The sequence below is a fragment of the Humulus lupulus genome, chromosome 5, assembly GCF_963169125.1.
Source record: "Humulus lupulus chromosome 5, drHumLupu1.1, whole genome shotgun sequence".
NCBI classification, from domain to species: Eukaryota; Viridiplantae; Streptophyta; class Magnoliopsida; order Rosales; family Cannabaceae; genus Humulus; species Humulus lupulus.
In genome coordinates this window covers 119,239,314-119,383,492 of record NC_084797.1, presented here as the reverse complement: position 1 = coordinate 119,383,492, position 144,179 = coordinate 119,239,314, and the positions used below count along the sequence as shown (strand labels likewise).

General features: G+C 44.5%; 1 long non-coding RNA gene across 1 annotated transcript; it reads right to left on the bottom strand.

Moving 5' to 3' along the window:
- Nucleotides 1–26,052: 26,052 nt before the first annotated feature.
- LOC133780576 (uncharacterized) lies at nt 26,053–76,267 on the bottom strand. The gene is made up of 3 exons (XR_009869420.1): nt 76,178–76,267; nt 75,212–75,356; nt 26,053–26,237 (listed from the first exon to the last, which is right to left on the bottom strand). It is a non-coding gene; the product is annotated as an uncharacterized LOC133780576 (long non-coding RNA).
- Nucleotides 76,268–144,179: the final 67,912 nt, after the last annotated feature.

Here is a 144,179-nt window from a genome sequence, read left to right as displayed (position 1 = left end):
CCGCGTCCTAGAGCCAATGGACGAGATAGAGGAGGTGTGCATCAACGACACTGATCCGACCCAGGTCATCCAAGTCGGGAAAAATTTGCCGGCGGATGTTCGGGCCGCCATCATCATCCAAGTTAAGGAGAACCAAGATATCCTGACCTAGTCTCACTCAGACATGAAGGGGATCGACTGCAACATTATCTGCCACGCATTGAGTATTGACCCAAACGCAACCTCGGTCCGCCAGAAACGCAGGCCTTTGGGGACGGAGAGGGCTGAGGTCCTTAAGCTGGAAGTTGAGAAGTTGTCTTCAATCAACTTCATTCGCGAGGCTGTGTACCCCATGTGGCTGGCCAATCCCGTCTTGGTGCCGAAACCAAACAGGACATGGAGAACGTGTATCGACTTCACGGATCTCAACAAAGCCTGTCCGAAGGATTGTTTCCCGCTGCCCAGAATCGACCAAATGGCGGATGCTACGTCCGGGTACGAGATCTTAAGCTTCATGGATGCTTACTCCGACTACAATCAGATCTCTATGCATGTGGCAGACCAGGAGCACACCAGTTTCCAAACTGACAAGGGAATATACTGCTACGTAGTCATGCCCTTCAGAATGAAGAACACCGGAGCAACCTACCAAAGGCTCGTCAATCGAATGTTCCAGGCCCAGCTAGGGTGAAACATGGAAGTCTACATCGATGACATGCTGGTCAAGTCCAAAACGTCTGGGAAGCATTCGGACGACATGGCTGAAGCTTTCGCAGTCATTCGGAAATACGGGATGAAGCTGAATCCCAAGAAGTGCATCTTTGGTGTTGCCTCCGAGAAGTTCATGGGCTTCATAGTGAGTTTATGGGGAATAGAGGCCTATCCAGATAAGATCAAGGCACTGATTGATATGCCCTCTCCCTGGAAGCATAAGGACGTGCAAAGCCTGACCGGGCGGATAGCCGCCTTAAGCTGTTTCGTTTCCAAAGCCACGGACAAGTGCATCCCGTTCTTTAACATCCTTCGGGGAAGCCAGCGGTTTGAATGGTCAATCGAGTGCGAAGAAGCCTTTCGTAAGCTGAAAGAACACCTAGCCCAAGCTCCAATCCTGGCGAATGGCGAAACCAGTAGACGGGGAACCCCTGTACTTATACCTGGCAGTGACCGAGCACGCGATCAGCGCCGCGCTGGTACGAGAGGAGGAAAGGACGCAACTCCCGGTGTACTATGTGAGTAAGCGATTGCTGGACGCTGAGTCTCGGTATCCATTAATCAAAAAGCTGACCTTTTTCCTGCTGATGGCATCCTAGAAGCTCCGGCCTTACTTCCAGGCCCACGCCATAAAGGTCCTGACCAGTCACCCCCTGCGGCAAGTGTTACAGAAGCCCGAGCCATCGGGAAGGCTCCTAAAGTGGGCCATGGAGCTAAGTCAGTTCGATATATCCTACATCCCTAGAGTGTCCATCAAGGGACAAGCCCTGGCCGATTTCATCATCGAATGTTCCGGGGTATCTCAGGAAGACAGTGATCCCGAGGTCCCCGCGGCGCCCGTCTGGAAGGTCTTCATGGACGGGGCCTCGAATGAGAATGGGGCCAGGGGCGGGATCATCTTGGTGTCACCGCAGGGACACCAGTTACAAAATTCCCTTCGTTTCAAGTTCAAGGCATCGAATAACGAAGCGGAGCGCGAAGCTGTCCTAGCCGGGCTGCGTCTGGCCCGGGAAGTAGGGGCAGAGAACTTGGAAATCTACAGTGATTCCCAGCTGGTCGTCAGGCAAATCTCGGGGGAATATCAAACTAAAGGAGAGAGAATGGCAGCTTACGTGACGCAGACGAGAGAGATGCTACAAGCGTTCACAAAGCACTCCATCCGCTAGAACCCCAGAGAGCAAAATGTCTTCACGGACACGCTAGCAAAGCTGGCCACCGACACCGAGGCGGAACTAGCCGGGCTAGTCCCCGTCAACCATCTCCCCGTCGCAAGCATCAGGGCCCCCGCGGTCCACACCGTCGATCACTCCACGTCTTGGATGGGACCTCTTATCTGCTACCTGACAGCCGGGGAGGTACCAGCCGACAGGACCGCAGCCAGGAAGCTCCAATACCAAGTCCACCGATATGTCATGATAGACGGAAAACTCTATCGTCGGGGGTTGTCCATGCCTTACCTCTGGTGTGTGTCCAGGACTGAGCTAAGCGCCATCATGCATGAACTGCACGAAGGCTTTTGTGGAGATCACACGGTCGGGCCCAGTCTGTCAAAGAAGATCCTGCGCAAAGGATACTTCTGGCCGACCATGAAGAGAGATTGTATCGATTACGTCCGCAAGTGCGAATAGTGCCAGCGGTACGCGAAGGTCCCGCGGGCCCCCCGACAGAAATAACCTTGATGACTAGCCCCTGGCCCTTCGCGGTGTGGGGGATCGATCTGGTAGGATTGCTCCCAACTGGGAAGGGAGGGGTGAATTATACCATCGTGGCCGTGGACTACTACACCAAGTGGGTCGAGGTGGAGCCCATGACCACAATCACTTCAAAAAAGGCATTGGATTTCGTCATCAACAACATAGTGTGTCGGTACGGCCTCCCCTACAAAATTGTATCTGATAACGGGAAGCAGTTCGACAACGCCCACTTCACGGATTTTTGCGAGAGACATGGTATCGTCAAGAGCTTCTCCGCAGTCGCCCAGCCCCAAGCAAATGGGCAGGTGGAAGCCATGACCAAAATCCTGAAAGGGACGCTGAAGAAAAAGCTCCAGGCCTACAAGAGAAAATGGCCCGAGGAGCTGCCCCGAGTGCTGTGGGCTTACCGGACGACGGAGAGGACATCGACCGGCCACACGCCTTACTCCATGCTCTATGGATGCGAATCCGTCATCCCCATAGAAACAACCATCCCGTCTCACCGACGAGACACGTATGACCCCGCCCAGAACCACGCCTTACTCCAAGAATCACTAGATCTCATCGAGGAGATCCGGGAGGAGTCGCAAGTATAGCTGAAGATGTACCAAGGCAAGATTGCGCGGCACTTCAACTCGAAATTCAAGAGCCGAAAGTTCGGAACCGGCGACTTAGTCTTGAAAGAGTCTTCCCTGCTACTCAAGATCCGGGAGTGGGGGTTCTGAGCCTGAATTGGGAGGGGCCGTATGAGATCCAACATGAAGTATGCCCCGGGACATACCGCTTAAGGCGGCTCAATGGCTCGGAAGTCCCGCGAGCCTAGAATGCGGAACATCTCCGTAAATACTATCAGTAGTCAGGAGAGCGTGTTCCAATTTAGTACTTTCATTGTAAACAATGTACGCCTCAGGGCGACCCCTTTCAAATAATAAAAATAGCATGTACAAAACGTCATAGAGAAATACTGTCGAACACTGAGAATCTTTCCCAAGTGACCCCAGACCAGTCTCTGCTCACTTGCGGGGGGTATCCCGGGTATAAGCAAATACCCGGCGGGGTGCAAGCTCAGGCTAGTCCCGGTTCGGACCAACGAGTTCCGAGTGATACAAACCTCGTAGGATCGAGCCTATGGCCGGTCCCACCCCGGACGAGCGATGCCCGGGGGTATAAATTAAAGTGGACCGAGCCTAAGGCCGGTCCCACCCCGGACGAGCGATGTCCGGGGGTATAAATTAAAGAGGACCGAGCCTAAGGCTGATCCGCCCCGGACGAGCGATGTCCGAGGGTATAAATTAAAGTGGACCGAGCCTAAGGCCGGTCCCACCCCGGACGAGCGATGTCCCGGGGTATAAATTAAAGAGGACCAAGCCTAAGGCCGGTCCACCCTGGAAGAGCGATGTCCGGGGGTATAAATTAAAGTGGACCGAGCCAAAGGCTGGTCCCACCCCGGACAAGCGATGTCCGGGGGTATAAATTAAAGAGGACCGAGCCTAAGGCCGCTCCAACCCGGACGAGCGATGTCTGGGGGTATAAATTGAAGAGGACCGAGCCTAAGGTCGGTCCCACCCCGGACGAGCGATTTACGGGGGAATAAATTAAAGTGGACCGAGCCTAAGGCTGGTCCTGCCCCAGACGAGCAATGTTCGGGGGGTATAAATTAGAGGACCGAGCCTAAGGTCGATCCTGCCCCGGACGAGCGATGTCCAGGGGTATAAATTAAAGTGGATCGAGCCTAAGGCCGGTCCCACCCTGGACGAGCGATGCCTAGGGGTATAAATTAAAGAGGATCGAGCCTAAGGCTGGTCCACCCCGGACGAGCGATGTCCGAGGTTATAAATTAAAGTGGACCGAGCCTAAGGCCGGTCCCACCCCGGACGAGCGATGTCCGGGGGTATAAATTAAAGAGGACCAAGCCTAAGGCCGGTCCACCCCGGATGAGCGATGTTTGGGGGTATAAATTGAAGAGGACTGAGCCTAAGGCCAGTCCCACCCCGGACGAGCGATGTCCGGGGGAATAAATTAAAGTGGATCGAGCCTAAGGTCGGTCCCGCCCTGGACGAGCGATGTCCGAGGGGTATAAATCAGAGGACAGAGCCTAAGGTTGGTCCCACCCCGGACGAGCGATGTCCAAGGGTATAAATTAAAGTGGACCAAGCCTAAGGTCGGTCCCACCCCGGACGAGCGATGTCCGGGGGTATAAATTAAATTGGGCCGAGCCTAAGGCCGCTCATGCCCCGGACGAGCGATGTCCGAGAGGTATAAATCAGAGGACCGAGCCTAAGGCTAGTCCCACCCTGGACGAGCGATGTCTGGGGGTGTACATTAAAAGGGACCAAGCCCATGGCTGGTCCCACCCCGGACGAGCGATGTCTGGGGGTATAAGTTAAAAGGACCGAGCCCAAGGCTGGTCCCGCTCCGGATGAGTGATGTTCGGGAGAGAGAAGCATCCGGTATACCCCAGGGCAAAGCCGTGGCCTACAACTGATAAATGGAGAACAAGGCTCCATAAATAAACTCATCCGCGTTGGCCCTGGCTGTTGGAGCTGGGATTAGAAACTTGGCGGTTAGGTCTGAAAACTCGACAAGCTAGGCAGTTGGTCTAGTCCAGGCCGTTGGAACCAGGACCAAACCCTCAGAATCAATCAGGCATGGCATTAAATTGAAATTTCTACTCAGGGAATAACAAAAAAAAAACTGTATATAGAAACCGGAGAAAGTAACATAGTGTTTTGGACGCGAACGCGTCCGAAAAAGTTAACAAAATTACAAAGAGAAAAGAGGTAGAGGAGGCAAAGTGAGGATCCGGGCCTAGGCTTCATCCCCCAGGAGTTCCGTGTCTTCCTTCTCCTTGGCCTCGAATTCGGTCCGCTTCGATTCCGGATCGGGGAAGACCAGGAGATTCATACTCTTGTCCTTGCACCAAGCCATGTAAATGGCCTCCTCGAAGGTGACCTCCAGCAGGCCCTCCGCCTCCTCCTTCTCGCGGCGGGATGCTTCGTGCGCCGCCTTCTCCTCACGAAGTCAATCGTCTAGTTCGCGGACCCGTGCCGTCAAGGCCTGGATCTCCTCCTTTTCCCAAACCGACTGAGCCGCGGCTGCCTCCAGGAGTGTTGCCCTCTCATCGGCCTCATTTCCCTTCCAAGACAAAGCCTCTTCCAGTCCGGCCTTGACGCGGTCGAACTCCTCACGATCCGCCCAGGCCTGGGCCATCTCCCGGCCAAGGGCCCCCTTGGCGGTCTCCCTCTGATTCACGGCCGCCTCCAGCTCCAGCTCCAGCTTGGCCGTCTCCATCTTCATGGCCAGCTCGGCCACTAGATCGGCACTCCGATGGGACAACAGATCAACCTGGAGCAAAGAAAAGTTAGGAGAAATCCTTATTAACAAGTAAGAAGGGGAAAGAAAAAGACGAGTAAAACTTACCATGGTGGCCTAGTGGCGGAGCGCCTGGGAGATGAACAGCACGTCCGAGTTGGTTATCGTGGCATACCGCTTAAGCTGGAGGTTGGACATGGTGTTCCCCACCTGGTCCAACAGGTCCGCCGCCAGGGGGCTGTGTCCTGCCCGAGCTTGGGGCGGAAGCCCGTCTCAGCGGCTGGCTGATCCACAATCGGTTGAGGGGCGTTGAACGCTGCCGGACGCTCCGCAAATTCTACCTGACGACGGATCGTTAGGGCCCTGTAAGTTTCGTCCCTCCAGCCTCGACCATTTTCCCAAGTCCGATTGATTAGCTGGGACTGCTCATCCCGCACAACAGCCTCCCCCTCCTCGAGAAGAGTCGGATGTATGGGGAGATCTGGCGGGGCGAGGATCTCTTTCGCGGCGAGCCGACTCTCGCCATGCGACTCATCGGCCAAGCCAGCCCGCCTCATCCGGGGCCTCTTCCCGGTGTTGGTCTCCTCAGCACCAGTATCCAGGCCCCTTTTCCCGGAGCTTTGGCTGGCCGCTGCACCCGCCTCCAAGTCTATCACCGGGTGTTGGGCGGGGCTGGAAACTGCAGCCGGCTCCACGACATGAATGGGGACAGTAGGGAGGGCACCCCCGCCGGGACGAAGTTCTGTCCCGGACACTTCCTTGTTGAGGCTGGGCTCCGGGCCCGTTACCTCGTTTGCCTTCCTGGCAGCTTTCTTGGCCGCCTTGTCCTTAAGGAGCTGCCTCATTTCGCTGGCGGGAGTAGACATGCCGGAGTCTCCTACAAAAGCACAAAAAAGGGAATTAGTATGGAAAACCAAACAAAAAATAAAAAAGTAAATATCAACATCAGAACTAATAATGACCCAGGATGAACCCTTATCTATGCCCCGAGCGCGACTCAACTCCTCTAAAGCGAAGGAATGGATTCGATCCCCCATATCGTCTGGGTTCAGGAAATTCCCTTATTGAAGGAACCCGGATAAGAACATAAGAACCTCCGAGCCCACGGGGATGAGAGTCGAAGGTCTCGTCTTCCCGTCAGCCCCGAACGCAGGGCCTCGAAGTACTAGCCTATCCCTAGCTAAGTCCCCGACTTGGGGAGCATAAGTCAAGATTAAAGGGGAGTTACCTCGCCTCGATATGCTAGCCCCGGGAGTCCCCGTGTTTGGTATGGCGTCCTTGAAGAGCTCCTCCAACTCCTCCAAAGTGGCCGCCTCCGTCTGGGCCTGGTCCTTCTTTCGCTGGGCCACGTTAGCTCCCGCCGCCTTCTCCACTTCTACAATGTGGTCCAAGGCCAGTTGTTCCCGGATGGCGATATTCTTCTCGCACTAGATGCCCCGAAGGTTCGGGATGACAATGGTTTGAGTGGCTGCAAGCATCCTGACTAGTCGGAGGTTGTCCGTGTTGACGTAGCCTCCCACGTCCAGGTCCTCCGTGCTCAACTCAGAGTAGAACTTCCTCCTTTCCATGATGAACTTGGTGAGGGGAGTTTGAGCGAAAGGCCCTGTTACCCGGTGGGACATGATGAGAAATGAAGAAAAAGAAAGAAAAAATAAAACAAAAAGAGGAGAAGGATCGGGAAAGCACTTACCCACTCGCTGGAAGTCCAGCAGCAGCGTGGGGTTCTTTTCCACGAGGAACCCGGTCGTCATAAACCAATAATGACGGACGTCCGAGGAATGCTTCCAGGAACTGGTGGGAGCGAGGTAGCTACCTCGCAGCTTCAGTCTGTAGAAGTCGTCCAAGGTCTTGTCCTTGACGTTGACCTGCGGCTCCATCTTGTAGAAATACAAGATTTCTGCAGGGGTCAGCTTCGCAATCTCCCTCACAATGCAGAATACTTGCCATCCCACGAGTAGCCGGTACGCTTCTGGCAGGATCTGGAACGGTGCGATCCCCACATACATCAGGAATCGCACAAAATAGTCATGGAGCAGGAGCGTGGCTCCCGCACTGATGTGGCCGGCACTCCAGGCCCCGAACCCCTCTACGGACGTGTGCGCCCGCTCCTCAATCCTAGCCATGCGGTTGTGGAAGAGTTCGGGAGTGGACTCTATGCCCAGGCGCTTCTCTAAGAGGTACATCATCCGGTAATTCCGGAACAGGTTGGGGACCACGTCCATTTCCCACCTATTGCCCTTGGGTGTCCGGGACCTGCAGACGACGACGGGGGCCCTGTTGACTTCTTCTTCGGAGTGGAAAGTGACGCCCGTTGCCATAGTTGATGACCTGGGAACAAAGAAAGAAAGCCAAGCAATCAGTACCTAAACCCAAGAAAGTCGGTTCTGGTATGGGGGGTCTCCTAAGCACTGCTTGGAGCCCCTTCGGATTAGGTCCGGGATCACCAAGGAACCACGAGACCCCGATCGGGAACGGAAAAAGAGCTACGAAGGCTCCGCCATCTGTCCGGGAAACGTCCAGATACAGAGCAGCCCGAACCAGGCGGCCTTCCTAAAAACTCCTAAATGTAATCAGATTCTAGCAGCCTAAACATGCGAATTAGAAGAACAGCCTAAGTACGTATATTCGTTAAGAAGGTCATAAGGACTTACTGTGAATTGTTGGCCGTAGAAGATGGTGGTTGTCTGACGGTAAGAATGGCAGAACTTCATTCTTGAAATGGTGAAGCCGGTCCAGCAATTCATCGATAGGACAGACCCGGGACGTGTTCTCAGGCGGATGAGCAGACGCTGGGGCTATGGGGAATAGGCGGCGACGTAGAGTTAGCAGACGATGGTGGATGTCGCCGGCAATATCGGAGATGCAAAGCTTAGGCAAATCTTATCAGTTCTTGAAATGGCTTGAGTGTAAAAATGTCAAATGAGCATCTGTGGGGTATTTATAAAGGCCCAAGTCCTGGCCTCTGATCCAACGGACAGATATCTCCCCATCGAACGGTCCAGAATCGTGCAGGGGCATTTATGAGCTCTCTCAAACTGGATCCTTGCCATCTCAGATCTAACGGCCCAGGAGGGGCGGAAGCCAAAGGTCGCCCCATCCTACAGTCAACATCAACCCAGAAGTATTAATGATGGACCCCCTTGCAGATGGGACGCTTCAAGATCTGTGCTGACACACTAGCCTAGGCCTAGCGACCCTTGAGGTGGCTAGGTGACCTTTCAAGGTTGAGACCCGTCCATGCAGCAGTCACCTGGTGACACGTGTACCCCTGCCACGAAGCGGGACTTAGGTAAACGTACCCAGACACTGGTAAATGGTCCGGGCCCAGCATACGGCCAACGTCCCGCCCTTTGTCACGGACCCACGATTCCAAGCAGGAACTGGGAAGGCAACCATGGGGCGCCCGGGAGCAAGGCAAGCCTCCACCTGGCGGCCCCAGGTGATGGCTTGGGGGGTAAATGTTATCCCCATTTCCTGATGTGGGCCCGGGACGGTGGTCCAGGCCCATGATCTAGGCTTTCAAATGTGGGCCCGACCCAAGCCTGCTTGGTACAGGAATATCCAAGGGGCACGACCCTAGTGCGATTCTGGGCCCAGACGGTGTCCAGGATGGTGATCCAGGACAGTTGTCCAGGAGACGTACAGACAGCTTGGATCCCCATTGAAGTATACGTAAAATGGTCCCGGAGCCTGGTAAACGGTCCGGGCCTGTGGTAAACGAAGAGGGACAAAGGTAAACGAACCTGGATCAGGTCCTCCCAGTTTGGCAAGGAAAAGAATCCGTGACCCTGAAGCCGCCCCACAACGCGTGGGGGTTGTCCCTACTTTTCACCTACAGAAAAGGCCACCTCGGGATTGCACACCGTTGTTTCAGACCTACACTGGCAAGTACTCTGACATGTTTGGTCCTCTGAATCAGCCTCGTAACTCGAAATGTCCAGACCAAAAGCACCATTTTGTTGGGCGAAGTATAGTTCTTGGGCCGCCTTATTGGGCCTTAATTAGTCTTGAACGTATGTATGTTTTATCTTTTATATTGGGCTTCCACCAGAGAAGCCAAGAGCATTCACACCTTTGATGGGCCCGGGTCATACCCGGCCCAGACCCTGTGTTCCTATGAGCCTATAAATATAGGCGATAGAACACTGGAAAAAGGATCTCTCTTCGACTTGTATATAGTTACTCTGTCAAAAAAAAAATTAGAGAGAAACTCCATTGTAAAAGACTTTCCAAGCTCTAATACAGCTGACTCATGGACTAAGGCTTGTTAACGCCCCAACCACGTAAAAATCTTGTGTTAATCTTCTACATTCCATATCATTATTCTCAGCTAATATTCATTAGTGTGGTTTCTGAAAATCTCAGTAAACAACTACAATCCAATGTTGCAAACCAAGATTTTATTGATAATGACTTACAATCCTTACTACATAGAATATGTCGCGCCTATTGCACAACATAGCATACATTAGACTCCCAACTGCTAAAGCATAGGGATATTTTCTCATGTCATCTTCTTCCTGGGGTGTCTTTGGTCATTGCTCATTGGAAAGAGTAATTCCATGTCCAGTCAGTAACTGACCCTTATTGGAATTTTCCACAGAGAACCTTTCAACCACCTTATCTATATAATTAGCATGAGAAAGTTCCAAGAGACTACTCTTTCTATCCCTTAGGATTTGGATTCCAAGAACATAGCTCGCTTCGCCCAAATCTTTCATTTGGAACATTTCAGTTTGCCACTCTTCACATTTGACAGTGTCTCCACATTGTTACCAATGAGGAGAATGTCCTACAAGTAAAAAACTAAGAAAACCGCCACTTTACCTTTGACATATTTATACACACATGATTCATCGACATGTTTTTGAAGTTGTATGTTTTAATTGTCTCATCAAAGGAGGTATTCCAATATCTAGATGCCTGCTTTAATCCATAAATGGAATTCAACAACTTACACACCTTATGATCTTCCCCGTCCTTAATGAACCCTTCTCGTTGTATCATATAGATACTTTCATCAAGATAGCCATTCAGAAAAGTTGTCTTGACGTTCATTTTCCATATCTCATAGTCATAGGTGGCAGCTATTGATAATAGGATGCGAATGGTTTTAGCATGGCCACAGGAGAAAATGTTTTTTCATAATCAACACCCTCTCTCTGATTGTAACCTTTGGCTACTAGCCTTGCCTTGAAATTCTCTACTTTCCCATCTACACCTCTTTTCTTCTTAAAGATCCATTTGCACCCAATGGGTCAGACAACTTCAGGTGGGTCTACATGTTCCCAGACATAATTGGAATACATTGATTCCATTTCTTGGTTCATGGCTTCTTGCCATTTCTCCTTTTCAAGATCATCCATTTCCTCCTTGAAGGTTAATGGATCTCCCTTGCCTGTATAAAAAACAAGGACATGTGCCTCATGTTCGTAGTGAACTGGTTGTCTCAGAATCCTCCCACTACGATGTGGCACTGGGGTTTCTTTTTCAGGAATAGTGGTTTCCTCAGTTTATCGTTTATCATTTAATGATGGTGAAGAAGGTGATGGAAACTTATTAGCTATGAGTTCCTCCAAAACTACTTTGCTCTGAGGTTTATAGTTATTCATATAGTTGTGTTCAAGGATGGTCGCATTTGTTGAAACAAATACCTTTTGGTGCTTTGGACTATAGAAGTAACTGCTTCTTGTTTATGGAGAATATCCCACAAAAATGCATACTTCTTACCTCAAATCAAGTTTCTCTGATTTAGGTCTAAGAACATGAGTAAGACAACCCCAAATGCAGAAATGGTGCAAACTAGGTTTGTTACCATTCCACAATTTCAATGGTATTTTCTGATGGTCTAAGATGGGACTACAATCGAAATGTAAGTTGTCATTTGAAGTGCATATCCCCAGAATGAGAGAGAAAGTGAAGAGTAGCTTAACATAGACTTGACCATGTCCAACAAGACATGTTTCTTCTTTTGGAAGCACAATTTTGCTAGTGCTGTGAGTTGGGATAAAATACCATGCTCCATCATGAAATCCTTGAATTCTAAATCCAAATATTCACCACTGTGATCTGATTGAAGTGTTTTAAGAGTCTTTCATAATTGCTTCTCAGCCTCAGCTTTGAAGTGTTGAAACTTACAAAAGGTTTCAGACTTCCTAAGCATTAGGTAAGTATGACCATATCTAGAGTAATCATCAATAAAGGTGACTAAGTACTCATATCCACCTCTAGCTTGTACGTTGATCAGACCACATACATCGTTGTGTAAAATTTCTAAAGGATCTTTAGCTCCATTGCATTTTGCTGAGAAAGGACATTTGGTCATTTTGCCTTTTAGACAATACTCACGGACCAAAAGAGTTTCAACTCTTAGTTGTCTCAATGGTCCATCTTTTTTTAACCGGTTTATCTTGTCTAGTCCTATATGACAATATTGAAGATGGAAAATATGTGTGTCATCCTCATTTGAAACCTTTTGTCTTTTGTTTCCTTTCAGTTTAGCTACTTTAAATAATTATGAGTTATTTAGCGATCGTTCATTTGGCTTGAGCATATACAGCCCATTTGTATGTTTTGCTTCACAAATTTTGAAGCCATTCTTTGAAATAACAATCTCATTATTATTAAAAGTGTCAAAAGAATGTCCATGCAACATAGATAAAGAAACTAAGTTTCTACAAAATCCAGGAATAAAATAAACATTATTTAAAATAAGATAATTGTTCCCAAAAAATAAACGGAATGTTCCCTTCACTCTTGCTGAAATGAGCGCTCCACAACCAACTCACATAGTAACCTCCCCATCAGCAAATTCTTTTGATTGCTCAACTATCTGCATATAAGAACAAACATGGTTAGTGGCTCCTAAATCTAAAACCTAGGGTGACATATCGTCTTCCACTATACAAACTTCAAGTAGAAGCAAATCAGATTTACCTTTCTTTTTCAGCTCAGCAAGACACTTTTTACAGTTTCTCTTCCAATGAACTTCAACTCCATAGTGGAAACACTTTCCCTTTGGTTCATTCCTTTTGGAGTTGTTGTCATTCTTATTCTCCTTAGCTTTTGGTGCCTTCTTGCCTTTCGTGGATTTCTTGCCCTTACTTTTGTCCTTGTCATTGTTCGTCTTCCTCTTCTTGGTTTTACCAGAGTTTGGAGGTTTCTCCTCTGTCACATTTGCCTCAGCCTCTTTGGTTATGGTTTTTTCAAGAGACTCAAATGTTTGCAGTTCATTTAACATCTAGGTCATGTTGAATTCCAACTTATTCATAATATAGTTGGTTATGAACGCAGAGAAAGTAGGAGTGAGCAATTCAAGAATGATGCTTACTTGTGTACACTCATCAATGACAGCCCTATGTATTTCTGCTTCATGCATCACATTGATCATGCTCAAGACATGTTCACGCATAAAAACACCCCTCTTCATCTTAGTAGTCATGTAGTTCCAGTAGCCTCATGTCTACTTTGATCAGATTGCTGCCAAAACATGGCTTGTAGAGATTCCATTATCTCAAAATCAGTTTCCATGGGTTCATGATTTGTTCTCAGAACATCATTTATGCTCACAAGCATGTAACACTCAACCTTGTTACTGGATTGAATCAAGGCATCATATTTGTCTCGAATATTCTTCGGGGAATTGGCGGCGGGCTCTTCAAGACATTCCTCAATTAGGAAAAATTTGTGGTTCTCACATATCAACATTAAATTTAGATTCAATTTCGATCTTATAAAGTTATCGCCGTTAAGTTTTTCAAGTGAAAGTAAAATAGAAATCTGATTTCCATCGTTCGACATTACTGAAAGAAATAAAATACAATAATATAACTATTTCAAAAATATGAATAATTTGGAAAGTAAATATGATGCATGAATGCAACAACTAAAACGCATAAACTTAGCATTTACTATTCCACGATACAACTACCCAATATATAAAGTGTAACATTAGGGTCGGTCAAGTTAAATTCAGATAGCTTATAAGACAATCTTATCTTTATTATTTAAAACTTAAAAGAACTCTTTATTTTCTCTTTTTGAAATAAAGTATCGCTAGTTTGGTCAAGATACAATTATCCACCACATCTTTGTAAGTGTAACCCATTATTTCGAAATTCGTGACTTAACTTAGAGAGTGTCGCCTTAGGGTTGGTCAAGCCTAAAATACATTACTCTTTCCTATCTTTGTAAGAAGCCAACCTTGGTATTAATATGTCTAGAAACCTTCCTTAAGGGGAAAAAAACAAAGCTGCCTCGAGTCCCTATTCACATTTCACGGTGTTGTACTAATAAGGGAGATCATATGTGTAATGCCCTGACTAATTCTAGACCTCAGACCATTGAAAAACAATTATACATAACTACTAGTTTGGGATACATACATAAGAAATAACATAACTTTATTTTTGACCCAAAATATTGTTCGAAATACAAAATAAAGTATGGGTACCAATTATTGTATACATAAAACATAAAAGAACATAAACTTTAATGAATTTATTTAAAAACTAAGTGCAGAAATACATAAAAAAAAATCAAAGACTTGAAAGCAACGCCATCCTCGATCTTCCAACAGTCCCTTCAATTCATTTATCCTCAATACACATGTCGAGCTGTCACGAACCCGACCCGCCTTCCAAGTTCATTTTCCTGCACCATCAAAAAAGGAAGGAATGAGCCTAATGCCCAGCAAGGAAAATCTACTAAAAACACATATGTCATAAATCGTAAAAAATAAGACTATATCATAAAGCATATACTATAAAACATATGACGTAAAAACATATATCATATAGGACTACAATATTAATGACCATTAACTCATTAACGTGGTATGTGATAAAACCATTTAGGTCCTCAGTCTAATAATCGAGGTGGGTTAGATCACAACTATAGTATATGATAACCCATCTGGGTCCTCTGTCTACTAATCGAGGTAGGGTACATCATAACTCTCAACCACGAAAATGATAAAAATTCTTGGGGTTTGCTATCTAAGAAAATCATATGCCCAAGCGACTACAAAACATATATCATATCACATCTCATATCATAGCATAAAAATATCACAACATATCATATAAACACATATAATCTAACCTATTTTCCTTACCAAAAAACCAGGATATGGAGACAAAAGCGGGATTGGAACACTCCTAAAACCAACAGTAAAAACCATGAGTTTATAAAGAAAAGGAGATGAAAAAGAGAACTAAACCATCAAAGTAGAAACTTACCGAAAACCTTAAGTTTCAAAGAACTTAAACACCTAACCAAGAATCATAACAAAGAGTTAGGATCTGAAAAGAAAATAAAAGTAAACTAAAGAACTATAAAGAACTGAACTTGAGGATCAGAATACCTTGGATGAACTATGACTTTGATCTACACATCGATACCGAAATAACACTCTATCTTACTTCCCAAGTGTTTAGAAAAGCATAGATTGGAAAAACGTTTTACCCAAAACCCAAGTGTTTTCTCTCTATAGTAAACTTAGAAGCTTGGATGCTCTGATGAATGCTTGAATGATGAGTGAAATGGCTTAGTACTAGGTCCTATTTATAGAGTTCAAGGAGTGAAACTCACCCTTCTTAAAATTGAATAAATAAATGAATATAAATTGAAAAGGTTTGAATTTTCATTTCAACAGATGCCTAGAACTCAGTCAAAAATGTTCAAGAGCAAGTCCAAGTTGTTGAGGGTTGTTTCTAGATCGGATTCCCCAGACTTTAAAAAATATGAGTGTGGAGCTTATATATCACCCCTTGTAGGTGATATATCGCTTCCCCAGTCCCGAGCCTCCGTTGTTTCGTTCATGCAAAGTTGACGTGTTTTTCGTATTTTTTGTAAGTGATATATCGACCCCTATAGCTGTGATATAACGGCATACATTGATATATCAAACACGTTTTTGCACTTTCATCATATTTGAAAATGATTAAACAAGTTTGACTGAGTAAAATGTGATCCTAACAGCTGCTGGAAGGTTCTAGAGCTTCTAGATCTTTCTTTTCTTAAATTATTCATCAAAAATGCATAAATCCTTAATAAACATGCTTGTGACAAGTGTCACTCTCTTAATAATTCTATCTAATCCTTAGGTTATAATAAATAATATTTCTAGGACCAGCTATATTAATTAAACCTTATGCTATAATTAATATTTCTAAACTATAGGTTAAACTTATAAAATCCATAATTGTTGCTATGAGTTTCCAACTAAATCCCGACTTGAACCAATATCCACGAAAACTAACATACTACAACTACTACTACTACTACAGTCTAACTAAGTAAAATTCTGAGATATTACAATAGGTCACATTGAGATGTTCACCTTCTCACACTTAATATTTTAGAAAAAAATGTGTTATATTAAAATAATCAATTAATTCCAAATTAATTACTATTTATCAAAAACCTAATGTTTTACCCCAAATTAGGCATGGGCTTGATCACTCAGCTAGGGGTACAGCTTGCTGATAAACACATGGAAATATCAGGCGAGTAGATTACCTAGCTAGTGTTGATATGATCACTTCAGGTTAGGACTTGATAGCACGACATGCAAGTAATCTCCAGATCATCTTGTAGGAAAATAATCTAGTTCGAGGCAGGTAATCTCCCGATCGCCTTCAGAGGAGTCTGAACTTAACCCAAATCTGAGTTCATACACTTTTAAATCACCAGCTCAAAGAAGATGTTCAGTTCATGGAAACCTAATCATGACACACAGTGAAGGATCCCGAAAGACTTGGAGGTCATTTAGACGCTCATTAATGTCCAGGTTATATTATACATTTATTTCCCGAGATAACGGGAGTAATTTTCATAGGCAATCGTATTCCTATTTAAGTGGCAATTATCTTGATTGAATGTTTACCATATTTGTGCACACGATTACCAAAACCTGTCTAGAAAATTCCACTATAAATATGAAGGATAATGGATTAGAAAGGAGACTACTTTTTGTAATACAGAAGCCTGTTTACTATGTCAGCAAAAGGTTACTGGGGGCAGAATCAAGATACCGCTTAATGGAGAAGCTGGCTCTCAACCTAATTCACTCATCTCGAAAGCTCCGACCCTATTTCCAGGCGCAGCCCATTCATGTGCTGACCAATCAAGCACTAAGACAAGTCTTGTCCAAGCTAGAATCCTCGGGTTAATTACTAAAATGGGTCATTGAACTCAGAAAAGTCAAGATCACCTACCATCCTTGGACAACCATAAGAGGACAGGCCCTGGCAGACTTCGTAGTGGAATACACTGGAGTGACTAACGATGAAGTTATAACCCCAGCCCACGAGCTGTGGAAACTTTATGTTGATGGGTCTTCCAATGAAAATGGGTTGGGGGCAGGAATAATACTGATCACCCCAGCAGGAAGTCAATTTCACTCTGCTTTGAGATTTGACTTCGAAGCATCAAATAACAAGGCTGAGTACGAAGCTCTACTGGTAGGACTTTGAATAGCCAAGGAACTCAAGGCTAAGGCGGTACATTACTACAGTGACTCCTAGTTGGTGGTCAACCAAATCTTATGGGAATAACAGGCTCGTGGGACAAGAATGGATGCATATTTAGAAAAAGCGAAGGCAGCCCTCGAGCAATTTGAATTTTACACTATAGAACAGGTTCCCCGAGAGCGAAATTCGAATGCAGACACCTTAGCCAGGCTCGCCACGTCCACCGAGGTCGATGAACTAAATATCGTACCAATCGGACATCTATCAACACCCAGTATAACCGAGCCTGAACAGGAAGATGTGTGCATGATAAACTCTGAGCTGACCTGGATGACCCTAATAATTAGGTACCTTGAGACCGGCATTCTTCTAGAAGAACGGACCAAGGCTCGAAAATTGATGTATCAGATCCCCAGGTACACCGTTGTGGAGGGAAGGCTATATAGAAGAGGATACTCTATGCCATTACTCCGATGTGTGACTCCATCCGAGGTTAAGAAGATCATGGAAGAAAATTCATGAAGGATTCTGTGGAGACCACACTGGGGGGCATAGCCTATCCAAGAAAATCATACGCTAAGGATACTTCTAGCCTACTATCAAAGCAGATTCGCTTGATTGCGTCAAGAAATGCGAAAAGTGTCAACGATTCGCCACAATTCCTCGAGCTCCTCCTTCTGAGCTAACTATAATGACCTCCCCATGGCCATTTGCAGTCTGGGGAATCGACCTCATAGGCTCGCTGCCAACTGGAAAAGGCAGAGTCAAATACGCAGTAGTCGCAGTAGATTACTTTACGAAGTGGACCGAGGCCGAGCCTCTAGCGACAATTAGCTTGAAAAAAGTATTGGACTTCGTGGTAAAGAACATCATATGTCGATATGGGGTGCCAAGGAAGATTTTGTTCGATAACGGTACTCAATTCGATAGCGATTTTCTTACCAACTTTTGCGAAAAAAATGGGATATTAAAGAGCATCTCCTCTGTGGCCCATCCCCAAGCGAATGGCCAGGTCAAAGCTGTAAACAAAACCCTAAAGAGTTCTTTGAAGAAAAAGTTGGAAGGAGCAAAAGGGAAATGGCCCGAAGAATTGCCCCTAGTTTTGTGGTCATATCGAACCACAACTCGTACTTCAACGGGACATACCCCCTTTTCTCTGGCTTATGGATGCGAGGCTATGTTGCCAATCAAGGTCGAAATACCCACAATTCGTGCCCACGCTTATGACCAAGCCTCGAACCAATCCCAGCTTGAAGTCAGTCCGGACCTGATTGAAGAAAGAAGGGACAAAGCTCAGCTAAAAAATGTTGCATACCAACAGCGAGCTACCCAATATTTCAATAAAAGAGTTCGAGATAGAAAATTCAGTGTGGGAGATTTGGTGTTGAGGCGTGTGTTCTTGGCAACACGGGATCCAGCTGCTGGCGTGCTCGGGCCTAATTGGAAAGGACCTTATCAGATCGAATCAGTCATCTGACCTGGTCTCTACAAGTTGGCTAGATTGAATGGGAGTTTGGAACCACGAGCATGGAATGGCGAACATCTACGACCTTACTATCAATAGTGTAGGAATGATGTCACCTATAACCATACTTGTTTATCTGTACTATGTTCCTATTTAATAATTAAAGTTTGATTTCGTTTCAATATGCTAGATTTTTTTTTTTGCAAACTTTGTTAATTTAATAACCTATTGTCACACTCATAGGATATTAAGGGGGCATTAGTAGTACATATACCATCAACTTGAAAAAATGAAATAGCAAAATATTAAAAATAAAGTATTTGGATATAACCAAATACGCGAGCTAAGATAGTTTAGAGATAACCAAATTATTAAAAATAAAGTTTTTAGATATAACCAAATACGCGAAGCGAAGATAGTTGGGAGATAACCAAATTATTAAAAACAAAGTATTTGTATATAACTAAATACGCGAGATAAGATAGTTTGGAGACAACCAAACTATTTGCTTAGATATAACCAAACTATAAATGCGCGAGATAAGATAGTTTGGAGACAGCCAAACTATTTGCTTGGATATAACCAAACTATTAATGTGCGAGATAAGATAGTTTGGAGACAGCCAAACTATCTGCTTGGATATAACCAAACTATTAAAAATAAAATGTTTGGATGTAACCAAATACGGGAATATAAAATAAAATGTTTGGATGTAACCAAATACAGGAATATAAGTGTATGGATTACAAACCAAACACGACCTGAATAGGTTTGGAATGAACCAGCTAAAACTAATCAACAGTTAGTTGGAACACAACCGACTTCAAGCTAAGTCGAGATCAAGGCTGGAATATCCTGAAAAATGATAATTTCGACCTCATAACCTTGGAAAGCTACCCAAGGACGAGGAAAAGTAACTAAAAAAGCAAGATATAACTAAACCACTTACGTTACACACCATAGAAGTACTTTCGGGTGCGTGGTAAAAGTAACTTTCGACCTTGACAAATAACGAGATCGGATGCGGATATATTGTGCAAACTATGCATGAATGCATTGAAGCTCAAGCCTAAAAATCCACCGCATGTGTGTTTGAATAAACAGACATAAGGACATTTTAATATAAATTGCATGAAATATTTCGACCTAAGAAATGTAAATAAAAAATATTAAAGTAAAGTCAAATATTGTATCATAAATATCATAAAAAAATAGCTCTTTCGGGAGCTATAAATTGTCTTAGCCCCAGGGGCATAAGAAGTGGAAGATAAAAAAGAACTATTACAAAATATTTGAAGGGACGCAGCCCCAGGTAGAGATTTAGGAGGGAGGAGCATCCTCCTTGGCCTTCTTAGCATCCTCCTTAGCTCTCTTTGCCTCCTCCCGAGCAGCCTCTTCCTTATCAAGCCGAGCTTGCCACTTGGCCACTTGGTCTGCCTCCAAAGAGCCTAAGAAGCTGGTATCGAGGTCGGCATTACTGACCCAGATCCTATACATAGCTAGGTAGACCTCCTGATCCTTCTTCTCCTTAAACTCTGCAAGGAGACGAGCCTTTTCTCTCTCCATAATCTCGAAAGTGACAACCTTCTCCTCCTCAAGCTTGGCATTGATCTTCTCAAGCTCCGCGACCTGGGCGTTCACCTTCTCAAGCTCCGCGACCCGGGTATTCAACTTCTCAAGCTCAGCTGTCCTGGCCATTAGTTGTTCAGCTTCTATCTCCATCCTTGCCTTTGTGACCGTGAGCTCATCACTAAGCTTGAGTTGGAGATCCTTCGACTCCTAGGCATAAGACATGCTCGAATGGACCTCATTGTTCAGCTTATAGTTAAGTTGAGCAAAGACAGCAAGAATCTGACACACAAAGAAATCAAATTAGAACATAAACTAAGTATAAATACAACTAGCAACGAGATGAGGAAGGCTACCACAGCAGTGAGCTCGATACTCTTCTCGTAAAGAGTGTTGCAGTCTCGAGCATTGTTCAAGAACTGCCAATGAGGGGCGTCGATGGTACCAAAACTCTGGTCCACTCGAGACAGAATGTCTGAGCCAAGTGTATCCCCATGGGATCCGACTGCATTGTCGATTACATACTCATCGACATGAGTAGAAATCGACAGCAGATGCATTTTGGAGACCGAAGGCTTTTTCGGAAGCGGACCAAGCGCGGAGTGGACCGGGGTTGGAGGAGGCACAGGAGGAACAACCGTAGAGGACGCCTCAACCTGAGGAGTCGGATGCACAGCTGGGCTCAGAACAGCTGGAGCTGGTGGGGGAGGTGTCTTCTCGATCCTCTTAAGGACCTTGGCAGGTCGGTCTGATTTCCGCGACCCCCTCGGACGCTTACTCCTTTAGGCTCCCTCGCCACTAGCGAGCACAAAGTCGAGGTCAGAATCCATATCACCTGCACATTCACATCGCATTAACAGATATTCTGAGACAAAAAAGTTAGCATGATGCAAACAGGAAAAGAATAAAATAACAAGTAGAGAGAAACCTAACTGGAACTCTCCCTAAACTTGTGCTCGGCAACCACGTAATTTTCCCATCTTCAGAGGAGATGGGGGGAGTACCTTCCCTATAAGTGGAATTCAACCTCGAAAGGTCTCTAGATTCATTTGTCCCATATTGAACAGCTATTCCATTCCACACCTCGTTCAGACTATACATGGTGCCATACTTCCCGAGCCAGCTATCAAACCTATGTACTCTCTGATCTCACAGGACCAAACATAAAAATGGTCCCTATCGTCCTTGCACAATACTAATCTATCGGGTTTATGCTTAAGTAGTGAAGGAGACCACAAATCCGAGCTAAGGATGACTGTACCTCTGTCAGTCAAGCTCGAACTCGAGGCTTCATCATTGGCCTTGTTCCCCGATTTTGGGCTCCTACGGCGTTGAACTGGAGAAGGAGGCTTAGCATTTCTCCTCGGAGGGAGATTGCCAGTTGGGAGAGGCACAAGCTACCACTGGGCATATTTTTTGTTGGACCAGTCAAATGTGGACTGATCCTTCTCCAGGAGGCCGCAGGCTCGGAGGTTGTCTTCATACAAAAGATAAGAGAAGGACCTCCTGCCATAGGGGAGTTGGAGCAGAGCCTCCTTGTGCTCTTTCATTTCCTTGGTGGGAGTGGGACAGTAGTAGTTAGCTGAAAAATTGAACATATTGTGACTAAGTGCGGCCTCAAATAAAATTCGAGCGTAAATGGAAGAAATTAGTGTGGGGCTTACGAATTTGTCTGAACGAATAGTATCTTGAGGGAGCTAGGCCATCTGTCCAGAAGAAAGCCTTCTTGAAATCTGGAGGATGGTTAGGAAGATCCTCAAAGATCTTCTTCTCCTTGGGATAGCTCGAGAGGTAATAGAAGTCGTCTCCTCCCCCAGCTATGGAGGGATTGCTTTTTAAGCAAAAGAGATACAAGATCTCCTTTGGAGAAGGTCCTTTCCACCTTAGCTCGTGATATAGCGACCTAAGGGCGGACAAAACCCTATAAGAATTGGTGTTGAGCTGGAAAGGAGCCAGCCCTACAAAAAATCCTTGAAAAAGGACTTCAAGGGCAGTACAGCCCCTGCCTTCATATGTTCCTTGCTCCAAGTTACGTATCTTAGCTTGCTGTCAGGGTTTCCATCTCCCGGCGCATGGCAACTTCGCTCGTGGGAGGCTGGAGCTCGACACCTCAGCGAGCCCGACAATTCGATATTGTGGAGGGCCAGAATGTCATAGATCTACCCTAGTGAAGAGATCGAGCTCCAGTAATGCTCGGCCTCAAAAAATTCCCTCCTCAAGGTGGGAACAAAGGTTGGCTGTGAGGAAGAAGGTTCCCCCATCAGTAAGAATTAGAGATCACTTGGCCTAAAGGAAACTGCCACTTTAAGCGCAGGGTCAAGGGGAATTGGTCTAGGCTCAGAATCCAGATCTGGGTGGATGGCGTCCCTTAGTCTTTTCCTTTTTCCTTCTTCGAACTCGTCTATCTGACGTCGAAAATGATCTCGGATGTCTTCTTGCTCACACCTCAGTTCGTGCTCTCGAATCAAGTGCTGGTTCCAAGTAAAAGGGGATGCTGGTCTCAGAGTTACTAGAGAATAAGGAAACGCGAGCTTTGACCCCCACCACTTTCCCGAGTTCTGCGACATCTAGCAAGAGAGCAAAAGGGTGAGGGCCAAGCGAACAAGAAGTAATGAAAAAATGGGATGACCTAAGCTTGAATGATCGAGGCTACAAGGAAAACTCGATCCAAAGGACGAGGCCAGTCTCTCGGAGCGTGTATTCCACCGAAAGAAAGGAAGGTGGATTTATTTTTGAAGATCCCGATATTTCAGGGAAAAAGTTGGCGGTTACCCAAAGAGTGGAATTTTTGGGAAACGTGCATTTTACAAAACCCTAATTTTGTACCTGATATCTTGGTGTACAAGATATGCCATTCAAAATTCAAAAAATTCAGTAAAAGAACCATATATGGGTCTTCTACGCATGAACTGGGTTTTGAACCCATGATATCAGAACATAAGACTAGTATGTACTGAAACATTCTAATGTGCAAAACTAGTAAGGGAACTAATAGTGCAGCAATATAAACATGCATGAAAAAATATACGGGCATACAAAGTTATGAACAAGAAACTTACACAATGTGATCGGCGGAAACAGAGAGATTGATGATTGAATAAGTGGCTGCAAAAACGATCTCATATAATCGAAGAGGTGAATGTTGCTCTGTTTTTCTGGCTTGGAGATCATGCAAGAACTAGGCAGTATTCTCTGGTTTTTCTCTTCTTTTCTCTCTGCAAAAACTCGAATGAGAAAGTAAAATGGGGACGGCAAATAAAGTCCTATTTATAAACCCATGGGAGTGTAAAAGGCCGGATTAATCGGGGCCATTGGCCAGATTCCGTATTAGATCAAACGGCCAGGGACCCATGAGTTGATAGTACAATAAAGAATGGCAGGCGGATAGATGTGGGCAGGTTTCCAAGGTACTCATGTACTTTGAGTGATCAATACCCGTTTGACGCGTGTCCACACTCAAGTGTATTTGATGGTACAGTTTCCAATAGGAGCAGTTCAAAAGTTTCCTTCTCATAGGATTCGAACTGATACTTTTGAGGGGGCAAACTGTTACACCCAGATTTCGAGAGCAGAGGATATGACCTCAAAAACTGGACTTGTCAGGTGTGAGCTCGAAATGTATGAATGCATTGTATGGTCCAGCTATAAGATCTCCGAAGTAAAATGACGACCTCGAAGATGTGTAACCTCAGGATGCTTTCTGAGTTCGAAGTAACACGACGTTAGGATACATCGGTTATCGATCGTCTTCAGATTAAACAATCCGAGTTTAGGAAGTGCAAACTCGAGTGTGATATTATTTAGTCTGTTATCTGTTCCCGATTCTTATGGGACGTTTCCATATATGAGGAGATATTGCATTTAATGTCATTATTTAAATTGATATATAGAATATCTTCCCGAAAGATGTGGGAATGAACTCTGTAACCTCCCCTATAAATAAAGGAGGAATGACCACTTGTAAAGGATCGATTTCTTTTGGCTGAAGAATAAGCTCTGGGTAATTCAACTCTAAAGAATTTTCAAAAATCTTTAAGCCTTAATAACATAGACTCATGGACTAGGCAGAGTTAACTGCTGAACCACGTAAAAACCCTCTTGTTTTTCTTCATTACTCATTCGCTTCATAGCATACGTTGTTTAATTGCTCTACGATTTAAGTTAACGAAAAACGGCCTCAATACCTCCCCATCTGAAAATTCTTTTGATTGCTCAAGTATCTGCATATAAGAACAAACATGGTCAGTGGCTTCTAAATCTAAAACCCAGGGTGACATATCGTCTTCCACTATAAGAACTTCAAGTACAAGCAAATCAGATTTACCTTTCTTTTTCAGCTCAGCAAGACACTTTTTACAGTTTCTCTTCCAGTGACCTTCAACTCCATAGTGGAAACACTTTCCCTTTGGTTCATTGCTTTTGGAGTTGTTGTCATTCTTATTCTCCTTGGCTTTTGGTGCCTTCTTGCCTTTCGTGGACTTCTTGCCCTTGTCATTGTTCGGCTTCCTCTTCTTGGTTTTATCAGAGGTTGAAGGTTTCTCCTCTGTCACATTTACCTCAGCCTCTTTGGTTATGGTTTTGTCAAGAGACTCAAATGTCTGCAGTACATTTAACAGCTAAGTCATGTTGAATTCCAACTTATTCATAATATAGTTGGTTATGAACGCAGAGAAAGTAGGAGTGAGCGATTCAAGAATGATGCTTACTTGTGTACGCTCATCAATGACAACCCTATGTATTTCTGCTTCATGCATCACATTGATCATGCACAAGAAATGTTCACACATAGAAACACCCCTCTTCATCTTAGTAGTCATGTAGTTCCAGTAGCCTCATGTCTACTTTGATCAGATTGCTGCCAAAGCATGGCCTGCAGAGATTCCATTTTCTCAAAAGCAGTTTCCATGGGTTCATGATTTGTTCTCAGAACATCATTTATTCTCACAAGCATGTAATACTCAACCTTGTTATTTGATTGAATCAAGGCATCATATTTGTCTCGAATATTCTTCGGGGAATTGGCAGCGGGCTCTTCAAAAAATTCCTCAATTAGGAAAAATTTGTGGTTCTCACATATCAACATTAAATTTCGATTCAATTTCGATATTATAAAGTTATCGCCGTTAAGTTTTTCAAGTGAAAGTAAAACAGTAATCTGATTTCCATCCTTCGACATTACTAAAAGAAATAAAATACAATAATATAGCTATTTGAAAAATATCAATAATTTGGAAAGTAAATATGATGCATGAATGCAACAACTAAAACACATAAACATAGCATCTACTATTCCACGATACAACTACCCAACAAATAAAGTGTCACATTACGGTCGGTCAAGTTAAATTCAGAGAGCTTATAAGACAATCTTATCTTTATTATTTAAAACTTAAAAGAACTCCTTATTTTCTCTTTTTGAAATAAAGTACCGCTAGTTTGGTCAAGATACAATTATCCACCACATCTTTGTAAGTGTAACCCATTATTTCGAAATTCGTGACTTAACTTAGAGAGTGTCGCCTTAGGGTTGGTCAAGCCTAAAATACATGACTCTTTCCTATCTTCGTAAGAAGCCAACTTTGGTATTAATATGCCTAGAAACCTTCCTTAAGGGGACAGAAACGAAGCTGCCTCAAGTCCCTATTCACATTTCACGTTGTTGTACTAATAAGGGAGATCATATGTGTAATGCCCTGACTAATTCTAGACCTCAGACCATTGAAAAACAATTATACATAACTACTAGTTTGGGATACATACATAAGAAATAACATAACTTTATTTTTGACCCAAAATATTGTTCGAAATACAAAATAAAGTATGGGTACCCATTATTGTATACATAAAACATAAAAGAACATAAGCTTTAATGAATTTATTTAAAAACTAAGTGCAGAAATACATAAAAAAAAAAAAAATCAAAGACTTGAAAACAACACCATCCTCGATCTTCCAACAGTCCCTTCAATTCATTTATCCTCAATACACATGCCGAGCTGCCACGAATCCGACCCGCCTTCCAAGTTCATTTTCCTGCACCATCTAAAAAGGAAGGAATGAGCCTAATGCCCAGCAAGGAAAATCTACTAAAAACATATATGTCATAAATCGTAAAATATAAGACTATATCATAAAGCATATACTATAAAACATATGACGTAAAAACATATATCATATAGGACTACAATATTAATGACCATTAACTCATTAACGTGGTATGTGATAAAACCATTTAGGTCCTCAGTCTAATAATCGAGGTAGGTTAGATCACAACTATAGTATATGATAACCCATCTGGGTCCTCTGTCTACTAATCGAGGTAGGGTACATCATAACTCTCAACCACGAAAATGATAAAAATTCTTGGTGTTTGCTATCTAAGAAAATCATATGCCCAAGCGACTACAAAACATATATCATATCACATCTCATATCATAGCATAAAAATATCACAACATATCATATAAACACATATAATCTAACCTATTTTCCTTACCAAAAAACCAGGATATGGAGACAAAAGCGGGATTGGAACACTCCTAAAACCAACAGTAAAAACCATGAGTTTATAAAGAAAAGGAGATGAAAAAGAGAACTAAACCATCAAAGTAGAAACTTACCGAAAACCTTAAGTTTCAAAGAACTTAAACACCTAACCAAGAATCATAACAAAGAGTTAGGATCTGAAAGAAAATAAAAGTAAACTAAAGAACTATAAAGAACTGAACTTGAGGATCAGAATACCTTGGATGAACTATGACTTTGATCTACACATCGATACCGAAATAACACTCTATCTTACTTCCCAAGTGTTTAGAAAAGCTTAGATTGGAAAAGCTTTTAACCCAAAACCCAAGTATTTTCTCTCTATAGTAAACTTAGAAGCTTGGATGCTCTGATGAATGCTTGAATGGTGAGTGAAATGGTTGAGTACTAGATCCTATTTATAGAGTTCAAGGAGTGAAACTCACCCCTCTTAAAATTGAACAAATAAATGAATATAAATTGAAAAGATTTGAATTTTCATTTCAACAGATGCCCAGAACTCGGTCAAAATTGTTCAAGAGCGAGTCCAAGTAGTTGAGGGTTATTTCTAGCTCGGAATCCACGGACTTTCAAAATATGATCGTGGAGCTTATATATCGCCCCTGTAAGTGATATATCGCCTCCCCATTCCCAAGCCTCCGTTGTTTCGTTCGTGCGAAGTCGACGTGTTTTTCGTATCTTATGTAGGCGATATATCGACCCCTATAGCTGCGATATATCGGTATACAATCGGTATACATTGATATATCAAACACATTTTTGCACTCTTTCATCATATTTGAAAATGATTAAACAACTTTGACTAAGTAAAATGTGATCCTAACAGCTGCTGGAAGGTTCTAGAGCTTCTAAATCATTCTTTTATTAAATTATTCATCAAAATGCATAAATCCGTAAAAAAACATGACACTACCACTACCACTACTACTACGACCACCACGACCACTACCACTACCACTACCACTACGACCACCACGACCACCACAACCACTACAACTACCACTACTACCACTACCACTACCACCACCACCACCACCACCACCACCACCACCACCACCACCACCACTACTACTACTACTACTACGACCACCACGACCACTACCACTACCACTACTACTACGACCACCACGACCACCACGACCACTACCACTACCACGCCCACTACCACTACCACTACGACCACCACTACTACTACCACTACCACTACCACTACCACTACCACTACAACTACCACTACCACAACTACCACTACCACAACCACTACCACTACCACTACCACTACCGCTACCGCTACCACTGCCACTACCACTACCACTGCCACCACTACAACTACCACTACCACTACCACTACCACTACAACTACCACTACCACTACCACTACCACTAACATTACCCACTATCCACTACCCACTACCCCTACCACTACCACTGCCACTGCCACTGCCACTGCCACTGCCACTGCCACCGCCACCACTACAACTACCACTACCACTACCACTACCTCTACCACTACCACTACCCACTACCACTACCACTACCACTACCCACTACCACTACCACTACCACTACCCACTACCCACTACCCACTACCCACTACCCACTACCACTACCACTACCACTACCACTACCACTACCACTACCCACGACCACCACCACCACCACCACCACCACCACCACCACCACCACCACCACCACTACTACTACTACTACTCCTCCTACTGCCACTACCACCACTACCACTACCACTACCACTAACACTACCACTACCACTACCACTAACACTACCACTACCACTACCACTACCACTACCACTACTACTACTACCATTACCACTACCACTACCACTACCACTACTACAACGACCACCACCACTACACCTACTACTACTACTACTACAACTACTACTACTACTAATACTACTACAACTACTACTACTACCACTACCACTACTAATACGACCACAACCACTACTACTACTACTACTACTACTACGACCACCACGACTACTACTACCACTACCACTATCACTACCACTACCCCTAACCCTACCACTACCACTACCACTACCACTACCACTACCACTACCACTACAACCACTACCACCACCACTACCACTACTACTACTTCCTCCACCAGCACTACGACCACCATTACCACTACCACCACTACCACTACCACCACCACCACCACTACCACTACCACTACCACTACCACTACCACTACCACTACCACTACCACTACCCACTACCCACTACCACTACCCCTACCCCTACCCCTACCCACTACCACTACCACTACCACTACCACAACCACTACCACTACCACTACCACTACCCACTACCCACTACCACTAACCACTACCACTACCCCCGCCACCCCGGCCCCGGCCCCTGCCCCTGCCCCTGCCCCTGCCCCTGCCCCTGCCCCTGCCCCTGCCCCTGCCCCTGCCCCTGCCCCTGCCCCTGCCCCTGCCCCTGCCCCTGCCACTGCCACTGCCACTGCCACTGCCACTGCCACTGCCACTGCCACCACTACCCACTACCACTACCACTACCACTACCACTTCCCACTACCCACTACCCACTACCACTAACCACTACCCCTACCCACTACCACTACCACTACCACTACCACTACCACAACCACCACCACCACCACCACCACCACCACCACCACCACCACCACCACCACCACCACTACTACCACTACTGTCTAGCTAAGTAAAATTCTGAGACATTACAATAGGTCACATTGAGATGTTCACCTTCTCGCATTTAATATTTGAGAAAAAAAATGTGTTTTATTAAACTAATCAATTAATTCCAAATTAATTACTATTTTATCAATAACCCTAATGTTTCACCCCAAATTAGGCATGGGCTTGATCACTCAGCTAGGGGTCCATCTTGCAGATAAACATGTTGAAATATCAAGCGAGTAGAACACCTAGCTAGTGTGGACATGATTACTCTGGGTTAGGACTTGATAGCACGACATGCAAGTAATCTCCAGATGATCTTGTAGGACAATAATCTAGTTCGAGGCAAGTAATCTCCAGACCGCCTTTAGAGGAGTCTGAACTTAACCCAAATCTGAGTTCATACACTTGTAAATCACCAGCTCGATGAAGATGTTCAGCTCGTGGACACCTAATCATGACGCACAGTGAAGGATCCCGAAAGACTTGGAGGTCATTTATACGCTCATTAATGTCCAGGATGTATTTTACATTTATTGCCCGAGATAACGGGAGTAATTTTCATAGGCAATCATATTCCTATGTAAGTGGGAATTATCATGATTGATTGTTTACCATATTTGTGCACATGATTACCCAAACCTGTCTAAAAGATTCCACCTTAAATATGAGGGATAATGGGTAAGAAAGGAGACTACTTTTTGTAATAAAGAAACTCTGCTGAAATTGTGAGAGAGTAATAATATTGTCTCATGGACTAGGTGGATTTTAATTACTGAACCACATAAAATTGTGTGTGAGAGAAATTGTTCATATAGTTCATTACGGTTTACAAATAAGCACTAATATCTATCTTGTTAGATTTCTAAATCGACTATTGGCGAAAAACCTTGTCAACTTCTATGAATGTAATTAATTGTAAAATACATTTAATTATAAAAGAGCTTGCTTGTACAATTAATGTGATCTAGATAATTACCAATTACATTCATCCCACTAAACTAAAACACTTTTTAAATAAAGTTGGTTATCTTAAAGGCCTATAAAAATATTGTCTTTAATTATGGTGTGATTTACAAGGTTTTAACTAATTTAAGACTTGTAGTATACATGCAATTAATTTCTCCAAAATAATTCATATAAGCACTTAGGACAATCCTATATAATTGTGTGTTATAAAAGATGCATGATTAATCAAAACTGCGTAGGGTTTCATGAATGACATGTAATTGACTAATGCATGATCATGTTATCAATCAAATATTAATTAACATTTATTTAAATAAATACAATAAATAAATAATAAATGATGAACCGAGTACCATTGGGTATTTCTAAATTTACAACCCTTTGAAAAAATAGAAATTAAATTATGAAATGGCCTTTAGTTGTTTGTAAGACTCCAAGAATGTTTATCTTCTCATATTGGCCCATCTTTATAATTCTTAGGAATTTATCAGGTGCAAATAATTAATTAGAAACTAATTTTTTTAACTAATTTAATTAATTAAAACTAACTTTTTATTAAATAACCATTTTTGTCTTTGTTGACGCGGTTCTTCACCAACAGGTAATTAAAAGAAGAAGAGAAAGAGATTAGTGCTAATAATGAACCGAAACAGATATATGATCTTAGAGAATGAAAGAGGTGACTCAAGACACATTTTTTAAGTGGTTCAAAGGTTAAAATCCTTCTACTCCACTAGTCAATATTATTGATCTATACTGGGTATTTGATTACAGAGCATTTCTTTACAATAGAGAATCCAACCAACCCCCTAGCAACTCCCAGGGTCTCCATATTTATAGGAGAAGGCACCTCGACGTTGGTAAGAAGGTCATCCCGTTACCTTCTTACCTGTCATACCAATTCTGTGACATTCATGATTAATTCCTAAACCTGACACATAAGTGTGGTCAAATCAATAGGTAAGGAGATAATGGGCCGCACAGCCCAACCCAGTCGTGGGTGTCTGAATATGCACGTTCCTGCTGCGTGTCCGAGAAGTCAGGGGGATATCAGACACGTGATGTCTGATATATGCAGGTTTACCTTGCGTGTGTAGACTTTACAAAGGGTCATAGACTCCATAACTAGCTCGTACCACGAGCTGCATACTTGACTCGACCTTCGGCCTTCAGAGTCCTTCCCCCAACCTTGGGCAATCTTGGCGAGCCCTTGGGGTCTTCCCGAGCTAAGGAGGTACGACCTCGAGACAGAAGCTCCGGTATTGGGGTTGTTCATGAGGTAATCATGGTTAGGCCGCAGCTCGGCTTACTAATTAGCCCGTGGGAAATCCAGGGCGTACATCTGCCCCCCAAGCTCCTACTCGTGGTACGCCACATCGTATTGGACCACAGTAGGGGCTTTTAGGCTTCCCCATGAACTCTTCACATTCCACCTCTTACGCAGGCACCTGATACGTGGAACATCGTGGTTGGTGACGGTACGTCTTACGAGAACCGCATTTAATGGCTTAGCCTGTGCCCAGCCGTCGTTTCGTATTTCGAGTGGAGGGCCTTGGATCCCTCACCAGGGTCATCCAACGGCCATCTACACGTGATCCTTCACGTATATAAAGGGGGTGGCCACCCTACGCATGGGCCACCCTTTCATTTGAAATTTTTCCAAACTTCTCTCCTCCTTCTCTCTTCATTTCAGAAGAACAAACCCTCTTCTCTATGGCTGCTACTTTCAGCGTTCAAGAAGCTCAGACGCACGGATTTCTTCAAAGCTTTGGAAGCCAACACACCGACGCAGCTTTCACCAAGGCGATACCTTCACCCACCTTCCAGCCAAACACTGTAAGTTTCCTGACCATGTGCGTTTTGAAAATATATGTCACTGTAGCATAGGTAAAAAATTTACTGTAGCCGCATGCAAGGGTGAAAGCCCTTTTAGGTTAGGGTATCTTTGCTGTAGGAAATCACTTAAGAGTATGGGTTTCAGGATGCTTTTTCTAGGGAAAATCTCTGGGTAGCAGTTTTGGAACTTTGGCGTACAAAACCGGGTAGCTTAGGGAACACGCCTCACAGGCGGTTTTGCAATTTTTTCCTACTGAAACTTTTCCCCCAAGGAAAATTCTATCCTGACCCTCCTGACACACGAATTCCGAGTAATCGGGGATCTGTTGGGAGCACAGGCGCATGTTCATAGAATCGCGTGGTCTCACTCTCCACGGGCTGGGCTTACCTCAGCTCGTGCAAGTAACTTTTGATTTTTCCCTCATGCTTGGGTCGCCTTTTCTGAAATGTTTTCTTTTGTTCGTTAGGCGACCAGATGGCTCCGAAGAGGAATCTCCCACAGAAGAACGTCGGAAGCTCGGCCTCCCATCAGGACAAAGGAAAGGCGATGATGCCTAACTCCCCAATCCCCCGCTTTGGGCCGGTAGTGGAGAAGGTGGTCAAGGTGGCCCCTGATGCATTCTTTGAGGCGGAGAGGATCGTCACAAAGATCACCAACCAGACAAAGATCAACAAAATCTTTCTCTCCCACAACATCGCCCTGGGGAAAGCATATGTGGTGGCCCGACCGCCGAAGAGGGCGAGCGGAGCTGTGCGCCGCTCGACGAGTCATTCGCAGCATGGAACGGTGAACACTTTAAGGTAGGGGCCTTCCTCCCACTAGATCAGTACTTTGCTGATTTCCTTAACTACGTGGGGCTGGCCCCATTTCAGCTCCCCCCCAACTCCTACCGTTTGCTGGCAAGGTTGATGTATTTGTTCCAGAAGCACGAGTGGGAGGTCCCCACTCCTGCGAACATTTTATATTTTTTCTTCCTCGAAGCCAGCCCGGACCAGCGGGGGCGAGGCGACGGGTTTTACTACTTAATTCGGTTCCCCAACACGGCGGCGGTCATCAAGCTGCCCAGCCACCCTAATGACTTCAAGGACCAATTCTTCATGTCAACGGGGTTCCGGAGTTGCGAGTACCACTACTTCAATCGTCCTCGTAAGTGCTCTCCGACCTTAGCTCGTACGTTAAGTATCATTTTAGCTCCTCCCGTACCCCTTTCTGACTTAGATTAATTCTGCAGCCATCTTCGCGAGGACAGAGAAATCTGTGACCCTCGGGGGTCAATACGAAATGCTGGCGGGCTTGCCACGCAGCGAGAAGGATTATCGCGTGCTCGTGACAGACGAGACGATGGTGGCCTGCAAGCTGATTTTCCCAAATCAGACCTTGAACTTAAAAAGGCCATGGGGCAACTCCCAGCTCGCGACACCAGACCCAACATCGTGGAGGAGGTCGCAGGAGATGAAGATGAGGAGGACGAGGGTGACGAAGTCCCGCTTGTGAGGAACAGGAAGCGGGCCTTGGAGGTCGCCCAGAGGATAGGCGAGGAGAGGATCCAATCCGAAGCAGCCGCGGGTCCTTCTTGCCAAGGTAACCCTTACATGTTTAGGAGTCTAGATAGGGCCACAGCAGACCCCCGGCTAGCTAGGTTCAATCCTAGGCAGCTCGTCCATCGTCACCAAAGTGATCCTAACCTGAACACAACCCTGCTCCATTGTGTTGACCGGCTTGTGCTGGACCACCAAGATAGCCGACCTAGGGGTACCGTAGTAGTAGATAGCACCCTAGCCTTTAGGTCGATCCTATTCGAGGAGTATGGGACAAACCTTCGCACATGGCCATCACTCTGGAGGGGTGACGTAGCTCCGGGGCTTTGGCAGTATGTAGAGGAATCTAGCCCTGAGTCAGACTCGGAACCAGAACTTACACCAGCTCGGGAAGTAAACGACTTAGATTCTTCCTCGAGCTCGGGGGGTAGGATTCCCTTAGTATTCATATACTTTTTATCTTTACCCCTTTGTTTTTTGTTTCGGTATGGTTGCTAACTTGTACTAACCATGTTTTGTTTTGACAGAAGAGATGTCTCAGCCTGAGGAGAGCCTGCGCGGTGCGGTCTTCGGGGGGAACCCCTCAGCTGGGCCAAAAATGAAGAGGCTATGGACGTCCAAGAACGCCGCCGGGACCACCACCAAGTCTCCTGCGAAGGAGAAGGGCTAAGCCCCAACTGCACAGGTCGCAGGAGCAGTCCTTCCTGCGGCAGGGGGAAGTAAGATGCCTCCACCGGCCCCGCGATCTCCGTTCGCTGCCCTGGACGCAAGAACGAAGGTCGGAACTTCGGCCATCGTACCTTCCAATGTGCGCATACCAGTCAATCCCCAGGACCTGGAGAAGATTCCCGAGGCCTTTCGGGGAACGGTGTATGAGTCGGCGAACTATGCCGTCAACCACATATACAAGTTCACCGAGAAGGAGCTCCAGGCCATCGAGACAATGAGCCCGGTGGGCGTACTGGAGTCTTCACTAGGCATGGCCATGACGGTAAGCTATCCTTAACTTTTGTGGTTTTTTACTTTGTTATTCTTTGCCCTGCTTTTTCCTAAGGCAATTGTCCTTCGCCCCTCACAGAGCATTGTCTCCCTTCATCGGAGTATCGTCAGGACCAAAACTCTGCTTAGGGACATGAGGACCGAGCATCAGACCACCCTGCAAGTGGCCAAGGATGCCTTGGCGGCCTCTCAGGTCGAGTTGGAGAAATCCCGCTCGAAGATCCAAGAGCTCGAGTCCTCTCTTGCTACCTCGAAGATGGACCTAGACGCTGCGAAGACTGAGGTCCAGGCTGCACAGGATGCCCTGGAGGCCGAGCGGAAAACTTCGAAAAAGTCCATGGAAGATCTGTTCTACCATTGCTGGGTCTATAATCCAAATGCAGACTTTTCTTTCATGTCGGCGAGTCTCTAGGCGCGCTTGCTGGTGAAGTTCCAAGCTCGCCTTGATAAAGAGGCGCCCTCGGAGACAGGGGATGGTTCTGGTGCAGCTGAGCAAGGCGAGACGGCGACCTCCAAGGGACCACCTGGCGGAGCTTAGGGCATTTCTTTTCTTGTGCCCCCCCAATATAATACTCTTTTTTTTTATGTAACCTTTGCATGAGGTGCTTTCACCTCGAGACAATTTTCTTTAACGCTTCTAATTGATCTTCTCTTTATTGCCTTTACGTATTTCGGTTACAATCTTTTGAAAAACTTAGTTTATGCTGATCTTTATCCATATCTCGACCTCTTTGAGAAGAAGAATGATCAATAGATTTAAATCAACTTCCAAGTTTTATGACCCGGTTAGGACCAGGAACTTAATTTGAAAACTTAGTTCGCGTTAACTTTTATCCATATCTCGAGCTCTTTAAGAAGAACAACGATCAATAGATTTAAATCAACTTCTAAGTTTTATGACCCGGTTAAAACCAAGAACTTAATTTGAAAACTTAGTTCACGTTAACTTTTATCCATATCTCGAGCTCTTTAAGAAGAACAACGATCAATAGATTGAAATCATCTTCTAAGTTTTATGACCCGGTTAAAACCAGGATAGGACTTAGTTATCATTAACCCTTATCAATATCTCGCGTTTTCAAGAAAACAACGGTCAATCGATATGAATCTACTTCTAAGTTGTTAAGGAGACCTGGTTATATCCAGGTACCATATGCCCCCCAAGTAACTGGGAAAGGGTCTTTCATGGTTACTTTATATTACACTTGCAAATATGCATAAAAAGTTGATTTTCATTAATACATAAAAAGTGGCCTTCCAAGCCTTACAAGTGAATCATTGATAATATTTCTTTAAGTGGATGGCGTTCCAAGTTCGCGGGACCGCCCCTCCATCAAATCGAGCTAGCTTATAAGTTCCCTCCTTGATGACTTCGATGACCTGGTATGGTCCTTCCCAGTTTGGTCCCAAAACTCCATCTTTAGGATCTTTACCGGCGAGGAAAACTCTCCTTAGGACCAAGTCGCCCACGCTAAAGGCGCGTTTTTTGACCTTGGTGTTGAAGTAGCGAGTGATTTTCTGCTCATAATGGGCGAGCTGGAGTTGCGAATCCTCTCGCCTTTCATCAACCAGATCGAGGGAATGGCGCAGGAGCTCGTGGTTTCGATCTTGGTCGTAAGACTGGACTCTATGTGAAAGAACCTTAACTTCCACGGGGAGGACTACCTCACTCCCAAAGGTTAGGGAAAAGGGAGTATGACCCGTAGGAGTCCGATGCGAAGTCTGGTAAGCCCATAGGAACTGGGGGAGCTGTTCTGGATAGACCCCCTTCGCTTCATCTAATCTCTTCTTGAGGCTCGCCTTTAGGGTCTTGTTGACAACTTCAATCTGGCCATTAGCCTGAGGATAGGCCACGGAGGAAAAACTTTTTATAATTCCATGCCTTTCGCAAAACTCGGTGAACAGGTCGCTGTCGAACTGAGTGCCGTTATCGGAGACGATTTTCTTGGGCAGGCCAAATCGACAGATGATGCATTTAACCACGAAGTCAAGCACCTTTTTGGACGTTATCGTTGCCAACGGCTCTGCCTCAGCCCACTTAGTAAAGTAGTCGGCGGCTACCACGGCGTAACGGACCCCGCCTTTTCCAGTGGGGAGGGCGCCAACCAAGTCTATCCCTCAAATGACAAACGGCCATGGGGACGAGATCATCTTCAGCTCGACTGGAGGATCTCGGGCAACTGCAGCGAATCACTGGCACTTGTCGCACTTCTTCACGTATGAGATCGAGTCTTTGGACAGAGTTGGCCAGTAATACCCTTGCCTGAGAACCTTTAAGGCCAAGCTCTTCCCCTTAGTGTGGTCTCCGCAAAATCCTTCATGCACTTCCTGCAAGATGGCCTTTGCTTCACTTGGAAGAACGCACCGGAGGAGAGGTAGGGAGTGCCCACGTCGGTACAACACACCATCGACTATCGTATATCTAGGAGCTTGATACAGGACTCGCCGTGCCTCGTTACGTCCTTCAGGTAGCTTGCCCTAGACGAGATATTCAAGGATGGGGGTTATCTAGGTCGGCCTGGCGTCGATCATCTCGACCTCCGCCCTGGCTCCTTCTATACTTGGTTTTTCCAGGAATTCTACTAGTACCAACCCCAAGGTCTCCGTCTCTCCGGAGGTGGCAAGCTTGGAAAAAGCATCTGCATTAGCGTTCTGTTCCCAAGGTATCTGTTCGATCGATCCTCGCTCAAATTCGGACAGCTTAGATTTCACCTTTGCCATATAGGCGGCCATCTTGGGTCCTCGTGCTTGATATTCGCCCAGAACCTGGTTTACCACGAGCTGGGAGTCACTGAAGCACTGGACGAAGCTCGCCTTCAACTCTTGGGCTATCCTAAGTCCTGCCAGCAAAGCTTCATATTCGGCCTCGTTATTGGAGACTTTGAATCCGAATCTCAAAGCCAAGTGGAATCTATGTCCCTCGGGGGATATCTAAATGATTCCAGCCCCGGAGCCGCTTTTGTTGGATGAACCATCCACAAAGATCCTCCACAACGATTGGGGCGAGGTGGTCCGGGGTGAGTCCTCTGCTGGATCCTCCTGGAATCCCGCGCACTCTGCCACAAAATCGGCCAGGGCCTGACTTTTTATTGCAGTTCACGGAGTGTATAAAATCTCGAACTGACTGAGTTCGACTGCCCATTTTAACAAACGTCCCGATGCTTCAGGTTTTTGCAAAACCTGCCTGAGAGGCTGATCGGTCATGACATGTATTGAGTGGGACTGGAAGTACGGCCTGAGCTTTCTCGAGGCCGTGATAAGGTAGAACGCCAATTTTTCCATCAGTGGGTATCGGGATTCCGCCCCGAGAAGTCTCTTACTGATGTAGTAGATTGGCTTCTGAACTTGATCCTCTTCTCGTACCAGCACGACACTAGCTGCATCCTCAGTGACATCCATGTAGAGAAAAAGAGGCTCTCCTGCCTTGGGTTTGGATAGCACGGGCGGCTCAGCCAGATATGCCTTCAAGTCGAGGAATGCACTTTCGCATTCTACTGTCCATTCAAATTTCTTATTTCCTCGGAGCAGGTTGTAGAAGGGCAAACACTTATCGGTGGACTTGGAAATAAACCGGTTGAGGGCTGCCACTCTTCCTGTCAGGCCTTGGACATCTTTCCGCGACCTGGGCGAAGGAAGCTCGAGCAATGATCTGATCTTGTCGGGGTTTGCTTCGATTCCTCGTGTATTGACTATGAACCCCAGGAATTTCCCTGATGCGACTTCAAAAGTGCATTTCTGTGGATTTAGCCTCATGCCATATTCCCGTAGTATCTTAAAACATTCTTCCAGGTCGGAAACATGGTTATCGCAGTCTTTGACTTGACTAGCATGTCATCAACGTACACTTCCATGTTTTTTTCGATCTGGTCCACGAACATTCTATTTACTAGCCTTTGGTAGGTAGCTCCAGCGTTCTTCAGACCGAACGGCATGACCTTGTAGTAGTAGACATTAGTCGGGGACATGAAGCTGGTGTGTTCCTGGTCCGCCGGATTCATCACGATCTGATTGTAGCCTGAGTACGCGTCTATAAAGGACATGAACTCGTGCCCCGCCGTGGCATCCACCAACTGGTCAATCCTTGGCAATGGAAAACAATCCTTGGGGCAGGCTTTATTCAGGTCAGAGAAATCGATGCAGGTCCGCCATTTCCCGTTAGGCTTTGGAACTAGCACGGGGTTTGCGACCCAGGCTAGAAACTTGGCTTCACGGATAAAGCCACATTTTTTGAGCCGGGCTACTTCTTCTTCTAGGGCTTCAGCCCGGGTTGTTCCTAAACGTCTTTGCTTCTGAGACTTGGCAGGAATGCTTTTATCCAGATGAAGTGTGTGCATGATAACACTCGAGCTAATCCTCACCATGTCCTCGTACGACCATGCGAATACGTCTAAGTTATCCCGCAGAAATGTAGTCCGCTCGGCCTTCCTCTTGCCGCAGAGGTTTTTCCCAAGCTTGACCATCCGCGATGGATTCTGCGGATCAATGTTCACCTCCTCGAGCTCCTCAATAGCCTGGAGCTCAGATCTTTCCTCGCCTATTCGGGGGTCAATATCCTCACTAAAGACGACATTTTCTCCCTCGTTGCTTTAAGGTTTTTCAATCGCAGGATCCGCTAAGGGTTCCTGAGATTCCTCTTCTCCTTGAATGGCCATTGCCAGCTGCCCGGGTTTAGATTTTCCCTTCATGGAAATGCTGTAGCATTCCCTGGCAGCGAGCTGATAGCCCTGGATAGTGCAGATTCCTGTTGAAGTAGGGAACTTCATTGCGAGGTGTCGAATGGACGTGACGGCCTCGAAGGCTATGAGCGTAGGTCGGCCCAAAATGGTGTTGTAGGCAGCGGAGCAGTCAATAACCACGAACTCGAGTAATTTGGAGACTGTCCGAGGTCCTTCACCTAGGGTGATCACCATCTCGATCGTCCCTATCGCTGCTGATCCTTCTCCCGAAAAACCATACAACATCATGGAGGTTTCCTTAAGCTCGGCGACAGTCAAGCCCATCTTCTCTAAGGTGGATCGGAATAGCACGTTCACCGAACTTCCGCTGTCTATTAGTACCCTCCTCACTCTCCGGTTGGCGAGATGGACTGCTACAACCAAGGGATCATTGTGAGGGAATTGGACATGGCCTGCATCTTCCTCCGTAAAAATGATTGGTTGCCTCTCCAATCGTTGCTGCTTTGACTGACGCTGTTCCGGGACGAACTCCACTCCGTTATGAGCCTTTAGTTCGTTCACGTATCTCTTTTGGGCGCCTCTGCTCGTGCCAGCCATGTGCGGACCTCCAGAGATGGTGGATATCTCTCCTCCGACCACGGGAGGAGGGACATCCTGATCTACTCGAGACCCGGGCTGACTGGCTGGGGCTTCTGGAGCAGGTCGACTCGCCGTAACCCTGTTTCGTGAGTATTGAGCCAAGGGGTCGGCTCGGATGAGAGTCTCGATCTCATCTTTTAAATACCTACAATCGTCGGTATTGTGGCCCACATCGTTATGAAAACGGAAAAACTTGGAAGTATCTCTCTTTCCCTTGTGGTGCTTCAATGGCTCCGGCCTCTTCCAGGGGACTCGAGTAGGGTTGGCCTGGAAGATACTCTCCCTGGACTGGGTGAGCTCGGTATACGTCGTGAAAACGGGCTTAAACTTGTCTACGGACTTATTCTTCTTTTGGTCGTGCTGACTGTTTTCGCCATTTCCCTTTCTTTTGCCTCCATCGGGCTGGTTGTTCTGTGTGACGTTTTGGGTCGCTGCCACGACCTCCGTCCCTACTCAAGCGAGCTGGTCGGGAACCTGGCTGGTTCCCGCAGCTGAATCTTCAGCTTCTTCCAAGTTGATCCATTCTTGGGCTCTGTTAAGGAATTCGTTAACCGAGCTGACTCCCTTCCTTTGTATATCCTTCCAGAGATCTCCTCCGATGAGGATTCCAGTTCTCATGGCCATGAACTTGGAGCTATCATCCGCGTCTCTGGCTCGAGCAGCAACGTTCACGAATCTGCTCAGGTAGGCCTTCAGAGTCTCACCGGGCTGCTGCCTCATGTTTGCCAGGGAGTCGGCCTGAACACGGGTGGCCTGGGAGGCTCGGAATGCCCTTTTGAAGTCAGCTGAGAAGGTCTTCCAGGAACTGATTGACTGTCTTTTACTTTGCTTGAACCACTGCCTGGCTGGTCCGGTCAGCATGGAAGGGAAGATTAAGCATCGCAACTCAGGGCCAATGTTATGGGCCATCATCAGGGTGTTGAACATCCCTAAATGGTCCGATGGGTCTCCGTCCCCATTGAATTTTTACAAGTGAGGCATACGAAAACCAGATGGGTATGTTGTCGCTGCTATATTGGGTGCGAAGAGTTCCATCTCGTCCCCTGAATCATATTCGTCTTTTTCTTTTCCTGATAGGAGCTTCCTCATCAGCTCCTCCATCTGAGTCAGGCGCTCGAGGGTTTGGTCCTGATGTCCTTGGTTATTCCGGAGCTGTTCAACAGCTCCGGATCCATTGTACATATTTGGTGGGTTATTGCCCCTCCTATCTTGAGATAGGTTATTTGGGACATTCACTCCATTACGTACTTCAGACAGAGCCCCCCCTGAGCGAGCCTGGCCATCTCCTCCTGCTCGGCCCCCTCTATGAGAGTTGAGGCGATCTCGCAGGTCACCTCCCTGGGTGGTCTGGTGACTTTGTGACGAACTTAAACGCTGACACAGATCTCCCCCAGAGAGATCACTCCGGCGACTGTCGATTCAGTGGCTCCTGCTTGATAGGCTTGGAGTCCGCCTTTGGTGGTGAGGATTTGAGCTTTCCCCTGGCGCCCTACTACGCCGGGAAGGTCCAGCTGATTGCGGGTTTCTCCTGCTACTCCCATAGGCTGGGATGTCTCGGACGGGTCGAGGAGGAGATGGATATCTGATTGGAGAAGGAGGATGCCTGACTGGGGAGGCGATCCTAGTTCTGTCTGGACGGATCAAGTTTGGTGGGGGCCTTTCGGCCCTACCAACCTGCTGATCCCGCGCCGAGCGATCTGGACGAGGCGCAGGATGGTCGTCGAGGACGGGCTGACGTCGCGAGCCCTCCCCGGATCTCCTTCGGGAATTTCCTCGAGCTCCCCTGGGCATTCTCGAGGATGGTTGCGAGCTAGGAGTCGACGTCCTGACCGAGCGGCTGTATTCCTGTTGTCCGGCCCTAGGCATTTCCTCAAAGTTTGCCTCTCGACGGTGTGATGAAGGGGTGGAGTTGGCTGCTGGAAATCTATCTGAACGGCTATGCCTGGACCGGTTACCTCGGCGAGACTTAGGAGCCTCGCCTTGCCTCTCTCCGACGTCAATGCCGGTTGTGAGAGGGGGTAGTCGGGCCAGCATATCCTGGATTTGCTGACTAGCTATTGCTAACTGACTCCTCAGCTGAGCGTTCTCCATCTCCACCGCAGTATAATAACATGGGTTCGGATTAGGTGGCTGGGGCGCCAAACTACCAGTATCACCTTGGCCCGCCGACTGTTTTCCTGGCCGCTGCTAGACTTCAGGAACTTGTTCACCAGGGATGGCAGTATGATGAGCCTCCTGCCCATCATGTTGTTCTGTCTCGTTACCATGCCTGGACCGCATAGTCACCATAGTTGGATGTTTGCGACAGCACTAATCGAACTTGCTCTCAATGAAAGCACCAAACTGTTGACGCGGTTCTTCCCCAACAGGTAATTAAAAGAAGAAGAGAAAGAGATTAGTGCTAATAATGAACCGAAATAGATATATGATCTTAGAGAATGAAAGAGATGACTCAAGACACGTTTTTTAAGTGGTTCAAAGGTTAAAATCCTTCTACTCCACTAGTCAATATTATTGATATATACTGGGTATTTGATTACAGAGCATTTCTTTACAATAGAGAATCCAACCAACCCCCTAGCAACTCCCAGGGTCTCCATATTTATAGGAGAAGGCACCTGGATGTTGGTAAGAAGGTCATCCCCTGACCTTCTTACCTGTCATATCAATTCTGTGACATTCATGATTAATTCCTAAACCTGACACATAAGTGTGGTCAAATCAATAGGTAAGGAGATAATGGGCCGCACGGCCCAACCCAGTCGTGGGTGTCTGAATATGCACGTTCCTGCTGCGTGTCCAAGAAGTCAGGGGGATATCAGACACGTGATGTCTGATATATGCAGGTTTACCTTGCGTGTGTAGACTTTACAAAGGGTCATAGCCTCCATAACTAGCTCGTACCACGAGCTGCATACTTGACTCGACCTTCGGCCTTCAGAGTCCTTCCCCCAGCCTTGGGCAATCTTGGCGAGCCCTTGGGGTCTTCCCGAGCGAAGGAGGTACGACTTCGAGAAAGAAGCTCCGGTATTGGGGTTGTTCATGAGGTAATCATGGTTAGGCCGCAGCTCGGCTTACTAATCAGCCCGTGGGAAATCCAGGGCGTACAGTCTTCATTTTAATTTAGTTGAATTTAAATAATTAAATAATCATATTCAAATAATTATTTAAACTTAAGATAAGATCTTAACCAACAAAAATATATTTTATTTTTCTAACAAAAATAAAATAAGATAATTATTTTTTCAAATTTAAACAATTAAAAAAATCAATTAAATAAAAGATAATTAGCATAAAAATAGGATCTATTGTTTGGGCACCAAGAATGGTGCCCTAGGGTTTGGGTTGCCGACACTACAGGGCTAGGCAAAGCCAGCACATGGGCTCGGGAGCCACTCAACACGGCTAGTGCGCAGGGGATCGCCAAGGGGGCCAAAGGCGCGATTTGGTGTGCACGCAAGGGCAGCACCTGGGCACATGGGGCAGCTGGGCAGGCGCACAGGCGCTTGGGCCTGCTAGTGTGTGTGCGACTTGGGCTAGTGGCTTGGGTCCCTTTTCTTTCTCTTGTACTGATTTATAGATTCAAATTTTAAAAAATTAATATTACAAAAATCCTACACCTTTTATTTCTTACACAAGATCTAGAAATTCAAATTCCTAACCCAATAGCACCATATAATTAACAGTCCATCATTCAACCATACATTCAAAAAACACATCCATCCATTCAATATACATATAAACATACATATAACAAATGCAAGAAACCCACACAGCATTTAATATATATTTATATACAATGCTCTGGAACCAATTGTTGGTATTAAATATGAAAATCATAAAGTGCAGGGGAATGGGATCTTTTAAAAAATTATTAATACTAGTTAGGATCATACATATATAGATATGTTAAATCACATACAAATAGATAAAAGATTACATCTTGAAGCTTATCAAGTGTCCTTAAATCTTTTTTATAAATCAACAATCTTCTTATCCTTATTCTGAAAGCTCACACCTTGATCTTCCAGATCAATCCTCAAACACACAAGGATGTGTGTGGGCACGTAGTGCCTTGATTAAGCGTCCAGGAGGGCAATAATTGAGTTAATTATATATTTATGTGTTATGAGTATATTGTTATGTGAATTGTATTATGATATAGGAAGTGTGTGTTCTAGTTACCTCTGGTGATTTCCTTGGTCACATTGTTACTAGAGATGGAATCAAGGTGGACCCTATAAGATCGAGGTAGTCAAAGATTGGGCAATAAATGTGCAATACAACCTGGGCATTAATAAGATTAATGTGCAATAAATGTGCAACCATTTTCTTCTAATTATTATTTTATAATTATTTGTCTAAAAAATATCTAATCCTGATAACTTATTTATCAGATTAATTAAAAAAACAAATATCATTTCAAATTGTGTCGAAAAAAGCGTGAGCTCCTCCTTCTCTCTCTGCCATGGCGCGGGGACGAAAGGTGGTGCAGAAGCTTGCTCATGCTGACCCACGTCAAGAGCTCCCTTCATCCATAGATTCACCGTCGGATGCTCCATCGACTGAGGTAGTGTGTGAGAAAAGAGCAGATGAGACTGTGCCCTCTGCAATCCCTACGATTCCAGATGAGGCGAAGGTAGTTTCTTCTCCGATTGCTCTGTTATCGCCAAAGGTTAGGTCCGGTTCGTGGGCGGAAGAGGTAGAGACTCAAACATTCCAAGAAGCGGCTAAGGCTACCTGGTCACGATTCAAGGAATCCCTTCCATTTCAGGGGGTTTCGAAATTAGAATTTACGGAGCCTCTTCAGAAGGATGGAAAAAAGATTGCCCAGCTGGATATTGAGGAGATAGAAGTTGAAGCATCGTTCTGGAATTCGGCTTTGATCTGTGTTGTCATTGGTGCTAATCCACCATTACCAGTTTTTGAAGGTTTTATCAACCAGATTTGGGGGAAGCTTGGGATTGACCGAGTGGCAAGGATGAACTCTGGTTTTACGATGGTCAAGTTCAGAGATGAAGCTACACGTGATATGGTTTTAGAATCAGGGGTAATCCATTTTGATAGGAAGCCAGTTATCTTACGACCTTGGACGACTGATATTGAAAATCTGAAATCGATCAAATCGGTTCCTGTTTGGATTCGTTTGCCTGATCTGGGTTTACAATACTGGGGCACCAAATGCTTAAGTGCATTGGTTAGTACTATTGGAAAACCAATCATGATAGATAAGGTCACTAAGGATAGATCGATGATTAAATTTGCTCGAATTCTGGTCGATATGGAAATATCAGATACTCTTCCCAAATTCATTAACTACATTAATGAGAGAGGTCAAGTAATGGATCAATTGATAGACTATGAGTGGTTGCCTACTAAATGTTCTAACTGCAAAAATTTAGGGCATACAGTTTCTTCTTGCAAGCATGTGGAAGGTTTGGTCTGGAGGAAAAAAGGGGTCCCAGTTGATGCTACAGAAAACATCACTAAGCATGAAGCTTCAGGCAGTAAGATTAACCAAAGGAAAGACAGTTTAGCTCAGGTATTAACTGAAGAGGAATCGAATTCCCAGATTGTGGTGCTTCCTAGGGAGCAAGGATGGGCTACACCGAAAAAACCAGGTACCATGAAGGCGAAATCCCCTGTTATTGGTCAGAATACAAAAAATGCTTTCTGTGTTCTTCAAGAACAGAAGCAATTCCTAAATGATCCTTCTCCATTATTGAATTTGAATGGACAATTTCAATATAATGAGCTGGAATGTTAGAGGGTTAAATAAGAGGAATAAGCAGATAGTTGTTGGTGATATTTGCAAGATAAATAAGATTGGTATTGGGGCTCTCTTGGAAACCAAAATAAAAGGTGATCGAGTAAAGGAGGTTATGAACTCTAGCTTTATGAGTTGGGATTATTATAGTAGTATGGCCCTGGAAGGTAGAATCCTATTAATCTGGAAGGGCAGCTGGGTCAAAGTTGATGTTCTGGTTGATCATGCTCAGTTTATTCACTGTAAGGTTCAGATCTGGGCAACAGGCCAATCTTTCTGTTTCACTGTGGTTTATGGCTTGAATCAGATAGAGTTGAGGAAAATATTTTGGTCTGAGTTGGCTGTAATCTCTCTTCCTGTCAAACTGTGGTTAGTTATTGGCGACTTCAATTCTGTCTTTGATGTAGAAGATCGTATAGGGGGTAAGGTCATTTCTCCTAAAGAAGTAGAGGATGCTAGGAAATGGCTTGATCTTGGGATTGTGGAAGAAATGAAACTGGTGGGTTCTTATTACACTTGGTCGAATAATCAAGATGGAAATAATCACATCTTTTCCAAATTAGACAGAGTGTTCATAAATGAGGCTTGGATTGATACTTTTCCTAATGTCAATGCTATAGCTAGTTGGGGGTTGTTTCTGATCATTGTGCCATCATATTGAAGCATATTTCTGTCCTCAAAAATGGTTTGCGCCCTTTCCATTTTTTCAACATGTGGACTAGTCATCCGCTTTTCAAACCTACATTATTGGCTAGCTGGAATAAATCTTTACCATTAGAGGGTTGTGGCTTACAACAGGTCTCGAGGAAATTACAACGACTTCAGTTTGTTTTGAAGAGATTCAATTGGAGAATTGTTGGTGATATAGTTAAGAAGTATGAGGAAAGTAAGTTGTTGTATCAGTAAGCTAAATGCAATTTATTCACTGATCTGAAAAGTTAAGTCTTGTGTGATATTGAGAGAGCTTCTCACCTGGAATTCAAAAGGCAAGAGGCTGCTTATGCGAGTTATTTGTATCAGAAGAGTAAGGTTGATTGGCTTAGATTCGGTGATGAGAACTCAGCTCTGTTCTATGCCAGTATGAAGAAAAGGAAAGCGCTTAACAGAATTGTGTCCTTTGTAGATGAAAATGGCAGAGTTGAAGTGGATTATCCAAAGGTTATAAGTCATTTTACTCATCATTTTCAATCTATTTTAGGTGGAGCTAGTGCAGCAACTCGGTTAGTTGAAACCTCAGTAGTGCTCTCAGGACCCACTCTCTGCATTGAAGACCGATCATTCCTTATCAAACCTTTCACTTACCAAGAAGTCAAAATAGCTATGTTCAGTATAAAGGCAGTAGAGAGCCCGGGTCCGGACGGGTTTGGGGCTGGCTTTTACAAGAGTCTATGGTCTGTTATAGGGAAAGAAGTGGCTACAGCAGTAACTGAATTTTTTTATTTAGGTTACATTCTGAAGAGGTTGAATAGTACCATATTAGCTCTTATTACCAAAGTCACTCAACCCTCAAATGCCTCAGAATACCGCCCAATAGCCTGCTGCAATACACTATACAAATGCATATCTAAAATGCTTTGTAACAGGTTGATTCCTATCCTTCCCAAGTTGATTAATCAGAACCAAGGAGCTTTTGTTAAGAATAGAAGTATTGCTCATAATATTCTTATTCTTCAAGACCTTCTTAAAGGTTATAGCAGGAAAAGAGTGTCACCTAGGTGCTTAATGAAAATAGATCTTAGCAAAGCCTATGATTCTATTGACTGGGATTTCCTTGAAAATCTGTTAAGTGCTTACAAGTTTCCTGGCAGGTTCATTAAATGGATTATGGTTTGCTTGCGAGGTTCTTCCTATAGCATTCTTATGAATGGTCAGCTCTATGGTAATTTTAAGGGTGGTAAGGGGCTGCGTCAAGGTGACCCTATTTCCCCCCTTCTCTTTGTCCTAGTTATGGAATACCTCACACATGCTCTTCATGGGGCTGCTAAAGATAAGAATTTCAGATTTCATCCGCTTTGTAAAACTTTGAACATAACTAACCTCTATTTTGCAGATGATTTGTTACTAGTTTGCAAAGCTCATATCAGCTCTATTCAGATTATGCAGCAGGTTTTTAAATCATTTTCATCAGCTTCAGGTCTGAGTATTAATCAAGCCAAGTCTCCAATTAATTTTGGAGGTATTGCTTCAGCTGAGAAGGAGAAACTACTGTGTATATCTAATATGAGAGAAGGGCAGTTTCCTCTAATGTATCTTGGTGTGCCTTTGCGACCTACTAAGTGGAAAGCTATGGATTGTGATCTTATTATTTCGAAAATTAGACAAAGACTTCATGGTTTGGCCAGCCGTAATTTTTCTTATGCTGGGCGTGTGCAGCTAATTCAGTCGGTTTTATTGGGGATTAGGAACTTTTGGATGAGCATATTTCTCCTTCCTCAGAAAGTTATCAAAGAAATAGACTGTTTGTGCAGAATTTTCTTTTGGGGTGGCAATGGTTTTCGAAGTAAATTTCATCTAGCATCTTGGGATCATGTTTGCAGGCCAAAGTCTTATGGTGGTTTAGGATTTAAAGAGGGTGTTCTCTGGAATAAGATTAATCTTGCTAGATATGTTTGGGCGATCTCTTCTAAACAGGATAGCTTGTGGGTCAAATGGGTTAATTGCATCTATTTAAAAGGCGTCCGGATTTGGGATTATGTTTTGCATCAAGATACTAGCTGGTACTGGAAAAAGCTAGTTAAGGTGAGCAAGTTACTGTCTGAATATGATATAAATGCTGTTGTTTGTCAGGGGAAAATTAAGCTGAACAAACTATATCTGCATTCTATTTCTGGTTCCCCTAGCACAGGTATGAAGAATATTTGGTGTAAACTCTCAGTGCCCAAACACAGGTTTATTCTTTGGTAGGCTTATCACCAGAAGCTACTTACCAGAGATCTTTTGCATCACTGCAATATTCCTGTTATCTCTCAAAGTTTCTCGGTTTGTGAGACTGAAATGGAGAGCCATGCTCACCTATTTTTTGACTGCCTGTTTTCTAGGAAAGTGCTTCAGGCAGTTGCAAAATGGCTGGGAAATCTTATGTGGCCTAGGAATTTCAAGAATTGGTGTTGTTGGCTGGAAGAGCCTAGTAAAGATGATCTGTCTCAGGTTGTTGCAGCTTCATTGGCTGCTTCAGTTTACTTTATTTGGCAAAATAGAAACAAGTGCTGGGTGGAAAGCTGCTGTTTTTCAGTAGCCCATGTTGATGATCTTATTAGGAATTCAGTTAAGGCTAGAGTTAATAATCTTAGCCGTAGGAGTAAAAATCTAACTTTGAGGGAGAAACTGATGATACATTTTTTCTCTAGTCTGTAATTGAGGGGGAGTTATCTGCTCCGGCCTGTGTTTGTAAAAGTTGGTTTATCAATATAATTTTCCATTTCTTGATCAAAAAATATATATATATATCATTTCAAATTCAAATCCAATTTGAATTATTAGAAATATCTTTTTCACATTATTTAAATAAAGAAAGCTAATTAATTCAAAATTAATTTTCTTAATTATTTAAATGTTATTTTAAAAAATACCAAATAATTTTTTTAAAATATAATTTATTAATTTTGAAAATAATTTATTAATTAATTAAATAATCTAAATTAAATATTTGACCCTAAAGAACAAATTTCTTTCAAATATTTCGTTTTCCTGATTTTTTTTCAAATTTCAGCTCTTACCTTGAATATTGTTGATAGAGCCATCTCGGGGACCTATGGACCTATAATTTTAATCTCCAATAAATTTAGATTATTAATTAAAAATCTTTAATATAATAACCTTAATTTATTAATCTCAATATTATTCAACTAAAAATATGAGATTTCACTCTTGTAATTATATACATTTATTTATTAAGTACTTTTAAAACATAAAAGTGTCCATCGATTTAATCATTACATACAATTCAATCATTTATTATTAGTTCATAATTAAAGTAAGAATTAATTACCGTTAACTTCTTTAATTATATCATGTTTCCTTAAGTACCATTAAATTTAGTAGTGAAGGTTAATTCATAAATTGTTTTATGAATTTGAGCTCAATTAACTTTCAGTTCCAAAAGCCAACCCTTAAGAGAACCATTATTCAATTCCTCTAGGAAAGGTATAGATTTCATATATGTATATTATGTCCCCAACCTTTTACATCAATGAGTTCCCAAAACAAAAATTTTCAACCTGATCATTCAGACAAACCATAACGAGTGAATCAAAGAACTCATATGACATAAACAAGAGTTCAAAATAACTTCAGGATTAAGATCAATTTTAATATGATCATCTTATTGATATGTTTAATTAATACTTATAAAGTAAATGGTATTATTGAGTATTAATAACATATCGAGTCATGTTCATGTATAACTAATTTATACAAAGAACCTCCACTAAGATGTCCTACTACATCAGTAATCCAAATCTAGATTACATGTATTCATAATACTAGTGAACCGTACTTATAGTATTTAATCCAACGATTCCACATAACTTTGTTTTATTGTGAACTGTTTACATTTGTTCCCTGCAATCTTAATCTTCTCGAACCAATACAAGATTGTAGTCACAATAACGAATTTGGGAATTTTTTGATATTCATATAATATTATTCTAATACTAATAATAAAAAAACAATATATGCAAAAATTCATTTCAATTATTTATTTCATAAAACATTGTTCAAAACATATGCTTTAAAGGGCACTAATCCCAACAATGAGTACCTGTAGGCCCAACGTACTTGTGGGAGTTGCTCGGACGATAAATCTTTAGCATCCTCTAGCCATTTGTTTAGATTCGCCTTGAGGGTTTTATTTATTGCCTCGTCCTGCCCATTGGCCCGAGGGTATGTCACTGAAGAGAAGCTCTTAATTATGCCTTATATCTCGCAGTAATTTATGAATAGGTCGCTGTCAAATTGAGCCCCGTTATCAGACACAATCTTCGTTGGGTGTTCAAACTGGCATATTATGTTCTTTACCACAAAGTACATTAGTCTCTTCAAGGTTATAGTTGCCAGCATTTCGGCCTCAACCCACATAGTGAAATAGTCAATTGCGACAACTCCGTAGCGAACTCCTCCCTTTTCCAGTTGGAAACGATCTAATTAGGTTAACACCCCATACAACGAATGGTCAGGGAGAGGAGATCATGGTTAAGTCCATGAGTGTAGCTCGAATGATGGTGGTAAAGCATTGGCAATTGTCACACTTGAGTACATATTAGGTTGAGTCCTTTATCTAGGTCGGCCTAAAATAGCCCTGCCTTAGCACCTTTATGGCTAAGTTTTGCCCCCCAACATGGTCTCCATAAAACCCTTCGTGAATTTCTCTATTGATAACTTGCACTTCCTTGAGCAAGACACATGTTAGAAGAGGCAATGAGTGACGTATAGAATCCCCTCGATAAAAACATACATCGGGACCTGGTATAGCAATTATCGCACACCCTTTTGGTCTTCAGGTAGTTTTCCAAACTCGAGGTATTCAATGATTGGAGTCATCCAGGTCGGTCCTTCGCAAATAATTTCGACCTCTCTCAGCTCTTCATCTATACTTGGTTTGTCGAATACTTCTACAAGGACCACATTCAATGTGTTCGCCTTTGGTGATGGCAAGTCAGGCTAAAGCATCTGCATTTGTGTTTTGGTGACGTGGACTTTGTTCGATTGAGTGGAATTCAAAGTCTGACAGTTTGCTTTTCACCTTAACTAGATAAACTGCCATTTTGATTCCTCGAGCTTGATATTCCCCCAATACTTGATTATCCACGAGCTAAGAATCTCTAAAAGATTGAAATATCTTTGCTTTCAACTCTTTTGCTACCAAAATGTTGGCCAACAAAGCCCCGTACTCCGCTTCGTTGTTGGATGTATCAAAACCAAATCTTAGAGCTGTATGGAAGTGATGTCCTACATGTGTAATTAGGATTATGACAACTCTGGATCCATTCTCGTTGGATGACATGTCAACAAAGAATTTCCACAATTCTTGTACCAGTTCCCTCGTAGGTTAGTTCTGGAACCCAGTACATTCAACTACGAAGTCAGCAAGCACTTGGCCCTTTATTGCTGCACGTGGCTTGTATAATATTTCAAACTGACTAAGTTCGACAACCCGCCTCAACAAACATCCTGATGCTTCAAGATTTTGTAAGACATACCTTAAAGGTTGATCGGTTAAGATGTGTATGGTGTGGGACTGAAAATATGATCTGAGCTTCCACAAATCCAAGATTAAGCTGAATGCAAGCTTCTCAATCAAAGGTTATTTAGATTAAGCTCCAAAGGCCTCTTACTTGTGTAATATACTGGTTTTCATGTTCGATTTTCTTCTTGAACTAACACACCACTAACCACGTTCTCCATTATTGCTAAGTATAAGTATAGGTATTCCTCTGCAACCAGTTTTGATAAGACAAAGGGTTCGGCAAAATGTACCTTTGGATCTTGGAATGCGTGTTCGCATTCTTTTGTCCATTCAAATCGTCTATTCCCCCTGAGAAAATTATAGAAGGCGAGGGATTTGTCTGTGGACTTGGACACAAACCAATTTAAGGTAGCGACTTTTCCAATTAAGCTCTAGACTTCTTTACGAGATCTAGGTGACAACATTTCTAACAACGATATGATTTTTTCAAGGTTTGCCTCGATCCCCCTCGAGTTAACTATAAAACCCTAAAATTTCCACCACGAGACTCCAAAGGTGCACTTTTTGGGGTTCAGCTTCATATGATACTTCCTCAGTATGCCAAAACATTCTTCCAAATTAGATACATGGTTATTGGTAGTTTTTTACTTGACAAGTGTTGACACGGTTTTCCCCAACAGTAGATTAAGAAATCCAATAAGAAAGATATTAGTGCTCGTTTATAAACCGTAATGAACTATATGAACAACTTCTCACACTCACAATTTTACGTGGTTCAGTGGTTAAAATCCACCAAGTCCACGAGACAATATTATTTCTTTCTCACAATTTCTGCAAAGTTTTTGTATTACAAAAAGCAGTCCCTTTTTCCTGTCCATTATCCATGATATTTATAGTGGAATTTCCAGAACAGGTTTGGGTAATCGTGTGCTTAAATATGGTAAGAATTTAATCAAGATAATTCCCATTTACATAACGATATGATTGCCTATGGAAATTACTCCTATTATCTCGAGCAATAAATGTGCAATACAGCCTGGGCATTATTGAACATATAAATAGCCTCCAAGTCTTTTGGGATGTTTCATCCATGCTTATTCTTAGGATGCAACAAAAAGAATTTCATCGATGTGCACTTCCATGTTTTTCTGACTGGTGAACGAACATTTTGTTGACTAGCCTCTGATATGTGGCACCAACATTCCTTAAATCGAGTGGCATGAGTATGTAGCAATATTCATTGTGTTCCGTCATGAAGTTTTTGTGCTCTTGGTTCACAGGGTTCATCGCAACTTTGGAAGAATTCATCAGGAGGGCCCAAGGATTCATCAACTAGGAGGAGGCTCAGATCCAGGCCTTCGGGTGGCCCCCGGCTCCTCACCCCATCCCTCAGACGATTCCGGGAGGTGCGGGACAGTTCCCCGCGCAGTCCTACGCCACACCCCCCATAGTCCCGGGGACAGCCATCACGCCCGGCATCAGTTATACACCTACGGTATACGGCCCTGCTGCTTCGGGGTACGCCCCGGCCCAATCAACGCACTTCTCTGGTTATGGTGTCGCGCCGGAAGGGCACAGTATGGCCCCCATCGTAGCCCAGCAATCGCAGACGGGAGTAACCGAGGCAAGCGTGAATCCCTCCCGGGGGAAGCCATCCGGCAAAGGCTAGAACCGGCCGGAGCTGGCCAAAAAAGGGAAGAGGGTCTACGAGCCCCAATATTCGGAATACACCAGCTTGGTGGACATCCGGGAAAACATCTACCTGGCGACAGAAAGAGCGGTCCACTACCGGAAGCCTAGCCCCATGTTTAAGGGGGGAACGAATCCCAGAGATACTAGCAAACGGTGCGCCTATCACAAAGATGTGGGCCACACCACCGACGAGTGTCGGCAGCTCAAAGATGAGATTGAAAACCTCATCAAGCTGGGGCACCTCCATCAGTGGGTGAGAATGCCCGTGAGTGTCCCGGGCATGTCAGCAAGCCCCGGACAATCCACGGCGCCGGTGACGACTCGTGCATACCCGCCCCAGGGAGGGTATGCACAGGGACCTCCAGCGCAGGCCCCTCAGGGGACCATAGCCACGCAAGCTCCCGGCCCTGGAATGCCCTATCCTTCCGGGGCAGCGCCCCCTCGAGTGGACGGGCATGTGGCGACCATATCAGGCGGACCCCACCTAGGAGGACCTTTGAAGAATGACCAAAAGCGCTATCTGAGCGAGCTGGACCAAGACCAAGAAGTTTGCGCCCTTGTCCAGGCCCCGGCTCAGCGCCCAAAACTGATGAACCTCCCCATCACATTCACGGAGGACGACGCCCGCAACGTCCACTTTCCGCACCACGACCCGCTGGTCGAAGATGCTCAAATTGCCAACAAGTTGGTATCTCGCGTGTTGGTGGATGACGGAAGCTCCGTCAACTTGTTGTTCAAACCCGCCTTTGCCGCCATTGGCCTGACGGAGGCTGATCTGGCGTCCTGCCCGACCCAAATCTACGGCTTCAACGGAGATGCGCTTCTCCCCATGGGAAAAGTCCAGCTACCAGTGACGCTGGGGGATGAGTTGCAGCACTCGTTCAAGTTCTGCACCTTTGTTGTGGTGGATTGCCCAACCGCGTACAACGTCATCTTTGGCCGGCCCGCATTGGTCGAGTTCGGGGCCATCACCTCCATCCGCCATCTATGCATGAAGTTCCCGTGCAGCAACGGAGGAATAGGGACTGTCCGGGGAGATAAAAAATGCGCTAGAAAGTGTTACCATGTCTCTGCCCGTCCCGTATATATGGTCCAGGAGGAGCCCATCAAGCCGGCCCTCCGCCCAGTTGAGCAAGAAGTCCAGGAAGAGGATGATCTGGACCCGCGAATAGGAGACGAGCGCGTCCTAGAGCCAATGGACGAAATAGAAGAGGTATGCATCAGCGAAACCGACACGGCCAGGGTCATCCAAGTGGGAAAGAGCCTGCCGGTGGACATTCGGGCCGCCATTATCGTCCGAGTCCAGGAAAACCAGGATCTTCTGGCATGGTCCCACTCCGATATGACCGGGATCGACCGCAATATCATCTGCCACGCGTTAAGTATTGACCCAAACGCGACCCCGGTCCGCCAGAAGCGCAGGCCCTTGGGGACGGAAAGGGCCGAGGCACTCAAGCTGGAGGTGGAGAAGTTGTCTTCCATCAACTTCATCCGCGAAGCGGTATATCCCGTGTGGCTGGCCAATCCGATCTTGGTGCCAAAACCAAACGGGACCTGGAGGACTTGCATTGACTTCACAGATCTCAACAAAGCATGTCCGAAGGACTGTTTCCCACTCCTCCGAATCGACCAAATGGTGGATGCTACATCTGGTTACGAGATCTTCAGTTTCATGGACACTTACTCCGGCTACAACCAGATCTCCATGCATGTGGCGGATCAGGAGCATACCAGCTTCCAAACCGACAAGGGCATCTATTGCTATGTAGTCATGCCTTTCGGACTCAAAAATGCCAGAGCAACTTACAGAAACCCGAGTCGTCGGGGAGACTCCTGAAGTGGGCAATGGAGCTGAGCCAATTTGATATATCTTACGTGCCCCGGGTGTCCATCAAGGGACAGGCCCTGGCAGATTTCATCGTCGAATGTTCCGGGATCCCCCCAGAAGAGAGTATCCCCGCAGCCCCGAGACGCCCGTTTGGAAAATATTCGTGGACGGAACCTCGAACGAGAATGGGGTCGGCGCTGGGATCATCTTGGTATCACCGCAGGGGCACCAGCTACAAAATGCCCTCCGTTTCCAGTTCAAAGCATCGAACAACGAGGCGGAGCATGAAGCCATCCTGGCCGGCCTACGTCTGGCCCGGGAGGTAGGGGTAGCGAACCTCGAACTTTACAGCGATTCTCAGCTAGTAGTCAGGCAAATCTCGGGGGAGTATCAGACCAAGGGAGAAAGAATGGCGGCGTACGTGACTCAAACGAGGGAGATGCTCCAGACGTTCGCGGCGCATTCCATCCGCCAGATCCCCCGGGAGAAGAATATTTTCGCGGATACATTAGCAAAGCTGGCAACCGACGCAGAGGCTGAACTAGCCGGACTGGTTCTCGTCAACCATCTCCCCGTCCCGAGCATCGGGGCTCCCACCGTCCATACCGTCGACCACTCGACTTCCTGGATGGGGCCGCTGATCCGATACCTATCCACCGGGGAAGTTCCGAACGATCGAGCCGCTGCCAGGAAATTCCTGTACCAGGCCCACCGGTACGTCATAATGGACGGGAAACTCTATCGCCGGGAACTGTCTATGCCTTACCTCAGGTGCGTGTCCGGGACTGAGCTGGGAGCCATCATGCATGAGGTCCATGAAAGCTTTTGCGGAGATCACACGGCCGGGCCCAATTTGTCCAAGAAGATTCTGCGCCAAGGATACTTCTGGCCCACCATGAAGAAAGACTGCATTGACTACGTCCGCAAGTGCGAGCAGTGCCAGAGGTACGCGAAGATCCCTCGGGCCCCCCCGACAGAGATAACCTTGATGAACAGTCCCTGGCCCTTCGCAGTGTGGGGGATCGATCTTGTGGGATCTCTCCCGACCGGGAAGGGAGGGGTAAAGTATGCCATTGTGGCTGTAGACTATTTCACGAAATGGGTCGAGGCGGAGCCCATGAACACGATCACGTCCAAGAAGGCCTTAGATTTCGTCGTCAACAACATAGTGTGTCGATATGGCCTCCCGTACAAAATCGTGTCCGACAACGGGAAGCAGTTTGGCAGCTTCCACTTCACGGATTTTTGCGAAAGACACGGTATAGTGAAGAGTTTCTCGGCAGTCGCCAGACCATAGGCGAATGGGCAGGCCGAAGCCATGAACAAAATCCTAAAAGGGACGCTGAAGAAAAAGCTCTAGGCCTGTAAGAGCAAATGGCCCGAGGAACTCCCCCGCGTATTGTGGGCCTATCGGACGACCGAAAGGACGTCAACTGGGCACACCCCCTACTCAATGGTTTATGGATGCGAAGCCGTCATCCCAATTGAAACGACCGTCCCGTCCCATCGATGCGACACATATGATCCTACCCAGAACCACGCCTTGCTCCAGGAATGGCTGGATCTTATCGAGGAGATCCGGGAAGAGTCGCAAGTGCAGTTGAAGATGTACCAGGGCAAGATCGCACTGCATTTCAACTCCAGAGTCAAGAACCCCAAGTTCGAAACCGGTGATCTAGTCCTGCGGAGGGTCTTCCCTGCCACTCAGGATCCGGGAGTAGGGGTTCTGGGCCCTAATTTGGAAGGGTCATATGAGATCCAGCACGAGGTCTGCCCCGGAACGTACCGCTTGAAGCGGCTCGATGGTTCCGAGGTTCCGCGAGCTTGGAACGCGGAGCATCTCCGTAAATACTACCAGTAGTCCTAGAATTCGTCCCAGTTTAGTATTTACGTTGTAAGCAATGTACGCCTCGGGGCTAATTCCCTTTTGAACAATGAAAACGGCGTGTGTAAAATGTCATAAAGGGCTATTGTCACCAAGAAAATGTACGCCTCAGGGCGAATTCCTTTCGAATTTCTTTCTCAAGTGACCCCAGACCCGTCTCCGCTCACTTGCGGGGGGTGTCATCCCAGGCACATGCGAAAAAGAGGACCGAGCCCAAGGCCAGTCCCACCCCGGACGAACGTTGCCCGGGGGTATATAAAAGAGGACCGAGCCCAATGGACAAAGCCCAAAGCTCGTCCCGCCCCGGACGAACGATGTCTGGGGGTATATAATAAAAGGGACCAAGCCCAAGGCTCGTCCCGCCCCGGACGAAATGACGTCTGGGGATATTAAAAAAGGACCGAGCCCAAGGCTGGTCCCACCCCGGACGAACGATGTCTGGGGGTATATAATAAAAGGGACCAAGCCCAAGGCTCATCCCGCCCCGGACGAAACGACGTCCGGGGATATTAAAAAAGGACCGAGCCCAAGGCCGGTCCCTCCCGGACGAACGATGTCCGGGGGTATATATTAAAAAAGGACCGAGCCCAAGGCCGGTCCCACCCCGGACGAACGATGTCCGGGGGTATATTAAAAGAGGGACCAAGCCCAAGGCTCGTCCCGCCCAGGACGAACGATGTCCGGGGGTATATTATAAAAGGGACCAAGCCCAAGGCTCGTCCCGCCCCGGATGAAACGACGTCCGGGGATATTAAAAAAGAGGACCAAGCCCAAGGCCGGTCCCACCCCGGACGAACGATGTCCGGGGGTATATTATAAAAGGGACCAAGCCCAAGGCCGGTCCCGCCCGGACGAACGATGTCCGGGGGTATATAATAAAAGGGACCATGCCCAAGGCTCGTTCCGCCCCGGACGAAACGACGTCCGGGGATATTAAAAAAGGACCGAGCCGAAGGCCGGTCCCGCCCAGACGAATGATGTCCGGGGGTATATAATAAAAGGGACCAAGCCCAAGGCTCGTCCCGCCCCGGACGAAACGGCGTCCGGGGATATTATAAAAGGGACCAAGCCCAAGGCTCATCCCGCCCCGGACGAAACGACGTCCGGGGATATTAAAAAAGAGGACCGAGCCCAAGGCCGGTCCCACCCCGAATGAACGATGTCTGAGGGTATATTAAAAAAGGACCGAGCCCAAGGCCGGTCCCGCCTGGACGAACGATGTCCAAGGGTATATATTAAAAAAGGACTGAGCCCAAGGCCAGTCCCACCCCGGACGAACGATGTCTGGGGGTATATTAAAAAAGGGACCAAGCCCAAGGCTCGTCCCGCCCTGGACGAAACGACGTCCGGGGATATTAAAAAAGAGGACCGAGCCCAAGGCCGGTCCCACCCCGGATGAACGATGTCTGGGGGTATATTAAAAAAGGACCGAGCCCAAGGCCGGTCCTTCCCGAACAAACGACGTCCGGGGAAATTAAAAAAGGACCGAGCCCAAGGCCGGTCCCGCCCGGACGAACGATGTCCGGGGGTATATAATAAAAGGGACCAAGCCCAAGGCTTGTCCCGCCCTGGACGAAACGGCGTCCGGGGATATTAAAAAAGGCTCGACCAAGCCCAGGGCTCGTCCCGCCCCGGACGAAACGATGTCCGGGGATATTAAGAAAGGGACCAAGCCCAAGGCTCGTCCATCCCCAGACGAAACGACGTCCGGGGCTATTAAAAAAGAGAGGGCCGAGCCCAAGGCCGGTCTAATCCGGATGTTGTCCGGGGATATAAAGATATCCAGTTTGCCCCGGGGTAAGGCCGGGGCCTAAAACGGAAAAGGACAAAATGCCCAGTTGGGCCAAGCCCCGGGAGCCCTGGACCGAGCGCCAAGGCTGGAGACTTGGAAAATTTAGTTGGGTCTAGCCCCGGCCGTTGGAACCAGGACTAAACCCCTGCAATCAGTTAGTCGCGGTAACAAATCGAAATCTCTACTGAACAATGGAAGGAAGCTTTCTTAAAAAGCAAAAGAAAGTAGCAAGGTTTTAAGTTTAATTACAAGCCAAAAACAGTAACAAAAGTACAAGGCCAGGACACGGGCCTACAACGCCTCCGCCCGGGGGTCTGCATCCTCCCTCTCCTTGGCCTCGTATTCAGCACGCTTCGATTGTGGATCAAGGAAGACGAGGAGGTTCATGTTCTTATCCTTGCACCAGGCCATATAGATGGCCTCGTCGAAGGTAACATCCACTAAGTTATCGGCCTCCTCCTTCTGCTGACGGGTCGTCTCATGCGCCGCCTTCTCCTGCAGCAGGGAGTCGCCCAGTTCACAGACTCGGGCTTTCAGGGCCAGGATCTCCTCCTTGTCCAGGGCGGACTATGCCGCAGCCGTCTCCAAGAGCGTCGCCCTTTCATCGGCGACTTTTGTCTTCCGGGACAGCTCCTCTTCCAGCCCAACCTTGGCGCGGCCAATCTCCTCGCGCTCTGCCTTCAGGCGGGCCACTTCTTCCTAGAGATGGGCCGTTTCCCGGCTGAGGTTCTCCTTGACGGCCTCCCTCTGGTTCACGGCCGCCTCCAGCTCCAGCTTGGCCGTCTCCATCTTTATGGCACTCCTCTGGGACAGTAAATCAACCTGGAGCAAAGAAAAGTTAGAAAATAAAACCACCAACAAATGACGGAAGGAATATAAGTGAGGTGAACATTACCGCGGTGGCCTGGTGGCGGAGAGCCTGAGAGATGAATAGCGCGTCCGGGTTGGCTATCGTGGCATACCTCTTCAGCTGAAGGTTGGACATAGTGCTCCCAACTTGATCCAGCAAATCAGCAGCCATGGGGGCGATGTCTTGGCCCAGCTTGGGGTGGAAGCCCGCCTCGGCAGCTAGCCGGTTCACGATCGGCTGGGGAGCGCTGAACTCAGCAGGACGGTCCGAGAACTCGACCTGACGACGGATTGTCAGGGCCTTGTAAGCGTCGTCCCTCCAGCACCGGCCATTTTCCCAGGTCCGGTTGATCAGCCAGGACTGTTCGTCCCGCAGGGCGGACTCTCCCTCCTCGAGAAGAGTTGGGCGGAGGGGAAGGACAGGCGGATCAGGGATCTCCTTCGCGGTTAGTCGACTCTCCCCATGCGACTCCTCAGCTGTTTCCGACTACGTCGTCCGGGGCCTCTTCCCGGGGTTTCCTTCCCCGGCATCGACTTCCGGGCCCCTCTTTCCTGAGCTCCGGCTGACGGCCTCGCCCGCTTCCAAATCAATCACTGGGGGCTGGTCCGAAGAGAAGTCGGCAGCCGGCTCCACGGCCTGGAAAGGAACCACAGCCAGAGCCTCGCCTGGACAAGGCACTATCCCGGGTGTTTCACTAGCGGGGAAGGGCTCCGTGCCCGCCACAACGTTTGGCCTCCTAGCCGCCTTCTTGGCCGACCGTTCCTTGATGAGCCTCCTCATCTCGCTAGTCGGGTTAGACATGCCGGAATCCTCTGCAAAAGTACAGGAGAAAGGAGTTAGGACGATAAGCCAGACAGGAAAACACAGCAGTAAAAAAGAACAGCCCGGGATGAACCCTCATCTAAGCCCCGGGCGAGACTCAATTCCCTTAAAGCGAATGAGTGTATCCGGTCTCCTACGTCGCCCGGGGTTAGAAACCCCCCGTACTGGAGGAACCCAGATAGGAACATTAGTATCCCTGATCCTACAGGGACGGGAGATGAAGGCCTCATCTCCCCATCAGCCTCAAACGCGGGGCCCGGCGGCTCTAGCCTATCCCTAGCTAAGTCCCCGACTTGGGGAGCATAAGTTAAGATTAAAGGGGAGTTACCTCGCCCCGATACACTAGCCCCGGGAGTCCCGGCGTTTGGTAGGGCATCTTCGAAAAGCTCCTCCAGCTCTTCCGAGGTGGCCTCTTCCGCCGGAAGCTGGTTCTTCTTACGCTGGGCTGCGGTGACCCGCGCCGCTCTCACCACCTCGGCGATGTGGTCGAAGGCCAGCTGCTCCTAGACCTCGGCGTTCTTCTCACACAGGATGACCCGGAGGCTCGGGACGACAATGGTCTGGGTGGCCGCCAGCAACCCTATTAGCCGGAGGTTGTCATCATTGACATAGCCCCCAACATCCAGCTCCTCCGCGGTCAGCTTGGCATAGAACCTCCTCCTTTCCAGGAGGAACTCGGTAAGGGGGGTTTGAATGAAGTGACCTGCGACCCAGAAGATACGATAAGAGGTGGAAGCAAAAGATGAATAAAAGAGAGGGTCTGGAGGAATACTTACCCACTCGCTGGAAGTCCAGCAGCAGTGTGGAGTTCTTGTCAATAAGGAACCCGGATGTCATGAACCAGTAATGCCTGACATCCGGGGGGTGCTTCCAGGTGCTGGTAGGGGAGGGTAGCCACTCCGCGGCTGCAGCCTGTAAAAGTCATCCAGGCTCTTGTTTTTAACATTGACTTGCGGCACCAACTTGTAGAAGTACAAGACTTCTACCGGGGTAGGCTCCGCGATCTCCTTCGCGACACAGAACACCTTCCACCCAGCAAGCAGGCGGTATGCTTGCGGCAACAGTTGGAACGGTGCGATCCCCACATATGTCAGGAACCGCATGAAATAGTCATGAAGCGGGAGCGTAGCTCCCGCGCTAATATGACCGGTGCTCCAGGCCCCGAATCCATCCACGGACGTATGCGCCCGTTCCTCTAGCCTGGCCATGCGATTGTGGAAGAGGCCCGGAGTTGATTCGATGCCCAGCCGCGTCTCCAGGAGCAGCATCATCCGGTAGTTCCGAAACGAGTTGGCCGTTACGTCCATTTCCCACCTGTTTCCTGTGGGCGTCTTGGATCCGGGAACGACTACAGGGGCCCTATTGACCTCTTCTTCGGAATGGAGTGTAATGCCCGTGGTCATAATTGACGATCTGGGAACAAAGAAAGAAAAACCAAGCAGTCAGTACCTAAACCCAAAAGAGTCGGTCAAGGCACAGGGAGTATCCTAAGGACTGCTTGGAGTCCCGTCGGATCAGGCCCGGGACCCTGACAAGCCCCGGGACCCTGATCGGGAGAGAAGACTACTAAGGTCCGCCCCTTGTCCGGGAAGCATCCGAGTACGGTGCAACCCAAACCAGGCAGCCTTCCTAGGGAATTCTAACGCACAGAGCCTAGACGCATGCATCTAGAGAGCATAAGTTCACAAAGTTGGTAACAGAGTTAAAAAAAAAAAAAAAAGACTTACTGTGTGATGTCGACCGTTGAGGCTGGTGGTTGTCCGACCGTAAGGATGGCAAAACCTCGTTCTTGAAGTGGCGCAGCCGGTGCAGTAGTTCTTCGATGGGACAAACCCGAGAAGCGCCGTCAGGTTGAAGAACGAAGGTTGAGGCTCTGGGAAACAGGCGGTGGCGCAGAACTAGCAAGCGGCGGAGTATTTCGTCGATGAGGTCGGACATGCAAAGCTCTAACAAGCGTTCGGGTTTTTTCTTAAGCTAGTTCGAAAATGGAAAAGTGATGAATGTTGTTCTCTGGGAGTCTTTATATCAGCCCCCAAATTCTGGCCCACGATCCAACGGTCAGGTGCCTCTTCATCCGACAATCAAGAATCGCGCAGGGGGCATTTATGAGTCCTTTTGGTCTGGATCCTCGACGTCTCAAATCCGACGGCCCAGGAGTGGCGGATGCCAAAGGACGCCCCATCCTACGGTCCACCTCATTCCAGGGACATTAATGATGACTCCCCCCGTGCGGATGTGACGCCTCGTGACGTGCGCTGACACCCTAGTCTAGGCCTAGCGGCCTTTGGGAGGCCTAGGCGACTCTTCGAGGCCCTTGCAACAATCACATGGCGACACGTGTGTCGTTTTTCTTAAAGCGGGCCAAGGGTAAACGTCCCCGGATCACGGTAAACGATCCGGGCTAAGCAACCTGCCACTGCCACGGCCTTTCGGCCAAGTCTCCTAAAAACTGGCTGGGCATGCACACTCACTGCTAAAGACAAGCTTGACTAACGATTTGGTAACTATATATATATGTGATTGTATGCTTAAATGTTTAAATGAAATGTAAATGTTTTATCTGCACGTTTAATAGGGAGCATGAGATACTGATAGGGCTTGGCCCTTGACTACAATGTGAATATAATGAGGCATGCTTATTAGCATTTCTACTGTACGTGAATAAATGCTTAAATGCTTCTTCGCATCATGATTGCATATTGTTGGTTGAGTTTTGATATTGGACCATGGAAACAATGTTAACCTGTCATCACTGCCTGACTACAGAGTCGTTGATTACAGATAAACTTGGATAGTTATGCATCCAAGATGATCAATACGACTAGCCAGCATAAGGGTCGAGGCTAGATATGATGAGCAGGGCCAGAACCCTCCACCAGACCCTGAGAACTAGCAGCAAATACTTGCTGATATGCAAGCTAGGATACAGAGTTAGGAAGAGCAGATTTACCTCTTGAGATAGCAAGCTTTATCAGGGAGTGCTACACTTATTGTGCCACCTGCCGTGGCACCCGCTGTACAACCACCTAAGGTTGGGAACAGGTGGGAACCACTTTATGAACGATCCAGGAGACAACATCCTCCAACCTTTGAGGGAGAACCAGATCCACTGAAGATCGAACAATGGATGAGTATGATCACGTCCTTCCTTGATTTCATGAGGATGAAAGGTAATGACAGGGTGGCCTGTGCCACCTATATGCTTAGAGAAGATGCTCGTATTTGGTGGGAGGTGGCATCTCAGATTCGGGATATTTCTGCATTGAGTTGGGATGGGTTCAGAGATCTGTTCAACCAAAAGTATTACAACGTTGCCATCAGGGCGGTAAAGGTGAATGAGTTCATGGGATTGGTACAGAGCAGCATGACAGTTACTGAGTATGCTCTGAAGTTTGATAGGCTAGCGAAGTTTGCACCAGACATAGTGCCTACAGATGCGGCCAGACAGGACAGGTTCATTCGAGGGCTTAACTCTATGATAGCCCAAGATGTGAGGATTACATCGGTAGCTGGGCAGACGACTTATGCCCAGGCTGTTGAGAAGGATCTTACTGCTAAGGAGGCAGAGAATAAGATCTGGAGGGAGAACGCTGGGAGACGGGATGTTCACAGGGCAATGCCTCCATACACAGGGTCTGGTAGGGGTGGCGGCCCCAATGATCTGAAGAGGAAGACCCATGATAACTAGACCACTGCTCGTCCTGATAGGAGGGATCGGGGTGCTCAGGGTGGCCGCCAGGGAGGCGGTGAGACATGGAGAAGTTATCCAGAGTGCACAAGATGTAGGAAGCGCCATCAGGGCGAATGTAGGGCAAAATCTTGTTACTTTTGTGGGGTGGTTGGACACCTCAAGAAGGATTTCCCAACGTTGAAGAAAGAGGAATCAAGGAAGGTGGACAGCTTGACTCCAGCTCGAGAGTTCACCTTGACACAGGCAGAGGCCGAGGCTAGTCCCTCGATGGTGACAGGTCAACTTTCTAGCGTTGGCTCTTCATATACTATATTGATTGCCTCTGGTGCTACACATTCGTTTGTTTCTAGTAAGGTAATTGATAGATTGTGTAGGCCTAGTGAGTATTATACTGCAGGGTTTGGGACTATACTGCCTACAGGAGAACTAGTAGTTTCTAGGAGATGGATTAGAGCACTGCCAGTGATGGTAAATAGTAGGGAACTATCAGTTGACTTGATTGAGTTGAGTATGGATGATTTTGATATGATTTTGGGGATGGATTAGCTAGTCAGATATGGGGCCACTATAGATTGTAGGAAGAAGATGGTGATTTTTAAGCCTAATGGTGAGGACCCCTTTGTTTTTGTGGGTGCTATGCATGGACCCCGCATTCCCATGATATCAACATTAAGGGCTACGGACCTGTTACAAGGAGGTTGTATAGGCTTTCTAGCTAGTATGGTGGATACCACCAGAGTTACACCAGTGAGGCCAGGAGAGACCAGATTGGTACGCGAGTTCTTGGATGAGTTTCTTGAGGATTTATCAGGACTGCCGCCACATAGGGAGATTTAGTTCGTCATCGAGTTAGCGCCGGGTACAGAGCCAATGTCGAGGGCACCATATAGAATGGCTATAGTAGAGCTGAAGGAGTTAAAGAGACAGTTGCAAGAGCTTCTCGATTTGGGGTTTATCAGACCTAGCTTCTCACCATGCGGTGCTCCAGTTTTATTTGTAAAAAAGAAGGATGGGACTCTGAGAATGTGTATAGACTACAGGTAGTTGAACAAGTTGACCATCAAGAACAAGTATCCCTTACCAAGGATCGATGAACTGTTTGATCAGCTGTAGGGAAAGACGGTATTCTCGAAGATTAATCTTCGATCTGGTTATCATAAGTTGAGGATCAAGGACGATGATATTCCAACAACGGCCTTCCATATGAGGTATGGGCATTATGAGTTTCTAGTCATGTCGTTTGGTTTAACCAATGCCCCAACAACGTTTATGGATCTGATGAACAGGGTGTTCAAGGACTTTTTAGATCATTTTGTGATTGTCTTCATCAACAACATCTTGGTTTACTCCAGTTCAGAAGCAGAGCATGAGCAAAATCTTTGACGGGTATTACAGAGATTGAGAGAGCATCGGTTGTATGCTAAGTTTAAGAAGTGTGAGTTATGGCTACCAGAAGTGACATTCCTTGGACATATTGTTGGTGGATATGGGATTAAGGTAGATCCAACCAAGGTAGAGGAAGTTAGAGACTGGTTGAGGCCAAGGAATGCCTCAGAGGTTAGGAGCTTCCTTGGGTTAGCAGGATATTACAGACAATTGTGAGAGTAGCTTCCAGGAACTAAAGCGACAACTGATTATCACTCTTGTGTTGAGTCTTCCTACTGAGGGAGGAAAGTTTGTAGTGTATTTTGATGCATTGAGATTGGGTTGTGTGTTCATGCAAAATGAGAAGGTTATTACTTATGCGTCGCGACAGTTGAAGGATTATGAGCAGCAGTATCTTACCCATGATCTGGAGTTGGTAGCGGTGGTATATGCACTGAAAGTTTGAATTATTTCTTCACCCAGAAGGACTTGAACATGAGACGAGACGTTGGCTGGAGTTGGTGAAGGGCTATGATTGTGATATCCTTTACCACCCAGGGAAAGCCAATGTGGTGGCAGATACGTTGAGCTGGAGGGGCCCAGGACAGTAGTTTAGCTCTAAACAGATATCAAAGGAGTTGGAGGAGATGGCTAGAGCGAGGATAGAGCTGGTTGTTGGCCGGTTGGCCAATATTACCTTATAGTCCTCCTAAAGAGGATAAGGGAGGGTCAGTTGAATGATGCGCAGTTGCAGGAGGTTAGAGGGAATGTCCTAGCTGGAGTGGCTAAGGATTATTCTATTTCATAGATGGGTTTACTACAGTATAAATGTCGGATCTTTGTTCCAATGGATATGCGTATTAGACGAGAGATATTTGGTGAATCCCATACTACACCATACTCCATCCACGCACCACGACCCAAAAATTCTAATAGGGTCTAGTGCCTTGATTAGCGTGCCGAGATGGCATAATTGGACTTCTGTGTGTGTAATTGGTTAACTGCGAGACTATGTGGCATGCATGATTAATATGATTATGTGAATATATTATACACATGCTTATGAGTATTAGATATGTGTGTGGACCCTTTACTGTTTATAAGGGTATATCTGTAATTTTGTCCCGTTAGGGCATAAATGCGATTATATGTGATATATGGTTGATATAATTTTAGTATATGGCTCAAGACGATCCTAGTGAGTAGATTAGCGAAATAGTCACAGCAGGGTTTAATACCCGGCTCGGGGGAGCGTAGGGGTATTTTGGGAAGTTTAATGTATACTTGGGATTTATGGAGTTGCGAGTAAGTATATGTTAATTAATTGTGCATGACAAGATTAATTGGGAATTTATAGGATGACTCAAGGAATTAACGGGAAATGGGGGGCAAAATGACCATTTTTCCCTTAAGAGCAAATAAGAAGCTAAGTTAACACTGAGGACAGTAGAATTCGAGGTCCCTGAGGCTGGTATTTGTTTCCTAAACATTAATTTGAGTTAGAGATTGATAGTTATCCATGTTTATTGTGACTAGGTTTATCGTTAAGGCTCGGGACTGAGGATTGTGCTCGGGACCGCTCTTTATTAGTCTATCTGGATTCAAGGTAAGAATACTGCACCCATGTGGTTGTGCTTGGAACTAAGGTTCCCGGTAATTGAATATATGTATTGTGTGACTGTATGGTTGTTGTGTGCAATATGAAAGTATGGCCTAAGAGTGGCAAGGCTGATGATAAGCATACTAAACGTAGCTCGGCCTAAGCAAGCCGAGATCAGCTATATAACCAGAGGGCCCGGCCTAAGGGCGCTGAGACCTAATTATTTGTGTTATTGATTGAAATATTTGTTGAAAGTATATGTCTATCGCTGTATAACTTTATATTTGTATTATGCTGATTAGTTGAACTGATTGGATTAAAGATGATTACATGCTCTTGTTGCTATTCTTTTTTGTTGTTTATTGTTTTCTAGCTGGGCCTTGGCTCACAAATGCTACGTGGTGCAGGTAAAGGCAAAGAAAAACTGGACCAACCATGAGTTGGAGAGCTCTGGGGGAAGAGTGTACATTGTCAGCTGCTCGACCGCCACGGCCGAGCGAAAGTTACAGGAATAGAGCTCTAAATTTTATTTTTCCATTAAACTTGCTTTTGTTGTATCAACTTTTGGAAGTTGTATTTACCACTTATACCCTATTTTTGGGATCTCATGTATCAAACATTTGTTTTAATGAAAATTAACCATTTACGATTATATCTTTTAACCCTAACCTATAAGTGGACTTTAGAATCACATTTATGTTCAAACGACTTGATTAGCAAGTCTTGCACTATTTTAAAATACACAGTATAATGGTCTTGGTTACCCAGGGCGTTACAACAATGACCTACCAATCTACGATATGATCTACTTACACATTGTAGTGTTATGTTTTTTCCAGAACATTAGCAAAGTATATAAGATCGAATGTATTTGTTACATCGGACTGGACCGATAATGACTTTAGATAAGATAAGTAAACATACCATTATTATCTATTCTAGTCATATCATATAGTTGACCATAGGTCAATTCAATCTTAATTTTGAGTGGTTAGTATTCTAACTAATAGTAATATTTGAGTTCTTTGACTTGTTTGTTACCAGCCTACCCTACCGACTAGCCCATATTTACATCTTGGGAACTCGGTAGTATAATTGAGTGGGAGTGTTAATAATAGATATGAACATCTATGGCTTCTGATGAAGAAGTAAAACGATGATTTCCTTTTAGTTTTGTTCGAGGTGCTAAGTGATAGAGATCTCATTTCAGTAATTAATATTAGTTTACTGAAATATCATTTACAAGGGACTAAGTGTTTTAAGGATAAAATACAATGAAGGGTAAAACAGTATTTTAGTCTCATCTCATTGTAGACCGTCTATAGAGGATTGAGTGATAATTTAATTGTAACAATAGATAACTAATAACGTGTCTATATTGACTTATAGAGCATTCTATGAATTAATGAGTGCAATTTCGAGCATTTAGTTGAGTCACGAGGAATTATTAAGTTAGTATATTTATTTGTTAAATTTATCATAACTTATTGGAGCTTGATTTCACAAGCCCATGGCCCCCACAGTACCTTGGATAAAATCATCTAGATAGTCTCAATTAATTGATTTAATTATCAATTAAAATTATCAAAGTTAACCAAGTCAATTTTGGATAATTTACCAGAGTTATGCAATTTAGAGAAGAAAATAGATTTTAGGGAAGATTTATTAATTAAGAGAAATTGGTGTCTAAATTAATAAATAAGTTTAATTCAAGGTTCAAATTATAAATAATTAATTTCATAAATGAGTTAAATAACTTTTTAGTTAATTAATCAATAGAAAATAATACGGTTATTTAATTTAAGCCCAACGGGCTTATAATTAAATGGGAAACTTCACGGGCATATAGCCCATGAGAATTTTGACCTAAGGGCCAAATTTACCTATTATTTTATTGATTTTTTAATTAGATAAGTGACCTAATTGATCCTATAAAAGGAATGCTAAGTGAGAGGTTAAAACGGGTGAACAGAACATCTAGTTTTGATGCTTTGGGGTTTTAGACTTTCTCTACAACAAAAGTCTTTTTCTAAGCCTCTATATTCTTTCTCTTCTTCTCTCAGTTTCTATCTCATGTGTTGAGAATTTCCCACTCTAGTTTAGGTGATTCTAACGATACTGTGGAAGAATGTGAAGAAATTTGAAGATGTGGTTCAATTTCTTGGTGATACTCTGCAACAGAAAGGATACAAGGGTTAGAGAAACTGAAGAAATGACTTATTCATTCTACTACATATAATTTAAGTGTTCTTATCATTATCTCTTTTTAATTTAATTATAGAAACACGTTCAAGGTTTTCTTATATTAATTTGTTTAATATATGATTTACATGAAAATTAATAAGATCATGTATAAGTAATTCCCAATAATCCACGCTTTAAACGAACTGAAGGATCCTTTGTTGTCTCGAACTAAGGGACTTATCCTCGAGCTCTTTGGTCTGGAGCTAACAAAACATCTCTTAAGTCTTGCATCATTTACTTATTACATGCTAGCTGTACCCCGAGCAAGATAGGTGAGCTTGTGTTTTTAGGGGCAACATATGCTTTAAGGGTTTTGAGAGGTCCTTGCTCTATGTTTTCCAAAGCAATGACCTCGAAGTTTACCTTCCAACCAACTATGAATTGTCTTCAGAAGGAGGTGGAGATTTGTTTCCAAGAGTGGATTAAACATGGCCACTGGTTTTTGAACCACTCGCATGATGGTCCCGTCCAAGTTAATGGGAAAACGTGGCACTTAGCGTCCTCAAAGCCATGATGAACCATCATCAATCTGTTGAACTTCGAAAGATGGTAGGTAGGATATGTTTCTCCATTGTATGGAGTAATGTGTGGCATCTTGAAGTCTCAAGAACAGGGTATCCTACTTCAGTCTCCTCCTCCAAGTCAAAGAATTCATTGTTAACCGAGGCGCTAATTCCCTATCCTCGGTTGGTGGAAACGTTTCTCCTATTGGCTCCTTAGTAAGAATATCTTGGAGGCTGGTGAGATGCTGGCAGGACACCACCTCCAGGCCTAACGCGTCTGTCGCAGTGCGCCTGGCGGAAGGCCTTGAGCTCCACGAACGCTAGCAGCATGTCGATGTCCTCGGGCACCACGCCCCTGATCATTGGCCCTTCTCGATGCCTTAATAGGCTTGGAAGCCTGACAAGCTCTTTTTCTCCTTGTGAGGGATTTTCATGAACCTTCCCTTTCCCATGATCCTATGGCACAGGTGGGGCTCCCACTCTAGCTAGGTGCATAGGTGGCACTCCTGGTGGCAGATCTTGCACAATTTCAGTGGGATGCTCGGGAGGCACGCCCATTGGTGGAATAGGTAACACTGTAGCTATGTGCATAGGTGGCATGCCCATTAGCTGCCTAGGTGGTACATCGCCATGGGGGTCCACTTGCAGCCCTTGAGCCTCCAAAGTGGCCCTCATGGCGTTAACCATCTCCTGCATGAAGGCGATATTCTTCTCTTGTGTATCTATCATCTGCTGCTGGGAGGTGATTTGGCCATTAAGGACCACCACTTCTAGTGGCTCCTCCGTGTAAAGGGATTGAGAGTAGTAACACTCATAGTATTCGCCATCCTTGTCATCATATTCAACGTTCTCATTGTAATCTTCTTGGGTCACCTCTGGGCTTGCTGCTGGAGGTGGTCGGCTAGGTTCTCCTCCCTCTATGATGGTAGGAGGAGTAACGTCATTAGTGGCATTTCTTCTAGTGGTCACCATTGTTAATTCTTCAAATCTTTCTTCAAGATCTCAATGAAAGTACCAAAATATTGACTATCTTTTTCGCTATCAACTAATTAAACCAAAGCTTAAAGAAATGCAGTAAAGAACACAGGGACTTATGTTGTTCAGGTTATTAACTAACCCTAGTCGACGAGGCAATTTTATTAGGATTTGAGGAGATTATGGAGTCAAGCTTCTACGGTGTTTCAAGTAGCATTTTAGCAATGCTCTAAATAAAAAAAATTGAGGATCATTTTCAATGTGAGCCCAAGCCCTATTTATAGATGGCTTAGGGTCATTACTGCCCATAATGGGGGTTTATTAGAAAACATTCCCCATTAATTGTGGTATAAACTCTAATAAATACAACCTATTGTAATTAAGGTTATGGTGGGTCCGTGCATATCACATGAGGCCCATTTATGAAGTTTCACCCCACAACTTTTTGGGGTGACACTCCCATGACATTGTCAACGAGTAGCCGCAGGTTTCCCCATGTCAGGCAGCACATTGGGACATGCTTCTTGTCCCCTGTATGGATTCAATACCACTACTAGTGGGAGCAGCAACTTTCTTAGACAACTACTTGTAGTCCAGGGTCGTTGTGCATGACACCTGGCATAATGCTTCAGGGGTGGAGAACACTCCTTGTAGACCTGGAGGACTTGAAAGGAGATGGAGCAAATAAGGAATGATCATTGAGGCATGGTCTACCTCAAAACACCCTTCTTCAAGGGTGGAGCGTAACCACTATGAACAGGCTATGGCCCGAGTAGGTCGGGCAAGTCCCACAAGAACTCTTAGGGCCGAAGAAGCCTAATTACTCTCTAATGACCACCACGTGTTAACTAGTGAAAACACGGACAACACTTTTCGGAATATTAAATTTCTTTTTAATCTATAATTTACTTATATATATAAATTATCAAATAATTAATTTGAATATATTTATTCATTATCATCTTTTTAATTATATTGAAAACAATGAGGGATTTAAAAATTATAATTAGTTTAGTAATGATATAAATATATTTTAATGACGCATATATAATATTGGGCACCAAATAAATTTTTTGAAAAGCATTTTAATTCTTTTTTTTTTTTCTGAGAAGGAGATGTAACTTCATTATAAAATCAATAGAATTCCAAGTTAAAATTCAGGAAATGGTTGGCTTTCAGGCCATTCCAAACATCATTGTCTAACCCTAGGGAAATTTTTGCTAAATGATGAGCTAAAGTGTTAGCTTTTCTAGGTATGTGAGAAATCCTAGCCAACGGGATGGAAGACAATGAAATTCTAATGTCATGAATGATATCAAACAAAGGGGATAAATCTGACCTCATGGTGCTGGTTTTATTAACCAACATAAGAGAATCTATTTCTATGGAAGAAATGGGAAGTTTTGTATGTTGACACCAAGTGAGTTCTTGTCTTAATGCTTGAGCTTCCATTATAAGCGAGTTGAAATTGCCTGACATAGGAATCATCATACCAGCTTTGACGGATCCTGTGTGGTCTCTAACTACTGTGCCTAACCCAATTTTATTGCAGGTACAATCATTTGCAACATCCACATTAAGCTTGAGGGTTTCTTTATCTGGCGGCTTCCATTTGATATTCTTTCTATGAAGTTTAGCCGGATTGTTTTTTTGAAATAATTGAATAGCTTGGGCGTCCTTGAAATCTTCAAGGTAGGAGAGAGACCAATCGGATACCTGCTTTGGATGAATCTGAGGTTTCCTGAAAACAGCTGCATTTCTATTATTCCAGATTGTCCACAGTATACAACTTAAATTCTCAAAAGCGTTAGTAGACAAAGTATCAAAAACACATAAGATATAATCTTGAATGTCAAGGGTTTTATATTGATAAAAGAAATCAGTAAAGTGTGATTTCTTCCAAACCTTTGAGCTCTGGAACACTAGAGCAGGGCATGAGAAACCGACTCCTATTAGAAAGAACAGGTGGGACAGATTGGCGAGGCCAACACTTGTCTTTTGAATAAGTTGAGGGCAGATGGAAGTGTGTGATAGAAACTTCTCCAGATAAAATGTTTATTTTGGGTGGAATCTTAAGATCCCATAGAATGGACCACCACTTTTTTATTTGTGGAAGTGTTAGAAGATGAAGGGATATGGGAATCAATGGCTTGTGCAAGATGATATGCTGATTTACTAGTAAATATACCTAAGGGTGTTAGACTCCAGATTAGGGGATCTTGTCTTGGGGAGGGGGGAGGGGGGAGGGGGGAAGGGGGATAGAGAGAATTGCATATACTATATTAGGAGAAAATAATTGAGACAACTGATATGTATCCCAAGTTCTAAAGGAAGAAATAAAGTAAGAAACTATTAATAAGAGGAAAGGCAGCTGGGTTTCATGATGTTTAAGTCTAATATGAGAAATCCAATAGTCATTAAGGACCTAAACTGAGTTGCCATTTCCAATCTTCCAAATCAGACCTTTATTGAGTAGTTCTCTACCCCATAGAATACTTTTCCAGGTGAAGGAAGTAGAATTTCTTTTTCTTTTTGCTTGAAGGAAACCTGATGCTGAGAAATATCTACCTGGAAGGATCAAGTGAAGAAGGGATTGGGGGTTGTTTAAGATACTCCAAGCTTGTTTAGTAAGCAAGTATTGATTAAAAGAACATAGTGATCTAAAGCCAAGGCCTCCAAAGAAATTGGATTTCCATAAGAAGGACCAATTTTTCCAATGAATTTTTGAGTTGTTTCCCACTAATCCCCACCAGAACTTAGCCAAAAATGACCCAATCTTTTTGCACAGGCTAACTGGGAGTTTAAAACAAGTTATGGCATATGAGGGGATGTATTGAATGATTGATTTTAGAAGAATCTCTCTCTTTGCACGGGAAAAAGATTTCTTAGTTCAAGAGGTAAGAGAGGAAGAGACCTTGTCCAATATGAAATTAAACATCCCTTTTTGCCAATATGAAATTAAACATCCCTTTTTTGGCTCTACCAAAATATTGGGGAAGACCAAGATACTTAGTAATGAAAGGTTTAACCTCAAGTCCTAGAGTTTGAAGTAGGAAGGTGGAGTCAGCTTTAGGTGTGTTAGGGGAGAAAAGAACAGAAGATTTTGCAAAGTTTACCAGTTGACTGGTGGCTCTATGGTTAGTTTGCAAGACTTTTCTGATGGCATGAATAGAATAGGGTTGGATAGTGAGGAAAAGTAGGCCATTATCAGCAAAGAGGACGTGAGAAATACTTGGGGCATTTCTACATATTCAAAGGCCATGAAGACTGTTGCCCTACACTCTAAGTCTAATAAGGGAGGAAAGTCCTTCAGAACAAAGTAGAAAAAGGTAATGGGATAAGGGGTCACCTTGTCTAATACATCTAGTAGGTCTAAAACATCCAGAAACTTCACCATTAATAACAAAACTTATAAAAACTGAGGAGAGACACTTCATTATTAAGGAAATAAACCTATTGGGGAAATTGTATCGACTCATTATTGATTCAAGAAAACTCCATTCTACCATATCAAAAGCTTTGGTCATATCTAATTTCAAGGGATCCGAACCTAAGAACCCATTTTTGCGATGAGTGGTGGCATGAGTTAATTCTTATGCTATAAGAATACTATAAAAAATGAGCCTATCCGAGGGAAAAGCACTTTGGGTAGGGGAGATTAAGGAAAGCATGATAGGTTTGAGTCTGTTTACAAGCATTCTAGCAACAATCTTATAGGTAGTAGTGCAAAGGCTAAAGTCTTTGAGTTGATTGGCATTTGGTTTTTGGGGAATCAGGACAAGTAAAGTTGGATTAATTGGCATAATGTCCTCACCCTCATACAAAATGCCCAGAACAACCTTACTAAGATCATATTCTAACACATGCCAATCTTTCTGATAGAAGTATTCATTGAAACCGTCCATACCTGGTGCTTTACCCCCTGAGAGTTGAAAGAGAGCAGTTTTGACTTCCTCCTCAGTGAACTGGTCTCCCAAATAATTAGCTTGGTTTGAGTTTATTCTTCCCGAGATACCAGATAGAACAATGCCTATATCCTCCTGGTGGACACCCTACGAAGTGAAAAGAGAAGAGTAAAAATCAGAAATAGCTTTTTTAATTTGAGAGAGGGAAGAAACACAAGAGCCATTATCAAGTAGCAGATTCTGAATAAGGTTAGATTTATTTCTAGTGGAAGCTAATTTATGAAAGAGTTTTGTATTTTTGTCCCCTTCTTGTAGCCAATTAACTCTAGAGCGTTGTTTCCAATAAAGCTCTTCTTTATAAAGAATAGCATCTAGTTGAGAGTTCAAACCCTTGAGTTGGTTTATTTCAGTTTCATTGAGTGGGGTTTTGGCATTAAGGCTAGAGATGGAGTCTTGGATCTTGGCAATTCTAGATTTAAAAAGGTGGAACTGCTGCCTACTCCAGAACTTTAGCCTATTAGTACAGTTTTCCTGCTTAGAAAGGAAAAAATCTAACTTACTCTGGAAAGGGAAAGTGGACTCTTGCAAATTCCAAGTATTATTGATAATTTCGAAAAAAGAAGGTTCAATGAGCCAATTATTTTCAAACAAGTCTTTTCGGTTGAGTCCTAGCACGAATGATAGAGTTATCATTTAATACTAGCTTAAGGGCTCTGTGATCTGAACCAAAGTAATCCAGGTGAAATAGGGTAGCATTGGGATAAAGATCACACCATTTTTCATTAACTATTCCCCAATCAATTCGTTCAAAAGTTCTAGTATTATTCCAAGTATATTTACAACCAACAAAAGGTAAAGGAAACATATTAAACTTGTTAATAAAATCATCAAAATCATTCATGGAAATGGAAATAGAAGGATTAGAGCTAAATTTATCAGATGAATTAATGAAAGCATTAAAATCTTACATAATAAACCATGACATAAGTGGGGCAATGTCATAAAGTCGAGAAGCAAAGCCCAAGTATGCATACGGTTTGAGAAAATAGGAAAGCCTAGAAACCAGAAAAGTGAAACGCAACATTATCATTCATAAATACAAAACAGTCTATATGATTCATAGTAAAAGATAAGATAGACACATCAGCATTGTTCTTCCACAAAATCATAAGCCCTCCGCTGAGGTTCCTCCTTGGAACCCCAAAACCATTGTCAAAATTTAACAAATTTTTAAATTTATTTACAGACCCTGTAAAAGCTTATTTTCTATTATAAACAAAAGAGTTAGCTGATGTTGCTTGACAATGAGGGATAATTTCTAGAATGCTCGAGGGTTCCCTAATCCTCGAGCATTCCAAATGATGAGCCTCATTTTTTTGGGAGGAATTTTTTAGCAACACCCGCCTGGTCATCTTCTAAGGGCCTAAGTCTTCTACATCTTCAGGTGACATGCCACGAGCATGCTTAAGGTTGTAGCAAATATTTCCTCCAACAATGATGTTTTGGTAAGTGAAGAGAGGCCTCTTCAGTGAACATCTTTAGTCTAGACAACAGGGTTGAGGGGAGGGGTTGTGGCAGTGTGGCTGATATTCCTAAGAGGACTAGGAGTTTTTTCAATGTTGGGGCTAGAGGCAGAGTCTTGGAAAATAGGACTAGGGGGTGTGGTAAGAGCAGGAGCTTCTTGAGAGTTGTTAGGATTTGTGGGGGACGGTTCCATAACAGATGGGCCTAGTGGGGTTCTAAAAGAAATGTTATGTGGGGGAGTCATTGATTGGGATGTGATATGTTGTTGAGAAGGGTGGGTAACAATGTATTGGAGAATGACATCTTGAGTGTTAGTCATGAGCTGGGCAGTGGTGGAAGGACCCTGAACATACATGGGTGGAAGTGGTGGCAGTGTGTGAATAGTGTTGGAGGGACCTTCCTCATATATGGATGGAAAAGTGACTATAGGTTGGGGGTGACTGAAGTACTGGTGGCAATGATCAGTGCATGAAAAACAACAGCTTTGTAAAGAGACGAAAGAGAGGCCCTAAGGTCAGATGTCTAAGGAAAATTTGGAGCACTGAGGGAATAATTACACTTTTGAAGATCTTTGAGACAGTATGAGTATGTGTGATCTAACATGCCACAATAATAACAGAAGTTAGGTAACCTCTCATATCTAAATTCCAGTTTTTTCACTCCTTCGAGAGTAAGAAAGGTATCAGGCATACTTCTTTTTACAGGTTTGTGGACATCAATCAAAATCCTGATTCTAAGGAAAGGTCTAGATGTTTCTTTCATGGTGGGTTGATCTATAGTGATGAGGTCTCCAATAACTGTATTAATAAGTTGAGCCAGCTCAAGGGAGCGTTTACCAAAGGGGATATTGTAAACTTGAACCCAGAACGGGGTGAAATGTATATGATTGAGATTAGGAATGGTGACACTATCTGGGTGGCCAAGGACTATGATACTTTGGCCAAAATGCTAGGGCTGGCCATCTAGTACACATTGTCTTTCTCCCTCGCAACCAAATTGGGCTAAGAAGATGCCAAGGACATGATCAGTTATGGCAACAGGAAAACGGGTTGGCCAGATATCTATGAGACAATTTTTCATGGGCTTTTTCCTAAAAGATCATGAGGTAAGGAGACGAAAGACAAGATAAATGGGGTCATTGGAAGCAGAATTGGTATGCGTTAAGTTAGTGAGAAATTTTTCCATGTTTGAGATCCCAGACATCAAGATCAAGCAGTAATGGTGAAATTTCAAGCCAGAAAAACAAAGGCAGTGTTTAAACAAGTAGAGAAACAACGATTTCAATGAGAAAAAAAAAACACAGATAGATGGGTTAGAGACATGCCTAAAGTCAACACCTAAATTTGAAGGTTGGAAGTATAGAAACTCGATTGCAAATCCATAGACTAAAATCCAAATCATAGCATTAATCGTGAAAAAATCCATCAGTTGTTGTGAAAAAGGCAGAGATCGAGATTTTCCTGGAGGGAGAAAGAGAGAGATAGAGAGGAAAATAGAAAGATTTCAAAGCAATTAATGAAAGTAACATGATAGGAAGTGGAGTTAATGAGTGAGAGGGAGTAAGACTGAGAGCATTAATTACACTACCATAGAGGACATACGATAGCCTGGGATGGCACCAGACAACGACGACATAATCACAGCCCTACACTGAGGTTCCAGAAGCTCATTCTACTAGTGAAAATGTTTTGTTTAATTATATTTCTAGTTTATGCTAACTTTTGGCTTTGGTTTGAAAAATCATTTCAATTCTATTTCAAACAAAAAAAAAACATTTTAATTTTAGTAGTGAATAAAAAGAAGTTAAGCCAAAATGCCTCATTGTTTTTCTCTCGATAGTCGATAACCTTCCCATCCTCTTCGACGGTCAAAAGTGGTTGTCACCACTTCTGGCCATGCCGATAACAATGAGCACCACTGAGGGATCCTACTCAAGCTTTCCAACCTTAAACTGTCATCATCCTTAGCACGTGAAAAGAGTGTGAAGCTCCATCGCCATCCACCTGATCCAATGAGAACCGTTTTAGAAATTTGTTGTTTTTTTGGGGAAAATCATGGTTTGAGCTGAGTAGAAGGTTTTCAAGGCTGCCTTTGGTTATTGTCCAATCCAGATATGTGTTCCTCTTTCATTGAAGTTAATGTTCTGAGTGCTTCTTACTATTGATTAACTAAGCATGTGTCTATACAGTAGAGAATTATATTACTCATTAATAGCTTTTTTTGCTCACTTTCTACATTTTTATGCTTATATGAAGAACATGATTTCCAGTAATATCATCAGATCTCCTACTGTTTGGTTTAAAGTCACTGCCCCACTTTGTAGTTAGGTCTTGTTTTTTAGTTGATCTTTGCATTTCATTCATAGTGTTGATTAGTGTTTAATAAATAATAATCTACTGATACCATATTTAACATTTTTTGTGAAAACTTGACCTAAACATTATACTCTTCATTGATGTGCTCAAGCGTTTTCATCATCCCAGTTCTAATTATATGATGATAGGTACCTGGTGGAGTCTTTGAATTGTCTGGCAATATTCCCCTGTCTCCAGAGAGAAATATGGCTTCTTATGTACATCCTTCCTATTCATTTAGGTCCTATATATATATATATATAAATATGAGTGGACAACTAGTGGGGGCATGCATTTTTCCTTTATCGTAGGGGCATCTATGCAAAAACATAGGAAAATTATAATCTAATTTTGTATATGACAATGTAGATTATAATTATTTAGAACATTCCACTAACTTTTAAAAAATTTTGAATAATTTACGATATTGAAAATAAGCTTCAAAATAGCTTGTTTCAGATGCGTAAAAAACAAGCTTCAAAACAACATATTTCTTATTTTCAGCACTGTAAATTCTTTAGAATTTCCCAAAAATTTGTGGGGATTATAAATAACTATATTGTACACCTTCATAAAAAAAATTGTAATCTTTCCATATATTGAAAATACGAAAATAGGTTGTTTTTAAGCCTCTTTTATACACGAGTGAAAAAAATTATTTTTAAATCTTTTTCAGTACCATAAATTATTTGAAATTTCTTGAAAATTTGTGGGATACCTACTATAACTATAGTGTACACCGTCATATAAAAAAATTAAGTTATAATTTCTTCGCGTACTAAAAATATGATCGCCCCAATTGGTAGGGACAAAAAGCATGTCTATATTGTAAAATTTCCTTATAAATATATTATATATTCCCAATTTCTAATTTTTGTCTAAAGCATTCATAAAATTCAACTGTTGATAAGAATATATCTTCATTCTTTTTCATAAAGTTTGAAAATATTATATTCCATTGCTCATCATGGTCATACTCAACATCATTTTTAATCAACTAATATATAACTTCAAAGTTAATTTGGACTTATGATTAATATATAAATTATTGATGCGGTTCTTCGCCAACAGATATTTATACGAATAAACGGGATGGATTAGTGCTAAATAGTGAACCATAATATGTAAATATTTTTATTCCAAACTAGCGAAATTAATACTGTGGGAAGGTTATCACTCCTTTCCTTTTAGGTGGTTCGAAGGTTAAAATCTCTCTAGTCCACCAGTCAATATTATTGATATCTCTCGAGTCTTCCATACAAAGTGTTTCTTTACAATCAAAACGCCAACCCCTTGCAACGCCCAGGGTCTCCATATTTATAGGGAGAGGATATCTGGGTGTTGGTAAAGGGGGTCATCCCGTGACCCTCTTACCCATCATGTCACCTCTGTGACACTTATGATTAATTCCTAAAACCTAACAATGAAGTATTTTCTAATCAATAGGTAAGGGGGATAATGGGCCGCATGGCCCAAACCAGTCGTGGGGTGCCTGAACACGCACGTTTATGCTGCGTGTCCGAGAATTCAGGAATGGAGTAGACACGTGATGTCTGGTATGCGCACGTTTACATTGCGTGGTTGACTTCACAAATGGTCGGGGATGCCAGATCTATGCCGCAGCTCGAGCTTGTTGTAGCACCAGCTCGTCCTATCCATACTGCTGACCTATTACCTTCGAGTATACTTGCTAGCTCTTTCATTAGCTCGGGCTAAAGAGGTGGAGACTCGTAACAGCAGCTCCGGGTAGACGGTCTCCACGTGGCGGATTGAATTATGCCCTTTTCCAGCTCGCTAATAACTCGTGGATATTTAGGGTGTACATTTGCCCCCAAGCCCCTGCTCGTGACACGTGACGTCATCTGTGGCCACAGTGGGGGCTTTTTGGCTTCTTTTTTGACTCTTCATGTCCCGCCCATTGTGCTGGTATCAGACACGTGGGGCATCGTGGTTGGCAACGATCCAGCTTCCGAGAATCGCATTAAATGGCCTAGCCTATCTTCGGCCGCCATTTCGTGTTTCAAGTTGTGACCCTTGTATCTCGCATTAAGGCAATCGAACGGTCCTCGCTCCTTTACCTTTTACGTATATATAAGGTTGGCCACCTTTCGCATGAGCCACCCTTTATTTGAAAAAAATTTCTCATCTTCTCTCTTCTTTAGCCTCAGAAGTCTTTTTCCTTCTGGTTACCGTCCCAGAGGTCTTTACGTTCTAGACACAAGAGTTTCTCCGTGACTCCAGTTCTAAAGGCTCCACCAAGATTCCGATTCCTACGCCTTTTGCAATTTTCACACAGTAAAAACTCTGTAAGTCCTCTGCCTATTGTATGTTTAGATGTTTCCGTTTCTCTTGTTAGGTAAACTTCTTTCTTAGTCGCACACTGTAGGTTGTTTTTTCTTTTTGGCTAGTGTTTTGTGCGTAGTTTTTTATCCTAGGGGTATCGATCATATGAGAATATGCTTAGGAATGTGACGTATAGGACAAGATAATTCTGGGGTGCCTTTTCTGGGTAATTTTTCGGAATGCCTGTTTGGAGAGGGGAAGGCGATAGGTTTCTGGGGTGCAAAACCGGGTAGCTTAGGGGTCACGCTTCCCAGGCGGTTTTGCTTTTTGAAACTTTCCCTCCAAGGAAAGCATTATCCTGACCCTCCTGACACACGGATCCCGAGCAATCGGGGACCCATTGGGAACATAGGTGCGTGTTCTTAGAACCGCGTGGACTCACACACCGCGGGCTGAGATTACCTTAGCCCGTGTAAGGAAAATCATTTCTCGCGCTAGATTCTCTTTCCTATTTTTAGGTCGCCTTTCTAAACTTTCTTCATCTTTGTTCGTTAGGCGACCAGATGGGACCCAAGAAGAACATGCCCAAAAAGAGCGTCGCCGGCTCGTCATCCCAGCAGGCCAGTAAGGGGAAGGAGGTGGTAGCTGACTCCCCGATCCCCCACTTCGGTCCCACCGTGGAGAAAGAGGTCGAGGTGGGACCTGACCCCTTCTTCGAGGCCGAGAGGATAGTCTCAAAGGTTACAACTCAGGAGAAGGTCAACAAGATCCTGCTATCCCATAACATCGAAATAGGGACAGGCGCTCTTGTTGCCCGACCTCCCCTCGAGAGCGAGGGGAGCTGCACACCGCTCGACGAGGAGTTCGCGGCTTGGAGCGACGAACACCTCAAGGTCGGGGCCTTTCTACCTCTGGACTAGTACTTCACAAACTTTATGAACTTCATGAAGCTGGCCCCCTTTCAACTCCCCCCTAACTCCTACCGCCTGTTAGTGGGGCTGAGGTATCTGTTCCTGAAGCAGGAATGGGAGGTCCCTACACCGGCGGACATTCTCTATTTCTTCTGCCTCAAAGCCAGCCTGGATCAACGGTGGCGAGGCGACGGGTTCTATTACTTGACCCGTTTTCCCAACTCTGCCGCAATCATCGAGCTACCCAGCCACCCCAATGACTTCAAGGACCAGTTCTTTATGTCGACGTGGTTCCGTAACTGCGAACACCACTACTTCAACCATCCTCGTAAGTTCTTTCTATCCTCAGCTCGCAAAATCGTCACTGACTTGTTTCTTTCCATGCATATTGACTTTAATACCATCGTGCAGCTATTTTCGCAAGGACGGCTAAATCGGTGACCCTCGGGGGTCAATATGAAACTTTGGCGGGGCTCCCTCCAAGCGAAAAAGACTACCGCCAGCTCGTGTCTAATGAGACGATGCTGGCATGTAAGTTAATTTCATCGAGCTAGACCCTGGCCTTGAGGAGGCTGCAGACCGTCCCAGCGACTCGCGAGATGGCGCCCATCCCCGAGGGGGGTGCTGCGGGTGACGACGAGCAGGACGAGGAAGACGAGGTGCCGCTCTTGAGATCGCCCGGGGGGTCAACACGGAGTGGATCCAGTCCGTGGCAGAAGCTGGCCCCTCCAGCCAAGGTAACCCATACTTGTTTAAGGACTTAGACAAGGTTGCCGCAGACCTACGGCTTGCTAGGTTTAACCCCAGCCATCTCGTACATCATCGTGAAAATGACCCAGACTGTAACATAACTCTGCTCTAGTGCGTTGATCAACTAGTGTTGCACCATGACATGGGCCGCCCTAGGGGCACTGTAGTAGTAGACAATACCCTGGCTTCTAGGTCGGCCTTTTTCGAGGAGTATGGGATCAACCTTAGGTTGTGACCCTCCCTTTTGGAGGGTGTAGTAGCTCTGGGGCTTAGGCAGTATGTAGAGGAGTCAGTCATGAGGCAGATCCGGACCCAGAGCCCCCTCTCATTCGTGAAGTTATAATCTTAGACTCCCCCGTAGAAGCTCTGTGACCGGAGGTCGTGGCAATAGATTCCTCCTCTAGCTTGGAGGGTAGGACCTTTTGAATAAATTCTTTAGATTTTTTGGCGATCAAGTATTTTTACATTCATACTAACTCTTCCTTGTCTTTGTTTCAGGCGAGGAGATGTCACAGCCTAGGGAAAACGTCCTGCGATCCATTTTCCAGGGGGGGAATCCTCCCACCGGGTCGTCTGGACCATTGGTAAAGAAGCCCCGGCTGACCAAGAAAACTCCCCCTCCCAGGACCACCTCCAAGTCTCCCGCCAAGGGGAAGGGCCAGGCTCCTCCCACCACAGAGAAGATGCCCCCGCCTCCCCCGCGACCTCCGGTCTCTAACCAGGAACTGGAGGTACCAACTGGGACCTTGCCAGCTCCGACTCCCACTGTGCACATCCCGGTCAACACTCAAGCCCTGGAGAAAATCCCTGAGGCCTTTTGAGGGACGGTTTACGGAACCGCGACCTATATGGTGGATCATTGCTACAATGCCACCCCAAGGGACTTGCGGGAGATTGAGAAGAGGAGCCCCGAGAACGTTATGGAGTCTTCACTGGGGATGACCCTCACGGTAAGTTTGATTAATCAATGGTTCTCTTTGCTTTTTCTAAAGCACATGCCTTATCATCTTTTGACCTTCCAGACGGCTTTGGCTCTACACCGAAGCATAGCTCGGTCCAGGGCCAGGTTTGACAAGGTCAGGGGCGAGTTCCAGACTGCTCAGGCCGCACTCGCGTCTGCTCAACAACAAGATCAAGATGCGAAGGCTGCCCTGACGGCTACCAAGGAAAGCAAGAAGGTCACGCAGGCTGATCTGAAGGCAAACCGGGCTAAGCTACTGGAGGCCGAGGCTACACAGGTCGCCTTGGATGCTGCGAAGGTCAAGCTTGAGGAGGCCAAGGCCGCCCTTGTTGTAGAGAGGGCATCTTCCAACTCCTCCATGGAGGCCATGCTTTATCATTGCTGGGCCTTCAACCAGGATGGTGATTTTTCCTTCCTGGCACCGGAGGTGTGGGAGCCCTTCCTTGAGAAGTTTAAGGCTCGACTTCAACAGGAGGCGCCCTCTGAGACCGGGGAGACTTCTGCTGCAACTGAGCAGGATGCTGAAGGGGCCTAGGACTTTTGATCCTTCTCTTTTTTATTTTTTATTTGTAATCTTCTACCACGAGGTTTTTTCTCCTCGAGACAATTGGTTTCCCTAGATTTCACTTTAATCTATTTTTTACCTTTATTGTTTCACATTCAATGCATTTAGTAAGAACTTAGTTTCTGTTAGTGTTTTTATTGATATCTCGTGCTTTTTTAGAAAAATATTGGTCAATCAATTTAAACTAACTTCTAAGTTCTAGGGCCTGGTCGTATCCAGGATATTAATTTTAAAAAAACTTAGTTCGCGTTAATTCTTTATTGATATCTCGTGCTTTTTAAGAAAAACATTGATTAATCAATTTGAATCAACTTCTAAGTTTTAGGACTTGGTCGTATCCAGGACATTAACTTGAAAAAACATAGTTCGCGTTAATCCTTTATTGATATCTCGTGCTTTTTAAGAAAAACATCGATTAATCAATTTGAATCAACTTCTAAGTTTTAGGACCTGGTTGTATCCAGAACATTAACTTTAAAAAACTTAGTTCGCGTTAATCCTTTATTGATATCTCGTGCTTTTTAAGAAAAATATCGATTAATCAATTTGAATCAATTTCTAAGTTTTAGGACCTGGTCGTATCCAGGACATTAACTTTAAAAACTTAGTTCGCGTTAATCCTTTATTGATATCTCGTGCTTTTTAAGAAAAAAATTGATTAATCAATTTGAATCAACTTCTAAGTTTAGGACCTGGTTGTATCCAGGACATTAACTTTAAAAACTTAGTTCACGTTAATCCTTAATTATATCTCATGCTTTTTAAGAAAAACATCGATTAATCAATTTGAATCAACTTCTAAGTTTAGGACCTGGTTGTATCCAGGATATATGCCCCCCAAGTAATCAGGAAAGGACCTTTCGTGGTTACTTGAAACGTGCCCCCCCCCCCCCCCCCCCTTTTTTTTTAAAAAAACATTACATCCACAAACATATACGACAATGCGAAAAGACTATCTCTCATTATTTAATAAACAAATGTGGCTTTTCTAATTAAGCCTTACAAAAGTATTACTGATAATATTTCTTCAGGTGTATCGCGTTCCAAGTCTGTGGGACCGCTTCTCCATTAAGCCGAGCTAGCTTAAAGGTTCCTTCTTTCACGACCTCTGTTATTTGAAAGGGCCCTTCCCAGTTTGGTCCCAACACTCCGTCCTTGGGATCCTTTCCGGCTAAGAAGACTCTTCTGAGTACCAGGTCACCTACGCTAAAGATGCGTTTATTGACCTTTGAGTTGAAATAATGAGTGATCTTCTGTTGATAATGCACGAGCTGCAGCTGTGAAGCTTCTCGTTTTTCATCAATTAGGTCGAGGGACGCGCAGAGCAATTTGTCGTTCCGGTCTTGGTCAAATGTCTGGACTCTATGCGAGGCTACCTTTACTTCGATAGGAAGGAGGACCTCACTCCCAAAAGCCAGGGAGAAAGGAGTGTGACCCGTCGAAGTTCGGTGAGAGGTCCGGTATGCCCACAGTACCTGGGGGAGCTATTTGGGCCAACTGTCACGGGCCGGCTATTTGGGTACTCCAACTAGACGGAACGTGCGGCACTTGCAGACTCTTCAAGCTAGCAAGTCAGCCTACAACACACACCTATAGGCAAACAAACTCAGTGGTTAGCCACATACACATCTCGGACATGCAACGGGCAATAACGAAGTATGAGCAAGCATAAAGAAAGTCATTCCTAGGAATGTCCACACAACACAAAGCACACAACAAGGCAAGTGGCACGCAATGGCCCAACGAAGATAACAAACAAGTAATAGATAGGCAACAAGGAAGCACACAGGGGCAAGTATGGATAAATATTGTTTTATTAATATATAGCCTTGATAGGACAAGGGAGTACACAGCTTTGGCCCCTATCTTCTGATGGCCATGGTGCTTCCCTAAGTCAACAGGTCACCTCCCCTTAAGGAGCCTTCTAGGGAAATAAAGTCTTCCCAGGAACATATATGATTTTTGTTTGGGAGACATATGCAATATTACAAAACTGCCACTACCCTATCCCATGAAGTTGCTTGGTGCAAGACTTGACTAATGATCAAACACCAAGGCATGTTTATTTACAAAATGGCCCCATGTGGATGTGCCAAAGTGGCAGCACGCCACACTCTCCCCCACTTAATCCTTCGGCGTCCTCGACGAAGTAGCTTGTAGATATTCAATCTTCTGTGTGAGCTTCTTCAAGTCTTTCGCCCTCTCTCAGCTGATCTCGTAATCTACGAGCCCCTTCCATTTTACCAGATACTCTTTATGCTTTTTACGGTCAGTGGTGACTGTCCTTTCCGCCAGGATTTCTTCAGGTTGATGCTTGCTCCTTGGCTGAACGATGACTCCTCCTCTGGTTGACTGGTTGCGCTTTGGATTTTTTGGATCTTCATGATACGGCTTCAAGTTGCTGACGCGAAGGACCGGGTGTATCTTCATCCAAGCTGGTAGGTCGACTTTGTAGGAAGTTAGGCCAACTTTTGAGATGATTGAGACCGGACCCTCGTACTTGCGAACGAGTCTGATGTCTTTGTCCCCTCGGAATCTCAACTGTTCGGGCCTCAGCTTGATTAACACTAAGTCACCTGCTTTGAACTCCAGTGGTCTGCACTTCTGATCTGCCCACTTCTTCATTCTTCTTGATGCTTTTTCTAAATAAGCTCGAGCAATCTCTGTCGTTTTCTTCCAGTATTTTGTGAAGTGAAAGGCTCGCGGGTTCCGACTGCGATATTCATCCACTGTGTGGGGCAACAATGGTTGTTGTCCATTAACAACTTCAAAAGGGCTCTTATTCGATGAAGAACTCTTTTAAGAGTTGAAGAAAAATTGAGCTACATCGAGTAGTTGCAGCCAATTCTTCTGATGGGCATTGACAAAGTGGTGCAAGTACTCCTCCAACATCCCGTTGAATCTTTCTGTCTGCCCATCTATCTGCGGATGGTAGCTCGAGGAAATGTTCAGTTGTGACCCCAAGAGATTGAATAGTTTGGACCAAAAGGTCCCAGTTAATCTTCCATCTCGGTCACTAACAATGTTCTGGGGCACTCCCCAATATTTGACAATATGCTTGAAAAATTGTATGGCTGTCTCTTCTGCCGAACAGTACTTCGACATTGGGATGAACCAAAGACAACGTGTGTTACTCGATACGGAGCATTTGAGTTTCAAGTAATGTCGTTTGGGTTGACAAATGCACCTGCTACTTTCTGTACACTGATGAACCAAGTATTCCATGAGTATCTAGATAAGTTCATGGTGGTGTACTTGGATGATATCGTGGTTTATAGCGCAACGATTGAAGAGCATCAAGAACACTTGGCTCAAGTATTTCAGAAGTTGAGAGAGAACCAGCTATATGTGAAGCGCGAGAAATGCTCATTTGCACAGGAGAGCATCAAGTTCTTAGGCCACGTGGTGGAACGTGGCCGAATTTGTATGGATCTGGAGAAGGTGAGGGCAATCCAAGAATAGAAAGCCCCCACAAATGTAAAAGAACTTCACTCCTTCTTGGGCCTAGCCAATTACTATAGACAATTTGTGGACGGCTACTCAACAAGGGCGACACCCTTGACCGAGCTTCTAAAAAAGGGTGTTGGCTTCATCCAGTCTCTTCTTAAGGCTTGCTTTTAGCGTCTTGTTGACAGCCTCGACCTGCCCATTAGCCTGGGGATAGGCCATGGAGGAGAAGCTTTTAACTATGTCGTGCCTCTCGCAGAATTCGGTGAAGAGATTGCTATCAAACTGCGTTCCGTTATCTAACACGATCTTCTTTGGCAGCCCGAATCGGCAGACAATATTCTTGACCACGAAGTTGAGGACCCTCTTTGGAGTGATCATCGCCAGGGGCTCTGCTTCTGCCCACTTTGTGAAGTAGTCGATAGCCACCACCGCGTAGCGAACTCGTCCTTTTCCAGTGGGGAGGGCACCAACTAGGTTAATCCTGCAGACCGCAAATGGCCATGGGGACGAGATCATCTTCAACTCGACTGGAGGAACCTGGGCAATTGTGGCGAATCGCTGGCACTTGTTACATTTTTGGACATAGTTAATCGAGTCCTTTGACAGAGTGGGCCAATAATACCCTTGCCTCAATATCTTCAAGGCCAGGTTTTTCCCCCCAGCGTGATCTCCGTAAAAACCCTCGTGCACCTCCTGTAAAATGGTCTTTGCCTCGCTTGGCAGAACACACCGTAGAAGAGGTAAAGAGAGGCCACGTTGGTACAATATCCCGTCTATCATTATATACCTCGGAGCCTGGTAAAGTACCCTCCTTGCGTCGTTTCGCTCCTCGGGAACTTCCCTGCTATGAGATACTCAAGGATGGGAGTCATCCAAGTCAGTCTGGTGTCGATCATCTCGACCTCCGCCCCGATTTCCTCTATGCTTGGTCTTCCCAAGAACTCTTCCGGCACCAGTCCCAAAGTCTCTGCCTCCCCGGAGGTGGCGAGCTTCGCCAGGGCGTCAGTGTTGGCATTCTGCTCCCAAGGTATCTGCTCGATTAAGCCGTGCTCAAATACGGATAGCTCTTTATTTACCTTGGCCAGGTAAGCATCCATCTTGGTTCCCTGTGCTTGGTATTCTCCCAACACTTGGTTTACCACGAGCTGGGAATCACTGTAACACTGGACGGAGCTGGCCCTCAGCTCCTGGGCCACCCTTAGCCCAGCCAATAAAGCTTCGTATACGGGCTCGTTGTTGGACGCTTTGAATCCGAATCATAACGCTGAGTGGAATCGATGTCCCTCTGGGGACATCAATATGATTCCAGCCCTGGAGCCGTTCTCATTAGACGAGCCATCTACGAAGACTTTCCATGAGGCTTGAGTTGATTCTTCCACCGGGTCTTCTCAGAATCTTGTGAATTCTGCCACAAAATCAGCCAGGGCTTCGCTTTTTATAGCAGTTCGCGGCACGTACAGTATCTCAAATTGGCTGAGCTCGATAGCCCACTTCAACAGACGTCCCGATGCTTCAGGTTTCTGGAAAACCTTCCTTAAAGGCTGATCGGTTATGACGTGTATTGAATGGGACTAGAAATATGATCTGAGCTTTCGGGAGGCCGTAATAAAGCAGAAGACCATCTTTTCCATCAACGGATATTGGGATTCAGCTCCGAGAAGCCTCTTGCTGATGTAATAGACAGGCTTTTGAGATCGGTCTTCTTCCCGGACCAGTACGGTGCTAGCCGCATCTTTCGTGACAGCTAGGTAAAGGAAAAGAGGTTCTCCTGCTGTTGGTTTGTGTAATACGGGCGGCTCGGCTAAATGTGCTTTTAGATCGAGGAAGGCACGTTCACATTCTTCGATCCACTCAAATTTTTTATTTCCCCGGAGCAGGTTGTAGAATGGCAAACACTTGTCGGTAGATTTGGAAATAAACCGATTAAGGGCTGCCACCCTTCCTGTCAGACTTTGAACATCTTTTCGCGACCGGGGTGAGGGCATCTCAAGTAGCGACCTGATCTTATCGGGGTTCGCCTCTATTCCTCTAGTATTGACAATGAAACCCAAGAATTTTCCTAACGCAACCCCGAAAGTACACTTTTGGGAGTTTAGCCTCATGCCGTATTCTCTCAAAATCTTAAAGCATTCCTCCAGATCGGAGACATGGTTATCGGCAGTTTTTGACTTGACCAACATGTCGTCAACATACACTTCCACATTTTTCCCGATCTGATTGGTAAACATCCTATTTACCAACCTCTGGTACGTAGCTCCTGCGTTTTTCAGCCCGAAAGGCATGACCTTGTAACAATAAACGTTAGTTGGGGTCATGAAGCTAGTGTGTTCCTGGTCTGCTGGATTCATGGAGATCTGGTTATAGCCTGAGTACGCATCCATAAAAGACATGAATTCGTGCTCTGCCGTGGCATCCACCAATTGGTCAATCCTTGGCAAAGGGAAGCAATCTTTGGGGCAGGCTTTGTTTAGATCGGGAAGTTGATGCAGGTCCGCCATTTCCTGTTGGGCTTCGGGACCAACACAGGATTGGCGACCCAGATCGGGAACTTTGCCTCACGGATAAAGCCGCACTTTAAGAGTCGGGCTACTTCCTCCTCTAGGGCCTCAGCTCGGGTTGTTCCTAGGCGCCTTTGTTTCTGGGACTTTGCAGGCACGTTCTTATCCAAGTGGTGGGTGTGCATGATGACGCTCGGGCTGATCCCTACCATGTCTCCATGAGACCAGGCGAACACATCTAGATTTTCTTGTAGAAACCTAATCAGCTCCGCCTTCCTTTAGCTACATAGGTTTTTCCCGAGCTTTACCACCTTCGACGGGTCTTGTGGGTCGATATTCACCTCCTCGAGCTCTTCGATGGCCTGGAGCTTGGATCTATCCTCGCCTATTCTGTGGTCGATATCATTATTTATGATGATACTCTCCCCTCTGGCATTCTGAGGTTTTTCTCTCTTAGGAATAGGTACAATTTCCTGAGATTCCTCACTCCTACCCTGGATGGTCATCGTCTGCTGCCCAGGTCTTGACTTTTCCTTCATAGAAATGCTATAGCATTCCCTGGCAGTGAGCTGATCACCTCAGACCATGCATATCCCAATGGAAGAGGGGAATTTTAGTGAGAGGTGGCTGATGGAGGTTATGGCTTCAAATGCTATCAATGTAGGTCGGCCCAGAATAGTATTGTATGCGGTGGAATAATCGATGACCACAAACTCGAGGAGTTTTTAGACAGTCTGGGGTCCCTCTCCCAAGGTAATCACCAGCTCGATTGTTCCTATTGCTGCCGAACCTTCTCCGGAAAATCCACATAGCATCATGGAGGTGGCTTTCAACTCGGTGACAGATAAGCCCATCTTTTCTAGCGTAGACGGGAACAACAGGTTCACCGAACTCCCATTATCAACCAGTATCCTCCTAACTCTTTGGTTGGCGAGCTGGGCGGCTATGACCAAAGGGTCGTTATGGGGGAACTGGACGTGACTAGCATCTTCCTCGGTAAATATGATTGGTTGCCTCTCCAATCGTTGATGTTTGGGCAGATGCTGCTCTAGAACGAACTCCACTCTGTTATGAGCCTTCAACTCATTGACATATCTCTTCTGGGCACCCCTGCTCGTGCCGGCCAAATGGGGGCCTCCAGAGATCGTGGATATCTCTCCTCCTATCATAGGAGGAGGGGTGTCCTAATTTATCTGGGGCCCGGGCTGACTTATCGGAGCTTCTGAAGCCGGCTGACTGGTGGGAACTCTATTCTGCGCATATTGAGCCAAGGGTCCGGCTCTGATGAGAGTCTCGATCTCATCCTTCAAATGCCTACAATCGTCAGTGTTGTGGCCAATGTCGTTGTGAAATCGACAAAACTTGGAGGGGTCCCGCTTGGCCTTCTGATGCTTGAAAGGCTCCGGCTTCTTCCAGGGAAGGCGAGCAGAGTTTGCTAGGAAAATATTCTCCCTAGTGTTTGTGAGCTTGGTGTAAGTCGCGTAGACTGTCTTAAATTTTTCCACAGGCTTGTTCTTCTTTGGGCCATGCTGGCTGCCCTCGCTGCTCCCTTTTCTCTTGCCTCCATCCAATTGGTTATTCTGTGTAACGATTTGAGTCATTTTCACGACATCCGTTCCCACTCCAGCGGGCTGATCAGGGACTTGGCTGGTTCCCGCGACCGATGCTCGCACCTCCTCCAGGTTTATCCATCCCTATGCCTTGTTTAGGAATTCGTCCATGGTGCTGACACCTTTTCTCTGTATCTCTTTCCAGAGTCCGCCTCCAACGAGGATCCCAGTCCTCAAGCCCATAAGCTTGGAACTATCGTCCGCGTCCTTGGCTCGAGCCATGACGTTTGTGAATCTGCTCAGGTAAGCTTTCAAAGGTTCCTCGGGCTGCTGCTTTACGTTTGCCAGGGTGTCAGCTTTGACGCGGGCAGCCTGAGAAGCTCGGAATGCCCTCTTGAAGCCGGCAGAAAAGGTTTTCCACGAGCTAATGGACTGCTTTTTATTCTTCTTGAACCATTGCCTAGCCGGCCCAGTCAAGGTGGAAGGAAATATCAAACACCTTAGCTCGGGACCGATGTTGTGGACCATCATCAGGGTGTTGAACATACCCAAATGATCCGACGGGTCTCCATCTCCATCGAACTTGGACAAGTGGGACATACGGAAACCAGGTGGATACACCGTGGCTGCTATGCTGGGGGCGAAGTGCTCGAGTTCGTCCCCCGAGTCGTACTCATCTTTTTCCTTTTCCGATAAGAGCTTCTTCATCAGCTCCTCCATCTGAGCTAGACATTCTAGGGTTTGGTCCTTACTTCCTTGGTTGTTCTAGGGCTGTTCAACTGTTAGGAAAATATTGTTTGCCTCAATGGAAATGGTAAGAAAATATTACAACTTTATGCAAAATATTACAATAGACAAGGATTGATTAAATAAAGTGTTACAACTCTATAATTGAAAATACAAATAAAAGGAGAAGGAGATGTAAGATGGTAGAAATAGAGAGTACAACTCTATTACAAAAGGATACAAGTAAACTAGAAGTGTTTGAACAAAGGAAATAAAAGGATTACAACTTTTAAACAAAAGTACAAGTAAATAGAATAAGAAGAAAAGAAGAAAGAGCAATAGAAGAAAATAAGAACAAGAAAATAAGCACAAGAACCAAAACAATAAACTCTCACTCACACAACCAAAGTGAAGAGTGTTGGGGATCACCAACTTTAACAAGGTTTGAAACCTTTGTCCAAAAGCTTATTTCCCCCTAACTCAAGCACTAAGGGATCTCTCACAGATTTTCGAAATGCTTTCTGGAATAATCAAACCTCAAGGTGTTTCTAGCCAAGTGCTCTAATGGATAGAAATGGTGTGTCTTACAAGTGAGCATTAGGCTCCTATTTATAGAGTTTAGAGACACCCTTTGAATATCAAATTCCACCAACCCCCATGGCTGTTACCAATGATTAATTGGGTGTTTTATGGAATTAAAATAGAGATTTGGGAGTTACTTGGCTGTTAGAAACGTTCAAAATTGGATAAAACCCAAATTAGTATGAATATGTCAGCCACTAGCGCCACGGCGCTTGTTTCAAGCGCCGCGGCCCTTGGTCAGTTTCAGCAATTAATTTTTTAAGTTTTTCCAAAACGTTCCAATTTATTCCCACTTGATTTTGTAACTTCCATACACAATATGGGAGTTAAAATCACATCTCTATCAGCCATTTCTTATATGGCTTTAAGAAATTCATCTCAATATTGTGTAACAACAAATCTACACAATAATGGGTGATATTTAGGAGTTACAAATTTGTGATGAATTTGTAACACCAAATGTGTTACATGTTTGGATATTTCACATATATCCAAATAATGTAACTCTCTATTATATGTTACAATATGTGACACTCTATGTCACATTTATTTAATCTAAAACATTATATTATAAAATAATATAATATTACATTATATTATAAAATAATATAACATCAACAACTCCAGTTCCATTGTAAGCGTTAGGTGGGTTATTGTCCCTCCTAGCTTGAGCTAGGTTAGGTGGGACATTCCCATTGTCATGTACTTCTGACAGACCCTCCCCTTGGTGAACACGACTACCATTTCTAGCTGGATCTCCTCTCTGAGAATTGAGGCGATCTCGAAGGTCGGCCCTCGGGGTGGCCCGGGGGCTTTGAACCAAACTCAAACGATGGCGCAGGTCTTCGCCGGACATGCCACTTCGATGACTCCCGGTCGAGTAACTCCAGTTTGAAAAACTTGGAGCCTGCTGCTGAGGGTGAGGGTTCGGGATTTTCCCGTGCGCTCGGCTGCAATGGAAAGGATCGGCGGAAGGAGGATTTTTGTTGCTGCTCCCATGAGCCTGAATGTCTCGGACTGGATGGGGAGGAGATAGGTATCTTATTGGTGATGGGGGATGCCTAACTGGTGACGCGATCCTAGTCCGGTCTGGGCAGATTAAGCTAGGTCGTGACCGCTCCACTCTACCATTCCCCGCATCCCGCACTCGGTGGTCTAACCGTGGTGCAGGACGGCTGGTCGGGGCAGGCTGTCTTCGCGAGCCCTCCCCGGATCTCCTCCGTGAGCTGCCTCGGGCCCTTCTGGGTGCGCTCGAGAGTGGAATCGAGCTAGGAGTTGAGGTCCGGACCGATCGGCTGAATTGCCGATCGGCCCTAGGAAATTCCTTAAACACAGCTTCCTAGTGGTGGTGTGACGTGGGAGTAGAATTCGGAGTCGAGGTTCTAACCGACTGGCTAGGCCTGGACCGGTTATCCCGGCGGGACTTATGAGTCCCACTATGCCTCTTTCCGACGTTAGCGTCGGTTGTAAGAGGGGTTAACCAGGCCAAGACCTCTTCGATTTTCTTGTTTGCTTTTGACAGCTGACTTCTCAACTGTGCGTTTTCCATCTCTATCGTCGTGTAGAAATCCAGGTTCGGATTTGGCAGCCGGGGAGCTGAACTTCCGGTGTCGCCCTAGCCCATTGGCTGCTTTCCCGGTCGCTGCTGAACCTCGGGGTTTTGTTCATCAGATATGGCGCCATGGTGGGCCTCCTGCCCATCACGTTGATCTGCTTCATTACCATGCCTCGAACAAGTAACCACCATGGTCAGGTTTCTGCAATAGCACCAATCTAAATCCTCTCAATGAAAGCACCAAACTGTTGACGCGATTCTTCGCCAACAGATATTTATACGAATAAACGAGATGGATTAGTGCTAAATAATGAACCGTAATGTGTAAATATTTTTATTCCAAACTGGCGAAATTAATACTGTGGGAAGGTTATCACTCCTTTCCTTTTAAGTGGTTCGAAGGTTAAAATCTCTCTAGTCCACCAGTCAATATTATTGATATCTCTCGAGTCTTCCTTACCGAGTGTTTCTTTACAATCAAAACACCAACCCCTTGCAACGCCCAGGGTCTCCATATTTATAGGGAGAGGATATCTGGGTGTTGGTAAAGGGGGTCATCCCGTGACCCTCTTACCCATCATGTCACATTTGTGACACTTATGATTAATTCCTAAAATCTGACAATGAAGTATTGTCTAATTAATAGGTAAGGGGGATAATGGGCCGCATGGCCCAAACCAGTCGTGGGGTGCCTGAACACGTACGTTTATGCTGCGTGTCTGAGAATTCAGGAATGGAGTAGACATGTGATATCTGGTATGCGCACGTTTACATTACGTGGTTGACTTCACTAATGGTCGGGGATGCCAGATCTATGTTGCAGCTCGAGCTTGATGTAGCACCAGCTCGTGCTATCCATACTGCTGACCTGTTACCTTCGAGTATACTTGCTAGCTCTTTTATTAGCTCGGGCAAAAGAGGTGGAGACTCGTAACAGCAGCTCCGGGTAGACGGCCTCTACGTGGCGGATTGAATTATGCAATTTTCCAGCTCGCTAATAACTCATGAATATTTAGGGCGTACATAAAGCTTTTTTTTTTTCATATCAATTAAATCTAAGTGTTGAATAAACAGTTCCTAATGGTGTTTGTGAAATTTGGCATTACATGGTGGAGTAACTTCAGTTCAAATATGTTCAGTGACAAATTTCTTTTTCTTGTTTGTGAAATGACATTTTGTGTTCTCTTTTTATTTTAATCCTGCCAGTGGAGTGACTTATATGATGATAATCATATAAGATTATTAATTTTAGAATAGAGTATTTCTATTGCGGAGAAGAAAAAAAGTAGGTGTCGCCCGTAATTTATACTCTTTTTTATATAAAATTAAATAAAGTCATTTTTTTCTTATAACAATAAAGCATTTTTTAAAATAATTAAGTAACGTATTTTTTTTTTTTAAATATCTACTATAAAGAAACACATGCACGGTTCGTTCACGTGGCTTATAAAATAATTTATCACGTGACTTATTTATATTCTTTTTAAGCGCGCACTATATAAACCAAGTGGAGTTTTTAAATTGTTTTAATAATTATTATGGCTTCAAAAACAAAAACTTACGTAGTTACAGTACTCCAGGGACGGAGCCAGGATTCGAAGAAAGGAGCGCCAAACTATTAAAAATTTAAGTGATAAACATTTCGAAATACATCATTAAATTTATAACCAATAAATTAAAATGCAGAATGTTTCTCTTGCATATCTCGAAAGTCATTTATAAGCAAATCTAAACTAAAGCTTACATCAATTTTCTTTTTAATGTAAAATACCAAATAATTAGTCCATCTTGTAGCGAAGTGTAGTCTTTACAATATTCAATGCTGAAAAAAATCGTCCCGTGGTAGCTGTAGAAACTAGAAGTATAAGAATAAGAGTTACCACTCTATGCATAAGTGGAAATACTTCTACTTTTCTAGTTTTCACCAACCACTAACATAAATCATTTTCCAAAGCTGTAAAATCAGGAAATTGTCACACATGATCAAATTGCATTCTTAGTTGTGTCATCTCGTATTCTCTAAAGTTTCTTGGGTAAAAATCTTGTACCAACTTCCGAATGTCATCAATTCTGAATTATGCATCTCTCTCAGATCTAAAGGTGAACTAAGAATGAGTAATTTCATTGTATTATGACTGAATTTATTGTTTAATTTTTGTAGTTGAGAATCTATCACTGTAGTGAAGATATCAACTTTGTAATAATGCTCCACCGTAATAGGCTTAATGTATATTATAATAGATGAGTATGTGTATATTCTCTAGTGTCTTCCATAATATACATATTATTAGTAATAAAACAAAATAAAAAGGCAACCAAAATTTAGTTTTTGGAATTTAAGTTTTTTTTTTTGTTGACTTAAGGGGACTACTCTAATAAAATAGGCATATTAAGAATGATTAATACATATTAAAAAAGATATAAAAAAATTGGGGGTGGCCATTGTACCCCTTGACACAGGTGTAGCTCTGTTTCTGCTGTACAGTGAGAAAGAACTCTTTAATGGAGCAAAAACAAAAGAATGGGAAGGATGATCACCCTCATGATCATCTTCAAAAAGACTTTGTTTTCTCTTGCATCCATCTTTAGGAGGTGGGCGGCGCAAGAGACCCTATGTTGGTCATTGAGCTACATGTGCTCAAAGATGGCTTCAACTGACCTTAGCCAATCCTCAGCTATCATAGGATCTGGTTTCCCTCTAAAGTTCGAAGGGGATTGCTTCCTAAATCATGCATACACTTGTTCGAACCCATAACCGATTGGTGCCTGTGGATAAGCTGGTGGCCTTTGCGGTGCATAGGGCACTTTTTGAGTTGTGGGCACTTATTGACCTAGAAGAAGTTGTTGTGCTGGAGGTTCTGGTTGTGTTGGCCGTGCTTGCTGGGCTTGAGGTGCTTGTTAGGCTCGAGCCAGATCCTCTTCTCTTTGTCTTAATTGGTCTCTCAATCGTGCCACTTCTGCAGCCACATCAACAACTAGTGCAGCTGGTTGTACCAGGGGTTCTTGTACTCCAGGGATATATGCCATATTAGTTTTGGCAGGCAAACCTCTACCGCGACCCTTACCTCTTCCTTTACTAGTTCTTACATCTCTCCCCAATACTTTTCCTCCATAAGACATGCTGAAGTTCTAAGGCACAAAAAGAAACTATCATAAGAGAAAAAATTTCATATTTGCTTAGCATTGATTCCTAATTGATATCGCAACGATTTAATATGCATGCTCATGGTCATTCACACATCCAAAGTTTGCATAAAATATCAATTATGAAAATAAATCCTTAAAATGTCTTAAAAAAATCCATAAATCCAACTTACCATAATAAAACATAAAAATATCATTTATTCTACTAAAAGGTCCAGGGATTTAATGAAGGAGTGAATTTTAATCCTCCATTGTTGACTCGTCTCCAGAATCGTAGTTCTTCATCTCTTCTGTGATGTGGAAGTATTCTGTCTTGCAAGCCCTCTTCCTCTCCCTTATACTAATATCTTGTATAGAATAAATCACCTTATGCCGTGCCACCTCTCCCATGGGATTTATTACAAGTTCCTCCCGTTCCACCAAATTTCTGTCCTCGTCAGAAGTGAGGACTAACTCCATATGGTGAAACTCATACAGGTCTAAGAACCGATCTATGAGACACCTGAACCTGTTACTCTCCGCAATGCCATCGTGAAGAACTTCGCCCCATGTAACATCACAAATTTGCTAATAAGACTTAGTGCCTAGATTAGTGTTTCAGGAGGGCAATAATTGATTTAATTACATTATTATGCGATTTAATTATGATATATGTGTATCATTATTTGATTGTGTGAGTTATATTATAATATAACTAGATATGCATGTTTAGGTGTATTAAATATGCATGTGGGCCCGTTCTAGTTAATAAGGGCAAATGTGTAATTTTGGCCCGTTAAGGGTATAAATATAATTATGTATGTTATATGATAGAGACCACATTATTATGTGGATATATGTGTGATATTCAGCTAGAGGAAATCCTAGTGAGCGGATTAGAGGAAAAGTCACAACGGCATTAAATACCTAGCTCGGGGGGAGCCTAGGGGTAGTCTGGGAACTTGGTGTGTATATGGGGTTATCGGGTAATGGGTATTCATTTGGTGATTATTTGGGTATGTGGGGATTAATTGGGAATTTCTAGGACTATTTAAAGATTAGCGGGAAATGTGGCAAATGACGGGTTTTCCCTTGGGGGCGTTAAAGAGTAAGGTTTGAATTAGGGGCACTCTTGGTCCGTTGTGCCAAGAGATAGACTTAGTTTTGGGCTCTAGACTTCTGTAAAAGTTGGGGAAAGCAAAAACAGAGGGAAACACTTGGTCTCTTTCTCTGTTTATCGTTAGTTATCTCTCTCTCACTCTCTCATAGCTTTGGTTGGAGTATTGGAAAATTGAAGGGGAAGGGCTGAGATTTCTGAAGGAATGAATCTGGGATTGGCTTCCAGAGGAAATTTGGGGTCAAAATCATCATTGAGGTCAGGTTTGAAACATGTTTTCTTGGTGAATTTCCGTGATTAAGCTATGTTTTGGCTAAGTTTAGTGTTAGCATTGGTTGCTGAGTTAGGGAGGGATTTGTGATTAGTTTTTGGGATAATTGTGATGCCCATGTTGTGTTGTTAAGAGTCCTAGACTCAATTTTGGCTTTAGTTCATATTTAAGATGAATTTTGTTGATTTTAGCATTGGGAAAACAAATGAAGAGAGTTAGGGATTCTGGGTTCGTGGGGTCGCGCCGCAGCGCTGCTCTTGAGCACCACGACCTGCATGAACTCAGAGGCCTAAGGGGGTTCGTTGAACCGCCTTAGCGTTGCGGTGGGCCCTAGGGAAATTCTTAGGAATGCTCTCTGACTTATAGAGGTTCGTGGTGCCTCTAAGGAATATCGTGACTCAAATGCAGAGTGTTGCCTGAATAGGGTTTCTAAGGCTGGGAACTCAAACTTAGCGGCTCGGGAAGGATTCTACTACCTGGTTTAGTAGAATTTGAGGTCTCAGAGGCTAGAACTAGATTCGAAAGTCTTTATTTACCTGAGATTGATGGAGGTTCCATATTATTGTGACTTAGGGCTAATCCAGGCGTTTGACGGGGATCGTATCTAGGCCGCTTACCTAGAGCTCGTGGAGTTCAGGTAAGAAAACTATCTGCGCACGTAGAGCAAGGCATGGCCCGATTATCTGTGCTTGTATTGTGCTTAGTGTTATGTGTAAATGTTTGTAACTATTATGTCATATATGTGTTTGTGACTGAGTGGCAAGGGACGGGATCGACAATAGGCAAGTTGAATGCCAACCGCCATGGCAGGGCCATCTAAGGGTGCCATACTCACCTGCTTGGTTAGGAGCGTGAACTTGGTGCTTGGTAATGCACCTTGACCGGCTTAGGCCACTGTTGTGAATTTGAATGGAAACTTGTGAATTGTCTGTTGTGTTTGATTAGTTATGCATTTATTGAAATAAATTATTATATGTTGTGTTGGTGAAGTTTTCTTACTGGGCCTTGGCTCACGGGTGCTCTATGGTGCAGGTAAGGGCATGGAAAAGGCCGGTCAACCATGAGTTGGAGGGCATGGAGCAATGCGTACATGTTTGGCCTATCTGGCCGCTACGATTGGGGTACTTTTGAGGAGCACAGTATAATGTCTGATTTTGTCGCCTAGGTCGACTTTACAATGACTTTTGAATTGTAAATATGTCTTAAACAACATTTTGGGATCCCAATGTAACTCTTTTATGGTTTTAATGAAAGTTTAACCCTTTTATATGGAAGTTTTATTAAATGAGTCTTTGCTTTAATTTAATTACACTTTCGGATCTAACATCTCGATTAGCAAGCCAAATACACATTATCGAGAGCACCTTATAGAATGGCTCCAGCAGAGTTAAAGGAACTGAAGATTCAGTTGCAGGAATGATTGGATCTAGGATTCATTAGACCTAGCTTTTCACTGTGGGGTGCTCCAGTGTTGTTTGTGAAGAAGAAGGATGGATCCTTAAGAATGTGCATCAATTACCGAGAGCTAAATAGGTTAACTATTAAGAATAAGTACCCACTGTCCAGGATTGACAATTTGTTTGATCAGTTACATGGAAAAGACAATATTTTCTAAGATTGACCTTCGGTCTGGATACCATCAATTGATGATTAAGGAAGAGGATATACCAAATATCGCGCTCTGTAAGAGGTATGGACATTATAAATTCTTGGCCATGTCTTTTGGATTAACCAATGCCCTAACAACATTCATGGATTTGATGAATAGGGTATTCAGGGATTATTTGGATAAGTTTGTAATTGTATTCATTGATGATATAACGGTGTACTCCCATTCAAAAACAGAACATGAGCAACATCTTCATTTGGTACTATAGAGGTTGAGGGAGTAATTGTGAATTCTGGTTACCCCAAGTAACATTTTTGGGCCACATTTTGTGTAAGGAGGGGATTCTAGTGGATTCAACCAATATAGAGGCAGTGAGAGATTGTCCGAGACCAAGCAGTGTACCAGAGGTTGGAAGCTTCTTGAGGTTAGCAGGGTACTATCGATGATTCGTTGAGGGATTCTCTAGAATGGAAACACCATTAACTGAGTTGACGCGTAAGAAGACAAAGTTTATCTGGATAGATATATGTGAGAACAGTTTCAAGGAATTGAAGCGACAGCTAATTACTACTCCGATACTGAGTCTTCCATCAGACATGGAAAGGTTTTGGTCTACTATGATGCTTCAAGGCAGGGATTGGGTTGTGTACTGATGGAAGGTGGAAAGGTGATAGTCTATGCTTCTAGATAGCTGAAGGAGTATGAACAGAGGTATCCCACTCATGACCTGGAACTGGCAACGGTGGTATTCACACTTAAGGTATTGAGGCACTACCTATGTGGAGAAAAGTGTGAAATATACACTGACCATAAAAAGTTTGAAGTATTTCTTCACTCAAAAAGATTTGAATATGCACCAAAGGCGATGGATAGAGTTGGTAAAAGGCTACAGTTGTGAGATTTTGTACCATATAGGGAAGGCCAATGTGGTGGCCGATGCATTGAGTAGGAGGGGTCTAGGACAATTGTTCAGTTTAAAACATATATAAAAAAAGTTAGCTGAAGAAATGGCGAGAGTGGGAACTGAACTGGTAGCTGGTCAGCTAGCCAACATTACCCTCCAATCCACACTTCTTGAGATAATAAGAGAAGCGTAGAAGGAGGATCCCCAGTTAAAGAAACATAGGGAGAATGTCTTAGATGGATTGAGTAGAGGCTTTACAATTTGAGAGGCAGATTTGTTTAGGTATAATAATCGAATTTGCGTTCCGATGGATTCTCTTATCAGGCAAGAAATTCAGGATGAATCTCATACCACTCCATATTCTCTACATCTGAGCACGACAAAATTGTAGCAAGATCTAAAATCTCTGTATTGGTGGCCAGGAATGAAGAAAGAAGTCGTTGATTATGTGGCCAAGTGTTTAACCTGTTAGCAGGTGAAGGCTAAACACCAAAGGCCAACATGGTTGTCATAGCCTTTAGGGATTCCAGAGTGGAAGTGGGAAGATATTACCATGGACTTCGTGGTTGGATTGCCGAGAACAGTGGGGCAACATGATTCTGTGTGGGTGATTGTAGATAGGTATACCAAATCAGCCCACTTTGTGTCTGTTAGAACAAATTATACAATGGAGCAGTATGCTGAATTGTACATAAAGGAGATTGTGCGCCTCCATGGGGCTCCAAAATTGATAGTGTCAGATAGGGACCCCAAATTCACTACTATGTTTTGGGAAAGCCTGCAGAAGGCTATGGGCATGCAGTTGAGATTCAGTATAGCCTATCATCCTCAGACAAATGTACAGTCTGAGAAGACGATTCAAATACTAGAAGATATGTTGCGGCATGCATGTTAGATTTTGGGGGACCTTGGAGTAAGTATCTCCCTTTGATTGGGTTTTCTTATAATAACAGTTATCAGGCAACTATTGGAGTGGCTCCGTATGAAATGTTGTATGGGAGGAAATGCAGATCGCCCATTCTTTGGGATGAGATGGGTGAGAAAAATTATTTAGGTCCTGAGGTAGTTCAAAGGACTAATGAGGAAATTGAGAAGATTAGAGCTTGAATGCTCGCCTCCCAGAGTAGACAGAAGAGTTACTCAAACTTGAAACGTAGAGGTGTAGAATTTGAAGTAGGTGGCCATGTGTTTCTTAGAGTTCCTCCTTTGAGAGGAGTGAAACAATTTGGAGTGAAAGGAAAATTGAGTCCTAGGTTTGTTGGCCCATTTGATATTCTCAACGAGTTGGAGAACTGGCTTACAGATAAGCTATGCCTCCAACTTTATCAACGGCTCACAATGTGTTTCATGTGTATATGCTACAAAAGTACGAATCAGATCCTACACATGTGTTAAGTTATGAAAACCTAGAGTTGGATCAAGACTTGTCTTATGAGGAACAACCAGTTCAGATTATAGACAGAAAGGATAAAGTCTTGCAGAACAAGACCATTGCCTTAGTGAAAGTGTTGTGGAGAAACAACAAGGTAGAAGAGGCAACTTGGGAGCCTGAGTCAGATATGCGGGATCAGTATTCTGAGCTATTCGTGTAAAATTTCAAGGATGAAACTTCTGTAAGGAGGGGATAATTATAATGTCCCAAATTTGCTAATAAGACTTAGTGCCTTGATTAGTGTGTCGGGAGGACAATAATTGATTTAATTGCATTATTATGTGATTTAATTATGATATATGTGTATCATTATTTGATTGTGTGAGTTATATTATAATATGACTATATATGCATGTTTAGGTATATTAAATATGCATGTGGGCCTGTTAAGGGTGTTGACGGTAAGAATTCGTCAACTAAGTTAGATCAAGAACTTTGTGAGTTGTAAAAGAAGTGAACTTAAATTGACTGAACTTCAAGCAAGCATTCTTATGATTTCAAGAACACAAAATGTAAATGCTAGAATTTTAGAATGGAAAATAGAGAGAATGTAGAGTGTTTGTTTTCATTAGCAATGACTGGTTACAAAACTCTCAAAATTCGACCCTGTTCTCAGGTGAAGGGAGGTCATAATTATAGTAGAGCACTATTGACTCACTGTATATAGTGGTCTCTGGGGAATGTGACCTTAAATGTGCAGTCTACAAATTGTAGTGGTGCCAAGAACATGGTGGTCGGCTCCAGTACACACCAAGGGCCTGCGGGAGCACCTCAATTTTAGTACCTGGTTGTACCTCTACTATCGGTTTAGTACAAATGTCAAAGGATGGCTGGGAAGGACCACATAAGGTACCTTGCTCGTACGACCACTACTTGTCTGGCATGGAGATTAGGATCATACATCTAGGGTTTTCAGGGCCGTACCCCCGTGCGTACTTTGTACTTGCATGATCTCTTTGGGCCATGCATGGGGTCTTATCCTCATAAGGCGTCCTATTCTCTAAACCTTTGAATATTGAAGTTCTTATTGGTCCTCACAGGAGATCTACCCCCAAAAGACATGGGAGGCAAAAAGCCTCGCATGATGCCCAATGTGGGTGGGAAGACCATGTGCAAGGCTCCGCCTCGCGAGATGTTGGCAAGGGACAGTGGTCTGATGCACGCACGAGGTGCATCCTGATGTATGAGCGAGGCTGTGGCGCAAGATGGTGGTCTGATGCGCATGTGAGGCCCTCCCCATGAGGCGCATGGCACAAGACAGACCTGGACAGGCGCTCAAGGTGCAAGACGAGGGTCTCACAGGAGGATAGTTGCTTGGTGCACGAGGCCGTGGCGTGAGATGGTAGTCTGACACACGCGCAAGGCCCTCCTCATTAGGCGCATGGCGCAAGACAGACTTGAACGAGTGCGTGAGGCGCAAGACGAGGGTCTTGCGGGAGGACTGCTACTTGGCGTGCAAGGTCATGGTGCAAGATGGTAGTCTGACGCACGCGCGAGGCCCTCCTTACAAGGCGCATGGCGCAAGACAGATCCAGACAGGTGCGCAAGGCACGAGACGATGGTCTCGCGAGGTGCTATAGCTTTGTGGGACGAGGCACCGAGTGGCTAGCAGGGCTTTTCCTGTTGAGGCTTCCTAACACACGTCTAAGGGTGTAGGCACATGTGCGCATTTGGGGTATTCACGGGACCTTAGCACGAGATGTGGATCTTACACCGGTGTGGAATTTTTAGCATCCAAACTTGCCCCCCAGTCTATGAGAGGGCCTTTAGACGCTCTAGTAGACTCTTCGATATGGTGTCTTCAAAGCATGGGTGGTGTTAGTGTGTTTCTTTGCTATGGTGGTATGTAAAAACACACTTTGGAGGTGGTGATCCTCATGATCCCTTAAGATTGAATGTGAGCCTATCATTTGGCTTCACAGATCCCAATGTGGGTTTTTGGCTTCATTCTTGACCATTGATCAAACATTGGATTCAATGGCTAGGACGAGTTTGAGACTCCTATAAATAGGTCTTCTTCTCAAAGACAATTACTACACTTACTTCATCTAGCTTGGTGGTGCTTTTGTCTTCAAAGCTTCCAAGAGGTGACCATATATCAAACATTGGGTTCAATGGCTAGGAATGATCTCTGACTTGTGGAGGGTCGCGGCACCACGACTCAAATAGAAAGTGCTGGCCAAATAGGGTTTTTAAGCTCGTTAACTCAAACTTAGGGGCTCAGGAAGGATTCTACTACATGGTTTAGTAGAATTCGAGGTCCCGGAGGCTATAACTAGATTCGAAAGTCTTTATTTACCTAAGATTTGTGGATGTTCCATATTATTGTTACTTACGGCCAACCCAGCCGTTTGACGGAGCTCGTATCTAGGTTGTTTACCCAGAGCTTGTAGAGTTTAGGTAAGAAAATTGTTTGTGCACGTAGAGCAGTGCATGGCCCGATTATTTGTGCTTAGTTTTATGTGTAAATGTTTGTAACTATGATGTCATATATGTGTTTTTGACTAAGTGAAAACTTGTGAATTGTCTGTTGTGTTTGATTTGTTATGCATTGATTGAAATAAATTATTATATGTTGTGTTGGTGAAGTTTTCTTGTTGGGTCTTGGCTCACGGGTTCTCTATGATGCAGGTAAGGGAAAGGAAATGGTCGATCAACCATGAGTTGGAGGGCATGGAGCGGTGCAAACATGTTTGGCTTACCTAGCCGCCACGGTTGGGGTACTTTTGAGGAGCATAGTTTAATGTCTGATTTTGTCGCCTAGGTCGACTGTACAGTGACTTTTGAATTGTAAATGTGTCTTAAACAACATTTTTAGATCCCAATGTAACTCTTTTATGATTTTAATGAAAGTTTAACCCTTTTATATGGAAGTCTTATTAAATGAGTCTTTGCTTTAATATAATTACACTTTTGGGTCTAACACCTCGATTAGCGAGCCAAATACACATTTTTAAACCACATGGTAACAGCTCTAGGGTAGTTGGGCGTGACACCCAATATCACAGTCAGGTTGAAAATGGCTTCGAGAAATATGGCTAAAGCCGCTCTAAGTACCCAAAATTGCTCGATCGACCAAATAAGTGATCCTCTTTTGTTTTTCATCCATTGAATGCGTTCATTCACAACAGATGTCTTTCAGAGAATGGATATCCTTTCATCTCCGTAGTTTACCTCATATATCCGTGCTCTTGAGATCTCACGGTTCTCTCCGAGAAGTTTCTTTCTAGTAGTTCTAATTACTGGAGGCATAGTAAAAATGTTTGCAAACATAGTACTAGAACATATGAGAAATAAAGCAAAGAAAACAAGTAGGGAAAATATACTTATGACATGGTGAGGTGAGTCTTTCATAGCCATTAGTATGTATGTTGAGAGATTCTTGAAAAAAAATGAATGAACGTGTCTCTTATACAATTTGTGAAACACCCTATCTTATATAACTTTACGAAAATATTACGTTTGATACTTATATAGAAAAATGCCAATAATATTCCAAAAGTTCAGTGGGTCCCTATTAAAATAATGCAATATGGGCCCAAATATTTATAAACAAAACAAAATGTCTTTATGCAGTTTTTTGGAAAATAGATACAACCCACTAAATTTGAAAATAAATGAAAGATAGACTGATAATTATTTTATGGCGTTTCTGGATTGTCCCTATCCACTAGCTTCCTGTAGCATACTTACTTATGAAAATGGACACTCCCAGATCATCATGTCTGTCATACAAGTAACCTAACACCTACCTAGAAGAGGAAAGAAATGGGGTGAGCTAAAAGCCCAGTAAGAAAGTGCAAACATATACAATCAACAGAAAGATACAACATTTCTACACTACCATCATATCTTTAATGAAATATAACACATAGTCATTCTATTACTCAATACTTTATCTAAAATTAAATACACAAAAAATAAAGTACAATTCTGTGAGGAAACCAAGAAACAACCCTGGAAAACTGATCCTCCTGGAAAATATCGTACATAACGCTAACAACGATGTTTCTCTTTCATACAATCATTCAACAGATCAGTCATTATACTTGTATTATCTTACCACATAAGGTACATGTTTTACTTTCAAACATTCAGTTCAATATTGCATAGAAATCTAACTAGCTTCCTTAACTCAAGTCCAAGCAAAATAACTAGTTTCCTTAAATAAGAGCGGGAAAACTTCACAATGAGCCTAGAATAATAGTCAAAACATTTGTCTTAACATCATGTAAAACACACATGAACACGTCAAAGCATATCCCATGTGTGCATGGGTCATGCACACATGACACATATCTCAAAACAAGTTGCACCACTCTCTAGATTCAAGCATAAATCATACACAAAATCATGCTTGTATGTCACACATAAAATCATGGAAACAATGTCAATACACATATCAACCCTAAAGATCTCCAAGCAAGGACCTTAGACTTACTCAACTAACATATAATTATGCATCAAAATGCATTTGCATGTAACATACATACGTGGGACCATTCTTGAAAACTATGCCAAAGTTTATAATGTCATACACTAATTTCTTAACAACTTTACAAAAATTTCAGCAAGAATTATTAGCACTCAATTAATTTCCCACTAATTTCCCATTTTGATATCTTAAAATCATTTGAAATCATGCACCAAGCCTTGACCCAAAAATCAAATTCAAATCACACAAACTAATCATGGTCGAAATCATCAATATGCAAAAGGTACCAAACTTTTATTCCAAAAATGGCAATTACATATATACACTCAAACTTATTTAATATCCATAATTATTTTAGAAATAACATCACCAAAATAATTAACCAACATCCCATCAACATAATGTTGGCCTAACCTATAAAGCCAAATTCAATACATAAATAACACATTTTCATGCATCACTTTTCATCATGAATCAACTCCTAACATGCTTTCTAATCCAACCACAAAATAAGAAATAACACTTTGATAAATTTATAAAAATGCAAATTATATTTAATTCCTCTTTTATAACACCTAATCACATAAAATCATGGCATTCACAATTATTCAAAACTTGCTTAAAATTCATATCTATAAATACAATGCCAGCATGGCATCAAAATCACCCTTAGATACACATGCTTCCTAATCACATATACTAAAAATAAAATTCACCATGTTATCAATTTATTTATTTTTCTCTTTTAAGCACATACTCACATAAAATCATAAGTTTTCCAATAAAATAGAAAAATGCACCTAGCATGTTTTTATAATGACACATAACCATGTAGAACATTTAACATTTAGATCCCTAATTTTACTATAGGGTTGAAACATACATATAGCTTAAGCAGAATATTTCAACACCAAATACATAATACCAAGGCACCCATCATGTTTCCATCATGTTTCTATAAATAAGGAATTTCTATAGTATTTCTCACAATTCAATTTAACACTTTTATCAAAATACTTTTCAAGCCGTATATATATATATATACCCTCTAATACACAAATATATACACTAGCAATATACATATTATGATTCAATCATATAATAGAACTTCAAATCTAAAACTAGCATGCATACCCAAGATTCAAGCAATTTACATGCATCTATAATACATATATAGACATATATCATATCCATATACGAGAATTATTAAATACCTCATTTCCATAGACACATTAAAATCACATATTTTTCTTCATCGTATAACAACATTACACAACACATAGCATAATCAAATCTCACCAAATATTACCACAAATTCATATAATGGCTTTCCAAGGAGATTGAATCTTAGTATGCTTGCTATTCAAAATACCAAACAAACACATGTATTCATCATAGCAACATTATTTCACAAATACATTAGAATCCTTGATCAAGCCTATGCCGAAACCACATCACCAAAATTCATAAACAAATCAATGATGAAATAAAGTGAAACTTAGCATACATGATCTAGACTTTGGAGAGAAAAGAAGAAGATCAGCCCTATCATGCTTTTCTATAAGAATAACCAATCAAGAAAAGAAATAATAACAAAAATTTCATTACCTCTTGATGGTGTAGAACAAAATTTAGCACTAGGGTTAAGCCGCTTGATACTCTAGCTAAGTTCTTGAACCTAAGTTCCTTGACTCCCTCTTCGATGATACACTCAGGTTGTTCATCATAACTTAGGTCCCGGTTCAGCTGTAACGGCTTATAACTCAACACGCGGGAGGGATCCGACATGTATTTGCGCAACATCGAGATATGAAATACATTATCCATTTTAGCGAGTGCTGGTGGTAATGATAGGCGTACGCAACATGTCCAACTCTAACCAAAATCTCAAATCTCAACTTCCCCTTCTTGCCAAAATGCATAACCCTTTCATTGGCGAGACTCTCAGAAACACAAACTCGCCTACTGAAAACTCGATGTCCTTTCTCTTAAGGTCTGCATAACTCTTCTATCTACTCTGAGCAATAATCATTCTCTAACGAATCTTTTCAACTACCTCACTAGCCTCCCTAAATGCTTCCAGACCTAATATCTATTTCTCCCCTACTTCATCCCAGTGTAGGGGTGTTCTACACTTGTGCCCATAAGCATCTCATAGGGCGCCATGCCAATAGTAGAATAATAACTATTATTATAAGAGAACTCCATCAGGGGTAAATACCAACTCAAAGACTCTGAAAAGTCTAAAGCACAACACATCAACATATTCTCCAAAATTTGGATAGTCCTCTCAGAATTCCCATCTATCTAAGGGTGAAAAACGATACTGAACTTCAATCTTGTACCCATCACTTTCTTGAATCCTTTCCAAAAGTTTGAAGTAAACAGTGAACCCCTGTCAGAGACTATCAACTTTGGTACCCCCGTGAAGTTTCACAATATCACTAACATATAACTTTCCAAACTAGTATATTGAATAGATCGTCTTGACTGGTAAGAAATGAGCAAACTTGGTAAGTCTATCCACTATTATCCATGCAGAGTCATGTTGTTTTGTTGTCCTAGATAGCCCTACCATAAAATCCATTGCTATGTCTTCCCACTTCCATTCTGGGATGTAGAGTGGTTGTAGTAACCCTACTGGCCTCTGGTGCTCTGCCTTCACTTGTTGACAAATCACGCATTTAGTAACAAAGTTTGCTATATCTTTCTTCATCATCGGCCACTAGTATAAAGCCTACAAGTCTTGGTACATCTTTGTGGATCTCAAATGTAAGGAATATGGTGTCGTGTGCACCTCTTTCATAATACTCTCTTTAAGTCACTGTCACCGTTTTCCACTACCAAAGCATCTCGTTTCACTGTCTTTTTTTTTTTTGACAAAGAATGTATATTTAGTTTGGTATGTAGGTTTTAGTTTCATTTAACTTTGGATTCTTACATATTAAATTATTATAAATTTGAACTAATATTAAGATTATTTTACAAAGATTTAACTTTTTTTAATGTTACTGTTTTAATTTTATTTTGATTTTGATTTTTGAATTATTTTTTGACTTAATTATTCTAATAAAAAGGGGCACGATTTGATAATGGTCAAAGTTCAGGGAGCAAAAATGATAATTATTCTACACGTGGGAGTACAACATCATAATTTACAATGCCACATAGTGGTGCTCATTGGATCACATCCAATAAAAATAGGCCTATCCAATCTGATACAATTATCCATTGGATGTTAGTTTTTTACAACCAATCCAATCCAATTATTTTGTCTCAACCAATTCGATCTGATCAAATGGATATTATCCATTGGATTGGATCAGTTTTATCCATTGGATGTGTCCCATTGCTTATGTATTTGATCGGATTGGATCCATCCAATATTTTTTAGCATTTTTTTAGCTTAATTTGTTTAAATTATTCATAATATTATAAATAGAAAGTCTAAATTGTTCAAAATGAAGACAAATACAACATAAATTATAAGTATAATCCTAAATAAATTATTATATTTTAAAAATATATGTGCAATTATATCGGTTCGATTTTACTTGATTTTTTCATATATCATCCAACAACCGATCTAATCCAATATTAATTGGATATCCAATTTTTGGCGGTCGGTTGTAATTGGATTGGTCAGTTCTAATTGGATTGGATAATTTTTTCACAACCCTAATACCACATCAGCGTTTAAACGAAAAAATGGAACATAACCTAATGGAAGGACTAGGTTTCTGTAAATGATATAATTCATGGGGAGATTTTAACAGGTCGTATATTTTTAGGGGGAACGATCTGGTAATGTTATAAGTTCAGGGGTAAAAATGATAATTGTTATCCAGATTTCCGGATAGCGTTTAGATTGATGTCCTCGGGGAAGCAGAATTATCGATGTCTTTCACGGTAGGTGACCAGAGTTCGCGGATGGACAGAAAGGCTTCGCCTCTCCTGTTTAGTATCCAGATTACTCTTCCAAGCAAGCACAACACGGAAACTCGTCGACTCTCCCGGACTCCCGAAGGATACCCCTCGGGGAGGCCCCTTCCAGGAGAGGCTCTTCGAGTGGTCCCCGCGGAAACAGTTCTTTGCCTCGCACAGAACAAAACCGAACGGTCGAGTCCGGGAGAAGGCATATTTGGAACGATATCCGTCTGACACAGGATCCCGCCTGACACGCCCATCAGGTCAAAGCCGCACACATCCCAGCACGCCTAAGGGCACCTTTTCGCCTACTGTTCCGCTGACAACTTGGAAAAGACGGCTGACTTTGTGTATTCCCCATACTTTCACGTAAATATACCCACATAGAGTCTTGTAGCCATGCTACTACAGTAATTGTATCCCCTATTTATGGCTGGTGTAATTAAGACTCATGTACGTAGAGAAAAACCCTAATCCGAAACCCTAGCTATAAAGACCCCTTCATTTTACAAGGAGGGGGACGAACAAATCACATAGCAAAAACTCTACTAAAGTCTCTCTAGCTTCATCTTCTTCAAGAGAACCCGAGAGAAACACTGTGAGTGTGTGAAGTTCTTGTGCACCAGCCATCTTACTGTAACCTTTTCCAAGTATAATAACATCGACTCGTGGACTAGGGCTTGTTAACGCCTGAACCACGTAAAAACACTGTTTGTTTAGTTACATTTAAGCATTTCTACAGTTCTTATCTTTTTATTATTCTGTTAGTTATTCGTTTCCGAAAAACTCGGTAAACATTTTGGTTCTTTCATTGAGAGCTGTAGGAAGTTGTTAATCAGCTCTTTTTCTGTGTACGTTTTTTGTATTCACTTCGTGCTAAAGAGATGGTGACTACGAGAAAATCCGCTGTTGACAAAAATGCTACGGTCAACCCCGATACCGTGATGGAAGATGTGGTGCAAAGCGAACCCTTGGACTACCAAGGTGAAGACCCGACATCCCACCAGGATCGGGTCAGTACCGAAGATACAACATACTTAGAAGACGAAGAAGAGTATGTCCAAGACGGTTATTACAAGGACGGCTGCTACTATGAGAAGGACCCAGAACTGGTCCAAGTAGCCGAAGAACTGGTGGCCACTAAGGCCAAGCTTGCTGAGCAGGAGCGCGTCTCCGAAAGAATGCAACGCATGATGGAGCACCTCCAAAGTAAGTTCGGAGATCTAGGCGACTCGGACGAGGATGCCTCTGTTCTAGGTGGTGCTGATGCCCCCATGCCGGATCCAGCCGCTGCTGGACCATCCAAAGCCGCCCCTAACAAGGGCAAAGAAAAAGTTGGAGAGCCTGTGCGCGCTGACGCCCCTGCACCTCCTAAAGGCGTGAATCACCAGGCCGACTGCCCCCCCCCCCCGCGCGCAGAAGGTCTCTGGCGCTCCTAAGCCCAGACGTCCTTCAGCCCCAAGGGGGCACTCTGTGCCTAAAGGACCCGGTGCTAAGGCACCCAGGCCTAGGGGAAGGAACAACCGCCCCAGTGATTCCGTCAACCAGGACGGTCGGGCTGCGAACTCGCACTCCGAGGATAGCTGGTCCACGGTAGACCTAAGAAGAAGGTTGGAGGCCAAGTATGAAAAGTCCAAAGGAGAAAAGGCCCGGCCTCGCGGAGATGACCTCCGAAATCATATTAATGACAAGCTCCGGGGACGTGACCTCCCGGAGAGTGATACGAAGAGGCTCGAGGAACAGATTGCTGCCTTGACCAAGCTGGTCCGGAAGCAAAGTGGGGCCCTGTCAGACTCTGAGGAGGAAGACCCGGAACCATGTATTCGGAGGATCGCGGAAACGTCCCTCCCGGATAACTTCAAAATGCCTCACATAGAATTATATGATGGGAGGACGGACCCGCGTACCCACCTAGCTAAATACAATAAAATGATGCAAGTGGCGCGTGTCAGTGAGGACGCCAAATGCATGTGCTTCTCACTCACCCTTACCAAGTCCGCGGAGGACTGGTGGAAAAGATTAGCTCCCGGATCAATCCATAGTTGGAAGGAGCTACAGTCCGCATTTAGGAGGCAGTTTATTGCTGCCCACGACCACGACATGGAGGTTGGTTCCTTAACCAACATCAAGAAGCAACCCACTGAGAACCTCAAAGATTTCATTCAGAGAATGATGGAAGCTGCTGCAAAAACCAAGGTCAGCGATGACATGAAGCTGATCGCCCTTCAATCAGGCCTTACTGTCGGCTCCCTGCTATGGGGGGAAATGCAAAGGAGACGGGCAGAAACGCTGTCCGAATTCATGTCAAAAGCTCAGGGAATCATCAACCTTGAGGATGCCTACTAGCAGGCCTTTGGAGTTCCCCCGGCTCCAACGCCTTCCGTGACTGCGCCGAGCTTTGCTTCGCAAGCTCCCGCACCAGCCCTCACGCTTCCAGGAGCCCGATTCACTCCAAGTGTGTATGGGCCTTCCGCGTCTGCTCAGACGCCGAGTCAAACCCATTTCTCTGGGTACGGAGCAGTACAAACCGGATGTAGTATCGCTCCTGGCATGCCGCAGCCGCAAGCGGAAGCCCCAGAACGAAATTTGAGCCAATCGCGGAGCAAACGAAGCGGAAGAAACTCCAACCGGGGAGACCATTCAAAGAAACCCCGGAAGGACTATGAGCCCAAGTTCACGGAATATACCAGTTTGATAGACTCGCGAGAGAATGTCTATCGGGCGACCTGTAATATGGTCAACTACAGGAAGCCCCCGAAAGTGTCTCACGGAGGAAGGCGTCCGCGAGACTCCAATAAGAGGTGTGAGTTCCATGGAGACGTGGGGCACACCACGAATGAGTGCCTTCAGCTGAAGGATGAGATCGAGTCCCTGGCAAGAGCGGGACACCTCGGTCAGTGGGTGAGGATACCCATTATCTATCCCGGACAGGGGGTAGTTCACGGAGCTGCATATTCCCCGGGACAGAGGGGGGCCGCTAGCGCTCCTGGAGCCGGTCACCCCCAAGCTCCCGGGTCTCAGTTCCCAGCACTTCCTGCTCCACCCGCTCCTGCGCCCATTGCCTTGTTGGCTCCAGGACCAGGCAACCCATATCCGCCCGGCCTTGCTCCGCCACCCGTTGACGGACACGTCGCCACCATTTCCGGAGGACCACACCTTGCCGGAAGCACTCGCAACTCCCAGAAGAGGTACTTGAGGGAGTTAGAGCACGCCGAGGAGATGTGCGCCTTGGTTCAATCACCTGCTCAACGTCCCCGAATGATGGATCTTCCCATCACCTTCACGGAGGACGATGCTCGACATGTGCACTTCCCCCACAACGATCCCCTCGTGGTGGAAGCCCAGATTGCCAATAAGAAGGTCTCACGGATCTTGGTCGATAACGGAAGCTCCGTGAACATCCTCTTCAAAGCGGCCTTCCACGCGATCGGATTGACCGAGACAGACCTGGCCCCATGCCCCATCCAGCTTCAAGGTTTCAATGGGGACGCACTCATGCCATTAGGCAAAATTCAACTTCCAGTCACCCTCAGAGGAGAAAGCGACGCTTGTGCCTTCAAGCATAGCACATTCGTGGTGGTCGACTGCCCCACGGCGTATAATGCCATCTTAGGCCGACCGGTCCTGATCGATTGTGGGGCCATAACCTCGATACGCCACTTATGTTTGAAGTTTCCATGCGACGATGGGCGTATTGGCACCCTCCGAGGAGACCAAAGAAGTGCACGGAGCTGTTATAACATCTCCGTCCGATCCGTCTACACGGTCCAAGAGACGTTTGCTGCCATTCCTTTGGCGGAAGAATTGCCAGAAACTGGGGGTGCTCAGGAGGCATACTTTGACGAACTCGACCCAAGAGTGGGAATCGAGAAAGCAATAGAGCCGATGGAGGAATTCGAAGAGGTGATCCTCAACTCGGGAGAACCCACCAAGGTCATTCAGGTGGGGAAAAACCTGCCGTCGGCCGTTCGAGATAAGATCGTGGCCACTGTGAAGGATAATCAGGATATCCTGGCATGGTGCCACGTTGATATGACGGGGATTAATCCCAATGTTGCGTGCCACGCACTCAACATAGACCCATCTGCAACTCCAATTCGCCAAAAGAGGAGGCCGCTGGACCCAGTGAGAGCCGAAGCCGTCAAAGCTGAAGTGGACAAATTGATGTCCATAGGCTTTCTCCAGGAGTCGCACTATCCCGTGTGGTTGGCCAACCCAGTTCTGGTCTCGAAACCCGATGGGTCCTGGAGAATGTGCATTGACTTCACGGACCTAAACAAGGCCTGCCCGAAAGATTGTTTCCCTCTCCCGCGAATCGATCAGATGGTAGACGCTACTTCCGGGTACGAACTCTTATCCTTCATGGATGCGTACTCCGGATACAACCAGATCAAGATGCATGTCGCGGACCAGGAACACACCAGCTTCCTCACGGACAAGGGTGTCTACTGTTACGTGGTCATGCCTTTCGGTTTGAAGAATGCTGGGGCGACGTACCAGCGTCTGGTAAACAGAATGTTCAAGGACCAACTGGGGAGGAACATGGAGGTGTACGTGGACGACATGTTGGTAAAGTCCAAGACCTCCGGGGACCACAGTGACGACCTTGAGGAAGCTTTCGCCGTGATCCGAAAGTACGGGATGAAACTAAATCCAAAGAAATGTACTTTCGGGGTCTCGTCTGGGAAGTTCCTCGGTTTCATTGTCAGCTCCCGCGGAGTGGAAGCCAACCCTGAGAAAATAAAGGCGTTCATAGATATGCCTTCCCCCTGGAAACATAAGGATGTCTAGAGCGTTACCGGAAGGATAGCTGCTCTCAGCCGCTTCGTATCCAAGGCCACTGACAAGTGTATCCCCTTCTTCAATGTGTTGCGAGGAAACAAGAAGTTCGAGTGGACCCCCGAATGCGAAGCAGCCCTCCAACACCTCAAAGAACATTTAACCCGAGCTCCCATTCTGTCCAAACCTGTCGAAGGAGAGGCGTTGTTCTTATACTTAGCTGTGACTGAGCACGCAGTGAGTGCCGCTCTCGTCCGGGAAGATGGCCGTATCCAGCTCCCTGTGTATTACGTAAGCAAGAGGTTATTGGACGCCGAGTCCAGATATTCGATGATCGAGAAACTCTCCCTCTGCTTGCTGATTGCTTCACGGAAGCTGAGGCCATATTTCCAGGCGCACACCATCAAAGTACTCACCAACCACCCTCTCCGACAAGTCCTGCAGAAGCCCGAGTCTTCTGGCAGATTGCTTAAGTGGGCCATGGAACTGAGCCAGTTCGACGTCCACTACCAACCACGTGTTTCCATGAAAGGTCAAGCTCTCGCGGACTTTATTGTGGAATGCTCGGGAATGAATGACCTCCCGGAAGATCCTGTCCCGGAACTTCCCACCTGGAAGGTCTATGTAGATGGAGCCTCAAATGAGAAAGGAGCTGGAGTGGGGGTCATCCTAATATCTCCCCAAGGACATCAACTCCAGAGTGCCATCCGCTTCGCGTTCCCAGCATCCAACAACGAGGCAGAACACGAAGCCATGTTAGCTGGGTTACGACTGGCCAGAGAAGTCGGAGCCCAAAAAATCGAAGTATACAGCGACTCCTTACATGTGGTAAACCAAATATCCGGGGAATACCAGACGAAAGGCGAAAGGATGGCTGCCTACGTGTCTCTCTCCCACGACCTACTGCAGCATTTCAAAGGCTACCAAATCCGCCAGGTCCCCCGGGACCAGAACTCACTCGCGGACACGCTGGCCAAGCTTGCAACGGACCCGGAGATTGAACAGTATGGCTTAGTCCCCATCGGGCACTTAGAAGCCCCCAGTACTGAGACACGAAGGATAAACGCCATCATCGACCATTCCCACTCCTGGATAGGACCCATCCTCAGATTTCTCACCACCGGAGAGCTCCCCACTGATAAAGCTGACGAAAGGAAGCTCCAATATCAAGCTCCCCGATACGTGGTTATGGATGGAAAGCTTTACCGCAGGGGGTTGTCCATACCCTTCCTTAGGTGTGTTGCCGGAACCGAAGTCAGCACCATCATCCATGAGATTCACGGAGGCTTCTGTGGCGATCATACCTCCGGGCTGAGCCTCTCCAAAAAGATCCTTCGACAAGGATACTTCTGGCCCACCATGAAGAAGGATTGTGTGGATTATGTCAGGAAATGTGAGCAGTGCCAGAGGTACGCCAAGGTTCCGCGAGCGCCGCCTACAGAAATTACCCTAATGACCAGCCCCTGGCCGTTCGCCGTTTGGGGCATTGACCTAGTAGGTTCCCTCCCAACTGGAAAGGGTTGAGTGAAGTACGCCATAGTCGCGGTAGACTACTTCACCAAATGGGCTGAAGCTGAACCTATGAACACGGTCACATCTAAAAAAGCACTGGACTTTGTCATCAGGAATATAGTGTGTCGTTTTGGGCTTCCACGAAAAATTGTGTCCGACAACGGAAAGCAGTTTGACAGTGAACACTTCACGAACTTCTGTGCTTCGCATGGAATTATCAAAAGCTTTTCCGCAGTCGCCAGACCCCAGGCTAATGGGCAAGTGGAAGCTGTAAACAAAATATTAAAGACCACGTTGAAGAAAAAACTCCAAGCCTGCAAGGCTCACTGGCCGGAAGAACTTCCGCGAGTACTTTGGGCCTATCGCACAACAGAGAGAACTTCGACGGGGCACACGCCTTATTCCATGACCTTCGGTTGCGAGGCCGTCATCCCAGTAGAAGCTATGATCCCCTCTCACAGGCATGATACCTACGATCCTACCCGGAACCATGCCCTTCTCCAGGAGTCCTTGGACATGATCGAAGAGCTCCGGGAGCAGTCGCAGGTCCAACTAAAAATGTACCAAGGCAAGATAGCCCGACACTTTAACACGAGAGTCCAGAGCCGTACATTCGAAGTTGGGGATCTTGTCCTACGGAGAGTATTTCCTGCTACGCAGGATCCGGGAGTAGGAGTCCTCGGACCCAACTGGGAAGGCCCCTACGAAGTCCAAGAAAAAGTGGGCCATGGGACGTATCACTTAAAGAGACTCGAAGGATCTAAAGTCCCGCGCGCCTGGAACGCGGAGCACCTCCGCCGTTACTACCAATAGGCCCCGGACCATCCAGTCGGAAGTCCTTGGTGAAATTACCAAAAGTGAAAAATGTGGAAATAATCCTCCCTGTTGTAAAACTCACGCCTAGCAGGCTAATTTAATGAAACACGGAGAGATTCACTCTGCTTTTACTGCACTTTTTATCCCTGTGTTCAAAGCTGCGTTTTAACAAGTGACCACGCGGTCCGGAGACGTCCGGACCCCACGCTCACTTGGGGGGTATACATGGCTAAGGCATAGCCATACGCCCCTTGAACAAAACGTACACAGAACACCACTTATGTGCTAGCATTGTGTTTGAAATTTTTAAATTGCTTGAAATGTTTAAATTGTTAAGCTTAGGTTTATTTGTTGCCATGAACATGCTTGCATTACGTGTCATATGTGCATTATGTGCTTATGTGAAAATTGCCATGGAAATGCCTGCCATTATGTATCATGAAAATTATCTCCTGTGTAGCCCAGCGATGGACGGGACTGGGGGTTGAGGCACGTTCATAGAGCTACGCCAAAACACCCCCAACTCCCTGACAAGTCCTTTGCAGAATTCTCCGCGATCGCTGTAGAGCTTTGCTTCGCAAGCTCCAGCTCCGGGTCTCGGAAGGCGAAAGATGGCAAGATCTGCGAGCGCTGTAGAGCTTTGCTTCGCAAGCTCCAGCTCCGGGTCCCGCAAGGCGAAAGATGGCAAGATCCGCGAGCGCTGTAGAGCTATGCTTCGCAAGCTCCAGCTCCGGGTCCCGCAAGGCGAAAGATGGCAAGACCCATGATCGCTGTAATGCTCTGCATCGCAAGCTCCAGCTCCGGGTCCCGCGAGGCGAAAGATGGCAAGATCCGCGACCGTTGTAAGCCTTGCTTCGCAGGCTCCAACTCCGGATCTCACAAAATAATGCATGGCAAGCTCCATGGCCATTGCAAGTTTCAGCTCCAGAAGCAGACATGCTCGATCCCCCACTCACAGCCGGCCTTGCTTCGCAAAGCCCCTGCTCCAGGATCACACCTGGTGGGCGTGGCGATTTCCCCGACAGCAATGAGCCTTGCCTCGCAGGGCTCCATGCCAGGTCCCTGAAGTCAGCCACCATGAGGTTCGCAACAACAGTTAGTTTTGCTTCGCAAAGAACTAACCTTGAGCCTAGCGACGCTCACCAAAAGAACTCCTGTTCCAAACAATGGAACGACTCACCTTAGCAATCCCAGCGAACAGTATAACTACAAGTCCCGGGATTGGCTATTTGCCTCAGGAAAGCTAAAATACGGTGAAAGGAGCCTGGCCGTTGGAACCAGGAAACCTTCGTAACCTAGAAACTACGTGGGAAAAGACATCATCCGTTAAAGCTTCAAGTGGGAAGTGCATAGGTTTTGGCCGTTGGAACCAAAACCCCATACGCCCCTACAACAGTTTCTACCGTATAAATGTCTACCCTAAGCGCAAAGATAAATAAAGAGCTCGGCAGAAAAGAAAGGAGAATGCTATGATTATGGAAAAAATGTCCGCAATGAAAAACTCAAAATAAAAAATAATTAAAGATAAAACCCCTTCAAGCATTGGGGGTAACTACAGCTTCCACCACATCAGCTTCGGGGGCATCGGTTTCAACTGAGGCTGGCGGAGTCGGCTCATTGGAAGGCGGAACTTTGTCATGAGAAGGTTCAGAGGTCCCCGCCTCTCCGGGATCTCCCACCTCAGGAGCTCCAGCGCGTTCGTCAATGTTGTAAGTTTGGACGTACACCTCTGGGCCCTGATCCCACACGAGTAGCTTCTCCCTCATGGCTTCGGCATCATCTCCCAGATAGCCTAATACCTCCGGGTTCACTTTCCAGAGTTGATGCATGAGGACCACATGCGATATATTAATCGTCCTGTTCAGTATCACCTCAGCATCCTCCTTCTCCTTCAAGCGCTCCGCCTCGGAGGTTGCCAGCTGTGCCTCCGCGACAGTTAGTTGAGCCCTCAATTTTTCCATTTCGGCCTTGGAGGCATCACGCTCCCCCTTAAGAGAATAAATCTCCTTGCGCTGTTCCCTATTTTGGCTCAGCACGGATTGCTTCTCGGTCACATGCCCCCTGGCAGTGAATTGTAAGGCCCCGATCTCTTTATCCTTCTCGGCGAGCCCCAACTGCAGCATAGACACGAGATCCCTGCTCCTCTGATGGAGTTGCTCCTCCCCGTGCAGCTTACTCTGAAGAGTGGAATATTCCTCTTGCTGCTTAAGGAGGAGATCATTTTTTGATTGCAAGCGAGCTTCCAGGGTATCCTTCTCCACCTTAGCTTGGGACAGCTCTTCCCGGAGCTTAGAGTTTTCGGCCTTCATCCCATCCGACCGCTGTCTAAACTCATTCTCTGCCTTGGCCCGGTACTCCTGATATTTGGCAAGATATTTCTTGTCCGCCTCTTCCTCGGTCGTGCGCCGGGCCTGATCAATCTTTTCCGAGGCCTCCAAGGCCTGTTGGGTCAGTTTCTGCTTCTCCGCCTCCAAGGCCTGGCGAGCCAGCTGGCTCTCCTCCAGTTGAACCAGAACTGCACCAACCTCCCGGAACGAGCGTTCCGCGATCATAGAGGCCTGCAAGGAAAGACAACAGAATGAGCTAAAGCCGGACCAAAAGACAGATGATCCCAAAAAATAACTGACGGCTTACCCCGGATAGTTGCTGCTTCACAACGTGTGTCAGTAACAGCGGATCCTTACTGCTACTGATGGCCCATTTCTCAGAATTGAGCTCGCATAAGCTCAGGGCCATGTCCTCCATCATCTCAGCTCCGAACGGCGCCAATGCACGTCCGAGCCTAGGCACCAGCCTCTTCTCCAAGGCTGGACCATCCAAAACCGCTCCGGCCGGGTGAAGGGATCTCACCCCCTCGGCCAGCTCAGCTCTCTTCACGGCAGACAAGTTATCTGCCCTTCCCTGAGTAACAGCCTTCTCCGCCTCTAACCGCCTCTTCAAAAAACTATCGGCCCGTCTTACACCCTCCAGGAGAGCAGCGGGGAAACTGGTTGGCTTCCGCGGAAAGTGGAACTTCAGGCCAGGCAGGGGAAGATTGGTTGTCTGAGAAGGAGACCCCGGAAGGGTGGACCCCCTTTGGGCTGGAGGAGGGGGCAGACGGGGTATTAAGGCCCCGGTCTGTTGCTTTTGCTGCTGCGGCAGCAGAAGTAATTGCCCTTGTTGCTGCTGCTGGTTTGGATGTTGTTGCTGCTGCTGCGGCGTTGGTGATTGTCTCTCTTGTTCTTGTTGCTGCTGTTGTTGTAGTTGTGGTTGCTGTCGTTGCTGTTGTTGTTGCCTTCGACCGGGAGAAGAGTGTCTAAGGCGTTTGTTCTTAGCGCCCTCAGCATCTTCTCCGGGACGCTTGCTCACCCCAGTTGTCCTCACGGGGAACACAAGCCCTTCCCCGTCGCTGCTGCTACTCGAGACCATCATAGTCTCGGAAGGCCCGTCAGCAGGAGACTTCTCTACCCTCGGAGACGCTTGCGCCTCGCCACTTGTCTTCTTGGGGGAGGCAGCTTTACCTCCCCTACCAGCCTTGGTCTTCCGTCCTTTCCCCGTGGACGGTTCTTGGCTGGTGGCAGCCTTCTTAATGAGCAAAGTAACCCTCCCCAACATCTTGGCTTCTGGATACTCTGCAAGAAATGTACAAAGCAAGGTTAACGAACCAACAAGCAATGAGAAAGAAGATAAGCGGAAGACAAGACAATCAACAACATAAAAGCACAAGCAAGCCCGTCAGCAGGGAACAAGAAACAAGAAAAAGAAAAGTTTGAAAGGGACGACCATGCACGAGAAACGTGGATGGCCTTCCCCGAGCAAAACAAAACATCGCTTCCTGCTCCAGGAAGCGCCCGTACTCCTTGAAGTCCGGGAATGACATGCTGAGAGAAGAAGGGTCAACCATGATGACACCTTCTGGCAGACTACCGTCACTCAGACACCAGAGGAGCTCATCTACCCTATCGCAATACCTGTCGAAGGGTATCCTACGCGGATCTAGCCTAAGGAAACGGGGATCAAACCCCATCTGAGAGGTCCGGGAAACCTCAGACAGGCTGGGGGTGTGGATCAATCGAAAACTAGTCTTACCTCTCCCGGAGGTACTAGCCCCCGGAGCCCCTTCGTTAGGGTAAGCCGCGGTGTGGCGAGCCTCGATCTCCTCTTCCTCCGGCTGGGGGTCGGGGAACCTCTCCGCCCAACTAGGAGATAAAGTATTTTCGTCCCGAGCTGCTTGGGTGATCACCTTAGACAGCTCCAGGGCAATCTGCTCCCGGATGTCAGCTGACACCTGAGTTTGCCCCCTGCCACTCACTGGCTCGATGTTTTGGAAGGAGGCAAGTAACCCATACTCCCTCAACGATTCGGAGGTCACAAGTCCCTCCACTTTCAACTCTTCCTCAGAAAGCCCTTCGTAGAACTTGGACCTCCTTATCATCTCCGCGCAGCGAGGTGTCCGCGGAACGACTTCTGCAAAAATCAAATACAAGCGTTAGAGATCCTCCCAAAAGGCAAATCAAACGCAAAGAAACAAAGTTGAAAAGGAGAGGAAGGAGCGCTTACCAGGGATTTTGAAGTCCAAAGATAGGGCTGGCACCCTCTTCAGCGGGAAGCCAGTCGTCAGGAACCAGTATTCCCGGAGGTCTGGAACCCTCGCGGTATGACAAGTGGGGCACATCACGTCCGGGTGCCTTTCTAGCCTGTAAAACCCCACCTTGTCTGAATGACCCCTCATAGGCTGAGACTTCAACCCGTAAAAGTACAGCACCTCCTCCGGGGTAGGAGCTTCTAGTCTCCGGGACTTGCAAAAGATGAACCACCCCGCTAGGAGCTTGTAGCTGGGAGGAATCAACTGGAAGGGGGAAATCCCCGCCTTCACACAGAAATTGGCAAAGTAACTCCTTAGGGGCAAGTGCGCCCCACATACTATGTGTGCCCAGCTCCAGGCACCAAAGCCCTCGTGACTCTGGCTAGCTGACTCGCCCAGCACCGACAGACGGTGCCACATCAGACCTGGGATGTTCTTCAGGCCTGCCTCAGAGGAATACAGCTCCAGCATGCCATAATTCCTGAAAAGGTTCGGCTTTTGGTCCATCTCCCAGATGGAACTATTGGAGGTCGGTGGGCTAGCCGCGACCACTTTCGCCTTTCCTTTCCCCTTTCCACCAGCGACAGGAGAGCCCTTCTCTTGGGCAGAATCAGCCTCCCCCACAGCAAGGAGTTGTTCCTTTGAGATGTTCGTCACTAGACAAAAGAAAGAAAGAAGAAAACACTCTAAGCAGTCAGCACCCTTGTCATACCCTAGTGGTATCAAAGGCGTCGGGGAGACCCTCCCCGAAAACTGCTTGGAGAGGCTCCCACCGAGCTTACCGAGGGATTGGCACCATGCCACCCGAAGGGCAGCAAGGAACCAGACTCAGACTCCGAGCCTAAGCCCACCAAAAGAAGTGCTTTTCCAGAGAAAGACACCCTAAAGGCGTTCATGCTTATGCCCTAAAACAGCAAAACAAGGGACGACTTTCCAAACGCAAGTCGCCAAAGCATGCAGAAAAGGCTACTTATCGACTCACATCAATCACATGCCTACCAAAGCCCTATTCACGCATGCACATAAGCGATAATGGCAGAAACCTCTACTCTAACAACTACCAACAACCTAAAGTCTGGGAGGAAAGAGCAAAGTAGAAATACTTACTGATATTCGGGTAGTTGGAGGTTGAAGGAGTAACTGGATCACTGCCCAGCACGATCGCGAGAAGTAAAAGCTGCAAAGACGAACGACGATTCAAACCAGGAACTTCGGCGAATAAACCCACTGCCAAATCAAAAGAAAAAGTTTCCAGATCCTTACCAAAAGAAGTGGCAAGTTCGGAGGAACGGAAGCTGGGAAGCCTGAGAGTTCGAAGGTTTGGAAATCTGAAAATCCGAAAGATAGAGAATTTGAAAGCGTAAAGAGGAAGAAAGGTCCTTTCCCTCGTTTTTATAGCAGGGAAGAAGTCGTTTCGAATTCCTCAAATGGACGGTCCCGATCTTCCCATTCCGTGTGCATCGGATCCAACGGCTGGAGATGATGCGACGATCCTATTTATGACTCCTCGGATGGGAATAAAGTATTTATTTCCCATCATTACACCACCTCGGGCCTGGAGTACCATTAAAAACCGTCAAATCATTACTCAGATGACTGACGCACGCATACTCAACCAGTCGCCTCACGCACATGCCTTGGTCGCAGAACCATTCCCAGAATGACACGTGGTCCTTGCCGCACTTGAGTACTTGAGTTCAAACAGAAGAAATTCCCTTTCTTTTTCATACTAACACTCAGGCGGGAAAAAGGAACTCTTCCGGGAACACAGAAGGTGGCCCCTCGCCTAATCTAAGAGACCGAAATACCCGGAGGACTGTACAAGCTCCCGGATCTCTCGAAGCTCCGTGACCTTGGGGGGTAAATGTTATCCAGATTTCCGGATAGCATTTAGATTGATGTCCTCGGGGAAGCAGAATTATCGATGTCTTTCACGGTAGGTGACCAGAGTTCGCGGATGGACAGAAAGGCTTCGCCTCTCCTGTTTAGTATCCGGATTACTCTTCCAAGCAAGCACAACACGGAAACTCGTCGACTCTCCCGGACTCCCGAAGGATACCCCTCGGGGAGGCCCCTTCCAGGAGAGGCTCTTCGAGTGGTCCCCGCGGAAACAGTTCTTTGCCTCGCACAGAACAAAACCGAACGGTCGAGTCCGGGAGAAGGCATATTTGGAACGATATCCGTCTGACACAGGATCCCGCCTGACACGCCCATCAGGTCAAAGCCGCACACATCCCAGCACGCCTAAGGGCACCTTTTCGCCTACTGTTCCGCTGACAACTTGGAAAAGACGGCTGACTTTGTGTATTCCCCATACTTTCACGTAAATATACCCACATAGAGTCTTGTAGCCATGCTACTACAGTAATTGTATCCCCTATTTATGGCTGGTGTAATTAAGACTCATGTACGTAGAGAAAAACCCTAATCCGAAACCCTAGCTATAAAGACCCCTTCATTTTACAAGGAGGGGGACGAACAAATCACATAGCAAAAACTCTACTAAAATCTCTCTAGCTTCATCTTCTTCAAGAGAACCCGAGAGAAACACTGTGAGTGTGTGAAGTTCTTGTGCACCAGCCATCTTACTGTAACCTTTTCCAAGTATAATAACATCGACTCGTGGACTAGGGCTTGTTAACGCCTGAACCACGTAAAAACACTGTTTGTTTAGTTACATTTAAGCATTTCTACAGTTCTTATCTTTTTATTATTCTGTTAGTTATTCGTTTCCGAAAAACTCGGTAAACAATAATTATTCTATATTTTATATGTTGATGATTAATTTGCTCCAAGTCTGTGATTATATATCTTTTTGTATGTGTATGAATCTTGGTGATTATGAGTCTTTGTAACTATTATTTTTATGATTATGTCTTTGTGTATATGCATGTGCATGTTTATGATCATTTTTCAAAGTTTATTATTATGAGTGATTGTATGCTGGTAATTAATTTGCTCCAAGTCTGTGATTATGAATCTTTTTGTATGTGTATGAATCTTGGTGATTATGAGTCTTTGTAACTATTATTTTTATGATTAAGTATGTGCATGTTTATCATCATTTTCCAAAGTTTATGATATTGAGTTATCATATGTTGATTGGTAATTAGCTCTTATTTATAGGACTTGTAATAACAGATGGTATAGTAGTATTACTGTAGAAGAGGGTAACTCAACCGCTTCTAATCCTCAGGCACCATCAGAACTTCCATCGATGTCCATACCAAATTCTCATCGGAACATTGGAGAAGTGGGTTTTTCTACTGATCTTGTTGTTGGGTTTGGATCAATCCTTAGAGAATTGGGTTTTATTACTTGTCCAACTGTTGGGAACCTTGGAGAAGTAGATTTTACTACTAATCCTACTGTTGGGTTTGGATCACATCTTGGAAAAGTGGGTGCTACTAGTGATCTTGCTTCTTGTTTGGATCAAACATTAGAGAACTAGGTGTAATATCCGGTAGATATTATTTGCATTGTAATTATTTATTTATTTATTTATTTATTATTCTATTGTGTTGTTTTCCTTTTATATGATCGTGTGTGTGTGTTGCCTTGGGCGTGAGAGAGAGGAGAAGAACAAGAAGATGAATGTAGCCTTGATCATGGATAGAGAATAATGAATAGTTTCCATTTTTGGAATGGATGATCATAAAGTGTGATTTTCATCTTAATGTTGATTGATCATGGATTTGGGACAGTCGTTACTAGAGAATTTTGAAATTTATTGTGATTAGACTTGATTGATCTTGGTGATTGATGAACCTGGTATATAATAAAGACTAGGTGCCATTTTAAAAAATTATGGAAATCAATCCAAGAGGAGATCATGGGAGAGTATCATAGTGATTAGGGTAATCAATGGTGTTGATTATAATTGATTAGAGGAAGTCATGGGATTTGATTAGGATCATGATGAGAGAAAATCATGGGATTTGATTAGGATAATTGATTTAGAGGAAATTTTGGGATTTGGTATTTAATGAAATTAATGTGGAGATGTTGTTGGTAGGATGAAAGCCTATATATAGAGGTGGGGGAAGACAAGAGTGTGGCTTAGGCAAAACACACCAAGAGAAGAGAAGAGAAGAGAAGAGAAGGAAAGGCATGAAGAGAAGAGGAAGAGAGAAGAGTGGTGGTTCGAAAAAGAAGAATGACGAGAAAGGAAAGGAAGATCCAAGGCTCCTTTGAGGTAAGTGTCGTCCTTTTGGTTCTAGAATTTTCTCTCTTTTTGTTGTAGCTAATCTAGAGGTTTTTAATCATGGCTAATGTTGAGAACACATCAAAGGTGGATGAGATGGCTAGAGGGTTTGGCCACTTGGTGGAAGGTAACACCTTGTTTTATCTTTTGATAGTTATGTTGGTCTAAATCCATGCTAAGGTTTCGAAATCTATTGGCTATTGGAAGTTGGGAATCATCTTAAAAATAGGAAATGCATGGCCAATGATAGGTAACTTGAAGTTCAAATAAGAGGATGATAGTGTTTATGAAGACCTAAGCTTGGAGTTTTACACAAGTTTGTGTTTTCTTATGTTTATGAGTAATGTAAATTAAATTAAAGTTTATTACTTTGATTTTAGGAATTATTGTGAAACAATCCCGCTCTGTTGTTTGCAAGGACTCGGGTAAGGAGGTTAAATGTGTTGATTGAATGCGTTGATTGTTTATGTACATGTTATATGCTAACATTTCAAGGCATGTAGTTGGGAAGATAAAAGATGGATAAAGGTTGTCATAGTTTTGAGCAAAGCTGTCGTTGAGAACCTAGTGCTTCCTCGTAGTTATCTCTCCCAATTATGTGTGTAGTGCACGCATAGGTTTCTATATGATGTGTTAGGTGTTCCTATATTTATGATGATGGTTGTAGGCACACGTATATGGGTAGATGAGTTTACAATGTATGAATATTTGGCAGACGTGCCCCGGAATGGACAAGGTTGCCATAGTTTTGACCAAAGTGGCCCAAGGAGGACAATTTCCTCACCCAATTTCTATTCCATAGTTCTTGTTTCCTTTAATGTTTATGTATGAATGCCAAACTTTGACATATGTAATGTCAGAGAATGCATGTTATGACCATGTGGTGTTTATGCTATGGATAGTTTGATGTTATGTCATGCCAAGTTGATCATAGACTATGAAGAGTTTAAAAGTTACGATTTTATGTTATTTTCTAAAGTGGTTATGATTATTGAAATGTTCTGCTTGCATGTTTGTACTTACTGGGCTCTTGAGCTCACCCTCTTACTTTCCCTCCTGTTGCAGGTATTAGTTGAATACATTTTTATGAGCACGACGAGTTGAAGCCCATCCAGATGAAGTATGTATACAACATGGACCATATGAACTAGAAAATCGATCAAGAACACCACATGCTTATTTTATATTTAAAGGCATTTTAATTAAGTCTAGTATCATCTTAGAAATGTAATTATGATTTTAAAGCCATGTATTTTGTTGCATTAAATGTTTTACTTAAACCTGGATCCAATATTTTCTTAATGTTTTATTATTAAGGTGATATTGGCAAAACTGGTATTTTGTTATGAAATATGTCAAAATATGTATTTTTTTTTAATAATATAGAATATTTAGGGTGTTACACTAGGTTTTAATGCTGATCCTGTTGTTGGGATCCTTGGAGAAGTGGGTGTTACTACAGATCATGTTGCTGGGTTTGGGTCAAACCTTGGAGAAAGAAGTTTTACTAATTATCATGCTGCTAAGTTTGAATTAAAACTTGGAAAACTAGGTTTGACTACTTATCCTGCTGCTTGGTTTGGATCAAACCTTGAAGAACTCACTTTTTCTACTTATCCTGCTGCTGGAACCTTGGACCAGGTTTCACTACTGATCCTGCTCCTGGGTTTGATGGGTTTGGAGGATTAAACGTTGGAGAATTGGCCTGTACTAATTGGAGCTTATGTGCAACCCTACGTTAACAAATTACATCGACAATACTATTGAATCTCAATTGCCACAACAGTCCCGACTATTGCAGAATTGGTTAATCCTAATGAGGACTTTGGTCCACATGGTCACTCTCAATATGTTTGTGAGAATCTTGAAAATACTCATTGGGCTTGTCAATGTAGTGAGTTATTCTCTTGTTTGTGACCAAACTGTGACTGTAACAAGGTAATATATATAAATATATATGTATAATTTATTATATGCAAATCGTTCATTTATTAATTTAATTTTTTTCACTTGTTAATTAGGATAAACATGGCAATCTTCCCAATTTCCATGTTGGGTCTGTGAAAATGAGTATGGTGTGAAAGACCAAATATTGTATAGTAGGTAGGTTGATAATGAGTGGTGTTCTTTTCAAAGTTTACTTCAAATTCTACAAAGAAATCCAAATAAGATTTTTTTTTTTTTTTGGCATTGCATTTTTCTTTTGGATTTCTTTGTTCAATAATTTGGCATTTTATCCCGATTAATAGTAAAATTGTTCTTATGCCAGTTTTCGTTTCAAAATTTTCTTTTTTTTTCCAAACTCTTTTTTGGATGAACAAAGTTTATAGTTTGGATCTCTAGTTATTTCAAAATATAGCAACATCATAAGCAAGCTTTTATATATATAAATATATATATATAGCTTTCAAATTGAAATAATCTTACCCGAAAAAAAAATGAAATAATCATACAATAGTTTATTCCAATATGTAACACTGTCATGATATGTGTATAAATTAACTTTACAATAACTTAGTAAATATCTGCTTATGTAATTATTGGGTGTTTGGTCTTCACTTGCTCGGCAAATTAAAACACCAACAAAAATTAATTATTCACGTTCAGAAAATGAAGAATCTTCCAGTGATTATTTTCTTGCTATAGAAAATTAATTAATTTTCAACTCTATAATAAATTAGTACTAAGTATATATAAACTCACTACAAAGATCAACTGCAAATTTTGAACCAATGAATTTGCTTTATGTTGAAACTCTTATGGTAGCTTGATAGAACTGTTAGGAACTCCAGTTCTTTGATTTAGCGCCGTATTATCCAATGACACCTATTCAAACAGGTTTATACATATTTATAGAGAGAGATGTAAAAAATTGACTTAAAAAGACGTATTAACAAGATCAAATTTATAACAATACAACACATGCTCTAGACCTCAATGAATTAAAGTTTCTATTAATAATTATATATATTTTTTGTTATTTTTAAATTAGTTTTTATTATTTTTTCTAATTTAAAATCAATTAAAAATATATTTTTTAAATTATGAGATGGTACTAATATAAGGTGACACGTGTTGTCTCAGTCACCATTTAATGGGGGTTAACGAACTAGTAGTGACAAAAATACAACTTCTGTGACATTATAGATTTGTCCTGTGAAAAAAAAAGGTATATTGTAACAACAAACTCAAAGCATTGGATATTTAGGTAAAAGTGTAAAATAACTTTAAAAAAGAGACTATTTTACCAATTATCTCTCAATAATAAGATAAATGTTTATTGAAGTTATTAATTTTTAAATAAATAAAAAACAAATTAGAGAATTATCTTTAATAATATTATATTAAGCAAATATTTTAATGGTAATTGTTATCCCTGTTTTCCCCTCGGGATACGTGGCATGACGCAATGGGTCCATGGGCTCCCTCAAAGAAATCCAGGCCCATCCAAAGGCCGAAGAACAGGGAAGAAGAAAGTCCTAATGGCCCAATAGTCAATGAGCCAAACAATATTCCATGGGCGTAACCATAACAAGGGAACCGGGACCAAGATGCAAGCCCAACTCATCTTCCTGGCCCCAACCTATTCGTATCCTCCGGGATACCAATAAAGGTAGCAGGCTTGCTAGTTTGGGAATAGACCCTGTCAAGAATTAACCCATCCTAGTGAGCGAACCAGGAGTCCAGTAAATGAACCAGGATATTGGTAAAGGAACCTAAACCAGACGTCCGAATTAGGCAAGTTTGATCTTCCTGACGCTGACATGTCTCCAAGAAACACGGAGGGTGGTATCCTCAAGTAACCTGCAAAATATGGCACACACGGAACGTACACTGTTCCTAGGAAATATTACTGCCACTACTCTAACAGATCCTGTCCTCAGGATCTCCTTAGAAGACCACGCGGACTAGTCCGAGCTAAAGTACTATGGGCAACTATAAGGCTTGGCCATGCCTAAGCCAACCCAATGGGCCCAGATTACGATATTTTATTATGTAACATTCTTTGTATTGTGATTCCATTAGCGAGTAAACCATGATTACATCCCTATTTTTCTGGGATTAATCTGGCCAAAGCCCATTGCACCTGATTGCCTTTAAATAGGTCCAGTTGTGCACTGTAGCGAGGATCCGAGATTTTCTCTTGTAAGCAATTACTCTGCTAAAACTTGTAGAAAACTCCATTGTCAAAAGCTCTCTAAAATCTAATACAATAGACTCGTGGACTAAGGCTCATTAACACCCCAACCACGTAAAAACTCTATTTGTTTCTCTTTGATCCTTTCTTCCTAACTCTCATTTCCTAATCTATTTCTAGTTTCTGAAAAACTCGGTAAACATTTTGGTGCTTTCAATGAGAGTGGAAGGAAGATTGAGTCAATCTCGAACATCTATAAAAATAGTGAACACTAGACATACCATGTTTGATCCTGCTCACCAGCAACAATAAGACAACAGAGAACCATTGCCCAATCAAACATTTCCTCAAGACCAACCTGAGAATATGCCTTATCAAGAGCCCCTATGTAATGCCCCAAATTTCCTAATAAGGTTTAGGACCTTGATTAGGAGGTCGGGCAGGCCATAATTGATTTATTATGGTATTTAAAGATTATATGCATGTCTATGTGAATTATATTACTATATGATGGTGAATGCATGCATATGGGCTCATATTTTAATTGCAAGGGAATTTTGGTAATTTGGCCGTTGGGGGCGTGATTGTGTAATTTCATGCATATGGGTGAATTATAAATAATACCACATTATATGTGGATCGGTTCGAGCCATTCGGAATGAGACGATCATGGGAATGCAAGTTTTCGGTCTAGTCATAATGGGATTGAGTTCGGGGCTCGGGGTGAGTCTCGGGATGTTTAAATGATTAGAACGTTGCCGGGAATTAAAAGGGTAATGGGATAAGAATTAATGGCATTTGAGAATATTCTGAATAACGGGAAATGGAGGGTGTTAATTATAATTAACGGTATAGGTTGGAAAGGACAATTTTTCCCTTGGGATGACTTTAGAAACCTTAAGTGACCTAGGGGCATTTAGGTCATTTGGCAAGGGATATGTATCAATTAGATGGCTGTAGAAAACAGAAAGAAAAACAGAGCATCATCATCATCATCCTTTACTCTCTGCCGTACACCATTTCTCCTTCATCTTCCTTTTGAAAGCCATCTTGAGGTATCAAGCTAGGAGATCAAAGGTGGGGGCTTAGGACCTTGATTCAGCTATTAAAGGGGATTCAAAATCAAGTTTGAGGTAAGTTCCAGCCATTAGTTTCATGGAACACTCTGTTTTGGCTTTAAACTTTTAGCTTGTAATTTCTTGGTAAATAGTTGGAATTAATGGAAGTTCTTGAGTTTAGTAACTTGGGTTTTGATGAGGGTGAGTTGTTGATGATGTTTAGGGGTTAAATTGGGTGTTAGGTTGGTGTTTTGGGTTGGTTTGAAGGCTTGGTTTCGAGGGAAACGCAGGGGAAGAAAATCGGACTGTTGCTGGTTTGCGTAATGTGCCGCGGCCTGGCTATGGTATGCCGCGGCCTGAGTGTGCTTCTGGGCAAGTTTTTGCCTCTGTCTGAGGGTGAGTCGCGGCATGGCTATGGTGAGCCGCGGCCCATCAGGGCAAATTTGGCCAGAAATAGGTTTTTGACTTGGGGATGCTAGCTTAAGGCCTCGGGGTCGGTCCTACTACCCGGTTAAGTGTGGATTGATGTCCCGGAGGCTAGATATTGGGTTGGAAACCTTTGTTTTCATTTTCATTGATGGTATCCTATATTTTTGGTTATGACTAGATGACCGTTAAAGGATCAAAGGACTGATCGTTCTCAAAGGTCGTTTCTTTTATTAATTCTTGCTCGAACCCAAGGTAAGAAAACTACACCCCATATGTGACATGCATGGCTGTGATTGATGCATGTTGGATGTTGAATGTGAACATTGATAGCACAGTGTATGCTTGGAAATTTTTCCCATTCGCATATGGTTATTATTGAGGCATGCTGGATGACTAAGTGTGATGCATGTGATGCACGAGAAACATGTGATTAGGGCATGCCATGAACGATGAATGTGAGATTGGTCAGAGCTTGAGTCTCTGTGTTTGTGCATGATCGTAATTATGTTAGCAATTGTTTAGTAAGCATGCTGAATGCCCAATTCTTGGATAATTGGCATATGATACACATTGATAGCATTGCTTACCTGTGCATGGAACTGACTAACTAGTCAGATTTGGCGAAGGTGTTAGTATCAACTGTGAAGCTGTGACTCACTAGTCAAGTTCGGCAGTGGTACTGGGCACTGGTCACATTGTGCTGACTCACTAGTCAGAACGGCCTTAGCGTGTATCACGCAATCCATCAAAGATTAGATCTAATCGACTATCAGCATTGAATGACTCAAAGAGCATTAATGCCAGACTGACCTCAAGGGTCGATGAACGTTATAAGCGCTTGAAGGTTAGAGGCTTACCCAACAGCCACCCTTCCATTTGAATTAGTGACTTGCTTGTCAGTCACTCAGTATGGTTTACCAAAACCTATTGAAGGTTAGAGGCTTACCCAACAGCCACCCTTCCATTTGAATTAGTGACTTGCTTGTCAGTCACTCAGTATGGTTTACCAGAACCTATTGAAGGCTAGAGGCTTACCCAACAGCCACCCTTCTACTTGAATTAGTGACTCGCTTTTCGGTCACTCAGCATGGTTTATCGGAACCTCAAGTGCTGCGACACTCATCTGATTAGGATTGACTTGATAGTCCTCCAATCAGAAGGCCAGGATTTCTTATGCTGGATACCCCAGCATTTGTTGGAATTCATTTGCATGCTGATTAGAGCTGTGATTGCTAGGCATGCCAGATATGATTTGATATCATGATATGACTGTTTATGAGCATATGAGTTTTCTTGCTGGGCTTCGGCTCACGGGTGCCTTGTGGTGCAGGTAAAGGCAAAAGGAAGCTGGACCATCCTTGAGTTGGAGAGCTTAGGTGATGACGTGTACATATGCAGCTGCTCGACCAATACTTGGGCAAGGTTTAAAAGTGGAACTAGGGCTGAACCCTGTTTTGCCGCTTAGAACGGCCTGTTGTAAACATTTTCTTGTAATAGACTCTAAAATTATATTTCTGGGATCCCAATGTATACAGTAAACGTTCTAGTGAAACGTTATATCTTAATCAAAGTTTTTAACCCCTAAACCGCTAATCATGCTTAGTTACACATTTATAGCCAAACGACTTGATTAGCGAGTTTAGCACTGTTTGCAATGTGCATTGTAGTGGTCCCTGGAGTTGGGGCATTACACCCTACCCGACGACTCCCATAACTTCGGGAGGGGTGATTATGAAGAAGGCTACTACGAGGAAGATAAAGGGGAGTACGAAGATCACAAGGCCGAAGACCCCGTTGATCCTGAAGAAAAGAACATGGAGTCTGAACAAGAGGATCCAGAGATGGTCTGCCTGAGACAACAGGTCCTGGATCAATAAGCTAGGATCACTGAACAAAAAGAAGCTACCTGCCAGGTGCAAGAGTCCCTCCAGGCTCTTTCGACCTTCATTACAGCCCAAGGACTGGCAACCAATCCCTCATCCTTTTCGCCTCCAGGAACGCAGCTGTCTGTCCCACTGACCAGGACTGGCGTACCTAATAGCACTAGCCCTATCCCTCCTCCGAGACCACTTCCCGAAGCATGCTCGTTGAATCCCGCTCAGGAGAAAGGAAAAGCCAGAGTGGTCAATCATGTGGGAAATACAAACCCCTAGAAGAAAGATCGTCCCATTCCCAAAACCAGGGCAATTCCCTAGGAAAAAATGAATGAATCCTATCACAGGACAGGATCATCCGAACGATCCGTAGGGTGTCAATCTCTGAATGTCCCTAGACAGGACGAATGGGAATGGAGCTCTATCCCAGGGCCTCTGTGAACAAAGAACACAGAGGGCACAAGCGGTGAGAAGAACCGGAAGCAATCAGTTCGGGAGACAATACTTCTCGGGTGGATTTGCGTGATGGCCTTAATGCCTGAAATTAGCGGGCCCACATAGAAAAGATTTACCCCTGAGGAGGCAATTTGAGGAATAACCTCAATGACAGGAGGAACGAGAGAGTCCCTACTAGACGATGGAATGCCCAAATAGTTCATGGAACACTTGGCCACTCTTAAGAAGGTCATGGACCTCTTGGTCCAGAAATAAGAAGGCGGAGGCTCCGATTCCAAAGAGGAGGAAAAGGAACCATGCGCCAAACACATCCTTGATGTGATACTACCACAAGGGTTCAAGATGCCGAACCTACCCACCTACACCGGGAACGCGGACCTCTGAGACCATTTGTCCCGCTACAACTGCCTAATGACCGTGGCTCACGTTTGTGACAATGGCAAGTGCTTATGTTTCTCGATCACTCTGGCTGGAACCACAGAAGAGTGGTGGAAAAGGCTCAAGCCGGGATCAATCCAATCTTGGTCAGGATTGTCGTCAGCATTCCGTAAGCAATTTGTGGCCGTCATGAAAATGGACATGCAAATCAGCACGCTGGCCAATGTCAAACAGCATCCCACTGAGACCCTCAGGGCTTAGTTCCAGCCCTTCATGGAGGAAGCCTCAAAAACTAAAGTGGATGACAAACAGCGCCTGGTGGCTCTCCAGTCCGAGATCAGAGCTGGATCACCTCTCTGGGATGACATGCAGTGCAACAAGGCCGACCACCCTTAAGGAATTCATCAGGAGGGCACAAGGTTTCATCAACTGGGAGGACGCCTGAATCCAAGCCTTTGGGTGGCAGCCAGAAACCCAGTCGACCGCCCAAACCTTCCCCAGATATGAAGAACAGTATTCGGCTAGTCTTTATCCAGCACCACCAGTGGCGTCCGGATCCACTGGGACCTATGGGATGTCATTCATGACCCCGACGGTCTATGGGCCCACTTCAACGGGGTATGCTCCGGCTTCATCAGCCCAGTTTTTTTGGGTATGGAGTGGTACATGATGGGTACAGTGCCGCTCCCGGTGGAGCCCAACCGCCTCAAGCAGAAGGAGCCGAGGCAAGCATAAATCCCTCCCGGGGAAAGAGATCAGGCAAAGGTCAGAACCGATTCGAGCCCTCAAAAAAGGAAAAAAGGGGGTACGAGCCCCAGTACATGGAGTATACCAACCTAGCGGACACCCGGGAAAATAACTACCTGGCAACAGGCAACGTAGTCCATTACAGTAAGCCAGCCCCCATGTTCAAAGGGGGAAATAATTCGAGGGACACCAGCAAAAGGTGCGCTTACCACAAGGACGTGGATCATTCAACCAAAGAATGTCGTCAGCTGAAGGACAAAATCGAGAACCTGATCAAATTGGGGCATCTCCATCAATGAAAAAGGATGGCGACATGAGCTCTGGGACTGCATGCAGCTCCCGGACAACCTATGGCCCCGGGTACACCTGGGTCGTACCAACCTCCTCAGGGAAGGTACGCTCTAGGTTTAGGAGCACAAACCCCCCATGGGGCCACAATAGTGCAAACACATGGGCCTAGAATGTTGTATCCTCCCAGAAACACATTTCCACAGGTAGATGGCCACGTAACCGCCATATCAGGAGGCCCCCATCTGGGAGGACCATTCCAGAATGATTAGAAAAGATACCTCAGGGAGCTCGATCACGACCACAAGGTATGCGCCTTGGTCCAAACTCCAGCTCAATGCCCAAAATTGATGAACCTACCCATCACATTCACGGAAGAGGATGCCCAGAACGTTCATTTCACGCATCATGACCCCTTGGTCATTGATGCCCAAATAGCCAACAAAAGGGTATCTAGAGTGTTGGTGGATGACGCGAGCTCCATCAATGTACTATTCAAATCGGCCTTCACAAATGATTGGCTTGACAGAAGCAAATCTGGCTTCCTGCCCAATAGAGATCTATGGCTTCAATGGGGATTCATTGCTCTAGATGGGTAAGATTCAACTACTCGTGATGCTGGGGAATGAGGCTCAGGGCTCGTTCAAATATTGTACTTTCATAGTGGTAGTATGCCTCACTGCGTACAACATGATTTTTGGGTGTCCCACTTTAGTCGACTTCGTCGCCATCACCTCCACCTGCCACCTCTGCATGAAATTCCCATGCAATAATGGAGGTGTGGGGACTGTAAGGTGAGATCAGAAGAGCGCCCGGATGGGCTATCACGTCTCCGCCCAGCCAATCTTCATGGTCCGTGAAGAGCCTCATGAAGAGGAAAATGTGGATCCGATTCACCTTCCTCCTGTACCACAGAAAGAACATCAACCAGACATACTCCTTATTCAATGGTGTATGGATACAAATCAGTCATCCCAATATAAATGGCATTCCCGTCCTACAGATGGGACACATATGATCCCATCCAGAACCACACCTTACTCCAAGAATCCTTAGATCTCATTGAAGAGATCTAGGAAGAACCGCAAGTGCAACTGAAGATGTACCATGGAAAGATTGACAGGCACTTTAACTCTATAGTTGAGAGCTGGAGGTTCGAAACCAGCGATCTAGTCCTTAGAAGAGTCTTCCCTGCAACTCAAGATCCATGAGTGGGGGTTCTGAGACCAAACTGAGAAGGACCAAACGATATATGTCCGGGAACGTATCTTTTAGGCGACTAGACGAAACGGAGGTCCCAAGGGCCTAGAATGCAAAAAACCTCCACCAGTACTATTAGTAGTCAGGAGGATCTGATTCTGTTTTTCTGTCTAAATCTTTTTTTTGACAATTTAAGCCCTAGGGCGATTTCTTGTTTAATGAAAATGGTGTATACAAAACATCCTAAGAAATGTGGTAAAGAAAGAAAAAGTTCACGTCCATCTTAAATTTTTACACAAACAAGTGACCTAAGAATACACTCTTCGATCACTTGGGGGATATGACCATTTGTACAAATCTAGGAATAAAGACAAAATAGGATGCAAATCTTAGAGCTTAGCCCTGATCCAGATTCGTATAGACTGGAGATGCAAAACCCAACTCCCAATAAAATATGATGAAAGACTAAAAGTCCAGTCCTAACTTGAACATACATGGTCGAGGGGGTTCAAAACCCAATAAGGCGCAAGGCTAAAAGCTCAGTCCTAACCTGGACATACATGGTTCAGGGGGTTCAAACCCCAATAGGATGAAAGGATCAAAGCCCAGTCCTAACCTGGACGTACATGGTTCGAGGGGTTCAAAACCCAATAGGATACAAGGCTCAAAGCCAAGTCCTAACATATGGTCCGGGGGGGTTCAAACCCCAATAAGACGCAAGGAAAAAACCTCAGTCCTAACCCGAACATACATGGTCCAGGGGGGTTCAAAACCCAGTAGGACGCAAGGCTCAAAGTCCTAACCCGGACATACATGGTCCGAGGGGGGGGGGGGGTTCAAAACCCAATAGGACGCAAGGCTCAAAGCCCAGTCCTAACCTGGACATACATGGTCTGAGGGGTTCAAAACCTAATAGGGATCAAGGCTAAAACCCTAGTCCTAACCCGAACACACATGGTCCAGGGGGTTCAAAACCCAATAGGACGCAAGGCTTAAAGCCTGGTCCTAGGCCAAACCTATATGGTCTAGGGGTTCGAAACCCAACACCTAAAAATTGGTCCAGACCTAACGTTGTCCTGGATATCAAAATTCTTATTCATGTTTCCTTTATAATCGCCCATAACCATTGGAACGTGAGTCTTAGGGTTAAGTTGTTTAAACTTGTCTTATAAACAGCCCAAGCCGTTGTAACCTGAACCTCAGGTCGAAATAAGTTAATTAACTAATCTTTGATGGTCCAGAGCATTGGAACCTGACCACCAGAGTCAGAACAAATAAATCAGATGACATTTATTAACTCCTTAACAGTCCAGGCCATTGAAACCTGAAAATCGGATTTAGAACGAGTTAACTAATTAAGTCATATCTAAAACAAATCTTTAACAGTCCAGGTCGTTGGAACCTGAACTATAAAGTCGGGGTAAATCAGTTTAGTTATATTGATGAGTCCAAAACGGTCCAGGGCGTCGAGACCCGAATGTGGGTCTCAGGATAGGCTAAATACCTTCTGCAACGTTTCCCTAGTGGTCCCGGTCGTTGGAACTGGGACCCAACATTCGACCCAGATTCATGCAGAGTGATAAAACACTTAGTGACTTTCGAGGAAAAGCATATGAATGTAAAATGGAAATCATCGTGCATAAAATAAAATCAATATATAAATACGAATGATAAAAATTGTCTCGGACGCATCTGCATCCGCATCCATAAAATTAATACAATTACAAAAAATAGGTAGGAAGCCCTAACTAAAATACAAAGGCCCAGGCCTAGGCCTCATTCTGATCTGGGACACCCGGAGTATTCTCATCTTGTTCGTCCCCAGCTAGAAGCTCCGCATCAGATAGAGGAGGAGTTTCATGTTCTTGTCCTAGAGTCAGGCCATGTAAATGGCCTCCAGCAATGCATTCGACTGCTCATTCACTATGCAAGCATCCTCACTCCGCTTCATCTCAAGTTGAATTGTGCCCTCCAAAGCCTGATTCTGGGACTCAAGGTTTGTGACCCTCTCCCGCTTCTGGAGAAGTTAGGCCTCAGTTGCTTCTAGAAGGGCCTTGATTGAAACCTTCGAGCCAGGAACATGATGCAGCTCCGCCTCCAGGTTGTCCACCAACTTCTTATGTTCGGTGTCCATCCTGGACAAAGCTTCCTCATGATGTGCCCGAACCCGGGCAACCTCCTCACGATTGGCCTCAATTCGAGCAGCCTCCTTGGCAAAGGCCTCCTTAGTCAATTCCCTCTGGTTAACAACCCCCTCCAGCTCCATCTAAGCATCTCCAGCTTCATCACCATTTTCGCCACCAAATCCGCGCTCCTATGGGCCAACAGGGCATCCTGGAACAAACCAAAGTTAGAAAATACACAGGCAATAAGTATGGTAAAATAAAAGATTATACAAGCATGTGACTTACTGCGGTGGCCTGGTGACGAATGGCCAAGGAGATGAACAAGGTATCCAGGCTGGCCAAGGTAGCGTACCACTTCAGCTGGAGGGTGGACATGGTAGTTCCCACCTAGGCCAGCAAATCCGCAGCCAACGGAGCCGTGTCCTGGCCCAGCTTAGGCTGAAACCCGGTCTCGACTACCAATCAATCCATGATGGGTTGGGGAGCATTGAAGTCCTCCGGATGGCTGGCAAACTCCACCTTCCGTCGGATGGTCGGGGCCCGGTACACCTCATCCTGTTTGTCCCGGCCATCGTCCAAAGCCTGGGACACCATTTTCATCCTCTCCTCCTAGAGGACTAGATCCCCTTCCTCATGAAGGGCTGGGTTGATGAGAAGCCTAGGTGCATCTGGAAGCTGTTGTGTGACGATCAGGCTCTCCCTTGAGGAATGCTCCTCGGCCAAGGTAAGATCCGTGGTCCTGGCCCTCCTGGCCCGCTTTAGGGACTCTACAATGACCGAGTTCGCTGTTCTCTTTCTTCGCCCTTCCACCTTCGGAGGGCTCCTGGTCCAAATTGATAACTTGGAGAGGAGCAAATGGGGGTGGAACTATTTTGGGGGGTGCCACCGGGAGGGAACTCGCAGTTGGAGCCCTCTTAGAAACTTCCAGGACTGGCCTTCAATCCCCGAGCACCAGCTCCATGACCTTTTTCTTGGCCAGGCCATTGGCGACCTTCTTCGCTGATGCCTTGGCTACGACCACCCTGGCCTCGATCATTTCTTTCATTTTGGCCACGGAGTTGGACATCTCTGAGTCACCAGAGAGAGACAGACAAAGAAACTAATCAGCAAGATATAAGAATGGGGATAGAAGTCAAAAATGAAATAAATATTTAAGTCTAAAGTTCTCTGGGATGAACCCTTATCTATAGAACGGGCAAGACATAAGATCGCCGACAAAAGAACGATCCCTTATCGATGCACTCAACCCCCCCTAAGGCGAAAGAATGGATTCGGTCCCCCATGTCATCCAGGTCCAAAAAATTACTATATTGTAAAAACCAGGATGAGTACATGAGGGTCAGTGTATCTATAACAATGGGGCAAGGAAGCCCCACTCTATTGACAGTCACGGTTAGATAGTCTCGGTATTGTTGCCTATTCCTAACTAAGCCCTCAAAATGAGGAGCACAAATTAAAATTGGAGGCAAGTTACCTTGCCCCAAAATGCTAGCTCCGGGAGCTCCAGTGTTTGGTTGCCTCCCCTCGAGAAGGGCATCAAATTCTTCGAAGTTAGCCCTCTCCACCTGACGGGCCTATTCCCTCTTCGTTTTCTCATTGCAGCCCCCGGAAGCTAGGGGCATCTATTGACTGGTTAGCGTCCAACATCCCGACCAGTCGAAGGTTCTCCGTAGTTATGAAGCCCCCCACGTCAAACTCCTCGGCGCTCAAAGTGGCATAGAATTTCTTCCGCTCCAGGATCGATTCAGTGAGCTGGGTCTAAGCATATAGACCTGTGTTCCGGGATTGTGAGTATCCAGTAAATAAAACTGACGGCTAAAGGAAAAACAAGTGGAAAAGAATAACTTACCCACACGTTGGAAGTCCGGCAACAAATTGGGGTTCTTCTCTAGGAGAAACCCAAATGTCATGAAACAATAAAGTCTGACATCTAGGGGGTGTTTCCACGTTCTGAATGGAGCCAGACTGATTCAGTGGGCTTTCAATCTAAACATTCCATCCCACGTCTTGTCTTTGGAGTTAAGTTGTGGCTCCAACTTGTAAAAATACAGCACCTCCGCGGGAGTGGAAGTCGGGTGCTCCTTCGAGGCACAGAATATGTGCCATCCCCCGAGCAATTTGTACGCTTGGGGGAGAAGCTGGAAGGGTGCGATCCCCACAAACTTGAGGAATGACACGAAGTAATTGTGAAGCAGAAGAGTGGCTCCCGCACTAATGTGGCCCACACTCCAGGCCCCAATCATACCCACGCTAGTATGGGCCTTCTCCTCCTTCTGGGCTAGCCAATTGTAAAAAAGTCTCGGAGTCGTCTCTATTCCAAGGGATTTCTCCAGCTGATGTAGCATCCGATAGTTCTAGAACTCATTCTTCTCCCCATCCATTTCCCATGTGTTGGTAGTGGGGAGTCTGGACCCTTCCAGGATTAAAGGCCCGCCTGGACGACATCTTCCGGATGAAGAGTGATGCCACGACTCATGATCAGGGACCTAGAAGCAACAAAGAAAACAAAACCAAGCAGTTAGCACGAAAACTGAAGAAAATTGGTTAAGGTACGGGGTTCTCCTAAAACTTCTTGGAGAAGTCCCCTCCGGACCCAAGTCTAGGATCAATAAAGATCCCAGGAGCTTTAGTCCAGAACTAAAAATCAAAGGTTTTCTCTAATTCTCCCAAGTCATCCTTGGGATGTCTGAATTGATCCAAGACAACTAGACAGGAATTATTGCCTAGAAAATCTATAATTCAAACCTACATTATCCTACCTAGGACAATCCTATGCGGTAGTCATGGCCCTAACAGTTTTATGGTTGCAGGAAAAACATTACAGTAAAAAAAAAAAAGACCAAAAAACTTACTGAGAGGTGCAGGGTTTGAAATTTGTGAAATCTTAGGCGACAAAGTCAGTAGAATCTCAGCCTTAAATCTGAGAAGATGATACAACAACTCGTCTGCTGGCTGAACCGGGACTAAATAGTCTGATAGTTGAATGGAAAGAGGCCTAGTCGAAAACAAACAGCTACGGAAATAGACTAATCGTCGAAAAAGCTCGTTGGCAAGTTGGGACATAAAAAGCTTTTTTTTCTCTGAATATGTAGAATGTGTAAAGTTGAAAATGAAACTATCAAGGTATTTATAAGGCAAGAATCCAATGTGGGATCCAACAATTCAGAATGGGGATCTCAAGATTATCCCCATCCAATGGTCCTGGATCACTCTGAGGCTTTGATTAGCCCAATCGAGCACCAGATCGTGGATTCGTCAATCCATGATCCACACCTACCTGATCCAACAGTCTACATTGAAAATTTCAAAGTTATCCCCATCCAATGGTCCTAAATGGTGCAGAGACATTAAATAGCCCACTTGAGTACCCTATCAACTTTGCTCGTACAGACGGGACACCTCAGAAATTAGGCTGACATCCATCGATCACTGGGACAATCAAAAGATTCTTTCCAGATCTGTGAGGCACAGATGGTATAGATGCACCATCAACTTGAAGACACATGTGCGAAACATTGTGGATTCGAAGGGACGGGGATCGCCCAATCGGCCCCTAAGTAAATGAACTCATCTTCTAGGAAACAAAGCGGGTGAGTGAGGCAAGTCTCCACCATGCAAACATGGATGAAAACTTGGGGGGTAAATGTTATCCCTATTTTCCCCTCGGGACACGTGGCATGACGCAATGGGTCCATGGCCTCCCTCAAAGAGATCCAGGCCCATTCTGAGGTCGAAGAACAGGAAAGAAGAAAGTCCTAACGGCCCAATAGTCAATGAGCCCAAAAATATTCAATGGGTGCAACCATAACAAGGGATCCAGGACCAAGATGCAAGCCCAACTCATCTTCCTGGACCCAACCTATTTGTATCCTCC